This window comes from Suncus etruscus, chromosome 3 (genome assembly GCF_024139225.1).
Source record: "Suncus etruscus isolate mSunEtr1 chromosome 3, mSunEtr1.pri.cur, whole genome shotgun sequence".
Lineage (NCBI taxonomy): Eukaryota > Metazoa > Chordata > Mammalia > Eulipotyphla > Soricidae > Suncus > Suncus etruscus.
In genome coordinates, this window is record NC_064850.1 from 36,537,974 (window position 1) to 36,680,920 (window position 142,947).

Consider the following 142,947-nt stretch of genomic DNA (forward strand, 5'->3'; position numbering starts at 1 on the left):
CTGTATTATTGATGTTGAGAGATGTTTTTAGGTATGAAGAGGAGGAGATGGACAGGGGGTAACTAGGGCTGCTTTGTCCTTCCATGCGACCCTTCATGGTCAGGGTGATGCTCCATGAAGATGAACTGGGGCTCCTTGAGGGTGCTCGGCTGGCGATGGCTGTCTGATGGGGCGAGGACGCTTCTTGCCTCTTCCTTCCAATTCATATGCTGTCCTGTTCTTGGCACCTTTCCCCGAATGCTCGTGGTCCCTATTTTCAGCAGGATGCAGGTGAGGCCAAGGGCACTGTGGCTACTCACTGGCACCATGGACATGGGTTCTGATCCCAGTTGGCTGGTTCCTGCGCCATGTTCAAACCAGAAGGTCACCCACCCTCAGCCCTGCTTCAGGCCTGCAAACACAGCAATGGGGACGACAAGGGGAGCACTCACTTGGGAGCACTTGGGTCCCAGTTGGGAGTGGACAGGTTTACTCTAGAGGGCTGGTGTTTGTTAGATTACACCTTGTTTTATCCAAAACATCCTGGCTTCATCATCCTGATTACTCTGAATCTGTTAACAACTTGATTTTACCCTTGGGCTGGAGCGATAGCACAGTGGGTAGGGCGTTTGCCTTGCATGTGGCTGACCTGGGACTGACCCAGGTTTGATCCCCAGCATCTCATATGGTCCCCCGAGCCTGTCAGGAGCGATTTCTGAGCACAGAGCCAGGAGTAATCACTGAGTGCCGCCACTGGGTGTGGCCCCAAAAGTAAACAAAAAACAAACAAAAACTTGGTTTTACCCCAAAACAAAGTATCTTGCCTGTCTCAAGCAAACCTGGGTGGGACAGGCTCAGAATAGCCTGAGCTATCTGTCCTTACTCAGTGCTTACTCCCCCACCCAGAGTGGTCTATGTACTCGATAAAAACCAACAGTCTGCCTAGCATCTCACTCTCCATACAAGGTAGAGATTGCCAGACTACTGTGTTTCACCCTCACATGGTTTGGACTATTTCATGCATGACCCTGCTTCAGGCCCCTCACCCAGGGTTGGAAATATGGTGCATGGGGTGATTTTACAAGTGTTGGGGAAAGAGGGTAAGCAGGTCAGTGGGACGGAAAAATTCAGTTATGCAGGCTGAGCTCCAGGTCTAGCCAGGCTAAGGAAAGGACTAGAAGCCAGATGAGGTAATAGAAAGAGGGAGAAGGGACGCAGTCCCAGTTCCCAGGGGGGCTGCATGTGTCCAGTGCCCTCAAGAACATGAGTGGCCAAGACCAGGGACCAGGCCAAGTGAAGGAACAGTATGGCAGGGATCCTCAAACTTTTTAAAGAGGGGGCCAGTTCATTGTCCTTCAGACTGTTGGAGGGCCAGATTATAGTAAAAACAAAAATTATGAACAAATTTCTATGCACACTGCATATATCTTATTTAGAAGTGAAGAAACAAAATGGAAATAAATACAATATGTGGCCCCCGGGCCGTAGTTTGAAGACCCCTGGTTTAGAGCATCGAAGAAAGGAGTCTATTAGAGCAGCAGCCCCTAACAGAACCTGGGTACCCCCTCCCCAACAGCTTTCTAAATGTCCCGGGGCTCCAGCTGGCCTGGCAGGTGACTGGGGAAGCCAGGCCTGCTGTATGTGACACAAGGCCTGCATCCCACACAGGTGTGGAAACTTTGAGGCCTTTGACCCGCCTGAGCCCTTGATGTGGGCTGTGACGTCAAACGGAGACAAGCTGACCTGGCTCAGCACTTCCGGGGGCCGGAAGACCTGCTCCATCTACCCCAGAGTCTGTGGGGAGGGCCCCCCATCCCTAACTCAAGCTCCTTGGAGCTCATCTCAATGGGTGAGGTGAGGAGGGCTTAAGCTTTAAGTCTTCTGTGCCCTTCCAAAGAGTGCTCACAGTACACTTGGCCTTAAACCATCTTGCTAAAAATAGGGACTATTTTCTGAACTCCTCAGAAAGGCATTTAAGGAGAAACCTGGGAAACTTCTTCAGGGGAAGGAAGGGATAGGGGTTCCCCAGTTCTAAGGCCACCTGTCAGCCTGTGGGGGAGAGCTGAGACCCACAGCTCTTTGAGGTGCACAATTCACATGGGTGCGTGGCAGACACACATTCCTATCCTGGCAACTTCTGTTTCATGGCCACATGACCTCTAGTGCTCTCTTGGAAATGGGTTTGGAAGTCTTGTGTGTCCGCAAAAGCTGTTCAGGGTGGGTAGGATCATCTTTGGCTGAGCTTCTTCCTTCCAGGAAAAAGCATCTGGTAGACACACCAAGAAGCTGTCCTGGCAGCTGCCTTCTCCCAGGCTGTCTGCTGGGGCTGAGCCAGCCTGAGTTGGAAGAGACAAAGCCAGATAGAGGCCCCTAGCCATGGGTTAGCTGAATCACAGAATCAAGGATCCTTAATGGTGGCAGGAATCTGAGCTCCCTTCTATTTGCTCACAGCTCACAGCTGGCACCTGGGCAGACATCTAGAGATGTCAACCCAGCATTCTTGCCTTGGCAGACATCACTAGTCAACCCCAGCACCGGCTCTCTGCTCAGCCTTCTTTCTGCAACTCAGTCAGGGCAGCTCCAGCACCTCATCTGTGGCTTGTCCTGGGGTTCAGGCAGGTGTCATCCCAGCTCTGGTTCTACCTCTTTCTTTTATTAGAGGTAACTGAACAGGAGACGGGAAGTGAGTGGTGCGACATCACACTGTAAAAGCAAACCATCGTGTCCGGCTCTAATGAAGACAACATTTATCATCTCATAAACCTTAATATCTACTGTTGTGTATGTAAATATTTTAGGGGATTATTATGTTACTGACCCTACCCTAAACAAATGGGGGAATTGTTGTGTATGTAAATATTTTAGGGGATTATTATGTTACTGACCCTACCCTGATCGGTGATTCTGCCCCCACCCTAGGGTAGTACCTGATTCTGCTTCCACCATTGGGTGGTATCTGATCCCACCATTGGGTGGTACCTGATTCTGGGGGATAAAAACAAGGGTCTGTGGAAGGCGAGAGGCTTTTGGCTGGAACTTATGCTGAGTCTTTGGACTTCAGTCTTGTCCACCGAATAAAGCTAATATTTGACCTCATCCTCCATCCCTCCATCAGTCAACCTCTTCAGGGGCTGACTTGCAATAATCTACCTTAATTTTCTCAATGTGATCTGACCTGGTGAGGGGATTCCCACAGTCTCCCAAGAATCTCAACATGAGGTCTGCAACCCACACAGGATTATATAGAAAAATTGATGAGGTCTTGGATCATAATAACAGGGGCATAGTACCTCTGCTGAGGGAGGAGATGGTCTTGCTTCTTTTTGTGATACTTGGAACATCCAAGGAATTACCTGTAATTCTACATTATATAGATACAAAGGCAGGACACTCAGAATACTCAGAAGAAAAAAAATAAAGAATACTCAGAAGAATAAAAATAGTGTGATGAAGAGGCCTCAAAAAAAAAAAAAAAAAGCTTACGATTAATTGATTTTCAACAAGAGTTCTCAGGCAAGTCCATGAGGAAGAAATCATCTTTACAATGATGGTAGGAGAACAATTGGGTATCCAGATATCAAAGCAGGCTGGGCCCCTGCCTCAAACCTACAGAAATCAATCCAGAATGGACCAAAGAGCTAAGTACAAGACATAAAATTATAAAACTCTTAGACAAAGGCAAAGTGATCTTCTTTGTTTGTTTGGGTTTTGTTGGGTTTGGAGGTCACACCTGGTGGTGTTCAGGAGCTACTCCTGGTTCTGTGCTCACAAATACTCCTAGGGTGTTCAGGGAGCCATATAGGGTGCCAAAAATTGAATCTGGGTCAGCCACGTGCAAGGCAATAGTCTCTCCACTGTGCTCTCTCTCTCCAGCCCCCAAATACAGGGGTCCTCAAACTTTTTAAACAGGGGGCCAGTTCACTGTCCCTCAGACCATTGGAGGGTCTGACTATAGTAAAAACAAAACTTATGAAAGAATGGTGAGAGCTGTCAGTTTCTGTGAGTCATGGTTCTGTAGATCATTGAACTATGCTCTACAGAAGGCTATTATGACACAATCCACCCCAACTGCAAATTCATGTTGCCATGAGGTGTAGAACATGCTCAGCTCAGTGCCAGGAAAGGGAAGCAGTTGATAAGGGTGGCCTTTGGATAGCAGAGAGACAGTGAGGCTGTCCTGCAGATAAAGAGGCCTGCAAGGCTATTTCTGAGAGGCTTTGGCCTCTTCATTGCCCTGTGAAGGATAGAAGGAGCAACAAACAGAGAAACTAATGTCTCTGGATGAAAAACTGAGGTTTAATTTCCCAGGACAGGCTCTCTCTCATGCAACTGAGGCTTTCAAAACAGCACAGCCCATACTGGGGTGGGTTGATAGAATATGTAGGGCAAACTAAGGGTAGCTTTTATTTTTCAATGTTGTGCCACAGCTGGTGGAGTCCCAGGGGCCTGTGCTTACATCTTCAGGTCTTATGCAAGGAGCTTATTAGCACATCTAGCAGCTCTAACTGGGGAGCATTTACACCATGCTCATGGGCAGTCACTACGAGTTGGGATTTTTACTCCCTTGTCTTGGATAGGTGCTTATCAGGCACACCCCTGACCCAAGCCAAATGCTCCAATTGATTTTCCAGTGCACTGACCTTCTGCCCAGCACCCTAGGTCATGATCCCAAAGTCTCCCAGGGAAATTGCCCTGCCTGACCCCAGCATCTGCTCCAGAGGAGCTCATAGTCTTGTCTAGATCAGCATCAGTGTGAGTGTTTCTCCTCAGCTGTCTTGTTGGTGGGAGGGGTCACAGTCTCCCCATTTGTCATCAGTGAAACACCTTAGTCCCCACAACAGAGCAAGAGCTCTCTGGGTCTTTCAGCCTGACCTGCTCCCTCTTACCTCTCTCCCACCTCCCTCTTGCCATCATCACCCTCTGCAGTTGTGGACCCCAGGCTTTTCTTCCCTGGTTTCAGCTGCTGCTTCTCCCCCAAATGTCAGAAATGGCCTTAGTGACCACATTTGGTCTCTGTTGGCCTCATCCCTGCTGACAGCTGCCAGAGAATTTTCCTAAAATCCTCCTGGGGCCTGATTCTTCCCAGGCTCTTATCTTGATTGCTTTCCAATATGATTTCCCAGTTTCTGAGCCCAGCCATGGCCAAAAAATAAAATAAAATAAACAAACAAAAGGAGGGGGAGGGATGTAATTGTAGTGATTGGGGTTGGGTTGATGAATACACTCATCCTCTGGGAGACCCACTCTGCCTCCTCTGCAGAGATGTATCCAAGGAAGGTGTGAGTGCATGTGACAGTCTGTTTTTTTATTAGTTAGCCATTTAATTTATTTAGTGGTTGGGGGTCACCCCAAACAGTGCTCAGGGGTTGTTTTAGTGATGCTCAGGGGCCCAGGTGGTACCAGGATTCGAACCAAAGCATCCAGAATGCAAAGCTGTGCTCAGTTCTTTGAGTTTTCTCTCTGATGTTTGTTTAAATGAACTATTTCAAGTCCTTAGGAAGCGAGAGATGATGGCTCAAAGGAATGGAGCCCAGACTTTGCATTGCAGGAGTCCTGGGTTCCATCCTTGGAACCACATAGCATCAGGAATAGCCTTGCACCACCGTGAGTGGTCCCACATAGCAAAGAGAAATATGCAGAGCACCGAGACATCTAAAGAAACAAACGGTCATGTGCAAGCACTCGTGACTCAGCTTGGCATAAAAAGATCCTATTTCAGGGCCAGAGGATAGCCCAGCAGGTAGGGCATTTGTCTTGCCTACAGCCAACAGAGTTTGACCCCCTCATAAGATCCTTCATATGCTTCCTGAGCCTGAAAGAAGTAATTTCTGAGCACAGAGCCAGGAGTAACCACATGAGCACTTCTGGATGTGGTCCCAAAACCAAAACAAAAAAAGAAGAAATCAATTCCTTGGCCATATTTGCTTGGAAATTCGACAAAGCTTTAGAAGGCTGGCTGGAGCCACTGCCACCTCACCCTCGGAACCCCCTTTTTACCTCTGTTGATATAAGAAATGCCTCCTCCAGGGGAAAGTGATTGGGCATTACTTCGTCACCGGGCAGTCACACCTAGAGCACAGCAGGGAAGGGTCTAGCTCCACATTTCGCAAAAAAAGGGAACTGGACATCAGGGTAAGATGGGATCCAGGCCCTGAAATGCAGTGCACATCTGGAATATGAGTTGGGTTCTGGAGACCACAGAGTCTCCACTCTCCAGCTGGCACATTTATGATATACTGGTATATTTTCCTACATAGTTAGGATGATTTTCGTCAAATAAGTAATGTGCAATTGCCAGTTTCCAACAAGCCCCTGGCATGTCTTAGAAACAACTAGTTTGAGGATCGTTTTTGTTATTGTGTTGGTTTGGTTTGGTGGTTTGTTTTTGGTCCACACCCAGTGGTACTTAGGCACTCAGGAATCACTCCTGGTGTGCTCAGGAGTCTATATTGAAAGCCAGATATTAACCTGGGTTAGTTATGTGCAAGGCAAGCACCCTCTTTGCTGTGCTATCTAGCCTAGCAGGACTTATTTGCATGTATATTTATGTTTTTATGGGTGTTTCTGTGATTGTTCCCCCAGTGGAGTCAAAAGCACCTCTCTGACAGACACAGTATATAAGAGACACATGCCTGGAAAATTAGAAAGTGTGCAGTGGTTGCCAGGAGACTGGGGACTCTCCTAGCTTTACACCTTGCTGGTTTTATGATTTTGGACATGCTTCTTTACCTCTCTGTGCCTTCACTGATTCTTGTTTTTCTGAGACTGAAGATCACTGGTGTCAAGCTTTCAGCCCAGGTTTCTTTTCTTGAGGTGCTAAGACACTAAAACAGGGTCACTAGAGCTGGTTGCAGGGATCCTGAACAAGTCAGCCCCTGCCTTTGCTTTTATCTGGTGGCATCCACAAGCCTGGCTCACCTTTAGGGGCAGCCCAAGTCCTTTCTATCTTTTTTGGTTTTTGAGCTAGACCTGGCTGCACTCAGGGGTTACTTCTGGCTTTGCTTTCTGGAATCATTCCTGGCAGGTGTAGGGGATCATATGGGCTGCTGGAAATTAAACCTGAGTCAGGCACATGAAAGGCAAATGCCCTCTCTGTTGTGCTGTCATTCTAGACTCCAAGTCCAGTCTCTTGTCCATCATCTCAGGCCCTGCAGGGTCCCCCTGCCTTCCCCTCTTTTGAATTTGAGACTGGCCCCTGAGCTTAGGACAGCTCATTTACCTTTCTGCCTGCAGGCACTTTTTCCAGATAAGGACCCATTCTAGGCACTGGTACCTCAACATATCTTTGGGGGGATCAGACATGCACCTCAGTAGGTGTGAGAATGACTGAAGTAAGGGTATGCTCACCACCACCTAGAAATGACAGGTAGGTGACTGGCCCGGGGTATGACCAATCTCCCCTATTTTTCCGCCCCCCCCCCCATCTGTCTGTCCACATTTCTGGGGATGGAGAAGTCAGGCCATCCTGTTCACTGATCAGTGGGGTCACTACCCGCCCCCCCTCCAGATAAGTGGGCCCTGTGAGGCTGGAACCAAGGCTCTGCCCCCAGGAGGAGATGCCCTAAGCCCTGGAGCAGCCTGCCCTAGGGGGTATCCTGGGAAGAAAACGGCCTTTCCACTATCCCTTCTGCCTCCCACTCAGCCTTGAGGGCTGGCTGGGCCCATACAAGGGACCCTCAGTTCTCCTCACAATGTGCCCTCACTGCAACTTGTGAGCTGCTTCCCCGGGGGCGACCCAGGCAGCCCCAGGCCAGTGCCCTCACGAACAAGCATCTTCTGGAAAGTTCTGTGTCTTTTTGTAGACCCACAGCATCCAGCTAGGTCCCACACACCAAGCTATGATCTCACACCTCTGTCTACAATGGCCTCCCCCTTCTTTCTGTGATAGGGACCCCAGAACCAGCAGGGAGACATGGGCATGCTGTGTTGAAATGCTGCCTTGGTCCAATATGGAAACTTCCAGTCTTCTCAATTTTGCAAATGGATTCCAATTCCTTAGGCACCTGGCCGCAGAGTGACTCCCATCTTTGTCATCTTAACCATGGGCAGGGATGGCACAACTAGCTGTGGTTTTTCATGCCCCTAGCTGAGCCCGCCTGATGCTGGCACTTGTCTACTGGCTCACTCAATGGCCAGGTCATCTTCTTTGACACTTCCTTCACATGCTTGACTCTGTATCTCTAAACCTCTATGCTTGTGCTTTTTTTCATGTTGGGCTTGTGGGCTTTCTATCTTTCTCCTGGCTGGGGTTCTGTCTCCGTGAAAGTGTGTTGCATCCAATGCATCCACTTTTTCTTGCATGTTTTGGCTTTCTGCATGTGTGCAGGAGTCAAAGTTTGTCTGTTCGCTGGAGACAGTATTGGAGGCAGCCTTGGAGATTTTGAAGGAGCCATAGCTGCCCACAGTCTGGGTAGAGATAAAAGATAACTGGGTGGGGCCTATCCAGGGTAAGTAAAACTGCTCACCCTGGCTGAATACCTTCAGTGTTAGGGGGTCCGGTTTGGTCTGTTAGACAGTGGGCTCCACTAAAGGTCTGACAACTGGGAAGGGAGTGGTCAGACACCAGAGCAGACCCTGTCCCAGGTGTGGAATTTGGGGTAGGGTCTTCACGCTTTTTTATTAGAAACCTGTATCTCAGGTCACGGTGGGCAGCGGTGCATCTGACTCATCCCTCTGGATGAGCCTCCCCCAAGGACCCACTAGGTCTTTTTCTTGGGGGAGCTAGGCCACCCAAGTATTGCTCAGAGGATCTTGGCCTAGGGGATACTGTAGGAGATAGGCGGTCACCAGGCAGGGTACTCAGTACACAAGTGCAAGTCAACAGTGCTACTCAGGCCCGCTTATGCAGGGAACCACTGTGACCACACCCAGTGGGCCCCCAAAGTACCAGGAATGGATGGAAGTGGGGTATGTAAGTGGGGAAGTGAGGTGAAGTATGCACCCCACACACTAAACTCTCCAGGCTCATCTGTATGCTGTGTCCTCACAGGCCATTTCCTGCTAAGGAAGCCCCAAAACTCTGGGCAGTTGTTTCCATAAATGGGGCTGGGGTAGCCCCTTTTGAGCACTGTGCCCCTCATATGCCTGGTGGCTGTGGCAAAGGGTGGCACCATCTCTTTCCTTCATAACCTAAAAAAAAAATGTGGTCAGAGAAGCTGGGGTGACAGTACAGCAGGTAGGGTCATTGACATGCAAGATGGACCTGGGCTCCATCCCTAACACCCCATGGTGTCCTTCGAGCCATTTAGGAATGATCCTCAAGTGCAGAGTCAGAAGTAAACCCTGAGCATAACTGGATGTGATGCCCCATTCACCAAAGGATATGTCTGATTAAAAATAAAAAATCCCAGGACCTAGAGCAATACCACAGTGGGGAAGGCTTTGCCTTGCATGTGGCTGACACAGGTTCAATCCTCAACGTCACATATGGTCCCCTGAGCCTGCCAGGAGTGATTTCTGAGCACAGAGACAAGAGTAACCACCTAAGTGCCACCCGGTGTGACCCAAAAATGAAACAAATTTCCTTTAAAACTGGGCTCAAAAGCTCCCACGTCAGAACCAGCTCTGCTGGTCCACGGTGCCTCCTTCCACTGATTCCTCTCTGGGGCTGCAACTCTTCACTTCCAAACTGGGCTCTCCCCCACCTCAGAACCTTAGGGGAAGGTTGGTTTCTTCCCCTTTTCATTTCCCAAAGGACCAATGGCTACAGAGATGCTAAATAAATCAGACTGATCAAATGGAATCATGGGTCACCAAGCCCTTTCCTGGCTAACACTTGATTCTATTCTCAGTCCTCTTCCAGATGTTGGCAAGGAAGAAGGTGAAGAAGAGGAGGAAGAGGAGGAGGAAGGTATGCAGCCACCTCTACTGTTTGCCCCAAGAAACTGCCTTCCTCACCAGGGTCTCAGCATCCTGGACAAGCTGGTGAAGACATGGCCAGTGTGGCAGCAGCTGAGTCTTGGCCAGGCTGAGACCACCAGAATCCTGCGCAAGGAAGGTCCTGGGGTGAGTCTGAGTTGCTTCCAGGGCAGGCACTGCCCACTTGCTTTCCTGCCAGGTGCTGTGGACTTGTCCTCTGGGGCAGATTGTTTGAACAGGGCACTGGCGCCGTGCCTGATACCTAAGGGGCAACATTGGCTTTGAACCAGAGCTCCTGAGAAATCATAAATGCCACAAATTACCCAAACGAAAGGAAGGAATTTTGTGAGGAAAACAAGGGTTTGGGCTCAGCTGAGTTCCATTAGCAAACTCCCTTTCTTCCCTGGGAGGGGGCTTTGATGAACATTGGAGTTGGAAGATTCGACATACTGGGGGTACAGAGATAAGAGGTGAATCAGAAGCCTCCCATACCCCATATTTCTCTTGAAAAAAAAAATGAAAGTGATACATGAGTTTCTTATAAAGAAACAGATCAGGCAGGCCAGAAACATACAAATAAAGAGCAGAGTGTCTTATAAAGATCTGTGTCACCCAACCTGCTGCCCTAAGTTCTTTCTGTTGTTTACTTATTTGGGGGCCTTTCAGGTGGCCGGAGGGGGGGCACTCCTGGTGATTCTTGGCCAACTGGGCATGTAATTCAGGGCTGTCTGGACTCTGCAGTGCTGGAGAACACCAGGGCCACATCTGTAGTGCTCAGAGGGACTCCAGGGAAATATCCGGCAATGCTCAGGGCAGCATAGAGTGCAGAGATTAAACCAGGGTTAGCCATATACAAGGCAAACACTGTAAGCCCTGCACTAAGTCAGGCCTCTAAATGAGCCATTTGAAAATGCCCATTGTGGTGAGGCATCTGTATTGCCGAAGGAGCTAAGCAGTGTTCCTGAGATTCAGACAGTATCTCAGAGCCACCAGCACATAGATGACAGGGTCAACCTGGGGCCCATCAAGAACAGCTTGAAAAATAGCAAACGAAGGCATGGGAGTTGGAGCATTGTATGACTGATACTCAATCCCCAACAGTTTTCTAATTGTGCATCTCACAGTGGTTCAATGAAAACATTGATTAATTTAATTAAAAGGATGCTAAAACAACAACAACAACAAACAGACGCAGGCTGAGCAAACCGCTCTGTAGTAAAGCACATACATGCCTTGCCTGTGTAAAACCTCAAGTTTGATCCTTGCGCCTGCTGAGTCCCTGAACACCCCTGGGTGTGGCTCTGATCTCCCACCCAGGCACTATTACAACCACAACAATATGCAGCTAAGTTAGATACCCAGTGAGCTATGTTCATGATGTAGTGCCTGCCTGCCACCTCTGTCCAGTTGCATATTTGATCACCCTGAAATAAAGTCCCAGACTGATCAGTGGCAATCCTCCAGCCTTTCTATCACACCCTGTCATCATCCACCTACTTCCCTACTTCCCAAGAGCCATGTGTGTGTGTGATGGATGCTCTCCTGTATTCAGTCCTTACCACGTTCTGGAGCGATGTATGTGGAGTCAGTGTAGCTTTGTGTCAAGGGACTCTTGGAGAGTGACCTTTGTGCCCATTTCACAGATGAGGGAGCAAGAGGCTAAGTGGCTTTCTCCAAGAACAGGTACAAGTACCTGACCCAGCGATGGAGACGGCCTAATTGTGGCCAGAGAGGGTGCCCTGGAACCAGTCATTGCCCCAAGGACTCATTGATCCAAAGAGTTCTGCTTCCTCTTATGAGAGATTGATTCTGAACCCCAACATCCTAGTGTGAGCAGCTTCCTGGACTGGCACCACTCTGGGCTGGAATGTGGTTAGGGATGAAGGGATTTCCTGGAACATGACACTTTTGTAAAGCGACTTTAGCTCAAGGGGTGCTGGAGCCCTGAATTGTCAAAAGGACCAGCCAGGCAGGTGGTTCAAGGAATCTGCCCTGCTCTGAGGTCATCTGTTCAGACTTCCTGAAGGAGGCTGGTGATGCACTGGACCTTGTGGAATAGATGAGCAGGGTTGGGGTAAGGGAGCTGAAAAGGTATGTTGGAGAGTGGGATGGGAGGGAGTGTGGCTGGAGAAGTTGGAGCTAACCACGGCGGTCGTGGGGTCACAGGGTCATGCCCTTCACTACCTAGTGATGTTGGCATAGATTGAGTTGGCTGCAGGGACCTGAGCCAAGTTAGGCAGAGACACAGACACATGCAGGCTCACCTTTGGTCTGGGTGCTCCAGGTGAACATGCTCTGGACTCATCCCAGCCTCAGTTGCCACAGGAGCCCAGAGGCTCCTCACCTGGGTAAGGGGTACTAGCACTGCTTCTGTACATCAGGAGCTGGACTAGAGAATAGAAAGTCCCCTGCTGAGCCTGAAATAGTGCTCAAGTTCCACACGTAGGGTCTGCTCCAAATTGACTGTACTGAGGAGGCAGCTCTGCCACCCACCACTGCCTGGGGAGGACAGTGGCTTCAGCACATGGGCACCTCTCCTGGGGTCCTTTCTGCCCTCTCACCCCACTCCTTCCCTAAGTGTCTGTATTTCCAGCAAACACAGGCTTGAATCTGATGAAAAGATTCCCCAGCATTCCCCTAAAGGTGCTCTTTGCTCTTGATCATTTTGATTCCTTTTTAAAAATGAATTCATTATTTTTTCATTAAATCACTGTGAAATAATCAGTCACTAAGTTGTTGGGAGCAGGAGTGATATAGCAACAGATAGAGTATTGCCTTGCATGCGGCTGACCCAAGTTCGATCTCCAGCATCCTATGTAATCCCCTACGCCCATCAGGAGTGATTCCTGAATGCAGAGCCAGGACTAATCCCTGAGTGCCACCAGGTTTGGCCTGAAAACAAATATAAAGTTGTTAGTTGAGTTTCAGTCCTAAATATCCCAACACTGTATCGATTCTTGCAGCTGTTTTCTGCCTTGTTGGTTCCCAAACAAAGAAGGGAACAAAAGCCAAAGAAGTTAACTCACTTATTGAAAGAACAGAACCTACAGGCTTTTGGGGGAGTTTTGGAGTACCAGCACGCCAGCAACAGTCTGCAGAAAACTGGGATGTGGCCTCTTTGCCCCAAATAGCTGTGACCTTGACTGTGTCCTCTGCTTCTTGCAGCCTGCTTCTCCGATAAAGCACCAGCCATTTCTCCTTTGTCTGTCTCCAAAACCAAAACAATCATTCCTCCCCAAACAGGTTTTTTGCTTTATAATTCTAGAATCATTTTCCAGGAATAAGAAAGTTGCGGAGACAGGACAGAGTGTTCCTGGAGAATCTCCCCAGTTTCTCACCAGCGTGTAGCATTAGGAAAGGCCAATCGCCAGAGAAGAGCCAATATTGCTATAATTCATTACTGAAGCCATGGTCCCCTCCCGTTTTCTTTATTTTCATGTTCTTTTTCTGTCTTTGAGATCCTGCCCAGAGATCCCCTCAGCTGTGACCATTTCTTGCTTTGGATTACCTTGGCAGGTGTTCTGTGGGTGGGGGTGATTGGTGTTTTGGGTTTTTTGGTTGCAGGAGCCAAATACAGTATATTCTGCAGTGTATGGTCCTGACTACTGAGCTTTTAACCTGGCCCACTGAGCTTCTTCCTTGGTCTCCAACTACTGAGCTTCTTCCCTGGTCCTGACCACTGAGCTTCTTCCTTGGACCCTGACCACTAATCTTCTTCCCTTGACCATGGCTGTGCTGAGAACTTGTCACATATTTTGTAGACCATCCCTCTATGGATCCCCGTTCTTCTTTAGAACTGGACCTCTGATGGTTATGGGCTTGGGTTATGGGCCTGGGGGAGGAAGAGTACAGAGACCTGCTCTCTTTCCAAGACTGTCAAAGATCCAGATACCCTAGAACCATGATGGCGAACTTGCGGCACACGTGCAAGTGGTGGCACGCGAAGGCTTTGCAGCTGGCACGCAGGAAGGTCCACAATTAAGATATGCAGCGTGTGCCGCATAGTTTTAGATACTAAAATCTTGTTATTAAGGTTTAATTGATGTGCTGGCACTTTTGAGGAAATTCTTTGGTTTTGTGCAGCAGTTTGGGCACGAGGGCTCAAAAATATTAGTCATCACTGCCCTAGAAGATGGGATGGAGAGACAGTACAGAGGTGAGGCGCTTACCCTGCATACGGGTAACTCAGGTTCAATCCCCAACATCACATATAGTCCCACAGCCCTGCCAGGAGTGACCCCTGAGCACAGACCTGGAATTAAGCAATAAACGTTGTTGTGTGTGGCCCCCAAGCTAAAACCACAAAAGCAAGTCATCTGTCCTAAAGACACTGCTCATCTTCCCCTTGGTATTGATCGCCCCCCAGCAGAAGTCACAATTCTCAGGATTCTATGTTTCCCAAGCATATTGAGCAGTGCTCAGAGGCTACTCCCAACTCTGTGCTCAGGGGTCGCTCCTGGCAGTGCTTGGATACCATGCAATGCTGGGCATCAGAGTTGGGTCAGAGTGATAACATAGTGGTAGGGCATTTGTCTTGCATGCAACAACCCAGATTCAATCCTCAGCATCCCATATGGTCCACAAAGCAGACAGCACAGACACCATGTAGGAAATAAGCCTGCTTTTTTCAGTCTGGTGTTAACCTCTCCTTGCCCCACCTTGCCCACAGCCCCCTCCTCCTGTACCTCTTCTCCCTCTTCCAAGGAACAGTATCAGAACCAGAGGCTTCAGATGAGAACCAGAAGTCCTTGCAGCTGCCAGCACAGCCATAACCTGCAGGGAAATTCTCTCTTGGTCACAGGAAGTGCAGTCAGGGGCTGAAGCCCAGGTCCGGGGAGGAGCTCCCAGAGGGGTTGTTTACTCATTTCCAGAGGGGAACACAGAGACTCAGGTCTCCAGCCTGGTTGCTTAGGGAGCCAAAAGTCAAGAGCAAAGCCAAGGGCAGCAGCTGGCACTCCTGGGTTCAGGAAACTGAGTCAGGGCCAGCCTCTTCCTGTGTACCTCTTCTCCCTGTGGAATGGAAACACATAGTTTAGGCCTGTGTCTCTGCAGAATGGAGAAATCTAGAGAAAGTGACGGGCTAGGGAAGAAAGAGATTAGCAGGGACTGTTATAGCAGCTCTCTCTCTCTTTCTCTCTCTCTTATTTTTTTGAGAAAACCATGTACTCCTGTGTGCATTGGCCACAGTTTGGAGACCATGCCTTTTCATGAGACGACTCACTCAGGGTGGAGCTGGGCAGCTCTTGCCTGTGCCCGTGTTTCTGGACAAGTGGTCTGGACACCTGGTCCCAGATGGGCAGAAGAAGCACTTTTTGCAGACAGACCACCCTGGCATGATGCCCACACTCCAGCCCCCGTCACTGGCTGGGGCCAGGAGGTCAGGGTACATGAGGGTTAACAAAGGACACTTGTTACTCAGGAATTATCAGGCTTTGAGACACTTTGTGTCAGGAGTTGGAGACAAAGACCATTGTACATATTTTTCGTGATGCCACACTCATATACACTGATACATGCATGCACACCAATACATGTACACACACACACTCATATGTGCACAGATACACAACCCCCATATACTTGTACACGCACACACACATATACACTCACATGCAGCTGCACAAACACCCATACATGCACACACAAATTCACACACATCCCCCACACACACACACACCCTGCAGTGCTGCTCTCACCCATCTGGCAGCAGAAAGTGGCTCCCTTGGTAGGGCTTTGGCCTCCCTCAGATGACGAGCAAAGCACCTTCTCTGGGGCTCCTTAGGCTCAGATACAGTCACCAATGATGGTGACAATGACACCTGGACAACCGGAGGGGGTGGGGGGTAGAAGCCAGATTGGGGACCTCAGCCAAAAACCAGGAGGTTTGCCAAGCCCTCTACATTCCTGTTGGCTGAGGACACCTTCCCAGCTGCATCCCTCCTAATGGCATTCCTGCCTGGAAGCTGCTCTGACCCTTGGGTTCTCCTGTACACTCCTCCCAGTCCTACCCCAGGAGACAAGGCTCAATTAGTCCCCCTTCAAGCCAGGAACAAGTGGGTTATTGGTGTAATTACTCCCAGTCACCCACAGGTTCAGAGCAAGTATAGCCGGATGTAAGGAACCTGCCCTTTGGGCCTCTTGGCATGCACTGGCATGACTATGGATTAGGCAAAGGACCTGAGCACAGATCCCAGCTCCAGTATTCCCTTGCCTTCCTCATCCACAAAGTGGGGATAACAGGACAGGGACAGGGGTGACAAAGAGAGCTCAACAGGATGAGTCATGCTTTGCATAAAGTCTTGGGATTCTGTCCCTACAGCCAGCATGGTTCCTTGAGAACCCTACAAGCACTGCAAGAAGGAGTCCTTAAAACCTCTAGGTGTATGCAAAACAAAACAAAACAGAACACCAACAAAATGGGAATAATAATAATACCCTTTATGTAGCTTTTCATTTTAGGTTGATTTGGGGGTCATACCTGATGGTACTTAGAATTTATTCCTGGTTCCCTTGATCAGGGATCACTCCAGGGATTGGTTGGGGGACCATAGGAGTGCCAAGGATTGAACCCTGGTCAACAGCATGCAGGCAAGTGTCTTATCCCTATACTACCTCCCAGTCCACATCACCTCTATAGCATAATCAGATAATAGAATGAGAACATGGAGGAGCCAGATGATAGCACAGTGGGGAGGGTGTTTGCCTTGCACGCAGCTGACCCTGGTTTGATCTCCAACACCCCATATGGTCCCCTGAACACCATCAGGAGTAATTCCTAAGCCCAGAGTCAGGAGCACACCAGAGGCAGGAGAACACTCTGAGCACTACTGGGTGTGCCACAAAAACAAAAACAAACAAAAAAATGAGAATGTGTTGTTGAAGTGGCTGTGGGCAGAGCAGGGAGACCGGATGTGTTATAACTGCCTTTGGTTGGTAATAATAACATGACCATGTTGTTTTCCTTCCCATTGTAATATCATGGGAAGAACAGCTGTTAGAACACAGCAGGTTATTGGAACAAACATAACCCTGAACAATGGCCCCGACTGGGAGCCTCCCATCTGGGGTCACTCACTCACTGATGTCCCAGCTGTGCTGCAACCCCCAGCCCTCAGCCACATGGGCACAGAGAAGGGGGTATTTCAAGCCTGGGGCTAGGCTGACAATTTTCAGGAAAGAGGGGTGACTTCCCTTCTCCTTCCCCAAGGAAGCTGTCCCAGGAATCTGGGAAGATTTCAGAAGGTTCCCTGGAAGAAAGGATGAGCTGGGGTGAGGTGGGTAGAAAGGAGTAACATGAAAGGAATATTTTTGGGAGGAGTGGGGATTTGACCCCTTTCAGCGATGCTCAGGGGTTACTCCTGACTTTGCACTCAGAAATCACTCCTGTCAGACCCAGAAAACCATAATGGATGCTGAAGATTGAGCCCGAGTCAGTCCCAGGTTGGCTGCATGCAAGGCAAAGGCCCTACTGTTGTGCTATCACCCTGATCCTATGAAAAGAATTTTTTTTCTTGGTTTTTGGGTTACTCCTGGCTATCTGCTCAGAAATAGCTCCTGGCAGGCACAGGAAACCATATGGAACGCTGGGATTCGAACCAACCACCTTAGGTCCTGGATCAGCAGCTTGCAAGGCAAACACTACTGTGCTATCTCTCTGGCTCCTGAAAAGAATTTTAAATCACTATTTGTGATAGGAAACCCCTGATCCCGATTCCCAGAGCCTTGGCAGGGACTGCCAATGAGGTGACAGCAGAGGGCATGAGTCACAGAGCCCTAAAGCCCACAAATGCCATTGGGCTGAGACCTGGGGAGATGCAGGGGAGAGGGAAGAACAAAATTGTCCCGGGCCCAGAGATGGAATTTTCTTGGCTCCAGGAGGCTTCAAGAGAAGGAAATGCTTTACCTGGCAGTACTTGTTTATGAACAGTTCTTGGAGTACTGTGGATCCAAGCATAGACCCCAGGCTCCAGGGCTGAACCCCTGTTCCTTGCAACCCTGAGGCGTGACCAAGCCAGGCTTACAAAAGGGACTTTACACCTACAAAGGCATTTCCCTGGACCCTGGGTCCAGCCTGAAGGTGGAGTTCAGTTAGCTCTGCCAGTACCTCTGTTTCTTCCATACACAGACCATTTCTTGGTACAGAGAAAGCTCTGTGCAATGTTCTATTTTTATTTCTGTGGGGTGGGAAGGTGTGAATTGATGACTATCTGTGAATGTTTATTCCCCCAGAGTGAGCACATGTAGACTGACTCTGCCCCTCTCCCAAAACAAGATTGGGGGACTAGGGGGTGGGTGGATGATACGTACCCAAGAGTCTGCATTTCAGCCTCCAAACTCCTTGGTCTTGACTGAGTTATTGAATTACCCTCCCCCACAGGGAAATGACAAATGGAAACCCAAGGAGTCAGGGGACATGTGTAGGAGGACACATGTCCCTTGGGATGAAGCCCCAGTTCTCTCTGCCTGTCCCAGCAGTTTCTGGAACCTTCTGATAACGCCCATCTCCCTGTGGTTCTTGACACCCATGTGCAAGTTACAGACTCACAGGGCTCCCAACCCTCTTCTTCCCTTTCCAGGCCTTCCTGGTACGTCAAGAGAGTGGCCAGAAGTTGCTCTGTGTCCACTTCCCTGGCCTCCCTGAGGACACTTCCGATGTGCTTGAATACACCATCAAAGAAGAAAGATCAAGTAAGTACACCCTTCCTGTCCAGGTCTCCTAACCCGGCAGTGGTGTGGCTGCAGTGGTGAGGTTGCACCCGGTAGCCTCAGACACGCGTCAGGCAGAGGCGGGTCAAGCAGAGGCAGATCTTGGCGGGCTTTGCTTCAGGCCCAAGTGTGTCTGTCTCTCACTGAGTTTCTGTTCTGCCTCCTTGTGGCTGCAGCAAAGTTTCCTATAGGTAGCTCAAGCTGGGGGAAAGTGGGGAAAGGTGAGGACAGCTTGTGGGTCCCTGCAGCCTTGCAACAGCTCAGCACATGCTCCTGTCAGAATTGAAATAGGAGTCACTTGGCCTTTTGGAGCCTCGATTTTTACATCTGTCCAGTGGAAATAATGGTTAATCTGTTGGGTTATTGTGCTTTGAAAGATAAAGATTGGTGTGTGCAAATCTGCCTAGAATAGATGTGGGCTTCGGGGTCCCTAATCCAAGACATGTTTGTACTGACACATGATGTTGGTATTCTGGGCCCAAATGAATTCTATTAAAGGAATCTTCAGAACATTTCAGGCCCTGGCTTGGGTTTTGTTATTAATGGATCAAGATAATGGGGTGGAGATAAGACTGTGGAGCTGTTTCTTCTTGATTGACTACAGAGAGATAATAGCTAAAGTAAACACTGATGCATTTACGAGGTGTTTGACAAATACTTGAATCCAATAAGTAGATGTCTATATAATTAAATGAGTGGAGACAATACAACAGTTACAGCGCTTGCTTTACTCACAACCAATACCACTTTGATCCCCAGCACTGCCTATGGTCCTTGGAGCATCATCTGGAATGGTCCTTGAGCACAGAGCCAGGAGTAAGGCCTGAACACAGCCAGGTGTGGCCAAAAGCAACAAAACAATGCTAAGAGAACATTATCAACAGTTGAAAATCTTCATTAAGGGCAGAAGCAATAGCATAGTGGGTAGGGCCTTCTGCCCTGCACACAGTTTACCTGGGATCAACCCCCAGCATCCATATGGTCCTCTGAGTCTGCCAGGATTAATTTCTGAGTACAGAGCCAGGAATAATCCCTGTGTGCCTCTGGATGTTGTCCAAAAGCAAAAACAACAAAAAAGAAAACCTTCATTAAATATTCTGAGAGCTTGTGTCTTATCATGTGATCAATGCTGGGCAAAGCTGAAGGAAAGCATCTGGGTCCCTTCTGATGGAGGGGAGGAAACAAAACATGGGGAGGGGGCATGTTAAGAGACACAGTCAGGGGCCGGCATGGTGGTGCTAGAGGTAAGGTGTCTGCCTTGCCAGCGCTAGCCTAGGACGGACTGCAGTTCGATCCCCCGCCATCCCATATGGTCCCCCAAGCCAGGAACGACTTCTGAGCACATAGCCAGGAGTAATCCCTGAGTGTCACCGGGTGTGGCCCAAAAACCAAAAGAGAGAGAGAGAGAGAGAGAGAGAGAGAGAGAGAGAGAGAGAGAGAGAGAGAGAGAGAGAGAGAGAGAGAGAGAGTCATTGTTTTGTATGACGATTGACACTGGTCCCCCAAGCCAGGAGCGACTTCTGAGCGCATAGCCAGGAGTAATCCCTGAGCGTCACCGGGTGTGGCCCAAAAACCAAAAGAGAGAGGGGTGGGGGAGAGTCATTGTTTTGTATGACGATTGACACCTCTGAGATGCCCTATGTGTAGGGCACAGGGAGGGAAGACTGCTGGAGGCTGAGTCAGCCCTGAAGGGTGAGTGTATGAATTCTTTCAAAGCCGTATGAGGGGTTTGTCAGCCAAGCTGCTTCTCTGCCTCTACCTGTTGGTGCTGGTACCTTTCTGGTACCTTCTTTGCTCAGTGAAGGAGCAAAAACTACTGGGATTGAATCCCAACTCTGCTCTTTCCTTGGTGATAAGGCTCAACCTCTCCAGGCCTCTATAGTGATAATGATCTCTCTCTTGTGGGGTGCTGGGAGTGGGAGAAGTGGTGGAGTTTAATGTATCGTACTTAGAACAGAAGGTGGGGTGTAGTCCGGTGATAAAGTACATATGTTGCATGTGTGAGATCTAGGTTTGATCCCCAAATAATCAACAGGGGTTAAAGAGAGCACAGCCAATAAAGTGTTTGCCTTGCACACAGCCTACTCAGGTTCAATCTCCTGCAACACATACAGTCCGCAGAACACCTTCAGGGGTGATCCTAAGCATAGAGCCAGGAGTAAGCTCTGAATACCACTCCACCCAGAATGGTATGACACATAGAGGTGATGGTCTCTTTTCTATTGTTCCTATTAATCCTTCTAGACTAGAGGATTGGTTAGATTAAAAAAAAAAAAAAGACTTGAAGTAACCCGGATTGTGGGTAAATCCCAGCCAGTATTTTTAGGGGACTCCATGAGCAGAGGGAACCCTGGATATTCTTGATTTCCCCTATGCTTGCTGGGGTTGCAGTGAGGGGGATAGCCCGAGGAAGGAGTAAACAAGGGGAAGACCCAGGATAGGGAACTGCAGTTGCGGTTCCCCACCCAGAGCTAAGATCAAGGAAGAAGACAAGGGGATCCCTCTGAGTGGGCGAGCAGCCTCCTAGGTGGCTCTTTAAGGCTTGCTTTGCAAGACACTGACCTCAGCCACTTCTCTGCCTCCCTGTGCTTACCTCAACCTCTGCTCTTGTGGTGAGAGTTTCTTGATAAATCCTGAGATGGCCAGCTCAGGCCCGTTAGTCTGTGGTTATAGCCCCCACCAGCCACAGAGACATCTATGCACATTCCCTGGCACACAGAACACTAGTGAGTCTCCCTTGGGCACAGAGGTTGTGGGGGGGGGGCACTGCTGGTAATTATCAGAGGTGTGGGCGGCCATCAAGAGGAAGGAAGAGGAAGGAAGATGAGCTGCATGCATGCAAGGCCTGTACTGCTCCCTTTGCGTTGTCTCCTCTACCCTGCAGAAGCACTTTATAAAACTATCTTCCCTTTGCCACCCATGAGCACTATCTGGGGCACAGAGAAGGGAATGGGAATGAACATAGAATTCTATGATGGCTCTGAGAGGTGACAGGGGCAGCGCTGTCCCAGAGGCCAGTGGGATAGAAAATACCAGTCTTGGGATGGAGCCATAGTACAGTGGGGAGGATGTTACCCTGCATGCGTCAGAACCAAGATCAATCCGTGGCATCCCATATGGTTCCCCAAGCACTGCCAGGAGTGATTGCTGAGTGCAGAGCCAGAAGTAAACCATGAGCACAGGGAGGGAGGGAGGGAGGGTGGGAGGGAGGGAGGAAGGAAGGAAGGAAGGAAGGAAGGAAGGAAGGAAGGAAGGAAGGAAGGAAGGAAGGAAGGAAGGAAGGAAGGAAGGAAGGAAGGAGGGAAGGAGGGAAGGAGGGAAGGAGGGAAGGAGGGAGAAAGGAAAAATGAGTATCCTGTGAGAGCTGGGTGCAGGCAGGATCCAGGACTCCCACCCACTGCTTCCTGGCCTCCCACACAAGACAGAAAGACTTTGTAGTGTGTGGGTCCCACTTGACCTCATTGGGACTCTCAGTGGCTGGATTGGGGATGGGCAAGGCACCGACTATAGGCCGGACGCAAAGGGGATGAAGAGGCAGAAGCGTTTGCTCTGCCCCCATCTGAGTAGAAATTAAGCCCCTGGCCAGAGACAGGCACTGTTTGTTTGTCCAAGATCTGGACCACAAAGGCCCTGAGAGCAGTGGGTCGGGCAGTGAGTCCAGCAGTGACCTGGACAGTGATCCTTTCCTGAGGTCTGAAAACACAGGAGCCAGCGGCCTATCTGGAACAAGAAGTATGTGATAGCGAGATCTGGTTCACTCCTGCAGGAAGTGACTACTGGGTTGGTTGGTCAGTTGAGGTTTCAGGGCAGCCCCATCCACTCCCCGCCTTCTGACTAGAAGGCAGCCCTGAGGCTGTTGGGGTTCCTCTCATGCTGCTCCTCATTCTCTCAGCCTGTGGGATGACAGGGAGCTGGCATGGAAAGGCGCTTAGGCTTGAGGTGCTTGGAAAGGGAGCCCTCCACTGGCCAGCTCAGCCAAAACTGTGCTGGAGCTGAGGGTGCTTATTTCCTCCAGGAGGAGAGAACTCTTTTTTTTTTTTTTTTTTTTTTTTTCTTTTTTGGTTTTTGAGCCACATCCGGCTGTACACAGAGATGACTCCCAATTCTGCACTCAGAAATAACTCCTGCCAGGCTCAGAGGATCATATGGATGTCAGGGATTGAATCTGGTTGGCTGAACACAAGACAAGTGCCCCCCACCTGTTTTAATATATCTCTACCCCATTTAGCCGGTATTTGAACAAAAATGTTTGAGAGAGAGACACAGACAGACAGACACACACACACACACACACACACAGAGAGAGAGAGAGAAAGAGAGAGAGAGAGAGAGCAGCAAGTAGAATGCTGAATTTGCATGGGATTGACCCAATTCAACACCACATATGGTCCTCTGAACACCACCAGGTGTGAACCTTGAGCACAAAACCAGGAATAAATCCCAAAGCATTACCAGATAATCCCATCCACCCAAAAAATCATTGCATGCAGCAGCCCAGGGTAAAATCCCAGGCTCTTCTCTATCACCCTAAACACCACAGGAGTGAACCCCAAGGATAGAACTGAGAGTGTCCTCCCAAAAAACCAAGCAAAAAATGCATTCTGGGACCAAACAGATTGCAAAGAAGGCACTTACTGACGCACAGCTGACCAGGTTCCATTTCTGTCACCACAGATGGTCCTCCAAACCCCACCAGGAGTGGTTCCCGAGTGCAGATCCAGGAGTATGAGTCCTGAGCACTGCCTGGTGTGGCCCCCAAATAAAAACATATGCAGAGCAGGCCAGCTGGAAGTTTCCCCAGAAGGGGCTCTGTTTCCGGTCCAGATGACTCTTTGGAAGTTTCCCCAGAGCCTTGGGATTTAGTCCTATGATCTTAAGACATGGGACAAGTGTGCTGTGCTACCACTTCATCTGTTAAACATGAATACTGACACCACAGATCACGGAGGGCCACAGAGCAAGGGTAGAGTCATGGGGCCGTGTCACTAGGTTAAGGACACTCCTGGCAGCATGGTGATCATGGCTGATGATCAGAACATCTTTGTTCCCAGAACAAAGCTCCAAACACTTTGGAATTTCTAAGTGATAAGGGCGATATGGATTTAATTCTTTATATGCGTGGCATGAAAATTCCAGATAAACCCAAAGATTGGCATCCCCGGAGGTGACACCCCGATTCTCTCCCTTCTGACCATTCCTGAATGACTTTCACTCTTTCCTAATCAACGAAGGATTCAGGAAGTGCCAAGTTCCCTCTGAGTCCTTCTTTTTTTTTTTTTTTTTTTTTTTTTGTGGTTTTTGGGTCACACCCGGCAGTGCTCAGGGTTACTCCTGGCTCCATGCTCAGAAATTGCTCCTGGCAGGCACGGGGGACCATATGGGACGCTGGGATTCGAACCGATGACCTCTTGCATGAAAGGCAAACGCCTTACCTCCATGCTATCTCTCCAGCCCCTCCTCTGAGTCCTTCTAGCCAATGAACCAAACCCCACGAAGGGGGTTGCTGGAATTCCTGACTGTTCAGTCACAAGCCTTAGTGACAAGCTTTGCTTGATGAGGGCAACTGGAATTGGGGGTGTCAGAGGATTGAGTGCTCCCCTGAGGGCTCTGACCTTGTCTCCAGGTAGCTTGGCTATGACTGAGCTGATTGATCTCAATGATCTACTGGGTGCCAGGGAAAGAACCCAAACGAATTGAGTCCCAGGGACTCCCTGGTGCCATGCAGGCTCTGAGAATCGCAGGCTGCAATGCTGATGTACTGGGGGAAAGAGCACCCTACATGGAGTATGTAGAGTGCAGCTGGATGCTGTGTAGTTCCCTCCAAAAGGCTGTCCCATTTGGGGGCACACCCCTTAGAAAATGATTCATTCTCTTTTGTTTGTTTTGGGTCACACCCGGTGGCAGTCAGGATTTACGTCTGGCTCTGTGCTCAGAAATTACTCCTAGTAGGCTAGGGGACCGTCTGAAATACCAGGGATCAAACCCAGGTTGGCCCTGTGTAAGGCAAATGCCCTGCCTTCTCTGCTGTCACTCCAGCTCCTAGATGATTCATTCTTTTCTCACCTTGGTTAGTGTACAGGCAGGTTTGAGCTCAAAACACAACTACTGGTTGTTTCTGTTTCTACCCGTTTCATTTCCAGCCTCGAAAACTGAGCTCAGCCCCTGGGAGCAGTGTGGGGGTGGGGGGAGCGTGGAAAGCGCCTCGTTGTGGACCAAACTCACCCCAGAACTGCATCATCAGACATGAGTGAACTTCCTTCTTTTGTTTGGGAATAACCTTTGGGTCACTGTGGTACTGAACTGTTCTCAGCCTTCCCTTTTTCCTTAGGCATTATGTGGAGAGATCCAGGGCTGCGGTTCTGCAACTAAGCCTTCCACAGGGGCCCCACTCCAAGGGGGCACCCTATGGTGCTACTGGGTGTGACCCCTGCAACCACAAGCATTGCCAAGAGCATGGCCATATATGTGTTCTCTGTCTTATTAAATGTATCAAAGACTCAAAAGACTTGAAAGAGACACAAATATCAGAGGGGGAGCATGGAGTTGAGTTTTGGGGACAGTAACACCCTCATACCTCCTTCATCTGGCTGGATAGATGAGTGGACCTTGGGAATCCTCAATTCTGATTCCCCCTTTGCTGGGGGTTGGGTATGATAAACCCAGGCCTCCTTAGGCCCAGAGAAAGGCATTGAGAAGAGGCATTCACCTTGAGAACCCAGCCTGTATCCGGGCTCAGAGACCAGAAAGGGGAGGGGATCAGAAAGAATTTGAAGTTGTGTCAAGGCTGAGGAGTTTGAATGAGACATCAGAGATGGCAGGAAGGTGGGAAGGGCCTTGTGGACTCCTACAAGGAGACTTCATTCATAACTTCATGGCGGGGGGACTGATGAGGAGGAGAATGGAATAGGAGGGCACTGTATGGAGTAGGAGTCAGAGAGCTCTGTACAGATGGAAAAGGACCAGAGGAGGAGAGAGGAGCTTGAGTCTAGAGAGGTTGAGGAGGGCTCTACTGTGCAGTCTCTAAACATAGCTGGAGACCGCTTAGCACAAGGTCCCACCTGGTCCCTGTCGGAGCCAATGGAATGCAAAATGGCAAGGACCCCAGGAAGAGGTGTTCACACTCTCCAAACAACCAGCCTCCAACAGCAAAGCTCTCCCTACCCCAGAGCCCTGTAGGTTTTCGCGGCTGAAATAGTAGAGGTGCAGTTACAAAAGGCTTTGACAAACTAAACTCAGGGCTTCACTCTCCTAACACAGGCACTTGACCCCTGAACCTACTTGACCCCCAGCACTCAAAACTGCAGCGGCTGCTCCACTCCAGATCGTGGTCAGTTCAGATTCTGTGCTGAGAAGGATGCTTTGTGGAACAGGGGTGGTGAGGGCCAGGAGGGGAAACAAGCGAGGTGCATGTTCTCACAGTGTCCCTGTGCACTGTGCAGACTCCAAAGTCAAGGCTCAGAAGGAGACTTTTCAGGAGATGCATTGACACAACTGTCTTGTGCACCTCCCAGAAGGGCCTCTGAGCAGCCCCAGCACTGGAGTGCACAGTGTCTGGTGCTCTACACTACTATAGAGATGGAAGGCAGCTGCTGGCCCATTGGGTCCAGTAACTTGCTCTATGTATGACTCAGTGGCTCTAGGCTTCCTAGAAGGGCCCTCTGAGTTCAGCCAGCAAGGGATGAAGGCAAAAGCTGTGGGAAGGATCCAGGCTGCAAACACCCAGAACAGAGGGGAAGGCCTGTCGCCCAATGTTCAGGCAGCCCCAGTGACCCCGAGAAGCCACATTCTCATGCCTGTACTACCAGCTTCTCCTTTCTGCCCTTTTTATTTTTATTTTTGGTTGGTTGGTTGGTTTAGGGGCCACACCCAGCAGCACTTGGGGGTTACTCCTGGCTCTGCACTCAGAAATCACTCTTGGCAGAATCATTTTTTATTTTTTGTTTGGGAGGCACACTCACTGGTGCTTGGAGTTACTCCTGACTCTAGGCTTGGTAATTATTCCTGATGGTGCTCGGAGGATCTTATGGGATGTCAACATGGGCTGGAACATGGGTTGGCCACATGCAAGAAACCAACTCTGTGCTTGCTCCTGCCCCTCCTTTCTGTCTTAACTATGTAAAGAAGCAGAGATGAAACCTTCTCGAAAGTTCCATAGATGTGACCTGTACTGTGTGTGTGTGTGTGTGTGTGTGTGTGTGCGCACGCGCATGAACGCGCATGTGAGTTTGTGTTAGAGATCAGACACATGTCTATAGAACCACATCTCGCCCCATGGCTCCCTTCACCCACCTGCTCTGGCTGGCCATGGGGATTTCACAAATAGAATTTGTTTGCATTGGCCGCTCTGCTCCAGCTACGTGTTTGGTTGTACTGATTACTTCTTGGTTTTCACAGTGGAAACTTTTAGGGAACTTGCTGGTAGAACTTCCTTGTCTGGAATGTTCCTTTCCCAGGTCATTGTTCCCAGTGCAGGGTAGTGCTGGGAGGGTGCCACTTCCCTAACCCTGTGACTCTGAATGAGCATCTCAGCTGGCCTTTGGCCCCCACACACTGAGTACTATGTGCCAGCTTTGGTGGGTTTTCAGGGGAATTCTCCTGCCTGCCCTTCTCCCCTCTTCCGCAGGGCCTCCACCTGGCAGGGACTTGTGCCCGGGGATTTCTGGGATTGGACCTGGCTGTGTTGAATCCATATTCAAAGTACATTCACCAGGTACTGAAGGGAAAAAGGTGTGGGGTGGCCAGAGTGAAGCAGAAAAATCATCCTGTTATAGAAAGAAGTTTAGAATCACCCTCTGAGCCTGACACCTTGGCAACTGTTATGAACAACTGTTCCAAGTTCACTGCCCAAAGACTGGAGTGCAGGGGATAAAATACCAGCTTATCCAGGGGCCAGAGCGATTAGCAAAGCGGCATGTCATTTGCCTTGCACATGGCTAACCTAGGCTGGACTGTGGTTCGATCCCCCGGCATCCCATATGGTCCCCTGAGCCAGGAGCAATTTCTGAGCACATAGCCAGGAGTAACTCCTGAGCATCGCCGGGTGTGGCCCAAATATAAAATAATTTTTAAAAAGCACCAGCTTATCCCAGTTTGATCCCTGGCACTGCATATGATCCCCAAGCCATGCCAGAAATGACTCCTTAGAGAAGAGCCAGGAATAAAGCCTGTATATCACCTAATGTGGCCCCAAACCAAAAACAATCAAGTGTATTACTAAGAACCAGTGCTGGGGGCTGAAGAGATAGCACAGCAGGTAAAGCAATTGCCTTGCACAGGCCCAACTCAGGGTCGATTCCTGGCAGCCCAAATGGTCCTCAAGTATCACCAGGAGTGATTCCTGAGTGCAGAGCCAGGAGTAGTAACCTGTGAGCACTGCTAGGTGTGGCCCAAACATTAAAAGAAAAAAAACAGCAAAAATCTAATGTGAATAGTGAGGGGATGAGAGGACTGCCTCAATGGCTTTGATTAGGGATAATCAAGATGATCAAGATCTCATAGCAGTGGCATAGGAGAAACAGATGCCAGGCTGAGATCTAGGACTTGCTTTGTTCCTTTCTTGCAGGTTGAATTGGACAGGGACAGAGCTGTCTGAAGCTCCCCTTTAACTTCTGCATTTGGGGAGACCCAGAGAGACGATTCTGTCCCAGGAACCCCCAGAATGTAGCATCCATAGTAGGCACTGAGGACCCTGCCATGGACAGAGTCCCATATGTGGATTCTGGATTCCTGCCTCATGTCTCTTAGTGATCCGACCTACCATGCTCTTCCTACACCAGGTCCTTGAGGACAAAGTTCTGACATGAAATATTTATCAAAGATGTGCGAAACACAGTTGAGTGACTAAGGAAACAGGATGAAAAAAGCCATTCTTTGTTGAGTATCTCCTGTGAATGAGCCGCTGACTAGCATGTCAGCTAGGGCCAAAGTCTCATGTAGGCAAGACTAGTGCTGCCCAGCTCTAGCCCTCCTCATATCCCACCCAGCAAAGCTTTTTCACTGGGTTCTGCAACATACCTCAAGTTTCTTTGCCCTAGACACCCACCCTGTTCCTCACTGGGCCTCACATATGTACTGAAAGCCAATGGATGGGCCCTAAACATAATGGGAATCCAAGTCCTCCACTGGGCAGATGGGTAAATTGAGGCCCAGGGGAAGTAGATGGGCTCAGGGGAAGGTTAGTGCTTCCCAGGGTTGGCTTCTGGAATTAGGATTTAATTCTGATCACCACTCTCTCCCTCTCTCCAATTTCCCCACAGGCGGTTTTTATGGTCTGGGGCCTTTTCGCTGGGCTGGATAAAGAAACTATGGTACAGGACAAGAGAGATTATTCAGTGGGTAGGGTTTATCTTATGTGCAGCTGACCAGGGATCGATACCTAGAACCCTATATAGTCTCCCCAGCCTGCCATGCATGATTCCTGAACACAGAAAAAGAAATAATGAGGGCCAGAGTGATGGCACAGTGGATTGGGCCTTTGCCTTTCACGTGGCTGGCCCAGGTTCATTCCCTTGCATTCCATATGGTTCCCTGAGCCTGAGAGGAGGAACTTCTGAGTGCTGCCAGGTGTGGCCACCTAAAAATAAAATATTCCTGGGGCTAGAGAGATAGTACAGGGGTTATATACATATATATATAGCCTTTTATATATGGTCCATCTCAGTTTGACCCTCAGCACCACATGATCCCCCAAGCATTGCTAGGTGTAGTTTTAGAGGCTCCTCAGCACTGCCAGAGTGACCTGGGAAATATCCAAGACTATGGACCAGTATCCTCGGACCCTGCCCCAATGGGCTGAGAATAGTCATAAGCACTTGGGACTCATAAACACTTGGGACACCCCTGTTCCCCATCTACACCGGACAGAAAGTGGTGAGCGGACATGAGTCCCTTGCATACTGCTTACTGGGCTGTGGCCTCCCGGGGCAGGCTCGAACCTTGGATCCGTCTGGCCTTGGGAGCACTTGCACACATCGCCCCCTTGCGTGCTTGGAAAGCAAATCAGTTCTTTGGCAGCCAGAGACTGTTCCCTGGGCTGCACGGTCACTTATATGGGGCTGGTGCGCCCCCTGCAGGCAAAGAGGACCATCCTCCCATGTTTGCTGGGAGACAGGAACCCAGTTTGCACCTGGATCCGCAGTGCTCCCCAGTCTCCAGAGAACTGGCAATCCTGCCCAATTCCACCCCTGAGAGCAAGAAAAGTGGGCTTTTATTTCTTTGATGTCTTTTATGGGGGATGGAAGTGTCAAACCCCAGCCTGGCGGGAGCAAGGCAGGAGCAGGAGGAGCTTTATTTTGGGAGGTGCCACACCCAAAGGCACTCAGGGGTTTCTCCTGGATCTGCATTCAGAAATCACTCCTGACACACTCGGGGGACCATATGGGATGCTGGGGATTGAACCTGGGTCAGCCGTGTGCAAGGCAAAAGCCTTACCCTACATTGTGCTATGGCTCAGGCCCAAGGCTGGCTCTCTGGCCCAAGAAATGTCGTTTTTATATTGGGGGTGTGGGGGAGGTGGAATGAGACTTTTGGAATGGTCTAAGGGCCTGAGCAACCGGGTTGCTGCAGCCCTCCCCTGCCTCCGAAACTCTCTCCCCAGGTTTCCCAGTAGTCATGCTCTTCTTTATTCCTCACAGATACCTGCCTGGCAATCTGAAGCCACTTTAAAGAAAGAGGGTGCGAACTTCCTGGTCCCATCTAAGTGACCATGTTGGATCAGCTGGGTCAGTTGCTCTTAAGGGATTCCCCCACTGTAGCCCCGTTGGGGAGAGAGAGAGAGGTAGAAGCTAAGTATCCTTTTATTCCAGACTTCTGTAAAGGGAAGCAGAGAGCCTGGGCAGTGGTTCATGCCTAGTGTATAAAGTCCTCTGAGTTTTATCCCTAGGGCTACATGCCTTCCCAACAACACCAGATATAGTCCTGGTGGCTTTTTTTTTTTTGGGGGGGGGGGTGCTTTCTGACAATGCTCAGTGCTTACTCCTGCACTCAGGACTTATACAACTGGCGGTGCTCGGGGAACCATATGGGATGCTGGGGATCTAACCCTTGCGGGCCATGTGCAAGGCAAATGCCCTTCCTATTGTACTACTTCTTCAGGCTCCAGTTAGCTGGTTTTTTTTTGTTTGTTTATTATTTTTGTTTGTTTGGGGGGGTACAGCCAGTAGTGCTCAAGGGTTACTCCTGGCTCTGTGCTCAGGAATCACCCCTGGTGGGCTCATGGGACTCTTTGGGATACTGGGAATTGAACCTGGGTTGGCCGTGTGTAAGGCCTAAAGGGCCTACTTGCTGTGCTATAGCTCCAACCCCACCCTGCTGGCTAGTTTTGTTTTGTTGTTTTTGTTTGTTTGTTTGTTTTGGTTTTTGGGTCACACCTGGCAGTGCTCAAGGGTTACTTCTAGCTCTGTGCTTAGAAATCGCCCCTGGCAGGCACAGGGATCCTGGGATTCCAGGATTCGAACCACCGAACTTCTGCATAAAAAGCAAATGCCTTACCTCCATGCTATCTCTCCGGCCCCTGCTGGCTGTTTTAATGAGAAATAAAGGAGCCCATGTGATGAGGACACATGGCACTATGGATGGTGGCATTGATTACAGTAACCACATGTAATTTTGCTTGGCAAAAAGCCAAGCACTGCACAATGGCATACACACATGTATGTGCTCACGCACATTCACCAGAGTGATCAGTTTTGGAAGCTTTATCCTGTTGCTCAGAGGAGCAGAGAATGGCTTGAGCCTGAACCCTGGGCTTCTGACTCTGCTCCTGACTGGTCACAGGGATGCCTCAAGGACAAAGGGACCCTGTAGAAACCAACATGAACCTTGTGGCTTCACAGTTTCCATGTCATTTGGGTCCTTATGATCAGCTGCCCGGTCATGAGTTCTGGTCCCTGCAGGAAGCAGAGGCAGGTAAGAATAAGCCCAGAGGAAGTACAGAGGCTGAAGATGGCTCAGAGGGCTGCTTTGTGGACCAGAGCAATAGCACAGCAGGAAGGGTGATTACCTTGCACGTGGATGACCCCAGTTTGATCCCTGTCATCCCATGTAGTCCTGTGAGTCTATCAGGAGTAATTTCTGAGTGCAGAACCAGGAGTAAGCCCTGAATACTGCCAGGTGTGCCTTCACCCAAAAAAAGCGGGCTGCTTTGTATGCAGGAAGCCTTGTTTGATCCCCACCACCACATGATTCCCCAAATACCAGAAGGTGCACAGAGCCAGTTGTCCACAGGCTGCAGAATGTAGCCCCCAAACCAAAATAACAATAAGGATAATGATGATGATGATGATGATGATGATGATGATGATGATGATGATGATGAAGGCAGCACAGGACACTGGTCAACTATGTTTTAAAGATTTCCTCCCTGTTCTGCAGAAAACTTTGTCTTCTGAGGAAAACTACTTGTTGATGACTTTTATCTGGGAATCAGGCCAGGTTCTTTGAGTGCATCACACTTCTCCTGTAAAGGATTTATTGTGTCGGGGGGGGGGGGGGACGACATTGGTCCCCATTTGCCGAAGGGGTGATTTATCTATTTTGGGTCTTTGGACCCAACCGCCAGGTCTTTCAGTCCTGCACCAAATGCCAGCACTAGGTGGCGCTATGGAGCTGCCGTGCTGGTCACAAAGGGCACGTGTGATCCCCCGTCGTCGACTTGGTTCTTCGTGTCTGTGTGTTTCTGTGTGTGTGTGTGTGTGTGTGTGTGTGTGTGTGTGTGTGTGTGTGTGTGTGTGTAACTCACCAAACAGCAGTCTATCCTGTTACGTTTTTACGTTCATGCAATGTGACCAGCAGATAGACATCAAGCTGTGCCAGAAGTCTGTGTGCCAAACTTCGAACATATCTATTTTTCCTACTTTTTTTTATTTATAACACTGTGATTTATCAAGTTGTTCATAATACAGTTGTTTCAGGCATTAAATACTCCCAACACCAATCCCGCCATTAGCGTGACCTTCCTTTCACTAGTGTCCCCAGTTTCCCACCCACCAGCCCAGACTGCCTCTATGCAAGCACAAATTTACTTCACATTGTTTGTTACAAAACAAAATCAAATGGAATCAAAACTTAGATCAATACTTATTTAAATTATTTAAACTTGTTGTTATCTCTGAGCCGGAGAGATAGCATAGAAGTGGGGCATTTGCCTTGCATGCAGAAGGACGGTGGTTCGAATCCCAGCATCCCATATGGTTCCCTGAGCCTGCCAGGAGCGATTTCTGAGTACAGAGCCAGGAGTAACCCCTGAGCGCTGCCGGGTATGACCCAAAAACCAATATAATAATAATAGTAATAATAATAATAATAAAATTGTTATCTCATCATGCTGTTACACAAATCAGTGTCTAAGGACTTATTGGCTTGTGGTTGGTGCTAATTGAGTATTCTGTGTTACTGTTTAGGCCTCATTGAACATGGTAGATTTTTTTGTTTTGCCAATTTTAAATAGTTTTAAGACATTGCATTTTCCATTTATGATACACTAAGCTTGGTAGATTTTTATGAAACTTTCCTATCAGATTTCTTGTGATATTACTGGGCTGACACTACCATAATGTATTGAGGTGTTGCATGGCCATGTGTGGCTGCATGGTCCAGGATTTATATATCTAATAAACAAATATGGTGACTTGGAAGTTTGATAAGTTGCAGAACTGGGCCCTTTCTGTTGGAAGGTGTAGGGGTGGCATTGGGCTGCTATAGTTCATGCAGAAAGGGTATTCTTTTTGGGGGGCGTTGGGTCACACCCGCAGCGCTTAGGGGTTATTCCTGGCTCTATGCTCAAAAATCGCTCCAGGCAGGCTCAGGGGACCATATGGGATGCTGGGATTTAAACCACCATCCTTCTGCATGCAAGGCAAATGCCCTACCTCCATGCTATCTCTCCAGCCCCCAGAAAGGAAATTCTGACCCCTAGATGGACAGCGTTCCATATGGTCTCCCAAGCCAGGAGCGATTTCTGAGCACAAAGCCAGGAGTAACCCCAGAGTGTCACCGAGTGTGGCTCAAAAAACAATCAAAAAATTAAGACTAGAACTCTCTTATGATACAGAAATTCCATTTCTTGACATTGACCCTTCCTAAACACAAAGACATTAATTTGAAAAGATGCAGGCACATCCATAGTCCACTGTTTAGCCACAAGAATCAGGTTATAGAAATAATACAAATGTCTCATGACAGATGAATGGATATAGAGTAACTTTATACATACACACACTGGAAGACTGCAGTTCTATGGAAAGATGAAATCTTGCAGTTTGCTGCAGTGGGCTTGGATCTGGAAAGTGAACAAAGTCAGAGGGAGAATAAATACCAGATGATCTCACTCCTTTGTTGCACACAGAAAAACAAAACAAGGAACTAGATGGTATATAAAAGTGGCAAACTCTTGGCCTTGGATTATAAAACAGATTCTCAAGCTGGTTGGGGAAAGAAAAGTGAATAAGGGATGACAATGGCATGGGGTGGAAGCATTGGGCACTTCTTTTGTGCGTGCGTGCGTGCGTGTGTGTGTGTGTGTGTGTGTGTGTGTGTGTGTGTGTGTATAGTATATACACGCATGCTTAATATTTGCATCAATACTTTGTACATCAATACTATAAATGCTAACACTGTTGTAAACCTTGTAACCTATTGTTTAAAAAATTAATTAAAACTGCTGTTTTTTACCTACTGAGCTATAGGACAGCATGTAAGGCATTTGCCTTGCATATAGCTGATCTGGGTTTGATCCTCAGCATCCCATATGGTCCTCCAAGCTTGCCAAGAGTGATTCCTGATTGCAGAGCCAGGAGTAACCCTTGAGCACCACTGGTTATGGCCAAAAAAACCCAAACAAACAAACAAACAAACAAACAAAAAACTAAAGCCTAATTTTAAAAAACTAATTCTAAAAATTTTGGGGCTGAGGAAAGAGCTCAAAGGTTGAGGAAATGGCTCAACGGGCTGAGGAAACAACTCAACAGCTCAAATGGCATGTCTTCTATGGGGATCTCAGTGGTCCCCAGCACTGCTGGGCATTGGCCCTGGTGGCCCCAGTATCATTGGGCTGAGCAGTGTCTCATTTCCTGAGCACAAAGTCTCAAATTCAAAGGCACAGTGCAGAGAGATATGACAGAGCTTGGAGGTGCTTGCCTTACATATGGCTGACCCCAGTTGCATTTCCAGCATAAAACAGTGTCCTGAGCACTGCCAGGAGTCAGCTCTGAGCACCGCTAGGTGTGGCCCAAAAAATCAAATAAAAATTTGTTATTGCAGGCCAGAGTGATAGCACAGACACAGGGCATTTTCCTTGCACACTGCTGACCAGGGCTCAATCCCTGGCATCCCTGAACCTGCCAGGAGCAGTTTCTGAGCACAGGGCAAGAGTAACCCTGAGCACTGCTGTGTATGCCCCACTCAAAAAAAATTTGTTATTGTGGAGTCAATCATTGGGTAAGGCACTTGCCATGCATGTGCTGACCTGGGTTCGATCTCCAGCATCCCATATGGTCCCTGAGCACTGCCAGGAGAAATTCCTGAGTGCAGAACCAAGAGTATTTCCTGAGCACCACCAGATGTAGTCCAAAAACAAAATATCAAACAAAAAAATCATTATTGTTACTGTTTTAGGGTCACATGCAGCAGTGCTCAGGGCTGACTCCTGACTCTACACTAAGGGATTACTCCTAGTGGATCTCCGGAGACCATATGGAGCCATATGGGATGCAAGGGATCAAATCCAGTTCTCCTGAATGCAAGGCATTCTATCTGTACTATCTCTCTGACCTAAACAGATAATTTTTTAAAGAAGAAAGTGAGAGTACAGCAGGAAAGGCAACTTGCCTTACATGCAGCCAACCTAGGTTCAATTCCCCAGCACTCCATATGGTCCCTCGAGTCCCACCAGGAGTGAACCCTAGCAGAGCTAGGTGAGGCCCCCAAATGAACAAACTAAAAAAAAAAGGCAAAAAGAAGAGCTAGGCTGAGTGTGGCAGTGAGGAGACTGGGGGAACCCTGCATAGAACTCTAACCAAAATCCACTGTTTCCTGTTGTGCTCCTGGAGCAATGAAGTAAAGGGGGCTTCCCAGCAAGGTCAGCTGGACCCATTGTGGCCTTCTACTCTCACTTCCGGATTCTTCTATGTTATTCTGCTGTCATGGTGGGTGGACACGGAGGTTCCAGTCCGCTATCCCCACTGCTGCGTGGGCAGGCCGGGCACTGGGGGGTGGAGATCTCCTCCCTACCATGGGCCTCACTCAGCGTTGCCCCATCTCTCCCCAGTTCTGTACCTGGAAGGCTCAGTTCTCGTGTTTGAGGACATCTTCAGGCTGATCGCCTTCTACTGTGTCAGTAGGTGAGTGTCTGACCCTTAGGCTAGAGCCCCCACAAATGAGAGAGCACCGGAAAACCCCCATAGAGAGGGCTGCAGCCCGAGAGATGCAGAGACGGGGCAGCTCCCATTTTGGCCTTGGCAGCCATGCAAGGACTCTCCATCCACTTCCACTACCTGTTCCCACGAAGACCTGTCACCCCAGTTTACTCCCCAAGCACCTCAGGCTTGTGGATTTCAGTGGCAGTACCTGCCTATGTTGGGTCTTAGAGGAACTTCTGCAGGGTGGCAGGAACTGGGGTCACCCCCGGGAGACTGGGTGAGACTCCACGACTAGTTCTGGGTGGGCTCACCCTGAATGGGCTCTTCTGCTTCTCAGCCTTGGCTATGGTTGCCTTTGCTGTCACAGCCACAGCAGTCATTGTCACAGTCAGTCCCGGGGAACTGTGAGGAGGTGAGCGGCCATGCCAGGGCTTGATCTGCAGGACACTGACCCCCCCCCCACGGGGCAGGCAGGGGCTGTGTGCCCCTGGGATTGTCTCGGGAGGGGTGGAACTCTGGGGTGTCTTTGCTCTTTGACTCCCCATTCACTGACTTTCCCCCAGAGCTACCTGGGTTTCCATGGGTCAGGAGATGGGGTGGGACTCCACATCTCTGGCCCCTCCCTGGATATCCTGAGCTGAGACATAGTTTGTGAGAGTGTGGGGGCTCTGAGCAGGACTCCCTGACCTCTGTGTTTTGCAGAGACTTACTGCCCTTTCCCCTGAGGCTGCCTGCAGCCATCCTGGGAGCCAGCAGCTGTGCAGAGCTGGAGACCATCTGCAACCTGGGCCTGGGTAAGTTTATGGAGCCTGCAGGAAATGGGGACCACAACCTGTCCTGGCTCCTAAAAGATGCCCCCTATCTTTGAGGGGCCTGCCTCAGGGTTTGCATCCACCGTTCATGCTGTTCTATCGCATCTGAGGAGCCTGTCAGAGGGCTGACCCACAATCAGAGGGCCAGGCCACAAGGTGTTTCTAGAACAGGGGTTGCCCCCACCTGCTTTACCTGTCCTGACCACCCACCACCGCTTGGCACGACCCTATGCTACCCCCGGACCCTTTGAGGGTGCAGAAAAAGGCAAAGAGGAGGCATTGAGAGGAAGGAGGCGGCTCTCTAGAGGCACCTAGACAGAATCAGAACCGGGACTAGAACAGCCTCACAGTGACATGGGGGCAGCCATTGGAGGAGCCAGACCTGGGCAGGATCTGAGTCTGGAGAGAAGGGCAGAAATTCTGGGTCCTCTGAAAAACCCCAGAGCTCACCAGAGTAGGAGAACACATAGCGCAAGCTGAGAACAGGCCCTGCATCGCACCCCAAAACTCATTCCTCATATGCTGCACCCCTCAGCTCACTCCTTACACACCACCCCACACCACACAACTTCCTACATCACACTGTACCCCAAAGTTCGTCCCACACATACTACAACCACACCCCACAACTCACAACTCACCAAACCCTAGACCCATTATAATGGTCCCCCAAACCTTCCAGGAGTAATCCCTGAGTGAAAAAAAAGAAGACCTGGTTTTATTTTCTCCATCACAGGAATTTTAACCCTTTGAGGGGCAGGATGGGGTGTGCTAGGAATCATTTCAAGCAGGTACCCTTAGATTAGCCACAGCTGCCCTCCGTGCCGTTGGATGTTACCCTTCTCTGCCCAGTGTCGGCTACTACTGCTCTGTATGAATTTTTATCTCTGACATTCCTCACTGGTATGGGGGCCATGGTTCTGGGGGCTGCACACCAGTCGGTCCTGGCATTCACTCACACAAGGGTGGGTGCCTGGGCGCTCAACCAGTGCTGATCCAAGGAAACTAACCTTAGAAGAACTAGGGATCGCATCTGACCTGTGGGTGGAGCCAAAGGCCAAATTCAAGAACTTACACACAGGGACCAGAGAGATAGTACAGTGGGTAGGGCACTTGCCTTGCATGTGGCTGACCCAGGTTCAGTTTCCAACATCCCATATGGTCCCCAAGCACCACCAAGAGTGATTTCTGGAGCCAGAGCGGTGGTGCAGGCAGTAGGACGTATACCTTGCACGCGCTAACCTAGGACAGACTGCAGTTGGATCCCCCAGCGTCCCATATGGTCCCCAAGCTAGGAGCGATTTCTGAGCACATAGCCAAGAGTAACCCCTGAGTGTCACTGAGTGTGGCAAACAAACAAACAAAAAATGTGATTCCTGAGTGCAGAACCAGGAGTAACCCCTGCGCACCAATGGGTGTGGCCCAAAAACAAAAAATAAAGAGCTCAAATACATACAAGTCAGGTGCTGGGCCATGAGCCCCAGCCTAGGGCCCATCTGCAGAGAGTTCCCAGGGCAGTGTTTTCAATTAGGGAAACCAGGGCTGTCTGTGTGGGCTCCTGTTTTATTCACACCAAGTAGAAACTCTAGTCTAAAGCACCAACTTTTGTGAGACCCTTGCATAGATGCAAATCAACATTGGATCCCCTCACTAGTGCCCTGGGGTGTAGCTTCCACAATCCCACCAGAGCTCTGAACACCAGCCCTCCCACCTAACTTCTCTCCACAGCGCTAAAGGGGCATTTGGTTCGCTTTTTCTTAGCCCACAAAGGGCACTTTGCTAGTTCCTAGGAATTCATTACACTCTCCAATCTGAGTGACTAACAGTCACTGAGTTGGGAAACCTGGACCCAAGTGCCTCTCCTCTCTGGGTTCTTTCGAGGTTCCCCAACAGTTGGAATTCCCCCCATATCACGGACTCAGACCTAGGACAGATCCATTTCTGTGTCTTTGTTCCCCACTGAGCCTCTAAGTTGCGGATGAGCAGCCAGAAGCACCCATCTCACTCAGGAGTTGAGGGGGTCGGGATGGGTTAATGGGTCTTACTCCCAGAAGTGCCAGGATGGAAGGCTGTGTGCAAACTTGGGGAAACTCCAGCATGGTAAAGTGGCATTGTAGAGTATTTTGTATTTATTTTAGGTATTGTATTTATTTTGTATTTAGAAATAAAGGAAATTAGAGGGGAGGCCAAAGGAGACAGTTGGACAGAGGCACTTGGACAGAGACAGTTGGAGAGAGGCAGTTGGACAGAGAGGATTTAAGGGGGAGAAGAGACAAATAAAAGGGGGGGGACACATTTTTGGTGGAGAGAAATCAAACCAGGGAGGATTAGGCTCTTTTGGCCAAACCTTTTGTCCCCCAAAACCTCTTTGTTTGGATCATTTATTGCAGACGATTATTGCCAAGGTCTCCCTGAGAAGGGGAGTTAGTCTCTCAATTTGGGAGATATTTGGGGACCCTGGATATATCAACAGTGGACTCCACTTCGTGCCACAGCATGCAGAGACTAGGGGCCCATAATACTGCACCTAAGAGATTGCAAGGCAGTTCCGCTTGTTGGCCAGCCTGCCGTGATGGAGAGAAAGTTTGCCTACTTCCCTTCCTATTTTTTTTAAGAAGTTCACCCCCAGTATGGTTCCTGTGGTTCCCCACAGGCTGCAGACCCCACCCCCGACTTAGTGCCATTGGCTGAGGGGCTCCACTTCTTGGCCTGCTCTGTTTGGAGTCCAAATAGTGGTTCAGGGACTAGAGCCATAGTACACCTTTTACGTGGCCAGCCAGTGTCAATCCCTGGCACCCCATATGGACCCATGAGCATCACTAGGAGTGATTCCTGAGCACAGAGCCAGGAGTAAAGCCCTGAGCATGACCGGCTGTGACCCAAACACTGGGGGGAAACAAAATGGTTCCGAGTTCCCCAGGCTCCTTTCTCTGAATTCAAAATCTGATCTACTCCTGCCAGAATTCACATGGGAGGTAATTGATTTAGGAGTTTGGGACCACACCCTGTGGAGCTCAGGGGTTTCTCTGACTTGACATTTGAAGTCTTTCCTATTGGTGCTCTTGGGACCATCCTTGTCGAGTCCAGAACCCACGGCTCCTGCATACAAAACAAATGGTCCAGCCTGTTGAGCACCTCTGCCCTAGATGTTCTTTGCATCTGTTACCGAATCATCCATTTTTCTCTCCACCATTTCCTCATCCACCCCGGGTTGACTTTCATCGACCCTAAACTACCCAGATGCTGCCAAGCACTGTCTAAAGTTCCAGAGATGCCCGAGGGATGAATGGAACAGGCCTGTTGCTGCTTTCTAGAAGTTCTATCACGGGGTCCGTGGGGAAGCCTATAGAATCAAAGAACTAGAACCCCCAGATCCCACCAAGTATGAGGGCACCAGAGCCAGTGATGAAAAGAGGGGGAGCCAGGGCCAGGGAAGACCCCTCCCACACACAAGTGACCTTTCACCTGAATTTGCCAGGTAACCAATGGGTAGAGCATCCATCAGACCCAAAAAAGCTTATGGCAGGGGTCAGTTGCTGTCCCAGAAAAAAAAGCAGGGCCGGGCAATGGAGCTCCCTGGCCCCAAGGAAGGAGGGGACCCCCTGCTGGTCTCCAGGCTAAGGACAGTTATAGGCACAGCAGCTGGTGGTCATCCTGAGAGCATTTATCATTGTCACAGCCAGACCTGGCTCTGTATCCAAAGCCAGGGCTCAGCCCTTGACTCACCATGCCTCATGAGGTGGTGCCTCTTTCCACGTCAAAGCCTCTTAGCTGCATCTGGGGTGTAGCTCAGGCTGAAGCTATCAAGAGAGGAAATGTGGAAATCTGGGGTTAGAATCGAGGTGGCAGTGGTGAGCACACAGGCCCAGTAGCCACATGCAGGTCTGTGCCCAGTCCAGGCCTTGCGTCCAGGTCCCCTGATCTCTTTGTCTCTATGTTTATTCTGCAGTCAGGGGAACTACTTAGGCCAGGAGCTGCAAGCCAGCCCTTCTGGAAGAAGAAACAACGGCCCTCCAGGCTCAGCTGTGCCAGCCTGTCTTGGTTCTGGGTGGCCCTTTGGGTCATGTTCATGCTGCTAACCCTCCTAAGCGGCAAAAACTTTAAGTGGGGGCTGTTGGCAAGAGAGCTGAGTATGACTAGGCCTGCCAACAAACATTTTGAGGGTCCCGAGCCACTGCCCCCAGGGTCTGCATCAGTCCTCCCAATGCCCTTTCAGCTATGATGACCCAGCACAAACCTGGGCGCTGCCCCCATACCTAACACCCTACTCTCTGAGCTCCAAACAGTAAACAGTCATGTAAACAGTCATGCAGTAAACAGTGATGACCCCTCGGAGGGTCAGGTCTGAACACATTAGCCATGATCCATAACAGCTGTGCTATTCATCCAGCTCAATGCCCCTGGTCTCTCCATTCTAGAAAGAACTAAAAAGGTCAGAGAGGTCAGCTGACCTGTCCCGGAGTACACAGCTGGTCAGTGGCAGGAGCTCTGCCTGGCTGGCAGTCACCCCCACCTGGGCCATTGCTGCCCTTCACTGGCAGGGTTCTCTTTGTCAGAGACAGAGCCAAGAGGCTGAGAGTTGGGGCTGGAGTGATAGCCATTGGACATTGCCTTGCACGCAGCTGACCCAGGGCGGACTTCAGTTCTATCCTTGGCATCGCATATGGTCCCCATGCCAGGAGCAATTTCTGAGCGCATAACCAGGAGTAATCCCTGAGCTTCACTGGATGTGGCCCAAAAAAAAGAAAAAGGCTGAGAGGAGGAGGAGGAAGGCAGGGGTGGGCCATGCCAAAGAAGGAAGTGGTGGTAGCGGTTTGAAACGGTCCAGGTTGGAGCAAATAGCGCAGCCCTTGCTTAGGGCTGTCAGGCAAATGCCTGCCCAGCAGGGCACCACACTCTGGGCTCATCTCTCCTGCTCTTGTCTGCACAGGCTTCTGGGTCTCTTCGCTGAACCTCCGCCGGGGAAGTGGGAAGCTGTTGGAAGCCCCCAGGGACCCAGCCCCGGGTGCACCCCCCGACTGCAGCCTCAGGCCTGCTGCCCGCTCCTCCAACTGTGCGTGTGAGATCGAGCTGTCAGTAGGAAACGACCGGCTGTGGTTTGTGAACCCCATCTTCCTGGAAGACTGCAGCCGCACCCTACCCGCTGGACCCCCGGTCCCTGCACACTGCCCTGGACGCCCGTCGCCTGCGGCCCCTGAAGCTACCTCACCTGCCTCAAAGTGGGCTCCACGCCGCAGGGCACCGCCTCCCCCTCCACCTCTTCTACAGTCCCCTGGCCCAGCAAGGCCACCTCCGCCTCCTGTTCCTGCCTCTACCGGGCCCCAAGACTGTCCTCAGCCCATTTCCCCCCCGGGGGCTGCTGCTCTGTTCACGTTGCCTCCTCCGGCCCCTCCAGATCCTGCCCCTCGCCTTGCACCCCAGGCCCCGGGACTTCCCGACCATCCAAGCCAACCACCCATGACGACCTATGAGTGGCTTCCACGCCCTGTTACAGGCCTGGGCCCCCTCAGGGAGGAAGACACCAAGCCAGAGCCCAGCACCCGGCAGCCTTCCTCTGCCCCTCCAACCCCGGCCAAGAAGAGTCCTCCTGCTGCTCCTCCCCGGCGCCGCTTCTCTGAGAGGGTCCCCCTGGGAGACCAGAGTGCAAGGAAAGAGGAGCAAGGGATGACCACAGAGGGGGACATGCCAGGGACACCCCTGCTCCGTCTGCCTCCTCTAACAGGTGCTGGGGATGAGCCTCTGAGGACCACAGAGCAGGGCCAGGAGGACACAGCCCTGATGAACCCTCTGGACAGCATTCCCCAGCAGCCCCAGAAACCCCGGCAGCCCCCCATCCCGCCCCCCAGGAAGAAACGCATCTCACGGCAGCTGGTCTCTGTTCTCCCGAGTCCCCTGGAGAACGCCGAACTTGGAGCACAGAGCACAGAAAGGAACCCCAAGGAGATGCCCCAAGAAGGGCTGTGCCCGGCCTCCTCGCCTGCTGGAACTCGGCGAAGCGTTCCAGCCCCGGCCAGCACCCGACCCCAGAGCGCACCAGAGTTTAAGGGCTCTCTGGCCTCCCTGGTGGACAGCTTGGGGGCACCTGCCTGTGCCACCACTGACCAGGACTCGTACTCGACCTCCAGCACCGAAGAGGAGCTGGAGCAGCTAAGTGGTGCCTGTGTGCGCAAGAAATCCTCGATGATCCTGGGCAAGGCCCGCCACCGGCTCAGCTTTGCCAGCTTCAGCAGCGTCTTCCGCTCGCTGCTGTCCACCAACCGTAAGCTCTACAAGAAGGTGGTGGAGCTGGCGCAGGACAAGGCATCCTACTTTGGTAGTTTGGTGCAGGACTACAAGGTATACAGCCTTGAAATGATGGCGCACCAGACCTCCAGCACCGAGCTGCTGCAGGAGATTCGCACCATGATGACACAGCTCAAGAGCTACCTGCTGCAGAGCACCGAGCTCAAGGTGCTGGTCGACCCCACACTGCATGCCGACGAGGAGCTGGGTGAGTGCCGAGGGTGGACCAGGAGCAGGTGGAGGCAGGACTCGCCAACGCTTGGCACTTCAACCCAGGATTCACAAACTCTGCACCCTGGGGTTGATACTTAGAGTGTGGGAGGAACTAGGCCAGCTTTATCTGGAGGTGAAGACCCCCAAGGGAGAGGTCACAGAGTAGGGCTAGCAGGTAAAGTTGCTCAGAGCAGCAGAGCTGGTGGCCCTTCAGAGAAGACCACCATCTTCTTGTTCTTTAGAGGAGGAAACTGATACAATAGGTCAGACTGAAGTTGGAATCATGGAGGCAGGAGGGACACCACCTCTAGGTCTGATTGCAAGAGCTCTAGATATGGGGTTTGAAAGGAAGATGGGGTGAGGAGTGCTGGGGAAACAGAGGCAGATGGGCAGGACTCCTCCTTGGGTGCCTCCAAGTAGGACTTGGCACCTCCCCTTTATGGGTCCATAACACCAAGGGCTCCCCCAAGCCTATACCCGATGCCAGCTAGACATCATACACACACATAAAACATGACATCCAGTGGACTCAAGTCGGCGAGTCCTCTCCCTCCTCTCTCTTCCACTCCTCTCTCTTCTCTCACCTCCTCTCTCTTCTCTCTCCTCTCTCCTCCCTTTCCTTCCCTTCCTCTCCTGTCCCCTTTCTCCTGTCCTCTCCCCTCTTCTCCTCTCCCTCCTCTCTCCTCCTCTCCTCCCTTCTCCTCCCCACTCCTCTTCTCTGCCCAGCTGCATGGTGTCACACTACCCAGCTCCAGGCCAATGGTGTCCACAAGGGTCATGGAGAGTGGGCAATGCCATGAGAGTTGCTAGACCTTACAGGGCATGAGCACTTCCTCTAGGGCAGGGGTCTCAAACTCAATTTACCTGCGGGCCACAGGAGGCAAAGACAGGGTGATCCTTGATTGCAAAGTCAGTAGTAAGCCTTGAACATTGGGGGGTGTGACCCAAACAACTAAAACAAAACAAAACAAAAAAAGACTCCTCTAGGGCAGGGCCACAAAATGTTGTACGGAGGGCTGTTTGTGGCCCGCGGGCTACGAGTTTGAGACCCCTGCTAGGGTCAGGATGGCATGGGCTGGCATGAGCACAGGCCTTGTGACAAATGTAAACTGCCTGTCTGGCCCTGCAGAGGCTATCGTGGAGTCAGCCTTGTACAAGTGCGTGCTGAAACCACTGCAGGAGGCCATCAACGCCTGCCTTCGTGAGATCCACACCAAGGACCGCTCACTGCAGCAGCTCAAGGAGAACCAGCTGGTCATTCTGGCCACCACCACCACTGATCTGGGCGTCACCACCAGTGTACCCGAGGTGGCCGTCATGGAGAAGATTCTGCAGAAGTTTGCCAGCATGCACAAGGCCTACTCGCCAGAGAAGAAGATCTCCACCTTGCTCAAGACCTGCAAGCTCATCTATGACTCCATGGCATTGGGAAACCCAGGTAGGTGCTTGGCAGGCCCTCGAGGCAGCCATCTTGGAAGGGGCCCTAAGGATCCTGAGAAAGCACTGGAGGAACCTTTCTGAATTCTGAGGTCTTTCTGGGCAGAATGGAGTAAGTTGGGGCTGGCATGGTAGACACGGGCAGCATGAAATACCATAGCAGGGCCACTCAGTAGGGACCCATCGGAGACAGGCAGACTATGCTTTGTGGGTGAGTGAGTGAAAGGTGTGTGTTTGTTCCTCCAGTGGTTCTGCACATCAGTGGTGAAAACTGGTGGGAAAGTGTCTTACTGGAAACAAGGGGGTCGAGATCACTGGCCCCAGGAGGGGGAGTTCCAGGCCTCACCAAGCCAGGCACACCCTGGTGTTGTAGCTCCTTTTAGTGGCAGGTTCTGCCTGCGCATCTGTGGCCACATTTCCCCTTTCTACAGAATCCGCCATGTCCCCACAGAGTGACCTCATCTTGAATAAACACCAAGCATCCACCAGGGCTCTATTTCTGAGCAGAGTTACATTCCAAGGGGCTGAGGGCTCAGCCTTCAGCTTGTGGATTGGGGAGAGGTAGGAACAGGGGAGCCACTGAAACCTGCTGATGCCTTAAACCACGTTGATTTGAATAGGTGTCCTGTAGACTTTAGCAGTGATTTGTGTAGACACAAGTATCAATGAGAAGAAAGGCCAGCATAGTGAAAGTAGACTGAGCCCTGGTGAGACCTGGCATTGACCTGTTAGATAGAAGCATAGGCTCACTGAGACTTTAACATTGGTCTCTGTAGAGGGACAGTATGGAGGGTTCGAGTGATAGTATAGCTGGTATAGATAGTATAGCTGGTAGGACATTTGGTCAAGCCAGATTTGATTCCTAGCATATTCTTATGGCTTCCCCAAACAATGGCAGAAATTATTCCTGAGTGCATAGCCAGAAGTGATCCCTAAGCATCACCAGGTGTGGCCCAAAATAACAACAATAAAGGGTGAATAGTGGAGAGGAGCACTGATTAGAGGAGCAGCTTGTGTTGGCCGATGGAGAGAATTGGTTCAGCAGTCATGACTGATCCAAAGCCAGTGTCTGCTTTCGTAGAGCTGAGTTGGCTAGGCCTTGCTCTAGGCTGGGGTCAGCTGCTGAAGGATCTACAAAGGGTTGCTGGGTCACATGTCCCCTCAGCTTTACCCAGGCTGTGCTCAAGGCAGCAGAAATACAAGAGAACAAGCCAAGCCCACAAAGGTTGCTGGGGCTCGACTTGTAGGAGCTGGAGCCATTGTAACCCAAGTCATAGGACCTGCTGGAGCTTCGGTAGCGAGGGTTAGATGATCTCCTGATGGAAAGTACTTCAGAGTCCTACTCCCTCAAAGGAGTAATGCTGTAAGAAAGGGCCTTCTGGAGTACAGTCTGGATCAGTTCACCCCTGTGTAGTCAGATACAGGCACCATTTACCTCAATGTCCACATCCCTGAAGGAACAGTAGGATGTCATTTCTCCCACTGGATACCTTGTGCAGTAAGCAACCAAGGGAAGTGTCTAGGGAAGCCTTGGGAATAATAGTGGAAGGAGAGTTGTAATGGACCTAGAATCAAATTTATTATGTGAGGAGGCAGGGAGGGAGAGAGAGTGAGAGGAGAGAGAGTGAGTGAGAGAGAGAGAGACACATATAGAGAGATAAACAGAGATAGAGAGATAACACTCAATGGGCTAAGTGCGTACTTTACATGCACAAGGCCCAACTTTAATTCCCAGCATGGTATGATCTCCCAAGCACCACCAGGAATGACCCACAAACACAGAGCCAAACACCCAAGCATTACTAAATGTGGCCCTAAACAAAACCAGGGGACAGGGGCTGGAGGGATAGCATATCGGGTAGAGCGTTTGCCTTGCACGTGACTGACCTGGGTTTTATCCCTGGCATCCCATATGGTCTCCAGAGCCTGCCAGGAGTAATTTATGAGCACAGAGTCAGGAGTAACCCCTAGCACCACTAAGTGTGGCCCCAAAACCAGAAAAACAAACAAACAAAATCAGGACAATGAGACATCACCCAAGGGTTAAGAAATTTTCCTTGCTTGAAGCCAACACTAGTTCCATCCCTGGCACCACATATAGTCCACAAAGCATTATCCAGCGTAAACCTTGAGCACTGCCAGGTGTGGCCCCCAAACCAAACAAACAAAATTCATTATCAGTCACATGAAAACTCTGATTTGACATGGTTTACTTCACTCTCCTCTGTTCCACAGAGAGGAAACACCAGAGTTCTTTTATTTATTTATTTATTTTTGTTTGTTTGTTTTTTGGGTCACACCCAGCAGCACTCAGCGGTTACTCCTGGCTCTATGCTCAGAGCTCCTGGCAGGCTCGGGGGACCATATGGGATGTCGGGATTCAAACCACTGTCCTTCTGCATGCAAGGCAAACACCCTACCTCCATGCTATCTCTCTGGCCCCAACGCCAGAGTTCTTAAAGGCTCAAAACGAGCCCCTCATACTGGGGGCTCAGTGGCAAGGAATGAGTTCAAACCTTCCCTGATGGAGCCTACCCTGCAATCTGGGATTCCGTAGAAGAGCCCAGGAAAAGAGTCGGTGATTTCCAGTACTTACATGTGTGAGGCCAGAGCATTAGTGCAGCAGTAGGGCATTTGCCTTGCACAAGGCCAACCCAGGACCAACCCGGGTTTAACTCCCAGAATCCCATGTGGTCCCCCAAGCCTGCCAGAGGCAATTTCTGAGCGCAGAACCAGGAGTAACCCCTGAGTGCGGCCGAGTGTGGCCCAAAATACACACACACACACACACACACACACACACACACACACACAAATGTCTTGTAGTAAAGAGAGGGGTGCCTAGGTCAACCTTGACCTCAGAGTCTAGGCAGGAGAAAGACAGAAAAGGAAAGAAATCAAAGTGGAGAGGAAGAGGAGAACAGGAGTCTGGGCTCCAGTTATGTCAGGGAGTTGGAAGATTGGTAGATGCATCTAAAGTGCAGACTCGCAGCACTGAACATGTGAAATCTATGCTGCAACCACCAAATTTGAATGTGTTTGTCAAGGGGACAGGCAGGGGGGTGGAGACAGTGGAGTGTGGGAGCATTGGGCATGGGAGTTGGCACTGAGGGTGAGATTTGTGTTGAAATATTCTATGTCTAAAACTTAGTTATTGATAACTTTTGTAAACCACAGTTCTTTAATTAAAAAAATTTATTGGGTAGAGGCTGGAGCGATAACATAGCAGTAGGGTGTCTGCCTTGTACGCAGACGATCCAGGAAGGATGGTGGTTCGAATCCCAGCATCCCATATGTTTCCCTGAGCCTGCTGGGAGTGATTTCTGAGTGCGGAGCCAGAAGTTATCCCTGAGCAACACCGGGTGTGGCCAAAGAACAACAACAACAGCAACAAATTCAGGGATATGAAACAGAAAAAGATGGGCCAGAGAGACTCCTCAAAGGATAGGAGCACATGCTTTGCCTGCAGGAGACCTAGGTTTGATTCCAGATACTGTGTGCCCCTCAAAACACCTCTGAGTATCTGGGGAGGAGGGGACTCCACTGTAGAGCATCAGAGGATCTCCAGGGGCATCCAGGGGCCACGCAGGGACCTTCTCAGGGCTTCTCAGATTCCTGACAAGAGGGACAGGGGAGGAAAGCAAGTCCTGGGATGCTCAGTTGGAGGGCAGAAGGGGCAGTAAAGTGCGAGGAACCCTGGTGGGGAGCAGAGTTCCAGGGGACTGGCCAGCCTGGAAGGGACAGCACAAGGGTTCTGTCCCAGCTGTTTGAGGGTGTTCAGAGGACCCAGCTGCTGTGATCCTCAGTTTCCCCTGCTGTTCAATGGGCCCTCCTAGAAGATCTAGGTGAGGTTAGGTAATTCTGTGTGCTGCGGGGCCCTGCAAGGTGGTCAGGGCCTAACTGGGACCAGCTTGGGCACATGCCAGAAGCTCAGATTTGGGTGTCTACTGGATTCTCAGCTGTGTCCACTCTCAGCCATCACTGCAGGTCCCCCAGACTGGGCCTTTGCGTTTAGCTGAAGGTGATGACTAACTGTGACTCACCAGCTCACGGGAGCCAAGGGGGCTTAGCTGAAGGATGACGGGAAGGGGCCTGCCACTGGAAGGGAGCGCCAGGTGCCGTGTGTGAAAGAATGAGGCACATGGGGCCCAAGGTACTCCTTACTCAGGGCGAGGGGGCTGCGGCCAGCTGATTCAGATGTCTGTAGAAGCAATAGGGTGCAGGGCGCGCCATCAGGGAAGGATGGTCTCACATTGGTAGACAGGCCACGCCTCCACCTCCTGGAATGAGTCCTAGACAGTGTGCCTTGAGAGGCGCCCTTTCTCATCTCTGCAGGTTGGGGCTCCTGCTCAGCACGCTCATCTCCCCCGCTCCTCACCTAAAAGGAACACATTCTAGGGTTGCTTTTCCATCTTGGTTTAAAACCCCAGTCATGGCGAAATCTTGGTATGAGGGTCTCATGGGCATGGACATTGGGAAGTCTGACTCCCAGAACCACACTTTTCTACCTCCCCGATGGGGCATTAGTCCTGGCTCTGCACTCAGGAATCACTCCTGGAGGGCATGGGGGAATCCTTTGGGATGCAGAGGATCGAACTCGGGTCGGCTGGTGCAAGATCGATGCCCTCCCTTCTGTGCTATCACTCTGGCCCCAACGGGGGATGGAACTTTTGACTGAGGCCCTTGTGAGGATAAGATATGCCTGAGTATTCATGAATTTTAGCAGTTCTGCCAGCCCCATCAGAGCTCCCCTAAACAGAGGATGAGTCACTCTAGGATCTCAGGGCTTGTCCCCTGAGGGACTCCAGGCTACTGGGCCTCTCACTGACTTCACCCAGAAATTGCTTTAGGTTCCTATTTTCCACGGGGGCTGGGAGACAAGCATAAGCAAGGGGGTCCTTGTCCATCAGGGATTTCATGTGATGCTGACTTGGGGGTTTGTCCTAACCCTTTCACCTGGAAATCATTCCAGACTTGAAAAACCTCAAAGCTAGGCACAGTGGAATCTGGTTGATAGTTCCAGGTAAAGCTGGCACCTAGAACATGCAAGGCCCGACCTCTGGAGCATCATGTAGGGAGCCTCGGGGGACCTCCAGACATGAAGCACGAAGACTAGAAATAGTTGGAGGAAGGGGAAACTTACGTACATGGGCTGTGGATGTCTTGCTCCCTTCACTTTCTCCATCTTTGTGCAAATATGATTCTTGTCCCACTTCACACGGGCATGAAATTTACCCATTCTGGCCCTTGACCCCTATATCCAGCTCTAAAACCAGGGGTGCTCTCCATATCCACAATCAAGCTGTTCTTTCACTCCAGGCTTGTATTGTGGGAGAAATGGGGGATGAAGTGGGGGAGATCAGCAGTGTGGAGAGCAGTGGCAGGGGTAGGCCTAATATTCATCCCAGCCTGCTGAGCTATCTCGGGTCCCTGAAGCCTTTACTGCCCAAGTTGACACGATCTAGTTTCTCTCTCCCCTCAATGTCCCAGGCACTAAAAGAGACCTCCAACTTCCCTACTCCACTCAGGGGGCCCTTCTCCTGAGTCTTTTATCTCCTTTGATATGAAGTACATCAGGGCTTGTGTCTTTACGACCTTGAGATGGGTTGATGGGCCACATACAGGGGTGTGCGATGGCCCCAGCCACTCTCAGCAATGTTCCATGACCCCAGCCACTCCCACTTGGTTTGGGCATGGGCCCGAGAGTTGGTGCTCAGGCCTTGTGGTACTGGGGCCCCTCCAGGGGTACCTCCTAAAGTGGAAGAACGTTGCAAGGTGGAGATGGAACTCAGGACTTGTACTAGCTCCCTCTATTTCCCTGGCTGGATCCTCTCTAGGCCCCCCGTTGATAAGCTTAAGAACTTGGGGGTGCTGTCCCCACCCCCTTCTTTCCTTGCAAATGAAAGTTCCTCATTTTGTGCTGTTGGCAGCTGTTTCCTCATACTGAGGTTGGGCCAAATCCCAACCGACTCTCCCTGTTGCTCAGATACCAATTTCAGCCGCAGAGCCCAGCACGCTCCCCATGGCTGCTCACTGACCGGGCGTCTGGACCCCAATGGGGAAGAACTGTGGTTGGGGTCCTGCCTCCCCCCTCACCCGAACCACGCAGCAGAAATAGTACTTCCCTTTCTCCCCATCCTTGAAATGGAGACCTGGTATGGTGCTGGGGACAGGAATGTGGAGACACTCATGGTCCACTTGGGATAAGACAGATAGTTTTAAAATTGGATTGATTGATGCATTAATTAGTTTTGGGGCCACATCTGGCAGTGCTCAGGACTTATTCCTGACTCTAGACTCAGGGATCATTCCTGGCCTGACTTGGGACCATGTGAGGTACCGGGGATCAAACCAGAGTGCAAAGCAAATGTCCTGGGGGCTGGAGAGATAGCATGGAGGTAGGGCGTTTGCCTTTCATGCAAGAGGTCATCGGTTCGAATCCCAGCGTCCCATATGGTCCCCCGTGCTTGCCAGGAGCAATTTCTGAGCATGGAGCCAGGAGTAACCCCTGAGCACTGCCGGGTGTGACCCAAAAACCACAAAAAAAAAAAAAAAAAGCAAATGTCCTACCCACTGTTCCCCCCCCCCTTTATTTTCCCTTTTAGACACTGTGATTTGCATTCTTGTTACTGAAGGGTATTATGTATATCACTTTCCCTTCTTTCAGCACCCAGTTTTTTTTTTTTCAGAGTTATCATTTCCAACTTTCATTGTCCTAGCGGTCCCTTCTCTGCACTGCACTCTGCTCTTTGTGACAAGCTTTCTACCATGGACTGGTCCTCCTGGCCCTCTTCTCTATTATTAAGAGACCAGCCAGTGATTTTAAATGGGATCAGACTGGTTCAGCTGTCAGCTTGCCTGACAGGTGAGAGGTCTTGAGTTCAATTCCCACCACCACATATGGACACACACGTGCGCACACACACACACACATATATACACACACTCACAAATAAATAAAAATGTGACCAACTGCTCTCCACTTCTTACCTACAGATGGGAAACAGCTTTGTTGTTAAAAAAATAATAAAAAGGAAAATCTTGGGCTGGGGAGCTATCATGGAGGTAAGGCATTTGCCTTGCATGCAGAGGGACAGTGGTTCAAATCCCGGCATCCCATATGGTCCCCTGAGCCTGCCAGGAGTGATTTCTGAGCGTTGAGCCAGGAATAACTCCTGAGCGCTGCCAGGTATGACCCAAAAGCCAAAAAAGAAATAAAAAGAAGGAAAATATTGCATCTCTAGGAAATGCAGGCTGAAGTTCATTAGGGCTATCAGAGACATTGTATAGTTTAGTATAGTGGAGACAGTATTTGCCTTGTACACAGACAACCTGAGTTCAATCCACGAACCCTGCCAGGAGTAAGCCCTGAGCACAGCCAGGTGTGGTCCCCAAACCTGTCCTTGTGTCTGAGACCACACCCCTGTATGCAGGCCTGAGCCTTGAGTCTCAGGTTCCAGGCTTTTTGGGACAAAGATCCAGCTAACCTCCAGGCTGACAACAGCCTACTCACAGTTCTGTTTTGTTTGTTTTGGGGCCACACCTGACAGTGCTCAGGGGTTTATTCCTGGTTCTGCACTCAGAAATCACTCCGAGCAGGTTTGGGAGAACATATGGGATGCTGGGGATCGAATTCGGGCTGGCCATGTATAGGAAAATGCCCTCCCCACTGTGTTATTTCCTCCAGCCCCTCTGGGAGCTTTATTACGCAGCAACAGCTTTTCCAGCCAGGGGCCCTGCGCCTTCCTCTCCTGCCAGGAGAGACACCAGCCTCTAGCTAGCTCTTAGCCAACTCCTCCCAACCCTGAGCCTCAGTTTCCTCAATAGGCTAAATCTGCTCACTAAGGTCGCTGCCTCACTAGGCCTATGTGCTGCATTCCTGACCACTGTCCCAGACCTCACCTCTCGACCCCAAGTTTATAATGAGAACGGGACCCTGGGGTGTCTCCAGGGGCTGAGCTGAAATGGGTGTTGGGGGATTTTGCTGCAAGCCCAACATTCATTCATTCACTCATTCATTCGTTCCCTTCTTTGTGGCATTGTGCTCCTCCACAGGGAGGAGGCATCGAGGGACGGATAGGGGGTGGAGGGGATAGATACGAGGTTGCAGGAATCTTATGCAGTGGGGTGATAGAGCACAGGCTGGAGAAAACCAGGAGAGGGGCTCCAAAGCTTTACTTCTTTGAGTGGGGAGGCAAAGCAGTGCTCAGGGGGCTCCAGGGCTCTGCCCAGTGTCTCCTACTGACTGCAGTGCCAGGGCCTAGCAGACTCCCCCTGGCAGTGTTCAGGGGCCATTACAACCACATCTGATGTTGCTCAGTTGACCCAGAGCTGTACCTGGCAGTGCTGGGAGTCAGACCAGGGGAGCAGAAGGGCTGGTCCAAAGTCTGGGGAAGAAATGGGACCATGGAAGGGACTGGCAGATTTTGCATGATCTCCAGGCACAAAGGGACAAAGGCATCAGGCTAGGATGTCCATTGTCTTCACTCTTATTCAACATCATATTAGAAGTCCTAGCAATACCAATCAGGCAAGTGAAGATGAAATAAAAGGTTCAGGGGCCTCCTTCCCTCCCCCCGCCCCAACATCTCCTAGTCCTCAAACCAGGGCCCCGGTTTGCCCTGCAGTCTGAAAGCCACCCTCCCTTTCTTCTTCTTTTTTTTTTTTTTTTTTTGGTTTTTGGGCCACACCCAGCGATGCTCAGGGGTTACTCCTGGCTGTCTGCTCAGAAATAGCTCCTGGCAGGCACAGGGGACCATATGGGACACCTGGATTTGAACCAACCACCTTTGGTCCTGGATCGGCTGCTTGCAAGGCAAACGCTGCTGTGCTATCTCTCCGGCCCCGCCACTCTCCCTTTCACACATCCTTTACCCAGGCTAATTCAGGAGGGTGGAGGGCACTGAGCCACATCCCCGGAGTCAGGAGTGCCACACCCTCATGGTGACAACCCAAGAGTGATTCCAGACATTTCCAAATGGTCCCAAAAGGCAGAATCTTGCAGAGAAGTTGAGCTGTGCCAAGCCTGCTGACTACTCTGTGAGTCATTGTGACAGGCTGGGAAGAAAAGAGTATTCTCAGAGACCAGCAGGAATTCTGTCCCCTCTGTGTCCTTGGGGGCTCCCCACCCCTGCTGCCTTGTCCCCAAATGTCCTTCAAATTAGGAGATATTCTCCTGGATGCCACGGCTCTAGTGATGAGATCATTGGTGCCCAGCACAAATCCCCTTTATCCAGGAGAAAACTAAGTCAGACAGGTGCAAGGCAAGTGCCTTACCTGCTCTATGGCCACACAACATTTAAGTTAAGAGATGGGCTGGAGCAATAGCATCCTATATGGTCCCAAGCATACCAAGAGTGATTCCTGAATGCAGAGCCAGGAGTAACCTGGCAAGTATGCCACCCATCACCCCCAAAAAGATTCCGTTTTAATTTTCTTTGTTTGGTTTTGTTTGGGGGCCACACAGGCAATATTCTGGGGTTACTCCTGGCTCTGCACTCAGAAATCACTCCTGGTCATGCTCAAGGGGGCCCTATGGGATGCTGGGAATGGAACCCAGGTTGGCTACAGACAAGGCAGACGCCCTCCCCTCTAGTCCCCAGACAGAGTTCTAATCCTTCTGGATGTTCCCCCTCCCAGCTGGATCGGGAGCCACTATCTACACCCTGCTCTTCCTTAGGGAAGAGGAGATAAAAGACAGTTGAGGACTGGCACACAGAGACAAGTGAGTGCAGACAGTCCTCGAGTATCCAGGACTGTCCCCTTCCAGACCAGCCTTTGTTCTATGTTGCCCATTGATCATTTTTCTGAGCCCAGCTTACCCATGGGGCCATATACACAATGCTTGCCTGACCATGTGAGGGCCTGGCTGGGGTGGTGCTGGGGCCTCCAGGGTTGGGGCTAACCTGTGTGCCCCTTCCTGAGCGAGCTTCTAGCTCCCTCTGGAGGTCTCCAGCTGCAGCCTCCCCTTGCCCTGTGTCCAATCACTGTGTAGCAAGCTGGAGGGTTGGTGGAGCACTTAAGGCCCCCTCTGGAAAGAGTGGCCTCAGGGCTGTGGCTCTTCAGGTTAATGGGATAAGGAGAAAAAGGGACTTCCTATTTGCAGGTTAGGGGGGGTGAAGTGTGCTAAAGGGCCCAGAACCTTCCATAAAGTTCACAGCTGCCTTTGGGTGTGGCTGTGAATAGGGGATGGGAACTTGACCTTTAGCCTGCGGGATGGGGTGCAGAGAAGATGAGGTGGGCAAGGGTTGGGTCTCAAACACACACACACACACACACACACACACACACACACACACACACTCTCCTATGCATACAGAGGTAGAAGAGGGCTTGATCATACATAGACACATAGCTGAGAGATCATATACACACAGACACAGATATAGAGACAAAAATAGACACAACAGATTAGAGAGGATTGGATCATGTACACAAATACGCATACAGACACAGACAAAGACACATAGACACAGATGAGAGAGAATTGGATCGCACGCACGCACACACACACACACACACACACACACACACACACACACACACAATACACCCTTACTGGGATCCTTCCTCACATCCCTCTTTATTTTTGGTTTTTCATTTTTGGGCCACCCCAAGTGGTCTCAGGAATTAATCCTGACTCTGCACTCAGAAATTGCTTCCAGGGGCCAGAGTGGTGGCTCAAGTGGTCTTGTCTGCACTAGCCTAGGATGGACCACGTTTTGATCCCCCAGTATTTCATATAGTCCCCCAAGTGATTTCTGAGTGCATAGCCAGGAGTAACCCCTGAGTGTCACCGGGTGTGGCCCAAAAATTAACTCCCCCCCCCCCCAAAAAAAAGAAAAGAAATTGCTCCTGGCAGGCTCAGGGGACCATATGGAATGCTGGAGATCAAACCAGGGTCCGTCCTGGGTCGGCAGTATGCAAGACAAATGCCCTACCATTATGCTATCTATCACTCCGGCCCCCCTTCACTTCTTCATGAGCCTGACCAGGCCTCTGTCCCTGGAGAAAATTGATCCTGAGTTCTGCCTAGCTTTGAGAGCCATGAGAATATGAACAGATCCTCTTCCAGGGAGAGATACCTCATCCCATGAGCACCGTCCCCACTGCCTGGCTGGCAACCTGGCAGTCACCCCTTTACCCAGTGAACACTGTCCTTTCTCAGAGTCACCCCTTGCTCCTCCCCCAGGAAAGCCCTATGGAGCCGATGACTTCCTTCCAGTACTCATGTATGTGCTCGCTCGCAGCAACCTGGCCGAGATGCTCCTGGATGTGGAGTACATGATGGAGCTCATGGACCCAGCTCTGCAGCTGGGGGAGGGTGAGTCACCAGCCCCGCCATGGCCACCCCCTCAATGCCAGTCACCGGGCTGGCCCCGGGCTCCCACCTCAGGTGCATATGGGTCAGCAGGGCACAAGTGGCAGGGAGAGCCTGTCACTACAGCTTGGCATGGCTGGGAAGTCTGGGCAGCCAAAGGGTCTGAGAATACATTGTGCCGTCAGGTAAGGCTTCCCCGAGAAAGTGACAGCTGGGCTGAGCATTGATGGGTGAATAGAAGCCTGTTTGCTGAAAAGCATTTTGACAGAGGGGGAAGGGAAACATGGACAATGGGTGGTTTGGGGTGGGTGGTACCCTACGATTCAGGCCTTACTCATGCATTGGCCAGTCCCAAAGGAGGTTACTGATGTGGACGAGGGCTCTTGCTCTCCCCAAAACCATTGTGTTCCACCCACCCTCAGTTTCTCTTCCCCTTTCCACCTTCCTACCACTTCCCTCCACCCACACAGCCTCAGCCACACCTCAGCTGAGAACCCGAATAAGTGCAGGTCCAGAGAGCAGATCTGGGAAACCAAGCAGAGACACTCTGCCTAGGGAAACACTCTAGACTCCTCATTTCGCCTGGGGCCATGTGGTTTCTGAGATAAATCAGACCTGCTTGTGTAGACATCCTTAGGTTGGGGTGTCAGTTTGACGTGCCTGTGAGTTCTGGAAACTCACGGACCATGTATAGTGTTTGGCACAGATAGCTTTGGCTTGTCCTGCAAGACCACTGGAGCTAGGTTTTTGGGTTTTTTGTTTTGTTTTGTTTTTGGTTAAAATTTCCCTAAAGTTGGAGCATCCTAGATTCCAGAGAATATAAAAAGTCAGTCAAAGTCAGATTGTCAGGGCCGGAGAGATAGCACTGTGGTAGGGTGTTTGCCTTGTATGCAGCTGATTCAGGACAGATGTTGGTTTGAATCCCGGCATCCCATATGGTTCCCCGAGCCAGCCAGGAGCGATTTCTGAGTACAGAGCCAGGAGTAACTCCTGAGCACCTCGGGGTGTGACCCAAGGATAAAAAAACAACAAAGCTGATTGTCTTCAGCAATGGTTCTCTGCTATCCAATATATCCATCGAACTACCCAACTACCCTCTGTTTATCCACCTACCTACCCATCCTCCCATTCATTTGCCCTTTCCTCCTTTTGCCAGCTCATCAACCCAACAATCCCTCCACCTATCCATTGATTCATCCATTGATCCACCAATCTATCCATCCAGCATCCATAGATGTATCTACCCACCAGTCAATCATCCATCTATGTCATCCAGTCAATGCATACATCTATGCATTCCTCTTTTCATCCATTGATTCACCCATCCACTATTCATCCATCCAACCATCTACCTGTCTAAACATCCATTCATCCATGCATCTCTCCCTCCTTCCTTCCAGCATCCACTATCCATCAACCCACCCCTCCATCCATTTACTCATCCCTCCATCCACCCACCCTTCTAATCATTCGTCTACTCATCCAGCCACCCATAATTCATCCATCTACCTCTCCATCATTCTTCTACCTTATCCCCAATCAACTTATCCTCTATCCACTGATGTCTTTATTCATCTTTTTATATTTTTTGGTTCTTTATTCATCTTAATTTCCATCCATTTCCCATACACCCACTCATCTACCCATCATCCATCCACTTCCTGCACCCACTCAGCCATCCACACATCTGTCCATTTACTCAATTATTCACCCATCTATCCATCCATTCATCTACCTATCTGCCCACTCAGACATTATCCACCCATCCATAATCCATCACTCATCCATCCATGATTCATACAGACATACACTCACCTATTCACCCATTCTTCTCTCTGCTCAGCAACTGGGTTCCAGATACTGGGACTGCAGTGCAGGGAAGACTAATAATAGTCCTATGAGCAATAATAAGTAAATGCTCATTCTGTGCCACACACTTTCAGCGCTTCCACCTGTGTTTTCCACTTTAGTCCCCCAACCCGCACCATGCAATAGAAGCACCACAAGACTGGGTCGGTGGTGGACATATCCAGGTCACATTGGCCCATCTCTGAAGAGGAAAATGGAAGAGATGGAGGTAATGAGACTCCTTCAGAGGACAGTAGCAGAACAGTTCTCTTACCTGGGCCCTGAGCACCCCACTTCCAAAGACTAGCTTCAAGAAACATCACCAGGGATTCCTTTGCCCGCATCTCTTGCACCTGACAAACAGCACCCAGGCTGGGCTAGTATCTCTGAGCTAGTATCTCTGGGCTAGTATCTGAGTTGGTCCCATCAAAGGGAACCACTTTCCCTGGAAGAGTAAACCATCTGCTTAACTCCAGGCAGGCCTCCCACCTAGTGGTCGTAGCAGGAACTTCAGGACATGTGGAGAACTAGGAGAAAAATCGGTCTGTGAGACCTGGCACAGTTTGGTGTACCCTTTGCACCCCACCTCCAGAGTACCTCCCCCGGGTCACCTGACCATTGTCATGGTTGCTAAGCCATGCTCTCGAAAAGGTTCCTGTTGGGCCCGGAGAGATAGCACAGCGGCGTTTGCCTTGCAAGCAACCGATCCAGGACCAAAAGTGGGGTTCAGCCAAACCTGGCAGCACTCAGGGCTATTCCTGGCTCTGTGCTTATGGTTCCTGTTAGGGAACCACCATACATATCATCTTTTTTTTTTCTTTTTTGATTTTTGGGTTTTTGGGTCACACCCGGCAGTGCTCAGGGGTTATTCCTGGCTCCAGGCTCAGAAATTGCTCCTGGCAGGCACGGGGAACCATATGGGAAGCCAGGATTCGAACCGATGACCTCCTGCATGTGGTATTAGAAACCAAAGTGTGTCAGCCACCCACAAACTAGAGTGCAGGGCAAATGTGCTTCCCAGAAACCTCATTGTCCTCCTAACTCTGCCCTAACTGCACTCCCCTGTGCCTGCCAGGAGCAATTTCTGAGCCTAGAGCCAGGAATACCCCTGAGCACTGCCGGGTGTGACCCAAAAACCAAAACCAAAACAAAACAAAAAAAATATGTATGGTGGTTCCCTAACAGGAACCATAAGCACAGAGCCAGGAATAGGCCTGAGTGCTGCCAGGTTTGGCTGAACCCCCAGCACCAAATGTCTGTGGAGCATTAGCCTTCAAGTGGGTGGGGACATAGCTGATGTCTAACAGCTTTAAGGGGTCCTTTCCTTCTTCCAGTCTCTTTCAGCCAGATACCACCCCCTGCCTTTTTTTGGCAAGTTTCCTGCCAATGGTCAGTCCTCCTGGCCCTCCCTCATTTATTTCTATTGAGGGTGAAACACATATAGTCTGGCAATCTTCTGCCTTGTGTCTCCCTCAAGCTGCCTGCTAGAACTGCTTTTATTAAGTACAGAGACCACTCCAGGTGAAACAGTAAGGACATAATAAGGTCAGATAGCTCAAAAACAGTCAGCATCATGACCAGGTGAGCTGGGCCAGCTGGGCCCTCCCAGGTATCACTTCTACTTACTTCCAGAACCAGCTTTTTCTTCTTTTTTTTTTTTTTGGGGGGGGGGCACACCCGGCAGTGCTCAGGGGTTACTCCTGGCTGTCTGCTCAGAAATAGCTCCTGGCAGGCACGGGGGACCATATGGGACACCGGGATTCGAACCAATCACCTTTGGTCTTGGATCGGCTGCTTGCAAGGCAAACGCCGTTGTGCTACCTCTCCGGCCCAAGAACCAGCTTTTTCTTTTTCTTTTTCTTTTTTTTTTAAATGCAACATACAAACTTTATTTAACAAAAGTAACAGGTAAAGTCAAACAGGCACTTAATATTAAGAGAAAAACGCGAACAAATTTTGTCTTAAACATCTTATCGTAACCTACTGCAGTTGCATTTAACTGAGCTCTGTTGCTGTGAAGAATACAGCTCATGCACAGGTATGATAAACAATTTGTACATTTTTCAAGTATTATACACATATACATTAAATTTATACACATATACATTAAATTTGAAAGAAGATTTAATTGACGTCTCCAGATAAACTTCATTTTTGTTGATCTTTTGGAAGAGGTCGTCTAAAGAGAAGAATGTGTGGCTCTGGTTCATGAATCATGTAATGAACCCAGCCAAGACTCTGCTGCACACCAAGTCTATACAATTATTTGTTTAGCCTATTTTCCATTTAGATCTATCTTTTGTGCAAGCAATAAGGATCATAATTTAAACTTTACAAAAACATATCTATAACTACATGCTTGAGAGCAGTTACAAAAACAGGTTCCATGCAAAGGTTAAGGAATCTGGTTAAGCCAGATTCTTTGTGCTGAGCTAAATTTATTTGCAGAGTTTTCTGTTGGTTCGGGGCTATGCAAACTTTTGTGGCTTGAATCAGGCAGGCGGTGGAAAATTCATTCAGAGTTCCTTTGATATGTGGGGTGCTCGGTCTCCCACATCTCCCCCTGTTTAGTATACGATATGGAAGGGACAGATGTGCCTCGGTGGACTGGCCACACTGGGTGAAGAGGTGTGGGGCTTCCAGTCACCGCATCTGCTACCCTTGAGTCAGTCGTTTCCAAAGCTTGGCAAGGCGCGAGCGCACAGATTGAGGTCTATGCGCCAGCTCCTCGATAACTTCAAACTTAAGTGGCGGAGAGTTGGCAGGAGGGGAGATGTCAGGTGTCAGCTGGTCTTCTGAGGTGCATAGTTGTTGGTACAGAACCTTTGAGTCCTTTCTGGTTGCTTCATCCACTTGATTCAGAACCAGCTTTTTCAATCGAATAAAATCCTATCAGTGTCTCCCCTGAGGAGCCTGGGACCCTTTATGAATGGAGATGCAGAAGGAGCAGACACCTCTTCCTGTAACCAGATATGTGACTCATCCTCTGTCCCCTTCCAGGAACAGCACTGCCAGCAGCTGTTTCTCAGCTTTGTTATCACCCGTGCATATCTGTACCTACAAGGGCTCTGCCTCGGGAGTCTCAAGTGCTCTGTGGAGTAATCCAGACAGGGAGTTGCTCACTCTTCCTCTAATCTTTCAAACTCTTTCGGCAGAACACTCATGCATTTATCCACCTGCTCTTCTCCAGAAACATCCACCCAAAGATTTATTCTGTCTTTGAGAATTATTACCGTGCTACTTTTTCTATAGCCCACAAATGAGTGCAATCATTTTATATCTGTCTGTCTCTCTCTGATTCATTCTCATTCAGCACAATCCTCTCCATGTCTATCCACATAGAAGCAATTTTCATGAGAAGTCCAGATTAATTTTTAAAAAGTGTAAAGAAATGGAGATTATAAATAACTCAAATCTTTTTAAAAATGTGTGTCTGGCTCATAGAGCTCTGAGATAGAGTGTTTGCCTTGCATTTATGCACCCTGCTTGATTAGAGGCCCTGGGTGTGATTGCAAAATTAACAATGAATTGAATAGAAATTTCAGGTAAAAAAAATAAATTGCAGGTAATAGGTAATAGAGAAATCGTGCAATGAGCTAAGTATGTGCATTACAATCAGGGGTCTGATTTTATTCCTGGCACCACAAGGTTCCCCGTTCCTTCCAGGAGTGGCTCCAACCCCTATTGCTCTGAGCTGGGAATAGCCCGAGCACTGCCAGGTGTGACCTAAAAAATAAAACAAAAGAGTAGTTTACAATTAAATGTCTTTGTCTGTTTCAGGGCTATATTAGGGCTCATTCCTGGCAGAATCTGAGGGATCATCTATAAGGCCAGGAGTGAAACCTGGCCATGCAAGTTGATTGCCTTACCTACTGTACTCTCCAGTTCTTTTCCTCTACGTTAAAAAAAATTTTTTTTTCTGGAGCTGGAGTAATCTAGCACAGTGGATAGAGTGTTTGCCTTGCACAAAGCTAACCGAGGATCAATCTCCAGCATCCCATATGGTGCTTTGAGCCTGCCAGAAGTGATTCCTGAGTTCAGGAGTAACCCCTGAGCACTGCTGGGTGTGTTCCAAAAACAAAAAACAAAAATAAAAAAAAAAAGATTTTCTAGAAGGGACGAGAGTGATTTACAGCTGACAGGGCACTTGCCTTGCATGTGGTTTGATCCCTGTCACCTCATATAGTCTCATGAACCCATCAAAAGTGCTCTCTAAAACCTGAGCCAGGAGTAAGCCCCCAGCATCTCAGGTTGTCCCCAAACACCCCCACAAAAGGCATAAAAACAGCTCCTGAATTATATTAAGAAGTAAAATGTTATATAAAATATATATGTAATAAAACATTATATTATTTGTTACATGTGCTTATATTTTGTGGTTGTAAACATATACACAGGGGAGCCCCCTACCCATCAATGCCTTCCATTACTCACTCTTCCATCTTCCAGACTGCCAAGATAGTTCATTTCGTGTAGAACCTCTAAAAGTTGTAGAGCTTTTAAAAGCATCCAAAATCCAAAAAGTCATTTAAAAACTAAGCCAGGGGGCTGGAGAGATAATACAGTGGTAGGGCGTTTGACTTGCATGCCACCGACCCAGAACTGAAGTTGGTTTGAATACTGGCATTCCATGTGGTCCCTGGAGCCTGCCAGGAAAAATTTCTGAGCCCAGAGCCAGGAGTAACCCCTGAGCTTCACAGAATGTGACCCAAAACCAAACAAAACAAAACTAAGCCAGAGCTCTGCCCCAGAAGAAAATCAGGGACAAACTTGGGAGAGTGCCTGGGATGTGTTAGGGAGGGCTGAATTTTAGGAAGCTTGGATGAGAATCCACAGGTGACTCTGGGGCGTTGGGCGTGGCTTGTGTGGGGACATGGCTATTGGTACTACTCCCTCTCCAGCCTGCAAGGCTGAGACCACCTCGGTGCACCTGTACTCCTATTACCAGGTTCCTACTACCTGACCACCACCTACGGGGCCCTGGAGCACATCAAGAACTACGACAAGATGACGGTGACGCGGCAGCTGAGCATGGAGGTACAGGACTCCATCCACCGCTGGGAGCGCCGGCGCACGCTCAACAAGGCCAGGGCCTCCCGATCTTCGGTGCAGGTGAGGCAGGGATGCACCATCGCCCCATTTCTTATCTTGCTCCCCACCAGCCCATGAACCTGATTCCCGCACCACTGTACAGTACCTAGGGAAGTAGAGGTACTTTTGTGTGTGTGCCCAACCCTGTGCCCAATTTGCACAAGAGATATGCCTTTCTAGTTGGGCAGGCCATGGGCGGAGGGCAGGAGAATAAGCCTTTTATCGACTTTGGTTTACATCAGCTGTGTCCTACCATCCTGCCAGAGACAGCAGGCTCTATCCTCGCACCCAGAGCACAATAGACCTGAATTCCATAACTGGCCTTTAACAACAGACAGAGCATAGGAAGCTCAGGGTCCAGGCCTAGCTCTTTTCCCAATCAGTAGGTGATCCAAAACAGTCTGTGTTTTAGAGATTCAGCCACTGTGGGAAAACTGAGCTCAAACCACCCTGACCCACATTCCAGGCCACCGGCCAATGTTAGCTGATGGGCTCTCTTGTAATTCATAGCATAGACCCTGCTGGGGTGGGGAGCTTTGATTCTAACTTCTGTCACTCTCCATTCTTTCACTGTGGTCATTTTCTTCTTATTTGACTGTGCAGGGGGTTGAGCGATAGCACAGAGGGAAGAGTTTGCTTTGCACTACAGTCCTGGGTTTGATCCCTGGCATTGCATATTGTCCCCTGAACACCACTAGGAACAATTCCTGAGTGTAGAACCAGGAGCAAGCCCTGAACTAAACGCCGCTGAGTGTGGCCACAATTGGGAGGGACATACTGGGAAGAAATTTGCGTCCAGGGAGAAAAGGAACATCATCGCTCCCATTCCTCTTGCGCACCACCCTCCTAGCACTCAGGGTGCTTGGGGAGAGGTGCCTTTGCAGGCTGGAGCAACTTTCTTTTCTGTTTTGTTTTGGGGCCACACTCTGGGGTTCTACATCTGGGACCTGCACCTTCAATTTGCTTTATAACGCCCTGGGTGTCACCTGGCTCAGCGTCTGGGTGCAGAGGCCAAGGAAGGGGCCTTTAGATAGCCCATAGCAGTGGTCAGCAACCTGTGGCTCGCGAGTCACATGTGGCTCTTTACACTTTTAATTTGGCTCTTCCGTGTGCCGGACGGCCGCTCCAGGAGTCAGGACTCTGCTCCTAGCCTCTGTCAGTGCCCGCCCTGTGTGGCTCTCAAAGTAAATTTCAACCGTGGTTTTGGTGAGATTTGGCTCAGTTAAAAAAAAAAAGGTTGCCCACCACTGGCCCATAGGAAGGAAAACTGGACAGAAAATTGACAGTGATCTCGTAGGCGGCCACCAGGAGGAGCGCGCGCTCCTTGCGGCCGAAACTTCTCACCAGGCCGGGAAGGCCCAGGAGAAAAATCTATTGGTGGGGGGGTCAGAGAAAAATCCATTTGGGGGGGGGGGGAATCATAGCGATAACGTCCCAGTAGGGAGTTTACTTTGTACGTGGCTGACCCAGGACGGACCTGGGTTCGATCCCCGGCATCCTATATGGTTCTCTGAGCCAGGAGCGATTTCTGAGCGCATAACCAGAAGTAGCCCCTGAGTGTCACTGAGTGTGGTCTAAGAAAACAAACAAAATCCATATTTTTAGGTTGCACTCCAGTTTCTTGCTTCACAGCTGCTCCTGCAGTCCCCACCCTAGATAGGAGTCAGGGGGCTGGAGAGAGGCATGTCAGCACTTCCAAGCAGGGAGAAAAGCCAGGATGCCCGCTTGCTTTCCTCCTACCCCGGTGACTTGTTTTTGTTTTTGTTTTTGTTTGGGGGTCACAACCAGCGGCATTCAGGGATTACTCCTGCCTCTGTGCTCAGACATTGCTCCTGGCAGGCACAGAGGACCATATGGGATGCCGGGATTCCAACCATCCTTAGTCCTGAATCAGTTGCGTGCAAAGCAAACGCCCTACCGCTATGCTATCTCTCCGGCCCACCCGGGTGCCTTTTGACAGCCCTTTCCCTGTCCCCCCTGCAGGACTTCATCTGCGTGTCATACCTGGAACCCGAGCACCAGGCGCGGACGCTGGCGTCGCGAGCAGACACGCTGGCCGAGGCTCTGTGTGCCCAGTGTGCAGAGAAGTTCGAGGTGCCACAGCCGCAGGACCACAGGCTCTTCGTGCTGGTGGACGGGCGCTGCTTCCAGCTGGCGGACGAGGCCCTGCCGCACCGCATCAAGGGCTACCTGCTTCGGAGCGAGCCCAAGCGCGACTTCCACTTCATCTACCGGCCCCTGGATGGCGGTGGGGGTGATGGGGGCCCACCCTGCCTCGTGGTTCGGGAACCCAATTTCTTATAACAAGGCCCCGGGGGTCCAAAGGAGATGAGGAATTGGGGAAAGAGACCCCCCAACCAGCCCCATACTCTAACCACACGGCGTCCCAGTGCTCCCCCTTCTCCCCAGGCGGGTCTTGGAGTGACTAGTGCAGGAAGTGCAGGTCAAACTCACCACCGTTAGGCAGAAAGGGAAACTGAGGCCCGGAGAGAAGAGTGGCTCCAGCTAGCTCCAGCCAGCACAGCTCAAATCCAGCCCCATTCACAGGTGGGCTTCAGGTCAGTCCCTCCGCACCCCTTTGCTCCAGTTTTCAGAGTCTGCCTGTTGTCCTTGGACTGTCAACTAAAGGGACCTGGCCATACGTGTTCCAAGCCCTCAAGACCCCCAGCATTGTGCGTGTCTGTCGGAGCCCTGAACAGAAGCATCCAGAATTGGCCAGTGGGGCCAGCTGGGCTTTGCAGGAGAAAGGCAAAGCCAAAGGCTATCCTACAGGCCTTCTCAGTAGACACATAGAACCCACCTTGTGATGCTGACAAGGACCTCGGCGTGTGTGACAAGAGTGCGAGTGGGAAGAGCAATAAAAGCCCCTAGAAGTGCCTTCTTCCTCTCAGCCGGGTGCCCCCCAAAAGCAGAAGAGCGCCTTGGACCCACCACGGCCCTTCCTCAACACCAGGCTCAACCGTGGGGCCTGTCCACTCATCTGCCTCCCCGAGTCATTTCAGCTTCTTATTCTTCATCCCCTTCTGGCCAGCCCTGCTCCCTGTTGCAGGAAGTCCACCCCATGGTCATTGTTTGGTCAAGTTCCTATTCACCCTCAGCACCAGAAAGCCTTCCTTGACTTGCTAGGTTGTCAGGCAGCCCTTGTCTCTGTTCCCAACACCCCTGCCCAGGTTTGTCTCTCTAAGAGATGCCACTGAATTGATTTTGTGTGTTGACTTTTGCTTTCGCCACCAGAATTGGGCCCTTCTAGTTTGTGCCCCCAGCTTTGAGTGGAGCTGTTTGTTGAGTGACTGCTAAAAACCAGCACTCACAGGGTTGGAGCAATAGCACAGCAGTAGGGCGTTTTGCCTTGCACGCGACTGCCCAGGAAGGACCTGGGTTCAATCCCTAGCATCTCTTATGGTCCCCCCGAGCCAGGAGCGATTTCTGAGTGCAGAGCCAGAAGGAATCCCTGAGCATCACCCGGTGTGGCCTCAAAACAAACAAAAAAAATCAGCATTTGTCAGGGTGCTGGGAAAGAGCCACTCCTAGAAGCAAAGCTGGGAGGATTATGAACAGCAATCAGAATGGTATGCCAAGAGATTTGGGCAGGACCTGGCATGTTGGGCTGCTGGACATTGGCCAGCTGTGTCCAGTCTCCAACTGGGGCCAGCCTCCAGCTGTGGCTAGTTCCCAGCAGTGGCAGTTGCCAGCTGTGGTCACATCTAGCTGTGGCCTCTGTCCTGAAGCCAAGGTAGCACTGTCCTTCCTCTCCTCCCTGCCTCTAACCCACACACACGCCTTCCTGATTCTCCAGGACGGGAACAACAGAGCACTTGTGGGTTTGGTCCCACACACACGCCTTCCTGATTCTCCAGGACGGGAACAACAGAGCACTTGTGGGTTTGGTAGGGCCTACTAGGACATGGGTAAGCCTCAGAAGACATGCTGTGTCCCTGTTCAGCTCCTGGGAAGAGACAGTACTGACAGTGGCCAGCAGGGGTGCTATAAGAACACTCGGTGCAGCAGGACCCCACACATACACACACACACACACACACACACACACACACACTTGTGAGTGGACCCCACACATACACACACACACACACACACACACACACTTGTGAGTGGTGGGGCACCACTCAGGGCATCACATAATGCTTGTTCCTGTACCCCTGTGCTTCCTTCCCCTTTTCCAGGGGGCCCAGGTGTCCCCTCAGCTCAGTCTGAAGTTAAGTCAGGGCCTCAGCACGAGCACTTGAATGGAGTAACAGCAAAAATCACACAGCCCTGGAACATTGTTTCCCCCTTTCCAGGTTCTTTTGGGACAGGTGGAGTGGTGGGAACATCAGCCAATCTCAAAAGAGGAGAATCAGTCATGGGGTAAGGGTGTAGGCATCCAGGAGGAAGGGAGAGCCCCACTGATGCCTCAGGTCAGCTTAGGGATCCCCCCACAGCTCTGGCCCTGACAGGCCAAAGTCTTGCCGGGCAACGAAGTAACAGGGCTAGGGAAGGTGCCCCATGGGGTGGGGATCAGAGACTCCCACTCACCTCACTCCATAGATTTTTTTTGAAGGGGGGTACGTCTGGCAGTGGTTTCTATGCTCAGAAATCACTCCTGGCAGTCTCAGACCATATGGGATGCCAGGGATCAAACTTGGGTCGACCATGTACAAGTCAAATGCCCTCCCCTCTGTGCTAACACTCCGGCCCCACTTCCTGTCCTGAGCATGTCCAGGAACATCTAAGATCAGGTCTGAGAACCTTGGGTGCTTTAAGCACCTTCATCAGACCAAAGTGAGATTTAGTCCAGGCCACCTGTCCCCAAACCTCAGGCCTTCTCCCACCCTGGGCACATTAGCAAGAGATGGATTGCCTGGGGCACTCCACTCCCTGCAGTGTGTGTGCTTGAATCTGGGACACCACCGAGGGTCTGACCCAGAAGTGGAGTTAGACAACCCTGAGCCTGGCATCTCCACTGCTGGGCAGGGAGGCTGTGCGTGTACAAGGGGACGGGGCTAGGACATCTAATGATGTCTCCATTGTCACCTCTCCCCAGGCCTCTCCGTCCCTGTGTTATAGCTCAGGCTGGGGCTGAAAATCTGGGATCCCTGCAGACTGGGGCTGCCAAATTGCAACCCCCTGGTCCATGGTAATCTCCCAACAGGCCTGCAGGGGAGGTGGGCAGAAAGGCCCGTGCACCTCCCAGCCTAACACTGCCCCATGGGTCCCTGACAGTGAGTGGCTTCAGGAACAGGCCTTCCTGCCAGGTATCCCCAAAGGGGCCTGGGGAGACAAACCCTGTGTTTGGAAGGTCACCTGAAGTAGGGACAGCGCAAGAAGGGCCAGCTGAGCAGGGCTTTCCAGAAAGGGAGCCAGGAAATGCCATGCTCTGGCAGCCGTGGGAGGGAAGGCTGGAGTTCCCAACGGTGTCAAGGTGCCAGGGATTGGTTTTTATTGACTAATGGGCCACACCTAGTGGCACTCAGGGCTGACTCCTGGCTCTGCACTGGATCACTCCTGGTGGGCTCAAGGGACCATGTGAGATGAGGATCGAACCCAAGTTGACCTCATACAAGGTGAGTGCTTACCTACTCTTCTGTTGCTTTGGTCCTTAAATGCCTGGCAGTGATAGTGACAGGGTGGTGCTGTTTGCTCTTCCAAGCTAGAGTCCTAGACCCTGTGTGCATGGCAGTCTGTGTATGTGTGTAGGGGGGTATCCCAGGCTCAGCTAGGGTGCAGTAAAGGATGCCCGAGATCTTTTCTTAGGGGTAGGCCATACCCAAAATAGCTCAATTACTCTTGGCTCTGTGCTTAGGGAACACTCTTGGCTTTGTGTTCAGGGACCCACTACAAGGTCAAGGACTGAATTGGGATTGGCCGTGTGTAAAGAGCCTTTCCCTGTGCTCTCCAGCCCAGAGACCTTTCTGAAAAGAATCTAGTATCAGGGCTGGACCTATGGGTGGGAGTGGAAGTACTACCAGGTGGCCTGACTGAGGGGAAGTGGGACTGAACCCAGGCTGGGAGCCTTGTCAAGGCAGGCCAGCCCTGTACTATGTCATCTATGAATGTAGGTGTGGCTGAGTCTGAGAGTTCAGATGACCCCAGTTTAGCCCAGCCCTGGGCACATTTACTGTGGCAGTTGGAAGTCCCAAGCATAGGACTATAGGGGCTGGGATAGGGGCATAGACCCACCTGCAGGAAGCAAGAGGGATTCAGGGAGCCAGGGCTGATCAGGGTGTGAAGGCGCCTAGTGCTCAGGGTCTGAAGGGACCTGAACACAGTGCAGACAATTCCCAGGCTCCTGTGTGTTTGCCTTTTTGTGGAGACAACCCTACCCACAAATGCTTCCAGACCAGCTCTGAAGCTCTAAACTTATTTGACCCTTTGCAAAAAAAAAAAAAAAAAAAAAAGTACTTGACCCTGTTCAAATCCAGCAAGGCATGAGGACCCCCAAAAATCCCCAGGAGTGAGCCCTGAGCAAAGCCAGGAGCTCCACCCTCCGAAACAAAACAAAGATAAACCTTTAAAGAGAATCAGACTTGGGGCCGGAGTGATAGTGCAGTGGTAGGGTGTATTACCTTGCACGTGGTCAACACAGGATGAACCTTGGTTCGAATCCCGGCATCCCATATGGTCCCCAAGCCTACCAGGAGCGATTTCTGAGCACAGAGCCAGGAGTAACCCCTGAGTGTCACCGGGTATGACCCAAAAACCAAAGAGAAAGAGAGAATCAAGACTCATGTGGTGGAAACTGCATCCCCCTGGGAGGGAGAAGCTGAAGCTGGGGGTGGGTGGGAGTTTGGGTGCCCCACACTCATAGGGGAAAGGGCAAGGCTGTAATTCCCAAGTGAGGGGCAAGAAGTGGACGGCCAGTTTCCGGTCTACACATTTATTGAGTTTTGTCCATCCGTGTGGTATAAGATAAAAAAGCAATCAGAGCTGACCATTAAAAAAAATAAACTAAAACCATTTCTCACTGGAGCTCAATCCCTCTTCATGGGGCTCACTGAAGATTCAGGAGGAGAAAATATAGAATTTCTCAAATCGCTAGACAGCCCCAGCCCCTAGTACTTCTTATTCCTGAAATGAATTGGTGGTAGTGGAGTTTTTTCCCCCCAAGAGCAAACATCCTGTAGTAACTCAGAGAAGGTCTCTGAGCCTGTAGCTGTCTCAGAGATGGCAGGGCCTGGAGAAAGTGGGGAGCCCGTGACACCTCTAAGCCGGAGGCTCAGCCACCCTCAGGCTGCTCCACCTTCGTCTCTGTCTGGAAAAGGCACCTTCCAGGGGAACGTGTTTGCAGCAGAAGGTTCCAGAAAACAGGCAGGTCAGTAGTAGTAACCGAAGCACACCTTCTCCATGAACAGCTGTATTCTGTGAAGTCAGTGAAATGAGTCAACTCTTGGTGGGCACTACCAGGCCCCTGCAGAAGCTAAGGGTGCCAAAGGGAGCTCTGTGGCCTGCCCACACCACGCCCACTCACCTGTCAATGGGGTAAGGCTCTTCACACAGGTTGACCAGCACATACAGGTGTTTGAGTGCAGCTTCGTACTGAGGAGAGACATACAAACGTTGCCAGTGTCACCCCCTGTCCTGCCACCTCCCCACTAGGCCTCTTTTGGATCCTGAAAACCCTCTCCCCATCTTCTGATGATCTGGTGAGATGGATGAACTATCCCCCACGAGCAAATAGCCGGTAGGGGGTATAAGGGCCTCAGGGTGACCTCTGAGACCAAACCAGGTACTACTGGGCAGCCCTGCCTTTGACTCTGAAACCTCATTCTGGGAGGGCCAAATGGATGAGGGGTAACCATAGTGAGTGCCCCACTGGAGGGAACTAGAGAAGACTTGAATTACAAGGGCTCCTGATCCTAAAAAAGCCTTGAAGGTTCCCCCCAAGACCCAGCAGGAAAAGGGAAGAGAAATTTGCATATGAGCCAAGCAGCCAGGCATCAGGATAAAGTACTTTTTGACTTTTCTATAAAAGTGGGAGGCTTCTGTTTTGTTTTGTTTTGTTTTGTTTTGGGGTTACATCCGGTGGTGCTCATGTCTTATTCCTGGCTCAAACCCCAGTCAGACACATGTAAGGCAAGTGCCATTCCTGCCATACTACCATTCTGGCTCCTGGGGGTGTTTTTTCCTGAAGGGATACACATGGAGGTGCTGGCAGGGAGCGGGGAGGGGGTGAGACTCAGGGTCTCATGCACATGAGGCATGAGGTCATTCATTTGAGTAACAGTTTGATGATTAAATCACTTAAATCATTGCTAGTGCAATAGTATAGCAGACAGGGGGCTTGCCTTGCACACAACTGACCTGGATTCGACCACTGATACCCTATTTGGTCCTGGGAGCCTGTCCCAGGAGTAAACCCTGAATGCAGATCCAGAAGTAACCCCTGAGCACTACTGAGTAAAAGGAAAGGAAGAAAAATCAGGGTGTTGGGCAGGGATAGCCAGAAGGAAGAGATCATCTCTCTCCCTGTCCATCCTGGCTGGTCTTGTCTGGAGGCGGAGAGGGGCCTGAAGAGGAAGGGCAAAGGCTTTGCATGTGGAAGCCCCAGGTTCCATCCCTGGCAGCTCTACTTGGTCCCCCAAACACCATCGGTGTGACCCTCCTCTCCATGAAAAAGGAGGCAAGGGCAGAGAGAGGGTCCAGTGAGTAGGGTGCTTGCCTTGTGGGTTCAATCCCAGGTACCACAAATGGGCCCCAGAATCCCCCCAGGAATGATCCCTGAGCACACCTGATGTGGGCCCCTCCCCCCCAATTTTTTAAAAAGTGCATCTGGGGTCTGGAGCATTAATATAGCAGGGAGAGGGTTTTCCTTGCATGCAGGAAATCCAATTTTGAATCGCTGGCACCCCAAATGGTCCCCTGAGCCTGCCAGGAGTGATTTTGGAGTGCAGAGCCAGGAGTCAGTCTTGAGGGCTTTGGGGTGTGGCCCCAAGATCAAACCAAATCAAACAAGAAGAGTGTCTGGGGCCAGGCTGGATGGTAGGTGGGTGGGTGGGTAGGTATTCCCTTCCTCAAAGCTCTCACATCCAGGCCTCTGAGTTCTGCCTATGGTGGCCTGGCTGAGGAGGCACCTAATGCCAAGCTGCACCCAGCATTCCCAGGCACCACATTGGCTTCATTCGTTTGCTCGGGGCCCAGCTCACCTTGGGGACGTGCCAGTTGAAGCAGTGCTTGCGGAAGTGCCCTACGGCTGCCTGGTAGCACTTGTGTTGGGTGAGTGGTGCCCTGGAGGACAGGAGTCTCTGAGCCGTGGCCTCTGACCCTGCCAGGGAGCCCACAATCTCCTGGACTGTCTTCTCAATGATGTGCTGTGCCTGTCAAGAAAAGTGTCTTTGTATACCATGTCAGACTGCCCACAGCCTCCCCTGAGCCCCAAGAGAGCCCATAATTCCAGGACAGATTCTGCCTACCCCTTGCCCCAGCCAGAAGGTTCAAATAGAGTGGGATCAGAGAGATACATAGGTTAAGGCATCTGCCCTGCATGTGGCTGACACAGCCAGATCCCTGTGTGGTTTCCTGAACACAGCTGGGAGTGACTCCGAAACACAGAGTCCAGAGTCAAGCCAGAGCCTAAGGAACACCAGGTGTGTCCCAAACTTGTCCTTCCAGAAGATCATTATTCAAAAAAAAAAAAAAACATGTGAAACACAATCAGGTCCTCACAGACATCCACAAATCAATGTTTGTTAAAACCCTAGTGCCCCCCCCCTTTTTTAAATTTATTTTTGAACTACACCCAGCCATGTTCAGTGGTTCCTCCTGGCTCTGCACTCAGGAATTACTCCTGTCGGGCGTAAAAGGACCATGAGGGATGCTGGGGATCGAACCCAGATTGGCCACATGCAAGCAAACATTCCACTGTGCTATCTCAGATTGAGTAAGAATCTCTAAATGTGGGCCAGAGTGATAGCACAGCAGTGAAGTGTTTGCCTTGCACACAACAAAAACATGATGGACCCCCGATCGAATCCTGGCATTCCATATGGTTCAGCAGGGCAGGCGTTGGCCCAAGCCTGCCAGGAGTGACTTTTGAGTGCAGAGCCAGGAGTAACCACTGAGCACCACTGGGTGTGACCCAACTCCCCCCCCAAAAAGAAGAATCCCTAAATATATTCCACCACACTCCACCCCCCTTCCCCACACACACACTTCCTGATAACAGGCCCAGCTCCACTTACTAAAGCTTCCAAGAAAAATGAAGACTGCCTTCTAGGGGAGATGATCTGGTCTGATACCTCTGGGGCCTTTTCTCTCTTTCTTCTTGAAGATACAGTCAAACCTGACAGCCTCCTACAGAAATGACCCGTCTCCATAATGTGACAAGTCAAGCCACCAAGCATGTGGCTGAGCTTGGAACCTCGAAATTTCCTATTCATATCAGCCCCATACGATCACCACCAATCTGATAGGAGGTTGCAGAAACTACCCAGCTCAGTGAGCCTAAACAGTAGCACTGAAGCTCAGTGAACACCAACCACAGCCTAGGAAATCCTCAGACCCCAGCTTGAAGAACACCATGGAAAGATAGAACCATCATTTCCAATTGACCTCAGTTTGGAACATTCCATTTGCTTTTGTGTTGTACCCAACAAGAGGCAGTAAATTTGTGCCAGAAAGGGGACAGGCTAGGGTGTTGGGAAGGAGATTGGGGACAGAAGGTCATACTGATGGTGGTGTTGCTGATGAAACAATTGAAGTTGTATTAGAAACAACTTGGTAAATCAGTGTTATAATAAAAGTTAGGGGAAAAAAATACCTGAGTATGGCCCCCGGGTCCTCTTGAGTACCTCCTGGTAATGCCCTATATTCTGTTTCCCCCAAAAAACAGGGACAAAAGCAACACATACCCCACACTATCCCAGATGGCAGGAAGGTTACCGCATTCTTTCCTGATTTGGAGATTGTAGGGCATTGGTGGAAGGTTGAGACAAGGCATGGGCATGCCCAAGATGTAAAGATCAGGCACATGTGCCATCTCACCGCAGAGACCAAGCATGCATACATGCACACTACAGAGATGGGCACACACTTATGCTGCCCCTTTAAGTCCCAGAGCAGAACAGTCCTCCCCCTTGTTGCTGTTTTGGAGCCACATCCAGCAATGCTCAGGGCTGAATCCTGCCTCTGCGCTCAGGAATTACCCCTGGGAGTGTTCAGGGAACCATATGGGCTGCTGGGAATCGAACCCAGGTCAGCCACATGCAAGGTCAATGCCTGCCCTGCTATGCCATGGCTCTTCCCTCCCCGTGGCTCACCTCCAGATGCTCTTGGAGTTCCTTAGCCAGACGCCGGGATTCCTGCAGGTCGTTAACTTGCATCAGCTTCCGCTTCAGGATGGCTATGGGTACATCTCGGCTGGGAGTGAGGTCCAGGTGTGTGACGGGGGGCAGAGAGATGGGGGGGCTGGCTCTGTGCTTCATCCCTTGGAACTGCAATACCTTCATGGTGGAGATGGACTGTGGAGGAGAGCGAGAAAGAAAAGGTAGTACTGCGTCCGGGGAGATAGCATGGAGATAAGGAGTTTGCCTTGCATGCAGAAGGACAGTGTGGTTCGAATCCTGGCATCCCATATGGTCCCCTGAGCCTGCCAGGAGTGATTTCTGAGCATAGAGCCAGGAGTAACCCCTGAGCGTTGCTGGGTGAGACCCAAAAATTAAAAAAAAAAAAGAAAGAAAGAAAGAAAAGAAAAGAAAAGAAAGGGTAGTACTGTCCCAGCTGGTCCATATCCCGAGGCTCCATTGTTCCAGGCTCACGGCCACAGAATACCCACTGGGGCCATGGCTGCAAACAGGAAGCATGATCTGACCAACAACTAAAATCCCCCAGTGAGGCAGTTATTATTGGATACTTCTCATATCCACAAGAGTCAGGTACAGCCCCAGGCCCATTGATGAGATTAAAGGTACCAGGGCTGGGATCTCACCCCAACAGGAGGAACACAGTATCACTGCAAACTGACCCGAGGAGGACAGAAAGAAATGACATTGATGGCAATGCCCTGCAGCTCTAGGACGAGAAATAGAAAGTTCACGAGTATAGACAAAAGCATGTTTGTAAAAAAAGGGACCTTAGTGATAGCACAGCAGGGTGTTTACCCTGAACTGACCCAGGTTCAATTGCCAACATCCCATATGGTTCCTCCAAGCTTGCCAGCATAATTCCTGAGTGCAGAGCCAAGAGTAAGCCCTTAGCAATGCTGGAGGTGGCCCAAGAGCTGTGATAATTAGGGCAAGGAAAGTGATGAAAGCAGGAAAAGTCCAGGGGCCAAAGCTGCTCCATCCTTCTCTCCCTCTAATCTGTCCCCCAAGGCCAAGGCTGTGTCCTACCATTGGTCTGTTTGTCCCCTTTCCACTGTTCCTTGCACCACAAGCATGACCAATGGTGGGAAGAAGACACAAAGGGCTGTAGCATATGCTTTTTACATTCAGAGCCACTGGTGTCACCCAAGGAAACAAAACAAAAGCCAATTCAGGTCCAGGCTCCTGAGCCATAGCCCATGACTATGCCACCCACAGGTCTCCTCCCAGACCAGTGCTCAAAGCCTCATCTGATGGCCTTGCAAAAAGGAGGCAGCCTGGAGGGAGTGAGGTTCAGTCCAGCAGAGAGCGGGGCGTTAGCCCTACATGGACTTCAGGTTCTGCAAGGCTGGGTCGAGCTATAGATGCCTCCCTACAATGCACAAAGTCCTACAATGCACAAACACAGGTGAAGAGGAAATTCGTCTCCCAGACAGCATGACGGGGGCTCAAATCATGGATATTCGGGAGGCACTGCAGGCAGGCAGTGCACTTGGCCATTGCTTTCTTTTAGTATGTCAGGTGTGTGCCAAAGAGGTTTCATGTATGACAACTTTCAAGCTGCTAGTTCCTCAGCCACCAGGGCTTTGGCCAAGGAGGAACAGGTTGAGAGAAGATTGGAGCTCATCCAGTTTTGCAACTGACTGGTATTTTTGTGTTTGTACTTGGTGAGGTTAGACTCCCAGGCCTAGGAGAGGTGCTGGGCTACAGCAACATCCCTGCCTGGGCCCTTCTTCCCACGGCCCAGGCCGGCTCACCTTGTTTCCATACTGCATGACGTGGCTGGTGTTGGTGTGGGTTTTCACCAGCTGGTACTGCTTGTGGATCGTCTCCCTCGACAGGTCCTCCTGCAAAGGACCATCCCATCAGCCAAGAGTTGTCAAGGCCCAAGGGCATAGCTCAGTAGCCCCTTGGGCAGCCTCACTCACCACGTCCGAGTCTTCCATCCAGTTGACACTGTACCAGTCTCCCAGGTACGTGGAGCGTTTGTCGTCATAGTAGCAGGCATAGGAAGACTCCTCGGCATTGGCGGCCGTGGTGGCATAAACTGCCAAGGGAAAGGACCCACTCGGGCTCTGTCCTGAAACTCTTCCTGCCTGCTATCACTCACACACACACACATATACACACCCTCATGCGCATTCACACACATGCATATTACACACACACTTTTTTTTTTGGTCTGTTTTGGTTTGGGGGCCACACCCAGTGACGCTCAGGGGTTACTCCTGGCTATGCACTCAGAAATTGCTCCTGGTATATGGGAACCATATGGGATGCCAGGGAATTGAACCCTAGTCCATCCTAGGCTAGCAGATGCCTTACTGCTTGCGCCACTGCTCCAGCAACATTTACACACATTCTTATACCACACCTTCACAAACAGACACAAATAGACACAATATACTCATTCACACTCATACTAGACTCACACTGCACTCTTTCTCACATATATACCTTTACACACTTTCATGCAACATACTTTTATTCACCTGCATCATGCTCACATATACTCATATATAAACATATTCTGACATACCTTCACACACATAAATATACACACACAAAGAGCCTGGTCCTTCCTATTACCAGAACCATGATCCCCAAATCCCTGGCCACTACACTCATGGAGTAGAAATATAAACTGGGCTACCCTAACACCTCCCAACACACATACACATACACACAAACTATAAGTGACCTCTGGCACCCCAGGCCCCAAGTTCCAGGCCACCTCGACACCAGTGCACCTCACCCCTATCCCCCGACCTACCATTGATGTTATGGGGCAGATTCTTCATCATGGAGCCCGACTCGCAGGCCTCGATGTAGAAGACCATCTGCAGACAGATGCAAACTCACACCTCGCCCGCAGGTCCCTCCCCATGGCCCAACTTTCACTTCGGCCTCCAGAAGCCCAAGGACTCTCCACCACCATGCAAAATGGGAGAATCAAAACTCATTGAATCACTAAGAAAACTGACCACAGGTCTCAGTAACAGGAAGGTGGGGGGGATCTTCCAGGTATGTCCATAGAAACCCAGGAAGGTCAGTTCTCGAGCCTCAAGCCAGACCTGCAGGCCAGATTCTGGGGCCAGGGCCACATTCTGAGCTTCAACAAGATCTTGTCTGGCTCTCACTGAACAACTGAGTCACCTCATCACAAAAAATTTAATTTAACCCTGGACAACCAGAGTAGCCCCAAAGGGACCCTGTCTAGAAAAGACAGCATTTGGTGTTCTAATGGGAGGGCAGGACAGAGAACTGGGGTTCACTCTTCTGCCTGCCTCAAGCTTCTTCCCACAGGCCTCCCCTCATGCTGAGCTTACCTTCTGGTACTTGTTGTGATCGTACATATATTGGATGGTCTTGCTCAGGTCGTCGACATGAAGCTGAATGGGAAGGAACAGGGACACTGAGACTGGTACATCCAGGGCAGACAGTTGGGCTCATGGGGATCAAGTTGGGCTTTGCCTGCAGAAGGCCTGGGTGCAATCCTCAGGAACACATGGGCCCCCGGATATAAAATAAATACCTCACATTGTGAGATCATCCCAAACACCATATTTCCAACCCCAGGCAGAAGGGTCTGAGGAGGTAGAGTAGCCACAAAGGATTAATAAACCAAGCGTGTCAGGAAAGAGTAATGGAGTGGCTCTTAGCTCATAGTATCTCTGAAGGCACCAAGCCAAAAAGTGCATTTTCTTTATTCAACTAATACCCATTCAACCAGGTGGAGCAGGGTGGAATAAGATCCAGGTGGACTTTTACATGTCAATGGGAGATTTAAGGGAATGAGGAAGATGGGGAACGCCTCTGATTTGTGTTAATAGCTGGGTGTCATCTTATAACCGGGCACCATCAGTAGTGACCTCCAAGGACAGATCTGGAAAAAGCCTGAGCACCAGCAAAGGTGGAGCTTTTGCACTCTCCCCAAAACACCACCTCCCCAGAAACCAAGTGCTAAAGAACAACCCGTTATGCTGTACATATTCTTACTTGCCATCGGTAGACATGCCACTGAAAAGACAACTACCTGAACCCCAACTCACACAATTTAGTCTCACCTGAAGTGGGGAAAGTAAAAAGTACTTCTCCAGCTCTCACTTCATCTAGGGCAGAGAATGTTCTAGAACTGTTCTCTGGTGCAGTTTACCCTAATCTTCAAGACAGCTTCTAAGGCTGTGTGTGACTTGAAACAAACTTGTAGTAACGGGGCTGGCGTGGTGGCGCTAGAGGTAAGGTGTCTGCCTTGCCAGCGCTAGCCTAGGACCGTGGTTCAATCACCCAGCGTCCCATATGGTCCCCAAACCAGGAATGACTTCTGAGCGCATAGCCAGGAGTAAACCCTGAGCGTCACCAGCTGTGGCCCAAAAACCAAAAAAAACAACAAACTTGTAGTAACTTGGACAGATGTTCCTTTGGTTAGATTCTTGGGTCCTTACCCAGAAGTGCTCAGAGATCGCTCCTGGCAGGATTTGGAAGACCACATGCAGTTCTGGAGATGGAAGCAGGGTTGGTCCCCATGCTGGCCAAAAGTCCTAACCCTTGTGCTTTCTCTTCAGCAAGACTTCAGAAAAGCTAAGTGCTACCCTCAGTTAGCGGCCACTCAGAAATTATCAGGTAACTCTGCCAGGATCTGTATCTGTGTAACTGTCTGTCAAACATGGAAAAGAACTCAATTTGGGGTGAAAGCCCCCCAGGGGTCCTCAAACTTTTTAAAAAGGGGGACCAGTTCACTGTCCCTCAGACCATTGGAGGGTCTGACTATAGTAAAAACAAAACTTATGAACGAATTCTTATGCACACTGCATATATCTTATTTTGCAATGAAGAAACAAAACAGATACAAATACAATGTGGCTCGCGGGCCATAGTTTGAGGACCACTGGGTGAGTAGGGTGCTTGCCTTACATGCTGCTGACTCAGGTTCAATTCCTGCCATCCCATATGGTTCCCTGAGTTCTATTAGGAGTGATTCCTGAGTGTAGAGCCAGGAGTTATTTATTGCTAAGCATTGCTGGGTGTAACCCAAATCCCAAACACCCACATGAACTCACTTCATCATTGGGAAAGACCAGCAGTCCTGTGGCTCCATGATCAGTAAAGTAGACAAACACATGGTCCCGGGGCCCACTGCAGGGAGAGCAGAACAGATTATAATAGCAAGGCTATTTCTTGCTTCCGGTCCTATGCCCATTTCCCGGAGAACCTGCCTTCGTCAAAAACCAAGAAGGGGGACCAGAGGAATGGCACAGCGGTAGGGCGTTTGCCTTGCATGTGGCTCACCCAGGACGAACCTGGGTTCTATCCTCAGCATCCCACATGGTCCCCCGAGCCAGGAGCGAATTCTGAGCACATAGCCAGGAGTAACCCCTGAGCATCACCGAGTGTGGCCCCCAAAAACCAAACAAACAAAAAAAGAAACCAAGGGACCCAAGGAAACAGCACCAATGTCTGTGCATATTCCCAACATGAAAAAAACCCTGAGTTCAATATCCAGCATGGCTTGTCAACTCGAGCCCTGTGGAGTACAGACCCTGGTGCCCCATGCCCCAGCTCCACTGGGCCCAAGCACCGAACCACACAGCCAAGTCAAGCATCACCAGGAGTGGCTCCCTAGGGCCCATAGGGCTGTTTGGGAGGCTGCCACTCCAAAATAAAATTAGAGATCTTTCTTTTATTTATATTTTTAATTTTTTTATATTAATTAACATTTTTTAAGATTTAGTCACTGTGAAATGACAAAGTTTATGAGTGGGTTTCAGGCATACAATGTTTCCATACCAGTCCCTTCATCAGTGTCCACTTTCCCCCACAGATGTCCCCAAATCCCCAATGGCCTCCCACCCATCAGACTGCTTCTATGAGAGGTACTTTTGAAATTTTTATGGTTTGGGGGCCATACCTGGCAGTGTTCAAGTGTTACTCCTGGCTCTGCACTCAGGAATCACAAATGGCGGTGCTCAGGGAACCATATGGGATGTCAGGGATAAAGCCCAGATTAGCTGCATGTCAAGTAATTTTTTTGTTTGTTTGTTTTGTTTTGTTTTGGGCCACACCCAGAGGCGCCCAGGAGTTACTCCTGGCTCTGTACTCAGAAATCACTCCTGGCAGGCACAGGGGACCATATGGGATGCTGGGGGTCGAACCCAGGTCCGTCCAGGTCTGCCACTGTGCTATTCTCCGGCACCCCAAGTAAGTGTTTTTTTGTTTGTTTGTTTTTTATTGTTTTGGGGCCACACCCAGTGACTCTCAGGGGTTACTCCTGGCTATGCACTCAGAAATCACTCCTGGCTTGGGGGACAATATGGGACACCGGGGCATTGAACCGCAGTCCAGTCTAGGCTAGTACGCGCAAGGCAGATAGATGCCTTACAGTTTGTGCCACCCCCAAGTAAGTGTTTTAACCACTGAACTATCTTTCTGGACCTGAAGCAAAGATTTTGTTGTTTGTGGCTCATACCTTGTGAAATTTAGGATTTCTTGCTCTACCACTTGGACCCCCCACCCAAGAGGTACTTTTTTTTTTTTTTTTTTTTTTTGGTTTTTGGGCCACACCCTGTGACGCTCAGGGGTTACTCCTGGCTATGCGCTCAGAAGTCGCTCCTGGCTGGGGGACCCATATGGGACGCAGGGGGATCGAACCGAGGTCCATCCTAGGCTAGCGCAAGGCAGGCACCTTATCTCTAGCGCCACCGCCCGGCCCCTACTTTTTTTAATATATGTTTTTGTACTGTGAAAACTGGAGATCTTCAAATTCTTTTAAAAAAAAACTCTTAGCAGGGGACCAGAGCGATAGCATAGTGGGTAGGGCTTGTGTCTTGCATGCAGCTAACCTGGGTTTATTCCCCGGTATCCCATATGGTCCTGAGTCTGCCAGGAGTCACTTCTGAGTGACAAGTGTAAACTCCTGAACACCACCAGGTGTAGCCTAAAGACCAAATAAATAAATAAACAGATCCATCAAATCTTGGCCCCACCTGTGTTCTGGGATGCCACAGCCTTCCGGAAACCACGGCTTCAGAGACAATATTTACCTCCTTAAGACCTTTCCGGAGCCTTTGCCTTTCACTGCGTCCGCATCACCTCTCAGCACAGCAAGGAAATTCTCCGGGGTGACATCCTACAGAGAAATGAGGGTCTTAATGTGTCTGTCAAAGTGGCAGGCAAGGGTGGGCATGGGGGATGACAAAGTCTGGGAGCACGGATGGCAGGAGTTGACACTGGAGGTGAGATTGGTGTTGAAACAGTATATGCCTAAAACTCAACAAATGATCACTTTGTAACTTGTAGCTCTGTAATTAAATTTAAAAAATTTAAATAAGAAAAAGGTGCTACAAGTAAAAAGGACTGTTAATTTTATGACTGAGGCCCAACTGCAAGCATGTTTGTAATTTTCAAAAATAAAGTATTATTTAAAAAAATGGAAAACACAGATATGTATCTTTTCTCATAAACTTTCAGCTATGAAAATAATTTTCCTATTTTGTTCTTTTTTAAGCAGGTTCTGTTCTCTCCTGAGAATGTTTATACTTGCATTTCCTTTGTCTGGAAGTCTGTTTCAAGTTCCTTTGCCCACCACTACCACTGCTTGAGATCTTTGGGAGACTAGATCCTTTTTATTATTCAGGTCTCATGTCTCAGCTAAAATGTCATATTACCTTCTTTCCAAAATGAGATCTTGAATGATTAAAAAATTGATGAATACTGAGAAGAAGAAAAAAGAAAGAAGTAAAGAAAGAAAGAAAGAAAAAAAGAAAAAGGTACTAGGACAATAGCTCAGCAGGGAAGGTGTTTGCCTTGAATGCAGGTGACCCAGATTTGATCCACGCCATCCCATACGGTCCCCAAAGCCTGCCAGGAGTGATTCCTGGGTGCAGACCTAGGAGATATCACTGAGCACTACCACCAGGTATGACCACCAAACACCCCCAAAAAATAAAAAGTTAGGACTGAGGAGAGGACTTTTCTAAGGCATCTTCTCACATGGGAGGCTCCAACTTTGATCCCCAGCCCCACAGTCCCCTGAACACTATGTCCAAACTAGTTCCTCAGATTCCCAGCATGTCCCTCAAATAAAAATAAATTAAATTAAAAAATATATTTTTAAAAAGATGAAAGAGGGGCTGGAGCACTAGCACAGCAGGTAGGGCATTTGCCTTGCACCTGGCTGACTCGATTTATCACCAGCATCCCATATGGTCCCCTGAGCCCACCGGAAGTGACTCCTGAGCACAGAGCCAGAAGTAACCCCTGAGCACAGCTGAGTGTGGCCAAGAAAGAAAAAGATGAAAGAAAAGGTTGAACCTCAGATAAGTATTGACCACAATAACACAACAATATAAGTGTCTGCGTTAGAAAAAAATTCCATGAGCTAAGCACAGATTACGCATAGTGGAGTTCTGGGATTGGTGCCGGGCACTTTCCCCACAATGTTTCCTAAGGACATCAGGTTTTTTTGGTTTTTGGTTTTTTTTTTTTTTTTTTTTTTTTTTTTTTGGTTTTTGGGCCACACCCGGCGGTGCTCAGGGGTTACTCCTGGCTGTCTGCTCAGAAATAGCTCCTGGCAGGCACAGGGGACCATATGGGACACCGGGATTCGAACCAACCACCTTTGGTCCTGGATCAGCTGCTTGCAAGGCAAACGCAGCTGTGCTATCTCTCCGGGCTCAGGACATCAGGTTTTAGGAAACTTTTTGGGAGGACGAGAAACTGTAGCTATGGAGACAATGCTTTATTTGGCCATTTCCCCTTCGTCATACCCACAGAATTCTTAGAAATTGCCCAAGCATAAATCTTCATGCCAACTCATGTGATTGTGATTCTGGAAAAATATGAGACAGGGGACTCACCCCCCCATCTCACAAAGCACAGCAGACCTCCTCAGCCCCTCACCTCGCCTGTGTAGTCCTTCAGGACCCCCGCATACACGTCCGAGCCATTGGGCCTATTGATGATGATGCCAGGAGTGGGATTGCTGAAAAGCAAACAAAGGACCCAGGTCAGGCTGTGCCAGTGGCTCTGACTTTGGCTCCTAGAGACTATATCCTGATGCATCAACAGCTCAGAAATAAGGATCAGGAGAGGGCATGGGGTACAAGGACTGTTGGTTTCATCTCCGTCACTGCATGCCCCCCTATGTACTATTGGAGGTGACCCCAACACTATCAGCCAAAGAAGAGCCACAAGGTAGTGAATCAGCAGCCTCCTTGACCAACATCTCCCCAGGACAGAAGCCAATCAGTACCCAAAAGTCCCCAATACGAAAAAGGGTATAGCTCTTGTGGGGGGTCACCTGCCCCTCAACTCTCAAACACTCGGGTTTTTGATGGAGCAAAAATATGGACTCTGAAATTTGAGGAAGGGTTTGAAACCACAGATGCTAATCAGCTGGAGAGATAATACAGTAGGGCAGGCGCTTGCCACACACCCACACCCACACCCACCCACCCACACGCACATGCACACAAACACACACACATACACCCTCCAGAGGGTCCAAAGCCTCAGAAAGCACAGAATCTGGGGAGGGAGCGCAGCACAGCAGGAGCTGAGGGAGGACTAGAACTGGTCCAGTCAACACCATGCTCACAGCATCCAGCTCAGCACCAGGGCCAGAGAACCTTCTGAAAATGGAAAACCAGTCTGGGGAATGGACAGGACGGAAGGAGGTATCATTTGAGCTGCCCCAGCTGGCATTGTGGGAGCTGGTTCTCCAAACTGGGGAGGAACTTGAGCCTTACAATCTGAGAATTGGGTTAAAGTGAAAGCACAGCAGGGAGAGTTTTGCCTCACTCGTGGCCAACCTAGGTTCCATCCCCAGATCACAGAGGGTCCCCTAAGCCTGCCAGAAGTTATTTCTGAGGGTAGAACCAGGAAGAACCACTGAGCTCCACTGGGATTGGCCCCCAAACCAAACAAAACTAACAAATAAAAAAAAAAACCCTGAGAAGTACCAACCCCTATAGTCCATAGCACCCACTTCATGGGTCCTATCATGGCCAAAAGGGATGAGGGCTAGAGAGCAGTGGGGCAGCAGGGTGGAGGAGACATTGCATGGGAAGCTGGGTCCCTGTGTGACTGGGTCTGTGGATTTTGCCTCTCATCCACACACCCCACAGGGCTTCCCCACGAGTTCCCCACTTACTTCTCTGAGTTGGCGATGTCATCATACATCATCACCACAATCTGCTCATCAGGAATCCCATTCCGGTGCACAATCTGGTAGGCATGGCAGGCGTCGGCCTGGGGGTGAGAAAGGAGAAGGCGAATTTCAACACTGCTAGAACTTTGGGTTCCCATGACCACATGAGCCCCCCACAAAGATGTGCTTTGTACCAAAGAGAAGTCCCTGAACATGCGTGCAGTTCTGGGCCTGGTCCCCAACACGCATGCCCAAGAAAAGCCCATTGGTTGCATAAAATATAACACAGAACAGAGAAACAGGACAGAAGTGAAAATGAGATGTGCTGTGAAATAGCCCCTCTGCATCAGAGGTTTCAATTATTCTAAAACACAGGCATTTGTGTTGCCCCATTTATTATCTAAATATAAATAATAAAACCCCCAAATAACATTATCCAAGTCCCTGTTTATCTACTCTTTGTTTTTGTTTTTTTTTTGGTTTTTTGGTTTTTGGGCCACACCCGGCGGTGCTCAGGGGTTACTCCTGGCTGTCTGCTCAGAAATAGCTCCTGGCAGGCTCGGGGGACCATATGAGACACCGGGATTCGAACCAACCACCTTTGGTCCTGGATCAGCTGCTTGCAAGGCAAATGCTGCTGAGCTATCTCTCCGGGCCCTCATTTGCCATACCACACCTAATTACACCTCTCTCTCCCTCTCTCTCTCTTTCTTTCTCTCTCTCTCTCTCTCTCTCTCTCTCTCTCTCTCTCTCTCTCTCTCTCTCTCTCTCTCTCTCTTTGGCATTTGCCATACCACACCTAATTACACCTCTCTCCCTCTCCCTCTCTCTCTCTCTCTCTCTCCCTCTCTTCTCTCTCTCCCCCACATTCCTTAAAGTCCTCAATATAAGAGGCCAGATCAATTGTACAGTGGGTAGCCATTTTGCCTTGCACACAACCAACCCAACCCAAGTTCAAGTCATGGCATTTCATATGTTCCCCAAGCACCACCAGGAATGATTGCTAAGTGCAGAGCCAGGACTAACCTGAGCATTGCTGGGTGTAGCCCCAAAACCTAAATAAATAACAATAGTCCCAGCATGCAGGGCTGTCAAAAAACAAAACCTATCCAAGGGTGAAAATAGTGTCCCAGAAATCATTTCAGGGCAGAAGTGAAAACATTCCCAACTTAATACTTTCTGTGAATTTTATCTGTATGGAACAGAGAGCCAGGTGCAGGAAACAGGGTGCCAGCTACCTGGTCTCAAAGGAAATGAATTTTGGGATTGGGAACCATCTCTGGGCAGCAACAAAAACAGCATTCACACATTGAACTCGGTTTCCACTGGCATGTCCAGCACAGATGGGTTTTTACAGCAATAATGGAATTTGCAGAGATAATGGGGATCCTGATCCATGGTTGCTGATGCTGAGCCAGTGGCCAAATTCAGGATCTGACTTGGAGCCACTGAAGAATAGATCATTGGGGGGGCTGGAACAATACCACAGTGGGGAGGGCACTTGCCTTGCATGCAGCCAACCCAGGCTTGATCCCCGGCATCCTATATGGTTCCCTGAGCACTGGCAGGAGTAACTTCTGAGTGCAGTGTCAGTAGTAACCACTGAGTATTTCCCAATGTGTCCCCAAAACCAAAAAAGAATCATATGACTTCTTATTAAAATAGAAAAGGCTTGTTTGCAGAAACAGTGAAGATGATCCTAAAATGTCATAGAATTGCAAAAGACAAAAGAACCAGTAGAGGTACTTTTGAAAAAGAAGAAGGTCAGAAGACTTTTACTTCCTCATTTCAGAACTATATACTTGAGGTTAAAGTCATTTCAACAAAACTGGAGTTATTTGGATACCAATAAGCAAAAGGTGAATTCTGGTCACCACCTACAGACAGAAACCAAAGCCAAAAGTGAAATGTGAGCAAGGTGGGAAACAATCAAGTAAAAAACATGGGGCCAGAGTGATAGCACAGTGGTAGGGAGTTTGCCTTGTATGCGGCTGATCCAGGATGGACCTGGGCTTGATCCCCGGTATCCCATATGGTCCCCCGAGCCAGGAGCAATCTCTGAGCGCATAGCCAGGAGTAACCCCTGAGTGTCACCAGGTATGGCTCAAAACAAAACAAATAAACAAACAAAAGTAGAAAACATTTTGTTTGGGGCCACACTAGACTGTGCTCGGGGCTTACTCCTGGCTGGCTCCTCAAGAATTGGGGCTAGGGGCCGGGCGGTGGCGCTAGAGGTAAGGTGCCTGCTTTGCCTGCGCTAGCCTTGGACGGACCGCGGTTCGATCCCCCGGCGTCCCATATGGTCCCCCGAGCCAGGAGCAACTTCTGAGAGCATAGCCAGAAGTAACCCCTGAGCGTTACCGGGTGTGGCCCAAAAAAAAAAAAAAAAAAAAAAAAAAAGAATTGGGGCCAAAGAAATAGCACAGTGGGTAAGATATTTGCCTTACAAATGACCAACCCTGGGCCCGGAGAGATAGCACAGCGGATTTGCCTTGCAAGCAGCCGATCCAGGACCAAAGGTGGTTGGTTCGAATCCCGGTGTCCCATATGGTCCCCCGTGCCTGCCAGGAGCTATTTCTGAGCAGATAGCCAGGAGTAACCCCTGAGCACCACTGGGTGTGGCCCAAAAACCAAAAACAAAACAAAAAAAAAAAATGACCAACCCTACAGACCTGAGTTAGATCCTTGAAATCTCATATGGTCCCAAGCATGATGCAAATTGAATCTGGGTCTACCTACCTGCTCAGGCCCCCAAATAGAAAATCTTTAGGACCTTGAGTTAACACTACAAATATGCAGCATAAAAAGCTTTAGGGTTTCAAGAAACATCGTTAAAAAATAATGGAAGATAGTGAAGTCAGAGCAATAGCACAGACGGAAGAGCATTTGACTTGCATGAAGCCGATTAGGTTCGATTCCCAACATCCTATATGTCCCCTGAGCATGACAGGAGTGATTTCAGAGCACAAAGTCCGGAGTGGCCCCTGAGCCCAGCCGGTATAGCCCCAAAATAAAACAAACAAACAAAAAGGAAGCTGGAGTTTCGTGGTAATGTTCTTTCTAAATTAGTCCCTGGATGGCATCCCAAGAACTAAACAGGAGAGAAAAGAAGAGTGAGATTTGAAAGAGAGGGAGGATGGGTGAGTTTGGGAGAGAGAAACGAGAGAGAGAGAGACAGAGACAGAGACAGAGAGAGACAGAGACAGAGAGACAGAGACAGGGAGACAGAGAGAGAATACGAAGCAACAAAGAAAGATATTTGCAGAGGGGCTGGAGCAGTGGTTGGCAACCTGAAGCTCTCGAGTCACATGTGGCTCTTTACACTTGTAATTTGGCTCTTCTGTGTGCCAGGCAGCTGCTCCTGGAGTGAGGACTCTGCTCCTAGCCTCTGTCAGTGCACACCCTGTGTGGCTCTCAAAATAAATTTCAATCGTGGTTTTGGTGAGATTTGGCTCAGTTGAAAAAAAAGGTTGCCGACCACTGGGCTGGAGTGACAGCACAGTGTATAGGGTGTTTGCCTTGCAAGTGACTAACCCAGGTTTGATCCCTGGCATCCCATCTGATCCCTGGAGCCTGAGCCTGCCAAGAGCAATTCTGAAGCATAGAACCAGAAGTAACCTCTGAGTGTCACTGGGTATGAACTAAACACACTCAAAAACGTTTTGGGTTTTTTTTTTTGTTTTTGTTTTTTGGGTCACACTCAGCACCACTCAGGGGTTCCTCCTGGATCTATGCTCAGAAATAGCCCCTGGCAGGCACAGGGGAGCATATGGGATGCCAGGATTTGAACCACCATCCTCCTGCATGAAAGGCAAATGCCTTACCTCCATGCTATCTCTCCAACCCCACAAAAACATTTTTCTTTTTTTTTTTTGCAGAGCCTGTATCTGATAGGGAGTGAATCTACTATGTTCAGAATATGAAAATAATGCTTCATAATGTAGTTAGCTCATCATAAACAGATAAGGGAGCTTCAGAGACAGCTAGATATGCTGGAGCACATACTTTGTTTTTTTTTGTTTGTTTGTTTGTTTGTTTGTTTTTTTGTGGGTCACACCCAGCAGGGGTTATTCCTGGCTCCAAGCTCAGAAATTGCTCCTGGAAGGCACGGGGGACCATATGGGACGCTGGGTTTCGAACCGATGACCTCCTGCATGACAGGCAAATGCCTTACCTCCATGCTATCTCTCCAGCCCCGGAGCACATACTTTGTATTCAAGAGGCATGAGTCCTTCAGGAGTGACCCCCCCCCCCCCCAGCATATGGCCAGGAGCAGCCCCTAAACCCTGCTGGATATGGTTGCAAAACAAAAGTCTAAAAAAAGGGTTGAGAGTTCTATTCCTGGGATTGTATGATCCCCCAAGTCTCTGGTGTAGCCCTGGTGCCCCCCCCCAATACTGGATCCCAGTTTCACTGTAGACCACCTGAGTATTAAAAGCCTTCAGGCTACACTGAATGGAGAGATAGACAGATGGATGGGTGGATGAAAGGGTTAATAAAAAGAGTTTTGGCTTGGTGTACTGGCAGACACTACAATGGAGAAGCCACAAGAAGCCATTGACTCCATGACTCTCCTGACTGGTTTGGTTTATTAATTCTTTACTGCTAGCCTGCTTCTTTAGACCTGTGCACCTAGGGGTAGAGATACAGTGCCTAGGGTAGTCTCACAATTTGTGAGTTTTATTTTACAACTGGAACCAGAAATGGAACTGGATGGATGATGGATGGATGGATGGATGGATGGATGGATGGATGGATGGATGGATGGATGGATGGATGATGGGTATGTAGATGGGTTGTTAAATGGAGGAGGGAGGAAAAGACTGAGGATAGCTGGGTATATGAATGAAAGAATGAACAGACATGTAGATGGATGAATAGCTAGATGGATGGGCAGATAGATGGATAGATGAAGGAAGGATGGTGGGGTGGGTGAATGGATGGGTAGATGGATAAATGAGTTGATATGTGGGTGGATGGACAAATGGATAACTGATAGATGGATGGATAAAATATAAAAGATTTAAAAAACATTCTCCTTTTTTTTTTTTTGGTTTTTGAGCCACACCCGGCGGTGCTCAGGGGTTACTCCTGGCTGTCTGCTCAGAAATCGCTCCTGGCAGGCACGGGGGACCATATGGGACACCGGGATTCGAACCAACCACCTTTGGTCCTAGATCAGCTGCTTGCAAGGCAAACACCACTGTGCTATCTCTCCGGGCCCAACATTCTCCTTTTAACAATATATAATTGATTGATCATATAAAATGATGTTGCAATTCACCCCCATTCTGGGGTCATCCAAATTGCACTTGTGTAGTGGGACACTACATAGAAAAATCTGTAGTAGAAAAGTCCCAAACCTTTAGTTAGAAGTCAGAGAGTTCAAGGAAGGTACAGATGATGAAGTTGATTTGGCTTCTAACACATATTATTGGAATGTCGATGCCCTTCAGAGAAAGCTCTGGGGTAGATGTCTAATCACAATCTCATATCTGTCACCCTTCACTGGAGGAAGACAACCCTCAGACATTATACCTGAAACCTCCTCATTCCTCACATTCCCTTTCAAGACAGTAAACCATAGGCTCTGTCTATGAGGCCGCTAGCCCCCTGACCCCGTTCTGTCTCTCTAATGTCTGTCTTGTTTCCTTAATCCTCATGGCAACCCTGCTTCAGACCCATTCGCCCAGAGCTAAACTCTAACAAATTTGGGAGTATGTAGTTCCTTTGTTTCTCTGGCCTTTATTTTAGGGACCAGATCGATAGCTCAGTGGGTAGGGTGTTTCCCTTGCATGTGACTGACAGGGTTTGATACCCTGCATCCCAAATGACCCCTGGAGCCTGACAGGAGCAATTTCTGAGCACAGAGCCAGAAGTAGTCCCTGAGCACTGCCTAGTGTGGTCCAAAAGAAACCCTATATATTTTTTTATTTTATAAAATTAAACTAAATTAAAAATATGCCCACTCTGGTCAGTTATTAGAAATTCTCATAACACTGGCATCAGCTTTCTATAGCTGACATGGCTCTGGCTCCCAGAGTTACTGTTCTCAGAATTAAGCACAAAAACTCCCTCAAGTCAGACACTACTGGACAGATAAAGCAATGAAGTACTTATAAGTCTGAATACTGATGAGCACTGATGAGCGAGTCCTGATGAGTATTGGTAAGTCTTGAAAACGTGCTGAGAGAAGCTGAGCACAGCAGCCTCCATGCCTTGCAGTTCCAGTCACATGACCTATTCAGAAAAGGCAAAGCTCGGGGCCAGAGAGATAGCATGAAGGCAGAGCATTTGCCTTGCATGCAGAAGGATGGTGGTTCAAATCCCGGCATCCCAAATGGTCCTCCGAGCCTGCCAGGAGCGATTTCTGAGTGTAGAGCCAGGAGTAACCCTGAGCGCTGCCGGATGTGACCCAAATATAAAAACAATTAAAAAAAGAAAAGAAAAGAAGGGCCCGGAGAGATAGCACAGCGGCATTTGCCTTGCAAGCAGCTGATCCAGGACCAAAGGTGGTTGGTTCAAATCCTGGTGTCCTATATGGTCCCCTGTGCCTGCCAGGAGCTATTTCTGAGCAGACAGCCAGGAGTAACCCTTGAGCAATGCTGGGTGTGGCCCAAAAACAAACAAAAAAAGAAAGAAAGAAAAGAAAGAAAGAAAAAAGAAAAAGAAAAGGCAAAACTCTAGCCAGGGGTCCTCAAAATTTTTAAACAGGGGGCCAGTTCACTGTCCCTCAGACCATTGGAGGGTCTGACTATAGTAAAAACAAAACTTATAAACGAATTCTTATGCACACTGCATATATCTTATTTTGCAATGAAGAAACAAAACAGATACAAATACAATATGTGGCCCGCGGGCCATAGTTTGAGGACCACTGCTCTAGACAAAGATGAGGTTAAGTGAGGCCTGGATTTAGAAACTGAGTTTCCTCAGATCCTAAAAATGCTGTGGGGGCAGAAATGCTCCCAGGCTCGTAGGTGGTGAAGCTTGCACAACTGCATGCATTTCAGAGATGACAGAGTACTTCCTTTCTGGCTTCTTACTTAGGGACTCAGATTTCAGTCTGGGGTAACTTTCTTTTGCCCTTGCTTCTGCCTTTTTTTTTTTTTCTAGTCTGTCTGTTTTGGGCCACACCCAATGGCACTCAGAAATCATCTGGTAGGCTTGGAGGATGATACGGGATGATGCCAGAGATTGAACTTGGGTCAATTGCCTGCAAGGCAAACACTTATCTGCTGTTCTATTGCTCTGGCTCTGCTTCTGCCTTTTCAATTCTTTTTTGTTCTTTTCTGAGGCAGAGGTGAGGGCCCACATAACATGCCCACAAATGCCATGTCTACCCCATATAAGGAACTCTGACCTTGAAACCAAAGGAGGGCACCAGGCTCAAGAGGCTCTGTCTATACCTATAAGGGAGGGTATCAGGCTCAAGAAGCCTTACTTACCTATACCCACAAGGGAGGGCCTGTATCCACAAAAGAGGGCATTAAACTGACATGGGAGGTGATATAAATAATATTTGATATATAACTTCACTAGAATCCTAGACTTTTCTTTAAACTTCTCTTAAATGCCACTCAGATTTCTGTAAACCCACCCTATCATGAGCAATAGTGTATGTTTAAGCAATTCTTTTTTTTTTTTGGTAGCTTTTGGGTCACGCCCGGCAGTGCTCAGGGGTTATTCCTGGCTCCAGGCTCAGAAATTGCTCCTGGCAGGCACGGGGGACCATATGGGATGCCGGGATTCGAACCGATGACCTCCTGCATGAAAGGCAAATGCCTTACCTCCATGCTATCTCTCCAGCCCCATGTTTAAGCAATTCTTTATTAGTCTTACAGAATTAACTGCCCTCAAATCTAGCTTTAACCTAGGTGTTAAGCCTAAATTTAAGCCTACTGTTAGCCTAAGTGCAGTCATATTACAAGTTAATATTTCAGGCCTCAGCTCAGAATACAGGGACTGAAGCAAAGCCAAAACAATAGCCAGTCTCTGAGAACTAACCTTGCTGGATGGAGGAACACGGAAGCTGAAAGATATGCCAACGTGGGTTGGTAATAATAAACACACAACTTGCTCTGCACATTTTTGTCTGGTACAGTGTAAGGACTAACAAATTATGCTACAATTATTATGATGCCTTGCCAAGAAATTTGGTTTAAGTGTAAGTGTCCTACTCAAACCGAGCTTAGAAAGACAAGAATAAAGACAAAAGATGCAACCTCACTTCTGTGTGTTCTAATCTGATCCCACTGCTGACTTCATGCACCCACCTTCCAGAACAGTGACTCTGGAGGCCAGAGAGAGAGCACAAGCAGTAGGGCATTTGCTTTGCATGTGACTGACCCAGGACAGACCTGGATTCGATTCGGCATCCCATATGGTCCCCTGAGCATGCCAGGAGCAATTTCTGAGCATAGAGCCAGGGGTAACCCTGAGTGACACCAGGTGCACCCAAAAACCAAAAAAAAAAAAAAAAAAAAAAAAAAAAAAGCATTAGAACAACCATCACAAAATTAAGGCTTGGGAAATCTAAGGAGTGGGGTGTTCTGGCTGGAGTCAGAAGTAAATTTCAGGGGGCCGGGCGGTGGCGCTGGAGGTAAGGTGCCTGCCTTGCCTGCGCTAGCCTAGGACGGACCGCGGTTCGATCCCCCGGCGTCCCATATGGTCCCCCAAGAAGCCAGGAGCAACTTCTGAGCGCATAGCCAGGAGTAACCCCTGAGCGTCACAGGGTGTGGCCCAAAAACCAAAAAAAAAAAAAAAAAAAGAAGTAAATTTCATACCTTACAATTAACTAAGTAGCCTTGAATTTAATCCGCAAAACCAAAACAAACAAAATAAACTTTAATTCAATAAAGGTGTTTAGTAGCAATGACAAGGTTATTGGAAGAAACTATTCAAAACACTTAACCAATATATTTATTAAGTTGGTTGGAGGGAAAAAAAAAAAAGTGATGCTGAATCAGCCTGTTCACTAAGCAGGCTCAGAATTCAACACCCTGGTGTGCAAATTCGAGCTTGGAGAGGGGACAGCACTGAGCTGTATCTCAGGTTGCACTCTTATAAATGAGTTAAGACTGTGACCTGAGGAAGTCCTCAGAGGAAAAGAGACAATTCTGCTATAGCAAAAACTTAGTTTCATCAGGTCCAATTTTCTACATAGCAAACACACACAAAAACAGTCACGAAATCAGTGCTCCCATGATGACCACATTTTAGACCTGGCAAGAAGTTCATCAAAACCAAGTGCTACAAACAGACATGGTGGCATGGGACACCCAGAGAGGCAGTGGGCCAGGTTGGCAGCAGTCCATGCATGAGGCTCTGTTGTTCAATACGACAGCCACTAGGTCTAATATGGCAGCCACCATGTCCAATATGGCAGCCACCATGTCCAATATGGTAGCCACCAGCCACAACTGGTCATGGGCACTTCCTGTGAACCCTGGAAGTCAATGAATCTATACATAGAGAGTAAAGGATGATAACTAAATTATGATGTACATACACATCATTAACTTTATAAACTGGCTGTAAGGGAAAGGGTTATAGTCTGGCTATGCTGGATGATCCACAGAACTTGATTTCACTTTGGTTCTTTTTGCTACTTAAATATGTATTTGAGGGCTGGAGTGATGGTACAGAGGATGGGGCACCTGCCTTGTACACTGTTGACCCTTGTACACTATCCCTCCAGCCCCAGAGGAGGACTCTTCTCTACCTAACGCCACATGGTCTGGGTGGAAATGCCAGAAAAGGTGGGGAGGGGGTGAGGGCGAGGGAGTGGAACAGAGCACAGGCCACGAGGATAAAGGGACCTCGTGATGTTTTGACCAAAACTTGGACTTTAGTCCCATCTGGTCAGCAGCTGAGTCACCTATCACTTCCTTTTCTGGAAAATAAGGATTTTGTGGGACCCAGTGGGGCTCCAATGCGGCCCCCTGTGGCTGGGTCTGGAGACTACTGTGGTAATCACAGTGAGGTGAACCACATTGGAAGCTTTTCTGGGGCCGGAGAGATAGCATGGAGGTAAGGAGTTTGCCTTGCATGCAGAATGTTGGTGGTTCGAATCCCAGCATCCCATATGGTCTCCTGAGCCTGCTAGGAGCGATTTCTGAGCATAGAGCCAGGAGTAGGCACTGAGCACTGCTGGGTGTGACCCAAAAACAAAACAAAACAAAAAAGTCTTTCCTGGTCAGGACCAGGGATGCTGACACCGGCCTACAACCCGCAGGACAGTCCCCGCAAGCTGAGATGACCCAGCTCCAAGTCAGGCTAGAGTTGAGAAATTGGCACTGACTGAGGCTGAGGAAGCTTCTTGGGGTGACTGAAGAAACATCAAATACCCTGTTAGGAAATTTCCAAACTTACAAGCCTGTCCCCATTTCTCACTGCCCCACAGCATAGCATCTTTACCAGCCCAGCACACATGCTGATGGCTTTCTTTTCTCCTTATTAAAGGGGTCTACCCAGTGGTTTATTTGGGGGGGGGGGTGTGCAATGGTTATGCTGGGTGTAGAGGAGCATGTGATGCTGGGGTCTTTGTGCATTTAAGACCTGCCCTCGGACGTTTGCCTTGCAAGCAACCGATCCAGGATCAAAGGTGGTTGGTTCGAATCCCGGTGTCCTATATGGTCCCCCGTGCCTGCCAGGAGCTATTTCTGAGCAGACAGCCAGGAGTAACCCCTGAGCACCGCCGGGTGTGGCCCAAAAACAAAACAAAACAAAAAAAGACCTGCCCTCTCCCTTTGAACTATCTCCTAGGAAGCTTTTTAAAAAAATCTACATTGTGGGGCCAAAGCGGTGGCGCAAGCCGTAGGTGTTTGCCTTGTATGTGCTATCCTAGGACTGACCGGAGTTCAATCCCCCAGCATCCCATATGGTCCCCCCAAGCCAGAACAATTTCTGAGCTGATAGCCAGGAATAATCCCTGAGCATCACCAGGTGTGGCCCAAAAACTAAAAAAAAAAAAAAAAAAACTACATTGAGGGGCCGAGAGATAGCACAGCAGTAGGGTGTTTGCCTTGCATGCAGCTGACCCAGGAAGGTCGGTGGTTCAAATCCCGATTTCACATATGGCCTCCCCATGTCTGCCAGCAGCAACTCCTGAGCACAGAGCCAGGAGGAAGCCCTGAGTGCCACAGGTGTGACCCAAATACAAAAAAAAATCTACATTGAAAAAATCTTCACAGGGTTGTTTACAAAATATCAGGGTTATAAAGACATAATTCAGGTTTGCTGGATAAATTAAAAGGGTTAGATCCAGGGACCAGAGAGATAGTACAGTGTAAAGATAATTCACTTGCCTTGCAAATGGCCAATCCGGATTCGACCACCAGAAATAATTCCTGAGTGCAGAGCCAGGACTAACCCCTGAGCATCACTAAATGTGCCTTCCCTGGCCCCCAAAAGAGGAATAAATCAAGAATAGATCCAGGAATTGATCCCCAGCACTATATTTTGTTTTGTTTTGTTTTTTCGGGCCACACCCGTTTGATGCTCAGGGGTTACTCCTAACTAAGCGCTCAGAAGTTGCCCCTGACTTAGGGGGACCATGTGGGACGCCGGGGGATCAAACTGCGGTCCTTCCTTGGCTAGCGCTCGCAAGGCAGACACCTTACCTCTAGTGCCATCTCGCCGGCCCCATGATCCCCAGCACTATAAAGTATGTGTGTCTCCCTCCCCGAAAACAGAACTGAGGTATTTCCTTACCTGGTGCCTGTAGTTATACCAGCCATTGGAGCCTGCAACAATCACCACCCAGTGCTTGCCTCCATCTTCAGGGTCGTCCAGGGGCACAGCAGTGGCTCCCACAGCCAGGCTGAGCAGCAGGGCCACAGTGGGGATCATCCTGCTGTCAAAAGCTGGAAGGAAAAGAACAGTGTGAGCCTACACCAGAGGGCTGTGCTGAGATACCCGGCTGGGCCCTGCATCACAGAGTCCATGCGGAGGAGACCTGAGAGCAGAGAGGACCAAGGATTAAGCACTTGCCCTGGAACTGCATGTGGTCCTCCAAGTACTGCCAGGAATGGTCGAGTCCTGAGCACACAGAGTCAAGTATAAGTATAAGCCCTGAGCACTACCAGGAATGATCCCTAGACAGAGTAAGGTATAAGCCCTGAGCCAAGAATGACCCTTGAACAGTCAGGTGTTAGCCCTGAGCACTGCCAAGAGTGACCTTTGAACACAAAATCAAGAGTAAGTCCTGAGCACTGCCAGGAATGTCCCCAAAACAAATAAAATAATGACAGCTGAGGGGCCATAAATAGTACAACTGAGAGGGCGTTTTTCTTGGATGCAGCCAACCTGGATTCCATCCCAGGCATCCCATAGGATCCCCAAGTCCCACCAAATGGGATTCCTGAGTGCAGAGGCAGGAAGGAGTAAGACCTGAGCATCACCAGGTTTGATTAAAGATTTGTATAAAGAACACAGAGTGCCACAGACTGGTGCTTTTCCAATAGTGCAGCAGACCGGAGGCAGCAGATTCTGGGGGAAGCCTGGGCCAGCAGACACTGTCCTGCCAATGGGGCATAGGAGCACCTCAAAAAGTTTCAGCATTGCGTCAAGTGATAGCAGAACTGGTAGGGTGTTTGCTTTGCATGCAATCGACCTGAGTTCAATCCCCTGCATCCCGTATGGTCCCCTAAGCTTGCCAGGAGTGATTTCTGAGCATAGAGCCTAGAGTAACTCCTGAAGCCCTCCAGGTTTGGCAAGAAAGAAAAGGAAAAATGGGAGGAAGGAAGGAAGGAAGGAAGGAAGGAAGGAAGGAAGGAAGGAAGGAAGGAAGGAAGGAAGGAAGGAGGGAGGGAGGGAGGGAGGGAGGGAGGGAGGGAGGGAGGGAGGGAGGGAGGGAGGGAGGGAGGGAGGGAGGGAGGGAGGGAGGAAGGAAGGAAAGGAGGGAGGGAGGGAGGGAGGGAGGGAGGGAGGGAGGGAGGGAGGGAGGGAGGGAGGGAGGGAGGGAGGGAGGGAGGGAGGAAAACAAAATCTCAACATTGACCCCCCAGTTTCTCCTCCCACAGCCAAAGTTTGAGTTGCTTTTCTGTGGGGCCACACCCGGCTGGGTGGTGAGGCCCAGCCCAGGGGTCACTCCCAGCAATGCTCTGGGGAGTATGAGGTGAGGTTCTGTGGCCTGAACCTCTAACTTTCTACAAGCAGGGCATGTGCTCCATCCCACTCATATCTCCCAGTGAGTTCCACAATTCTGTTGTTCTGATGAGGTGGGAGTATTCCCAGGAGTACAGGGGTGTGGGCAACAGTCTTACACCATTGGTATTGAAGAGTCCAGTGGGGTCACATCTGGGGATGCCTGGACTCGAACCCAGGGCTGGATGTCAAGGCACGTGCTCTACCACGCAGTCACATCCTCTGCCCAAACACACACTTCTGGAGTCCAAAACATAGTACAGCGGACAGGGCACCTGTTTTGCACATGGCTGATCTAGCCTCCATTTTGGCCTTCCATATGATCACTGGAACCCTATCAGGCAAGATCCCTGAGCACAGAGACAGGAGTAAGTCCTGAGCACAGTTGGGTATTGCCCTAAAACAAAAACAAACCAAAAATAGAACATAATGATTTTTTTTTCCAAGTTTTAGGTCAACCTAGCAGTGTTGGGGACTGAGGGTTTTTTACTCCAAGGCTTGGTTCTGTGCTCGGGGAGCTTCACCAGCAATGCTCCAGGACCATGGGAATGCAGTGGGAGGCCCCCGAAATGCACCACTGGCCCTAAGAGGTCTTGATCTAGAAGCCCATTTGACAGCCCTGTCAGCCTCCATCCTGGCACCAAGAAACAGAAAATGTGAACTAGTATGAAATGGGTACACAGGCCCCAGGCTTAAGGCTACCCCGAGGCTGGCACACTTTTTTTTTTTTTTTTTTTTTGGTTTTTGGGGCCACACCGTTTGATGCTCAGGGGTTACTCCTGGCTAAGTGCTCAAAAATTGCCCCTGGCTTGGGGGACCATATGGGACTCTGGGGGATAGAACCACAGTCCTTCCTTGGCTAGCGCTTGTAAGGCAGACACCTTACCTCTAGCGCCACCTCACCGGCCTGGCTGGCACACTTTTTTTTTTTTTTTTTTTTTTTTTTTTTTGGTTTTTGGGCCACACCCGTTTGATGCTCAGGGGTTACTCCTGGCTATGTGCTCAGAAATCGCCCCTGGCTTGGGGGGACCATATGGGACGCCGGGGGATCGAACCAAGGTCCTTCCTTGGCTAGCGCTTGCAAGGCAGACACCTTACCTCCAGCGCCACCTACCCGGCCCCATAAAGGTTAACTTTTGAGTTTATTGTTTTCTTTTTTTTTTTTTTTTTGGTTTTTGGGCCACACCCGTTTGACGCTCAGGGGTTACTCCTGGCTATGTGCTCAGAAATCGCCCCTGGCTTGGGGGGACCATATGGGACGCCGGGGGATCGAACCGCGGTCCTTCCTTGGCTAGCGCTTGCAAGGCAAACACCTTACCTCCAGCGCCACCTACCCGGCCTCGGCTGGCACACTTTTAAGTGTCCTGGGGTTTTCTTGGTTGGCCTGCAGGGTAACAGCAGAGCCTAGAAACAGGAGACTCCATCCCCACATTTGTTGCCCCAGCCATCTGCTAGGTCAAAGGATAAGAGTCACATGCAGGAAGGGAACCACTCTAGCCCATCACATGACCAGAGCTGTAGACAGTCTAGAGACAACAAAGTGCAATTATGCAAATGTAAGAAAGAGAGAAGAGGTGGGGGAGAGGGAGATTAATGAAGAGAGAGAGAGAGAAGAGACAGTGAGGGAGAAAAAGAGGAAAAATACAAAAGAGGAAGAGAAAAATATGGGGGCCAGAGTGATAGCACAGTGGGTAGGGCATTTGCCTTGCACATGGCTGATCCGATTTGATTCCATATGGTTCCCTGCTCCTGCCAGGAGTAATTTCTAAGCGAAGAGCCAGGGGTAAACCCTGAGCTCAGCCAGGTATGTTCAAAAACCAAAGGGAGGGAAGAAGAAGGGGAGAGAGAACAAGGAAGCAACATGGGGCAGATAAGCTCCAAGTCAAGTCTTCCCCAAGGGCTGATCAGCAAAGAAAGGGGTTAAGGAGTAAAGACTTCAGGTGCTATAGTCATGTCATCTGTCACAGTTCCTCATCTTTTGGGGGCAGATACCAGAGAGCCAGGACAAAGCCACCGAACAGCAGAGAAGAGCAGCCACACAGGAATCTGTCTGTAGGGCCTGCACCAGTTACTGGGCATAGATTTGTATTTACTCAGCTGCCCACCAAACAAAGCTGGGCTGGGTCATGTGATGAGATTCAAGTGCACATTGTGGGGATGGGTGAGAATTTCTTTCCTGTAAGGGACCTGAATGATAGCACAGCAGTAGGCCATTTGCCTTGCATGCTACTGACCCAGAACAGACCTGGGTTCAATCCTCAGCATCCCATATGGTCCTCCGAGCCTGCCAGGAGTGATTTCTGAGCTCAGAGCCAAAAGTAACACACACCATCTGGTGTGGTCCAAAAACCTGTGGCCTGAGATATAGTAGGGAGGGCTTTTGCCTTGTATGAGGCTGACCCAGGTTCAATCTCTGGCATCCCATATGGTCCCCAGAGCCAGCCAGGAGTGATTTCTGAGCACAGAGCCAGGAGTAACCGCTGAGCACAGCCGGGTATGACCCAAAAAAAAGAACTTAGTTCTTTCAACTTAGCTTTTCATTCTGCCAGTTTTGTCAATTCAGCAAGCTACCAAGGCCTCATGGATGCACATGTGACATCACCTAGCTACTTGGGGCAGCAGTTCCCATTTGGGAGTTTCCTATAGAGAGTACTTCCTGGAACATCAGGCAAATGAAAAGCCTCCAGCATTTCACTCATCAGAAGATGAAACTAGCAGGCCAGAGATATAGCACAGCTGGAGAGTGTTTGCCCTGCACACAGCAGATGGGGGACCTACGGTGGTCTCATTTCTGGCATCTCAAATGGTCCCGAGCTTGCCAGTAGCGATTTCTGAGTGCAGAGCCAGGAATAACCTCTGAGTGTTGCTGGGTGTGACCCATAAACAAAAACAAAAAATAAAATGATACTAGTAAAAACAGACTAATATAAAAAAAAACAACAACAGATTAATATGATGATGACTGCAGAGCAAACAATTTGGGGTCTACGGGGTGACGGGAAACTCAGTTTCTTTCCAGTCCTCTGAGCCAGGTGCCATCGCAGGCAGCCACGAACACCCAATCTTTATCAGTAAGATTCTTGGCAAAGTTCAAATATCATAACGAAGTCTTAGGGATTGATAGTGCAAGTATGCCCTCATATTGCCCTCCGCCCCCAACCCCCAGTTCAGATTCTGTGCTGTGCTCCAAACTCTTTCCTTAGGCCACTCAGAGATGGAGTTAAAGATTTCAGGACTCGGGGATGGAGACATAGCATGGAGGTAAGGCATTTCAGGACTCAGGGCAGAAGCAGTTAGGCCAGGCAGGGCCTCTGCACCAAGTGCCATCAGGAAAAACAATGTTTATTCTCTTGTCTGTTTATTCAATCCCTCATCCATTCTCCTCAACACCTTCTCAGCCAGGCCCCATACAGAAGGGGGAGTACAAGGCTGGTTCCCAGGGAGTACGGAACCAGGGAATCAGCTGAAGTACAAGCCACTAGGAAGCGGGACCCCATATCTCAGGACTCAGGCACTCACACTGGCTGAGTCCAGAAAATGGATTTCCAGGGTTGGAGCCAGAGTACAGCAGGAAGAACACATGCCTTGCTTGTGACTGACCTGGGGTCAATCCTTGGCATCCCATATGGTCCCCTGATGCAAGTCCATTGAACAGTGCTGGTTAAGAAAGAAAGGGGGCCCGGAGAGATAGCACAGCGGCGTTTGCCTTGCAAGCAGCCGATCCAGGACCAAAGGTGGTTGGTTCGAATCCCGGTGTCCCATATGGTCCCCCATGCCTGCCAGGAGCTATTTCTGAGCAGACAGTCAGGCGTAACCCCTGAGCAGCGTCGGGTGTGGCCCAAACCCCCCCCCCAAAAAAAAAAAAACAAGAAAGAAAGGAGGGAGGGAGGGGAAGGAAGGTCCCCTGTGTTCTGCCTGGAGTGATTTCTGAGTGCAGAACCAGGAATGATCCCTAAGTGCCACCAGGTATGACCCAAAAACCAGAAAACTAATAGGAAAAGTGAGTCTTTATGCAGCCTTAAGGAGCTTTTTGCTTCCTTATCAGTTCATAAAAATGTTCCAAGAATGCAGGGATCCTACAGAAGTGGTCTAGCTGGTAGGACTCCACAGGGTTTGGCCATTTGCCTTAGGCTTCATCTATTATTTTACTCTCCTTGAAAGGAGCAGAATTCTAAGTTCCAGTTAGAATGTTTAAATTGTTAAGCAAGCCCTGGGGATGAAATACGTAGTAAGTCAATGGGACAGAAGGCAAGAAGAACTGTATCTTCTTCTTTCAGCATCCACCGTGCAAGTGGCCTGGCCAATCTTAGTTTGATCCCAGCCCCACATAGAACCTTCATGATATGCTCCAGTTCCAGCCAAGTCAGCAAACGCAGGTTTTCATCTTTTCTAACAGCTAATCCCACTGTATGTTTACTATTGCAGGGGAGGGCAGGAAGTTTTGGGTGAAACCCAGCAGTGCTCAGGGATCACTCCTGAGAAGCTTGGGAGACCATATGAAATGCCAAGGACTGAGTCCTATCAGGAGTAATCCCTGAGCAGAGAAAGCCAGGAGTAGGCCCTGGGCACTGCCAAGTTTTGCCCAAAAACCAAATAAATAAATACATAAACACTAGCATCATAATCATGTTACTCCACTACAATTTTAAAAAATCGGGCTAGAGCGATAGCACAACAGATAGGGCATTTGCCTTGCATGCAGCTGACCGAGTTTGATCCCTGGCATCCCATATGGTTCCCCCAGTACCACCAGGAATGAAACCTTAGCACAGAGCCAGCAGTAACCCCTGAGCACTGCCAGATGTGACCCCAAAACAAAACAAAATAAAAAATTCCAAAATAGGGGCTGGAATGATAGCACAGAAGGTAGGTAGGGGTGATTCCTCAGTGTGTTAAAGTCTGGAATGTATTATATTAATATACTATTTTACTTTTGTAACCATTATTATAAGATTTGCTTGATTTGCCTAGGATTAATTGTAGTCAAGACAAATTAGGCCCTGCCAGACCCTGAGCCTAGCAAGGAGCACAGATAAGCAGATGTGACCAGGAAAAGGCTGGTCCTGTTTTTCTGGTTAAAAGTACGTTTGTACAGCTGTGCTCACACCCTTATCTATGCTACACATTAAAATTGGCTCTGATGTAAGATCATTGTCTCACATGTCAAGTAAGACTGTTATATTGTCCACATAGGGTGCAGATGGAATGGGAAAGGACAGAGGTGGTTAAAATTAGAAGGAACTAAAATGTTGCATTAAGGTCAGACAGGTGGCACAGACATTAGGTCATTTGCCTTGCGCATGCTAACCTAGAACAGATCAAGGTTCGATCCCTGGAGTCCCATATGGTCCCCCAAGCCAGGGGTGATTTCTGAGCACATAGCCAAGAGTAACACCTGGGCGTCACCAGGTGTTACCCAAAAACAAACAAAAGCAAAACAATAAATAAATAAAATATTGCATTTGAATGATCAAACGGTTACTGTATGGAATATCTCTGAAATTCTATAAAGGCTATAAGCTGTAAAGGCTCGAGGTCCACAGACATGCGTTTCATCAGGAAAATCTCGATGTAACTTACATCACCGATTGGCAGTCTCTGTCTCTCTGGGTTTTGGGGTGATGGGCAACTCTAATTCTAACTCTTAACAAGTACATAACCCCTGAGCATTTTCAAATGTGGCCCCCAAAAAAATAAATAAATGTTAGAGGTTGTTTCTGTGATATCTGGGGGCTGCATATCTAATACAAAGGTGGTATCTATGTATCCCACCCAAATATCCTCCACCAGGGCTTCATGCCCATGGTACAGGAGAGAGATAACTATTCTTGGGGTTGTGTGGGGAAAGCTGGGCCACACCAGACCATGCTCTCATTATACCTGAAGCAACACTGGGGGACCCCACAGTGCCAGAGATCAAACATGGGACTCTAGCCTCCACCCTATTGTTTTAAGGCTCTAATGAACAATCTGTATAAAGGGTTTTTCTCAGTCAGAGAAATAGAGCAGGAATTAAAGCACTGACTTGCATGTTGCCAACCTAGGTTCAATCCCAGTTTTGTTTGTTTGTGTTAGTTTTTTATTTTTGGGCCATACCTAGCACTCAGAGGTTATTCCTGGTTCTGTGCTCAGAAATTACTCCTGGCAAGCTCAGGGAACGATATGGGATGTTGGGTATCGAACCCAGATTAGCTGTATACAAGACAAAGGCCCTACCCTGCTATGCTATCCCTCTGGACCTCAATCCCAGGTTTTTTTGGGCCAAAACTGGCCAATACTCAGAGCTTACACCTGGCTCTAACCTTATAGATCATTCCAGGCAGGAGGGCTCAGGGACCGTCCATAAGTAGTGCTGGACTAAACCCAGGTCCATTGCATGCAATGCAAGCATTTTACTTGATAAACTATTCCACCAGCCCACGAAAAACCAATACAGAGCCAGAGAGATAGCATGGAGGTAAAGCGTTTGCCTTGCATGTAGAAAAACGGTGGTTCAAATCCCGGCATCCCATACGGTCCCCTGAGCCTGCTAGGAGCGAATTCTGAGTGTAGAGCCAGGAGTAACCCCTGAGCGCTGCTGGGTATGACCCAAAAAGCAAAAAAAAAAAAAAAAAAAAAAAAAAGAAAGAAAACATAAACCACTTTATAAATCATGGCCAGTTAGGCAATTTTTTTCCACTAGAAACACAAGTGCAACAAACACCCTCAAACTAATACATAAATGTCTGGGTGTGGACTAAAAAACAAAAAAGAAGTGAATATCTTCATGTGCTGAGACCACTTGAAGTGCCCCTGATTACAAAGCTGAGTGCCAGGGGTGGCTCCTAACATAAAATAATTAAAATCCATGAAAAGATGGATCGCTTATTTATTCTCCAGGCTTGTCAAATCCTAAACCACAGGAAATTCCTGTTTCTTTTTTTGGGGGGAGGGTGGCTGGGGGCCACACCCGGCTTTTCTCCAGGGTTTATCCCTGGCTCTTCTTTGCTCAGGAAATCATTCCTAGAGGTGCTGGAGTAGCAAGTTTTCCTTTAGAGAAAATACCTTTGCATATGAAAAACAAGAAAATAGTCTCACTCATTATGTTTCACTCATCTATTTGGGTTTTAAGAAAAATAAAAGACATTATTTTAATAATACACAGAGACAATAAAGATGAGGGCTGGGGAGGGTGGAGAGAGGACACACTGGGGGTGGGAGTGCCCCTCGTTCGTTGTCACTGTGTACCATAAATAATTCTGTGAGAAAAAAAAAATAACTGTAGTAGAACGCCTATCTCAAATACAGGTGGGAAGGGGGGAGGGGGAATGTTACACTGGTGAAGGGGGGGTGTTCTGTTTGTGACTTAACCCAACTACGATCATGTTACTTAAATAAAAAAAATATATTAAAAAAAATAAAAGATGAGGGCTGAAAGGATCAGACACAATCGGAAGCGTACCACAAAGTGGGGTGAGTACAGTTGGAGAAATAACTACACCAACAACTATCATGATAATGGTAGTGAGTGAAAGAAATAGAATGCCTGGGGCATTGGTGGTGGAAAGGTTGCACTGTTGAAGGGGTATTTTTTTTTTATGACTAGAAACCCAACTACAATCATGTTTGCAATCATGGTGCTTAAATAAAAAATATTTAAAAAAAAAAAAAGAGGAAAGAAAATAATCTCTTTAAGGGTCTCCTTTCTCCTAGCCAAAGTGCTAAATCTAGGCTGAGCTATTTAAAGATGGCATTACTGGGTGTTGAGGTAAATCGCTTTCTGGGTCCATTCTAGGTATTAATCCCATGGGATTAATGAGTTCTGTTGTAATTTTTCCTCTTCTCCAGCTGATGCTTGTTTGCTTACTAGTCCAGACTTATAAGGACCCAGAGGGAGAGATGATCCATCTGCACTCTGACCACTACCTCTGCCCTTTAGGAAACAAAGCCCCATTCCAAGAGCTTCCTAATGGGCCTGAAGCAATAGTACAGTACAAAGGGAAAGGCATTGCCTTAGCACCCCGGGCATCCTATAGGGTCCCTCCAAGCCCACCAGGAGTGACTTGAGCCTCACTGGGTGTGGCTCAAAACAAAAATAAAAACAGCATCCTAAAGGCCTTAGAGAGAAAGGGCTGAGCTCATATACCTTGCACGCAGAGGGTCAGGCACAGCAAAACACACAGCAGTCAGGACTTGCCACTGAACACCACCGGGTGTGGCCCCCAAACAAGAAACCAATCAATATTATCTAAGTAATACAGCCCTGCAGGCCAGGACACAGGGGAGGCATATGACCCGTGCATCACAGAGATAAGGCCATTCTGGGCCGGTGATCTCAGGCAGGTGGAAGTCAGAAAGAACCTTTGGGACAAAGCTCACTAACTTGCTAACTTTCCCTTCCATGCAGATCAAACTCTCCGAGAATTTTCACCACCACCACCACCCCCCCCATTCCCGGATTCCCCCACTCCTGCGAGTATCAGAACCTCCCCTGACATGGGATGTCTGAGAACTCTGAGCGCCTCCTTTCTTTCACGGAGAGGCCCCAGACTCGCTGCAAATCCAAATCATTCTCTGCATTTAAAGCCACAGTGGGGGGCCCAGAAAGATAGCATAGCGGTAGGGCATTTGCCTTGCACGAAGCCAACCCAGGAAAGTCAGTGGTTCGAATCCCAGCATCCCAGAGGGTCCCTCTGTGCCAGCCAGGAGCTTTTTTCTGAGCAGGGAGAGCCATGAATGACCCTTGTGCGCCGTCGGGTGTGGCCCCCAAAAACCAATAAATAAATAAAGCCACATTGGTCGCCCCCCAAGTGTCAGGAAGACAGCAACATCCCGGCTCTGCATTCTCCGGGCCTCGGATCCTTTAAAAGCTGCCCCTCCTCAGCGGGGAGGAGGAGGAGGAGGAGCATGGGCTGTCACCCAAAGCTCCCGCGCACGGTAGAAGCAACCCAATGCCACCCCAAAGCCACCCCCAGGGCGGGCAGGCTGAGAGGCTGAGGGTCCCCCCCCTCTAGACTCTGCTTCCCAAAACTGGGGCTGGCAGGCGAAGAGAGATGCATGGCTTAGAAAGAGTCAGAAGACACGCCAACCCCGACCTCCAGGCCTGAGCCGGGCAGGCGCGGTGCCCGAGCGCCCGGTGGGGACTCCGATTACCTGCCGGAGGGCAGCGGATGTCCCGGGGCCGTGGGGAACTTGCAAGTGCAGCGAAGCCTCGGAGAAGTCGGTCCCTGCAGTGATTGCGGCGAGGGCGCCCGGGCCTGAGCCTGGCTGGGGGACGTCTGCTGCGCCACGCTGATTGGCGGAACTCGGAGCTGCGCCGCGCTAATTGGTGGAGCGAGCTCGGGGGCGGGGCTTCTGCGAAAGTCAATAGTAGGCGGGGCCTAGCCTGCCTGCCCGAAAGACAACAAATCCCAAGAGCATCGCAGCCGCCAGAGGCCTTTGGGATTAGGCCTTGTTAGGGTTTGGGGAAATGGGCGGGCTCAGGGCTTGGCCCAGGAGGGTAGATAGGACCCCTGGGGGTCATGCGTGGGAATTGGAGGAAGCTTTGAATCAAGATCAATGCCAGAGTGCAAATCTTTTAGGTTTCCAAACTTTTTTCCCCTGCATCCAGGTCCAGCAAAGAGACCTTGAAAATAGATCTGTATTTAGGCCAAGGTTATTCCTTTCCATGCCTCTCATATTTTGGTGGGCCTATGCAAACCAACAATTGCCACTCTAACACCGTTTTTTACCTGTGCACCTTTGACTCTAATCCTTAAAAAAGACCCACTTAAAATTTGAGGTTAACTTAAGCTAATATGCATGTACATGGAAATGTAAAAAATACTATGCCTCTAATGTTTAAGGAGTTACGTAAGTTTTATGGCTTTATATTGTCTTGTGTGCTGTTAAATATTATAAAGTGCTACAATCTGGGAACTTGAGGGACAAAGTAATTGTACATGGATTCTGTTTTATTTATCTTAAAGTTCAAAGTTAAGATATCAGCAAGGGGACTTCTTCTGAGAATTATGTTATGGCTGATTGTCCTTCCACTGTAACTTTACCTTGTCCTCTTTCTTTGCATCTTTTGTTCTCATAATTCAAAATAAAAAAATTAATAAAAAAAAAATACAGATCTGGATAACACGCCTGGTCTTGATCCAGAGATAGTTGTGATTTTTTTTTTTTTTTTTGTAGTTTACACATGGGTTTTGAAAGATTCCTCGAGCCCTGGGTGGAGGGGCTAAGGAGTTCAGAGTGTACAGTGGGTAGGGTTTTTATTTGCCTTGCAATCTAGTTTTATCCCCCGCTTCCCATAAGGTCCTTCAAGTGCTACTAAGAGTGATCTCTGAGTGCAGAGCCAGGAGGAAGCCCCGAATATAGCTGGGTATAGCCTCCAAACAAATAAACAAATGAAAATTCCCTAAGCGATGGGTGGGATGGACTCTTGCATTGCTGGCTACTGACCCAGTTCAATTCCCAGCACCGCTTATATCCCAAGTTCTGCAAAGATAGATGAGCACAGGGCCAGGAGGAAGCCCTGAGTGTCATGTGCTTGTGAGGAAGAAAGGGGAGAAAGGGAGAGAAGGGAGGGAGGAGAGGGAGGGAGGGAGGGAGGGAGTGAGGGAGGAGGGAGGGAAGGGAGGGAGGGGAGGGAAGGGAGGAAGGAGGAAGGAAGGAAGGAAGGAAGGAAGGATGGAAGGAGGAAGGATGGAAGGAAGAGAAGGAAGGAAGGAAGGAAGGAAGGAAGGAAGGAAGGATCTTTGAGATGAGAATAAGAGCCCCCATGTTCAAAACCTGCCTGAGGTAGCCAGGTAGCCAGGTACCGGCCTAAGGTAACCTTTTTTATATGTAAAAAGCCTTTATTAATATTTCTCTATAAAAATCCTTATATCTGCCTGTTTTCCCACCTTACGACCTTCCAGGTGGGGGCGCTGTTGAGATCCTAATAGTTTATTGAGCGAGGTACTGAGAGGTCTTTTGGGGGCTGATCTTCTTGCCTTTTTATCCTCCTGTCTGTGTGGATTATTTGAAATGGATAATTATACCAAGATCTCTTTTTCTTCCTAGTGGGGATAGGGAAATGGGAATCAATTTCTCATTCTGGGAGCTCTTTGAGGATCCATCGAACCAGTCAAGGAGTAAATCTGAGACAGCAACCCAGTGTCTCTCAGAAGATGGGTCCTCAAGAGAGCATCCGTGGCTGCTACCACATGGTAGAATAAGATATTATCCTGGGCTATTGACTATACAGGAGACATTTCTCCACTTATTCTCCAGCATTAAATATTTACCCACCTGGGTCAAATAATTTGGCTAGAGTCACAGCTTAGAAATGACCTTTGGGCTGCCTGCCTAGGTCTTTCAAATCCAAAAGCAGTTATCTTAACAACTGTGCTTTCACAGCATTCCTCAGTTGGGAACATCGGAAGGTCCACAAAACTGTTTATCCAAACATCCTGGGGCCGGGATGTGTGTCCAGCAGCTGGGCATTTTCCTTGCAGGTGTGAGGTCCTGGCTTCCATTCCCCACATGCAGAAAGAAACCAGGGTACTTGGAGGCCCTATTCAACCAGGTACGCTGAGCATGGGGAGAAAAGGTGGGCCTGATCTTTCTTTTGGGGAATTGGCTAGTAGGAGTGGCAGAAATCTGGTCTTGGCCGAGGTCTACTCTCACCTAGAGTAAAAGGAGGAAAGGTGCCAAGATGCCTTTTAATGTCCTGCAGGTTTTTTGCTTGTTTTGTTATTGTTCGTTTGTTGCCACAACCCAGGGGTGCTCAGGGTTACTCTGTGTACCAAACACCCACCATCACAGTGCTATCACCACTCTGGCCCCCCTGTCATGAAGATTTTAGACAAAAATCAGGACTCAGATGGTCCTTAAGTTGCCCTCATAAAGCTTAAGCTCTGGGCCCAAAGTGGATAGCACAGTGATAGGGCATTTGCCTTGCACTTGACAGACCTTGGACAGACCCTGGGTTCTATCCCCGGCATCCCATATGGTCCCCTGAGCCCTGCCAGGAGCAATTTCTGAACGCAGAGTTAGGAGTAACCCCTGAGCACAGCCTGGTGTGGCCCCAAAAGCTAAACAAAAACAAACGAACAAACAAACAAAAAGCTATGGCAAGTGTTCCAGTGTGGGGCAGGAAAACATCCAATGAGGTGAGGGGACACAGCTACGGATTGGGCTGGGTTGATTAGCCATGGGTGTTGATGGTCACGTGAGCCTCAGATCAACTGTAGGGAGGCTCTGTGGAGAGTTCTAAGTGGAAACTCAGGACTTGTGGTGGTCTCTGCCCCAAGCCACCCAGTTCAAATCCTTGCTACCCATTTCCAAGCTGTGTGAGCTTCTCCACCACCAGATGGAAAATCGCAGAACTTACTGCTTCAGGTCTCCTCCAAAAAAAGAATGTTGTGGGCCAGACTGATGGTACAGCAGAAAAAGCTTTTGTCTGGCATATGGCCAACCCCAGTTTTAATCTTCTAGCACTCAGCACTGCATCAAGTCACCCGAAAGCCTGCCAGGAATGAATCCTGAGCACAGGAATCAGGTGTAAACCAAAATAGGCCCAGAAAATTTGGGGTAAACGTTTTTTCCAGGACACACTGCCCCCGTTCCCAGGAAAATCGCTCTTCATTAATAGCTGTCTCCCTGGCTTTGCAAGGAAGACACCTTTGGCTCATGGGCTGAACTTCCCAGCGAGGAAAAGATGCAAAGTACAGTGGGCTGAGAGCACTGTTTGTGGTGAGTACTGTGCCAACATTAAGTCCCTCCTGGCAGAGAATCCCTGGGCAGCAGGGCAGCAAGCTCTCTGGGGGACACATGGGCATGGGAACAGTCATGGAGCAGGCATCTACACCAAAAAGGCCAAAGGCTGGGAATCCAGCCAGGATTCTTGTTTTATTTGGCTGTGGGGCGAGAAGGGTTACACTCAGGTCATGTGCTGCCTGGCTTTCGATCCAGGGTTCTCTGTCCCTTGAGGCGCATCACCAGCCCCAGTCTAGCTGTCTTATTTCATACTCAGCAAATTGCGATTTGAGAAGTTCCAGGGCCGGATATGAGTAAGAGACATCACAGATGGAGCCAGAGCGGTGGTGCAAGCTGTAAGGTGTCGCCTTGCCAGTGCTAGCCTAGGATGGACCTAGGTTCTACAACACCCCCCCCCCACATTCCATATGGTCCCCCAAGCTAGGAGCAATTCTGAGCGCATAGCCAGGGGTAACCCCTGAGTGTTACCGGGTGTGGCCCCCCAAAAGAAAAGAAATATCACAGAACATGGTGACATCTCATCGGGATAAAAGCTCTAAGGATTTCAGACTCTATGTTTCCTTAATCCAATAGTGGGAAATTGAGTGAGAGATTGCAATAGAGTTGGGGTGAATGTAAAAGAAATAAGGGGTTCGGATATATAGTACAACAGGCAGGACGCTTGATTGCACATTGGATCCCCAGCACCCCATATGGCCTGCCAGGAGTGAGTCCAGAGCACAGAACCAGAAGTAAGTCCTGAGCAGTACAGGGTGTGTTCCCAAAACAAAACAGAAAAGTAAATTAGGGCTGGAGCTGTTGGAATAAGTTGCCTTCACTCTGTTCAGGATAATTCTTTTTTTGGGGGGGAGGGCACCACACCCAGTGGCTCCCAGGGGTTACTCCTGGCTCTGTGCTCAGAAATCACTCCTGGCTCGAGGAACCATATGGGATGCTGGGCATCAAATCCATGTCTGTCCTGGGTCAGCAGCGTACAAGGCAAATGCCTTCCACTGTGCTACCACTTAGGCTCCAGGATAATTCTTTTTGTTGGTGCTTGTCACTCATTAGATGGAAACACCTTTGGATTGAGGCACCTTTGGGATTGGTTTCTTGCCCAGGGTCTGGTCTTTCACTTCCAAATAAAAACTCTGGGTCTCCCGCCAGAGAGATAACACAGCGGTGTTTGCCTTGCAAGCAGCCGATCCAGGACCTAAGGTGGTTAGTTCGAATTCCGGTTTCCCATATAGTCCCCCGTGCCTGCCAGGAGCTATTTCTGAGCAGATAGCAAGGAGGAACCCCTGAGCGCTGCTGGTTGTGGCCTCTCCTCCCCCCCCCCAAAAAAACAAAACAAAACCTCTGGTCTCAGGGAGAAGCTGCTTGCGGTTTCAGTTTTTCACAACTGAGCTATCTCTGTTTTATCTTCTTAATCATGTGTGGAATTTGCTTGTCTCAGCGGTGTTTGCTTCCGGGTTTGTGTCCTTCCAGTCTTCTGGGATTGGGACATAAGGCTTCGCTATAGGAACAAGTATGTCTGTTTGCCTTGCACATGACCTAAGCTGATTTGATTCCTGGCAGTCCATATGATCCCCCAAACCTACCAGAAGTAATTTCTGAGCTCAGAGCCAGGAGTAACCCCTAAATACCACCAGATGTGCCCCCCCCCCAAAACCCCAAACCAACAACAACAACAAAAAAAAAAGTTAGGTTTGTTGTTGTTTGTTTTTAGTTGTTTTGGGCCCTATACTTGAAATTTTCAGGATTATATCTAGCTCTGCACTCAAGGATTACTCCTGGTGGTGCTCAGGGAACCATAAGGATGCTATGAATTAAAACTATGTCAACTACATGAAAGCCATTCAATGGATTACCCATTCTCAAAAATAAGTTAGATTTAGGTCCCACAAAATTAAATTAGGGGTCGATGAGATAGTTCATGGTACTGACCTGAGCTCAATCTCCAATATCTCATATGGTCCCCTGAGCCCCACCAGGAGTTATCCCTGAGCACAGAGTCAGGAGTAAGCCTGGCGGCATTGCTGGTTCTGGCCCAAAATACATATTTTTTTTGTTTTGTTTTATTTATTTTTTTTTCAGACCACATCTAGCGGCGCTCAGGGATAACTTCTGGCTCTGTGCTCAGAAATCACTCCTGGCTCGGAGGACTGTATGGGATGCTGGGGGTCAGACCTACATTCATCCTGGCTCAGCTGCATTCAAAGCAAATGCCCTACCTCTGTGCTACCACTCCGGCCCCCCAAAATACATATTTTTAAAAAGTAAAATTAGAGGGATCTGAGTAATAGCACAATGGGCAGGGCATTGGTCTTAGACCTGGCCCACTTGGCTTTGATTCCCTGTATCTCATATCCCAAGCCTGCCAGAAGTAATTTCTGAGTGCATATCCAGGAGTTACCCCTGATACCTGCTGGGTGTGCTACCCCCAAAAGTAAAATTAAATTAAAAAGATGACATACATTTAGGAACTTCTCTAAAAGTGACCTTTGAACAGCATCTCCCAGCAGGTACAGCAAATCCCTGAAGACAAGACTGGCCCCAGGGGCTGGAGAGGTGGCGCAAGTGGTAGGGCATTTGCCTTGCACACAGCTAACCTAGGACAGACTGCGGTTCGATCCCCCAGGGTCCCATATCGCCCCCCAAGCCAGGAGCAATTTCTGAGCACATAGCTAGGAGTAACCACTGAGCGTCACCAGGTGTGTGCCCCCCCCCCAAATAAAAAGACCTGGCCCCAGGAGTAGTCCCTGGTGCTCCTCAAGTGAGCAAGTGAGATCTTCTCCTCACCATGGCACCCCAGGGTCCTACCCATACTGTTCAGACTATACAGCCCAAGGTCCACCATTGATTGACTCTAGAATTTTAAGACTTGCCAACCCTCCTTGCATATATGTAAAAAATGTGGTCTTCTTCTCTTGCTAATCTAATGAACGTAACTCATATCCTCATCCAGTCAGAGAATAATTCAGAGGCTTAGGGGAACTACCCTGGGGAACTGACCTGTCCACTGAAGGAGGCTTAGAAGCATCTACCTGCAGCCAGTCTGCATTTCCCCCAATTTGTGAAAACCAAAAAGACTCTAAACATCGCCAAACGTCTAGGGGATGGGAAGGGTTGTGACCAGGAGATGCTGAGCAAGATTGGTACATATGCACCCATATTACATGGACCACTGATTTAGGTTCTAGGGTTAAACATATCATTCATTCATCCATTTGATGAGATAGTATATTAAAGGTCTAGGCTGTGTGTGTGTGTGTGTGTGTATTTGGCTTTATGGTTTGTGTACCGTTACACCTTGCTGTGTGCAAAGGCTATTCCTGGCTCTGCCTCAGGAGTAACCCTCAGCTGTGCTCAGGAGGACCATAGGGATGGTCCACAGGGACAGTACAGCAAGGTATGACCTAACTGTGAGATATCCAACCAGGACTAGACCATGTGCAAGGCAAGTACCTTAGCTACTATTGCTAACTCTCCAATCCCAAAGGTGTAGATGCAAATTCCAGACTACCTGGTTTTCAATTCCATTTCTGCCACTTCCTGACAGTAAGGACCCCCAGGGTTCCTTATTATAAAGACTAAAACAAGACATGAAAACACAACAGGGGCCAGAGAAAAATCAGGCTTTAGTAACTTGCCTTGTACACAGCTGATGGTTTGATCTGTGGTACTCCCTAGCACTGCCAGGACTGGTCCTTGAGCTTGAAATAGGTATGATTCATGAGAATAAAAATCCCCGCCTCCCAAAATAACCTACAAGAGCCAAAGCAATTGCACAGTATATAGGATATTTGATTTGCATGCAGTCAACCTGATCCCCATGACTTCCATGAGTGATTTCTGAGTGCAGAGCCAGGAGTAATTCCTAAACACCACCAGGTATGGCACAAAAACTAACACACACACACACACACACACACACACACACACACACACACACACACTACCCTGCAACAGGGCACAGTTAAATGCCTACTATTTTTGGAGTATGCAGTACATGCCTGAAACTGTGGGGCTGGAGATAGTTCAAAGGTTTGAGCACATGCTTTGCATGTGGGAGGTCTTGGTTCAGTTTCCAGCACTGCATGGTCTTCTGAGCACCCCCAGGTGCAACTCCTAGGCACCAATTTGAGTATCATAAACACTGCCAGGTGCCCCTCCAAAACCAAAATAATAATAAAATTATTTAAAAAAGTGCCAGGATGAGAAGAAAAGAAGGAATGTAGGGAGAGAGAGGGGGGGGGAGGGAGGGAAGGAGGGAGGGATAGAAAGGAGAGAGAGAGAGAGAGAGAGAGAGAGAGAGAGAGAGAGAGAGAGAGAGAGAGTGCCAGCCATTCCTGTGGGCCTCCTCCAAAGACACACTGAACAAAAACCCAATTAGAAACATACAGTTAAGAAAACTTTCACAAAACCAAAGTGTCCAGAGGGGGAAAAAAATGAACCAGCCTGGCCAGAAGTACCACAAGTCTCTGTCCCCTGAGGTGCTGGAAACCAGGATCAAAGTCAAGAGTGCCTGAGGGCACTTAGTGCTGTTTCTGGCCTTTACTTTCTATTTTAATTTAATGCTTTTTATTTTCACTTTCTCTAAGTAATTTCTTTAATTAAGCTCTACTCTCTGCCCCCTAGATTCTCTTTGTTATGTTTTTGTTTTGTTTTATGGTGATTGGGGGGGGGTTGTAACCCAATTTTATTTTATTTTTTGATATCATTTAAGTATTTTTATTTTTTTTAATAATTTCTTTATTTAAGCATCATGGTTACAGACATTTTTGTTGTTGGGTTTCAGTCATAAAATGTACAACCCCTTCACCAGTGCAACTTTCCCGCCACCAATGTCCCCATTTCCCTCTTCCTCTTCCCCTTGCCTGTCTCCCGGACAGGCATTCTATTTCGCTTTCTCACTATCATTGCCATGGTAGTTGTTAGTGTAGTTATTTCTCTAACTGTGCTCACCAGTCTTTGTGGTAAACTTCATCATGAGGGGCCGGTGAGGTGGCGCTACAGGTAAGGTGTCTGCCTTGTAAGTGCTAACCAAGGAAAGACCGACCGCGGTTCGATCCCCCGGCATCCCATAAGGTCTCCCCAAGCCAGGGGCGATTTCTGAGCACTTAGCCAGGAGTAACCCCTGAGCATCAAACGAGTGTGGCTCAAAAAAAAAAAAAAAAAAAGAAACAAAACTTCATCATGAAAAAAAATGTTTCATATCACTAATCATTAGAGAGATTTGGGGGTGTTTTTCATTTGGCCACACCCAGCAGTGCTCAGGGGTTACTCCAGCTCTGAATTCAGAAATTACTCCTGGCAGTACTGGGGGACCATATGGGATACCAGGGATCAAACCCAGGTACAAGGCAAGTGCCCTGTTCACTATACTATCTCTTCAGCTCCCTGCCTTTAATTCTGATCCATTACTACTTATTTCCTTTGATGTTCTTTTGTTTATTTTTAGTTTTCCTGGCTCTATGCTCAGGAATCACTTCTGGCAGGCTCAGGAGAACATAAGGATTGAACCCAGGTCGGCTGTGTGCAAGGCAAAAACCCTCCCACCGTACTCTGCCCCTTGAGTTCCTTTTTATTGTTGTAAACAATCTAGCATCCAAAGTGCCATTTGTATATGTACAATTCAGGGGCAGCAGCTACTAGACTAACATCATTGGGCCACTGTTATACTATTTCTAGTATAATGTTTCTAGTTCCAACTCTGTTCCTAGAATAAAATCCTCCTAACTGTGGGCCTGGAGAAATAGCACAGCGGCATTTGCCTTGCAAGCAGCCAATCCAGGACCAAAGGTGGTTGGTTCGAATCCCGGTGTCCCATATGGTCCCCCGTGCCTGCCAGGAGCTATTTCTGAGCAGACAACCAGGAGTAATCCCTGAGCACCGCTGGGTGTGACCCAAAAACCAAAAAAAAAAAAAAATCCTCCTAGCTGTAGCTGTGACTAGCTGTGACTGTGACCTCATTTCCAGCCCAGCCCTCCCTTCTTTCGAGACCCTGCTGGCCTCTCACCTGGGCTCCTGCAACTGGAAATGCCCCTCCCATTCCAGTCACTCAGCTGGCACTGCCCTAATGGCACAGTTTCCAGATGAGATCAGCTTCTACCTCATCACTGTCTTGTTCACTTTTTGCAGTTTCTTTTCCTCCTTGTTTTATATGGCACTTAACCCGCTGGCAGCTCAGATTTTACTTTGGGCTCTTTGCTCAGGGAACCATATGTAATGTCGGAGATTGAATCCAGATTGGCTGTATGCAAGGCTGCTGGACCAACTCTCCATTGAGCTTTACTATTTTGGCTTCATATATTTATTCCTTTCCTGGCTTGTCACTAAAATATAAATGAGCAAGAATCCTGCCTGTCTTCATTACAGTTGAACCCAGGATAAGTATAGCAAGCCTAGCAAGTTCTCAAACCCTGAGCTACATACATGTCTAGAACTTGATTTGTCTCTTACTTTATTTCTGTAATCCCTGACCTAAGACCATAGGTACCATATTGTGGGTGCTCAGTCACAGCAGTTGGTTTGGGCATTTCACTGAAGTGCCTCTTGCTGGTCTCCCTAACACTGAGGGTACATACATCTTCTCTTCCTGGTTGTTTTGTGTCTGCGGTATGTGTGTGTGTGTCTGTGTGTGTGTGTGTGTGTGTGTGTGTGTGTGTGTGTGTTAGGTGTTTGGGCCACATCCAGCAGTACTTGGGTAACTTCTGACTCTGAGCTCAGAAATCACTCCTGGCAGAATCGGGGGACCATATAAGATGCCAGGGTCAGTCAAGTATAAGGCAAATGCCCTTTCTGCTGTGATATGGCTCTAGTTCCATATGGCTGAAGGTTGGTTGGTTTGTTTTTGGATATTTTTTGTTTTATGCTTTTTTTTTTTTTTTTAGGCCACACCTGGCGGCACTCAGGGTTTACTCCTGGCGCTGAACTCAGAAATCACTCCTGGAGGGGCTGGAGAGATAGCACAGTAGTAGAGTTCAATTCCCAGCATTCCAGGAGTGATTTCTGAGCTCAGAGTTAGGAGTAACCCGTGAGCACCACCAATGTGGTCCAAAAACCAAAAACCAAAAAAAAAAAAAAAAAAAAATTACTCCTGGAAGGCTTAGGAGACCATATGGGATGCCAGAAATTGAACCCAGGTCCATCCCAGGTCGTCCATGTCAAGGCAAACACCTACCATTGTGTTACCTCTCTGGACCCATGGCTGCCGTTTTAATTGGTTACTTTCTTTTCCTTGGTCAATGTAGTTCACCACCACTTGACATTTGGTTCAATGCCATGGGGCACACATGCAGAGCTGAGAATGCACTTGGGGATTTGGGGTGCTCTCATGCATGCCAGGCTAGTGCTGTACCCCAGAGACACATGTCTAAGAGCCATATTTAGCCTGGTGGAGGAGAGGAAGGATGTCTCCCCAGCAGTGCTCAGGGGCCCACAGGCCACTCCTGGTGATGGTTGGCCAGTTGAACTCGACAATACAGCCCAACTCTAAGGCACTGCTTGGCCTAGTAGTGATGCTGGAGGGACCACCAGGGCCAACCTAGAAGTATCTTCAGGGCTGCACTTGGCAGTGCTCATGGAGCCATGTGGTTCAGGAGATTGAACTGAGGGCTCTCCACATGAAAACTATAATTGAGCTACCTACTTTTGCCCCTGGTTGTTTTGTTTTGTTTTGCTTTTAAGGAAATATTTACTTACAATGTGCAAGGAATGACTCCTTCCACCACAAAGGGCCAGGGAGATGGCCGGAAGGGCTGGAGTGCAGGTTTTGCTAATGATAGGTCTCATGCTCTTTTGAGGAAGAGATGGCAGGCAGAATTATTTTGTGTTTGTTTTGGTGCCACAGACAGCACTCGGGTTACTTCTGGTTCTATGCTCAGAAATCCTTCCTGGCAAGCTCAGGGGATCATATGGGATGTCGGGAATTGAACCTGGATCTGTCCTGGGCTGGCCTCGTGCAAGGCAAATGCCCTACCACTGTACTATTGCTCCAGCCCCAAGATTGTTGGCTTCTTCTGACTGAGGAAGATCTTTGATGCTTTCCCTGCCTTGGCCTACAAAGAATCATAAACAAGGGATGGAGTAATAGCACAGTGGGGAGGGTATTTGCCTTGCAAGCGTAAGAGCCCTGAGTACCACTGGAATTGACACAAACAAAAATCTTAAACAGTAGGCTGGAGCAATAGCGCAATGATAGGGCGTTTGCTGCTTGTGGCTGATCCAGGACAAACCTCAGTTAGATCCCCAGCGTCCCATGTGGTCCCCCAAGCCAGGAGTGATTTCTGAGTGCATAGTCAGGAGTAATCCCTGAGTGTCACCAGGTGTGGCCCAAAAACCAAAAGAAAAAATCTTAAACAGTATTTCTGACTCATGATTGAGAAATCATTTGCAGAATGCACTAAATTTGAAGGGAGCAGGGATGTCTCCTGAGATTTGACAAAGGAAGATGAGATATTCTCTGCAAGATGTTGTGCTTTGGGCCTGGAGAGATAGCACAGCGATGTTTGCCTTGCAAGCAGCCGATCCAGGACCAAAGGTGGTTGGTTCGAATCCCGGTGTCCCATATGGTCCCCCGTGCCTGCCGGGAGCTATTTCTGAACAGACAGCCAGAAGTAACCCCTGAGCACCACCGGGTGTGGCCCAACCCCCCCCCCCAAAAAAAAAAAAGAAAAGAAAAGAAATACTTTGGGGCCGGAGAGATAGCATGGAGGTAAGGCATTTGCCTTTCATGCAGGAGGTCATCGGTTCGAATCCCGGCGCCCCATATGGTCTCCCGTGCCTGCCAGGAGCAATTTCTGAGCCTGGAGCCAGGAATAACTCCTGAGCACTGCCGGGTGTGACCCAAAAACCACAAAAAAAAAAAAAAAAAAAAAGATGTTGTGCTTTGCCCAACTCTGCCAAGCACCTTTGTGAATGTGGAAGCGCATTTCCCTGCAGAGAACCCAGACCAAAGTCTGACTGGGGCTAGAGAGAACTTGGAACCTGACACTGCTTAACATATGTGGGGCCCCTGCGTTCAATTTCTAACATCACTCACAAAAAAATGTTTTTGATGGGGCTGGAGTGATAGCACAATGGGTACAGTATTTGTCTTGCATATGGCTGGCCTTGGTTCAATCTCTGGCATCCCTTATGGTCTTCAGAGCCTACCAGGAATAATACCTAAGCACAGAGCCAGGAGTAAGCTCTGAGTATTGCTGGGTATGGCCTACAAAACAAAACCAAAACCAACCAAACAAAAAAACTTGTTTTTGAAAGAGTTCAGATTTGCTGGCACTAAAATAATCCCTCAACCTCACTTTGTGAGACCCTAAAGCAAAGATCCAAACTGATCATGAGAAGAAGAAAAAAAGGAAGGAAGGAAGGAAGGAAGGAAGGAAGGAAGGAAGGAAGGAAGGAAGGAAGGAAGGAAGGAAGGAAGGAAGGAAGGAAGGAAGGAAGGAAGGAAGGAAGGAAGGAAGGAAGGAAGGAAGGGAGGAGAGGGCTGGAGAGATAACACAAAGTAGGGCATTTGCCTTGCATGCAGCTGATCTTCCTGGGTTTGATTCCCAACATCCATATGGTTACCAGGAGCAATTTCTGAGTGCAGAGCCAGGAGTAACCCCTAAGTGCCACCAGGTGTGGCCCCAAAACTAAACAAAACAAAGCAAAACAAAAAAAGAAAAGAGAGGTAGAATGGAGAGGAAGGAAAAGGGAAGAAAATTTTATCCCTGAGGGGAGGAGCATCACAGAAAATAAAAGAAAGTTTTATCCCTGGTTGATTAGTTACATGAATGAACTCAGCAGCTTGTAGAAACCTCATGTTAGTTTCCGTTTGTTTTATTTTGATTGCTGTGTGTGTGTGTGTGTGTGTGTGTGTGTGTGTGTGTGTGTGTGTGTGTACTTCTATACTTGGCTGTGAGTGACCCAACAGTACTCAAGGGATGATATATAGATAGTCTCAGAGATTTTTTTTTGGGGGGGAGGTCACATCCGACAGTGCTCAGGAGTTACTATTTGGCTCTACACTCAGAAATCGCTCCTGGCAGGCTTGGGGGACCATATGGGATGCCGGGATTTAAACCACCATCTTGCATGCAAGGCAAACACCCGACCTCCATGCTATCTCTCCGGCCCCCAGTATCAGATATTTGAGCCAGACTTGCAGTTGCAATAACTGTCTGCAAGATGAAGTACCTCCCCACCTGTACTATTTCTGGCCAAATTCACGTTGCTTTCTTTTGGAGGAAGGAGTTCTTTCTTTTGTTTTGTTTTGGGGGCCACATCCAGTGGCAGTCAAGTGTTACTCCTGGCTCTGAGCTCAAATATTACTCCTGGCTGACTTGGGGGACCATATAGAATGCCAGGAATTGAAACCAGGCCAGCCGCATGCAAGGCAAATGCCCTACCCTCTGTGTTATCGCTCCAGCCCCATCGAAAACATTTTTTGTGAGGGGATATTAGGGATTAAACCCAAGGCCTCACATATGCCAAGTGTCAACCTCTAAGTCCTCTTCAGTCCCAGTCAGTTACTAGTCTGGAGTATCTGCCGGGAAATGCCCCTCCACACTCACGAAGGTGCTTGGCAGAAATCAGGTACTTGTGTTTGGGCAGAGGCAAATGTGATTGAGCAGAGGCAAATTTTGTGAGGCGAATGTCCTACCCTCTGCACTATAGCTCCAGGCCCTGGTTTTGTTTGTTTGTTTGTTTGCTTGTTCTGGTTTGGTTTGTTTTGGTTTGGGACCAAACCAAAACCTGACAGTGTACAGAGATTATTCCTGACTCTATATTCAGGAAGCACTACTGGTAGTGCACAGGAGACCATCAGGGATGTGGGAATCAAACCTACATCGGCTACATGCAAAGCCAACACCCTCTCCACTGTACTATCACTCTGGCTCCTGGATTGGTTTCTCAATTCACACAGAAACAACAGTCATGCCTAGAAAGTTAGAAGCTTCTGGAATTGCACATACCCTCAGAGATTCCAGCAATGTTAATATGTAGAATTCACAAATATTGAGGTCTGATTGGCTGCATTAAATAATTTACAAATCGTGGGCTGGAGCAATAATACAGCAGGTAAGGCATTTGCCTCTCACATAGCTGATCCAGGTTCAATCCCCAGCACCCCATCTGGTCCCCCAAGCACTGCCAGGAGAGATCCCTGAGCTCAGAGTCAGGAGTAAACCCTGAGGACAGTCAGGTGAGACAAATTAATAATAATAATAATAATAGCAAAATATTCGATGAAATCATGAAATCCAAACTTTAACAGTCAAAACTTGGGGCTGGAGAGATAGCACAGTGGTAAGGCATTTGCCTTAGACGCAGAAGGACGGTGGTTCCCAGCATCCCATAAACTTAATTTTTTTATTTTGGATTTTGGGTCACACCCGGCAGCGCTCAGGGGTTACTCCTGGCTCTATGCTCAGAAATCCCTCCTGGCAGGCTCGGGGGACCATATGGGATGCTGGGATTCGAACCAATGACCTTCTGCATGAAAGGCAAACGCGGGCCCGAGGGGTGGCGCTAGAGGTAAGGTGTCTGCCTTGCCAGCGCTAGCCTAGGATGGACGGCGGTTCGATCCCCTGGCGTCCCATATGGTCCCCCAAGTTAGGAGCGACTTCTGAGCGCATAGTCAGGAGTAACCCCTGAGCGTCACCGGGTCTGGCCCAAAAAAACAAACAAACAAACAAAAAGATTTAAAAAAAGAAAGGCAAACGCCTTACCTCCATGCTATTTCTGTGGCCCAACAATCAAAACTTTAAATGCGCTTGTTACTCTGGCAGACTTGGGGGTCAGGGGTGGTGGCATGAGATGGACTCTGGTAATATTGGTGAAGAGAAGTGGTGGGACTAGTTCTGAAATATTACTTTATGTCTGAAACCCAACTATAAAGAACTTCATAAATTACAATGATTTCAAGAAAAAATTAAATAATAATAGCAGTAATAATAATGATTTATGAATCAGGCAGATCATCTTTTGTTGTTGTTTTGTTTTGTTTTGGGGGTCACACCCTGTGATGCTCAGGAGTTATTCCTGGCACTGCACTCAGAAATTGCTCCTGGCAGGCTCGGGGGACCATATGGAATGCCGGGATTTGAACCACTGTTCGGCTGCATGCAAGGCAAAAGCTCTACTACTAATGTTATCTTTCCGGCCTTGGAAGATCCTCTTTTTTTTTTTTTTTTTTTTTTGGTTTTTGGGCCACACCCGGTAACGCTCAGGGGTTACTCCTGGCTATGCGCACAGAAGTCGCTCCTGGCTTGGGGGACCATATGGGACACCGGGGGATCGAACTTCCGTCGGTCCGTCCAAGGCTAGCGCAGGCAAGGCAGGCACCTTATCTCTTGCGCCACCTCCCGGCCCCGGAAGATCCTCTTAAAAGAGAAAGAGGTGTCTTTGGGAGGGGGGAATCCCAAGTTAGCCAACAGCCTCTCTGTGGTGAGGGATTTTCTATACAAGCCTCTCAACAAAGTTCCCCAGGACCAGAAAAAGCTCAGCTGGCTGGAGCATATGTTTTGCATGCAGGAGACTGGAGATGAATCAGTGCCTCTACATGGGCCCAGCATGGCCAGGAGCAAGCCCCCACCCCCCATCCCATTCCCGACACTGAGCCAGAACTAGCCTCTGAGCACCATTTGTATAACCCTCCAACATAGGATCACCCTCAGGGGAAATCCGGGTTTGCCTTTAAGTGAGGTGCAGAGGCCTGGTGCTGTGGATCTCAGCACCTTGCCTTGGGGACACCAAAGACTCTTTACTTGCCTTAGAGAAACTGCCCATAACTCCCATTGGCAAGAGTCCCCAGCACACGACAGACAGCCACTGCTGTGGGCAGCTTGATTGGTGACTGGCACTCACTTAGAGGTCAAAGTTTGAGTCAGAAAATTGGAACAAGGGGCCAGAGAGATAGTACAGCCATAGGACTCTGCTGGAACTCATAGGAACCTGGGTTCGATCCCTGGTGTCCCATACGGTCTCCCGAGCCAGGAGCAAAGTGCATAGGTGTTGCAATTGATGGGGCTGACTGGTGAAGGGATGGAGGATGAGGTCTTTCTCCTCGAATTCGGAGCACGCATCTGTCACCCCGTTCAGCCAGCGGTTCTGAGGCAAATGCCGCGGGTAGAAAGCTAACAGGCAGTCAGGCTTCAGAAGATAACAGCTTTATTCAGTGGATATGGCTGAAGCAAAAAGCCCCAGAATCAGCCCCAGATAAAAGCTCCAGCCTTCCACAGACCCTTGCTTTTATACATGAAAATCAGGTACCACCCTAGGGTGGGAGCAGAATGCCAAATCACACCCTAAGGTAGGGCACAATCACTGATCAGGGTAGGATCAGTAACATAATAATCCCATGGAAATTTTACATACACAAAACATAGGCAGGAGTAATCCCTCAGCATCACTAAGTGTGGCCCATAAACAAAAAATAAAAATAGGGGGGCTGGAGAGATAGCATGGAGATAAGGCATTTGCCTTTCATGCAGAAGGTCATCAGTTCGAATCCAGCATCCCATATGGTCCCCTGTGCCTGCCAGGAGCAATTTCTGAGCATGGAGCCAGGAGTTTTCCCTGAGCATTGCCAGGTGTGACCCAAAAACCACCCAAATAAATAAATAAATAAATAAATAAATAAATAAATAAATAAATAAATAAATAAAAATAGGGCCAGAGAGATAGCACAATGGTAGGACATTTGCCTTGCATGCAGCTGATTCAAACAGATGATGGTTTGAATCCCGGCATCCCATATGGTCCTCCTTGCCTGCCAGGAGTGACTTCTGAGCACAGAGCCTGGGCGCCAATGGGTGTGACCCAAAAAAACAACAAAAAAATTGTATATAGAATTACAACTCCTTTTACAACTAACCAAAACAGGGGCCAGAACAATAGCACAGTGGATAGGGCATTTTCTTTGCATGCGGTTGACCTGGGTTCAATCCCTGGCATCCCATATGGTCACCCAAGTCTGCCAGAAGGGCAGAGTAATCCCTAAGCCCTGCTGTGTGGGACCAAAGAACTGAAAATAAATAAATAAATAAATAAATAAATAAATAAATAAATAAATAAAAATAACTAAAGCTGGGGCCAGAGTGATGGAGTAGGTGGTAGGGCATTTGCCTTACACATGCTAACCTAGGATTGATTGCGGTTCGATCCCCTGGCATCCCATATAATCCCCTAAGCTAGGAGTGATTTCTGAGCGCATAGCCAGGAGTAACCCCTGAGCGTCACCCAGTGTGACCCCAAAACTAATAACAATAACAACAACAACAACAACAACAACCAAAGCAGCTTTGAGAAAAATAAAAGATGCTAGATTCACAGTCCCTCACTTTAAATTACACTATAAAGCTATAATAATTAAAACAGTATGTGTTAAAGCTCAAAGCAGACATTTCAATAAAAATGAAAATGAAAGCCCGGGGCTGAAGAGATAGCACAGCGGTGTTTGCCTTGTAAGCAGCCTATCCAGGACCTAAGGTAGTTGGTTCGAATCCCTGCGTTTTATATGGTCCCCTGCCAGGAGCAATTTCTGAGCAGATAGCCAGGAGTAACCCTGAGCACTGCTGGGTGTGACCCAAAAAAGATAAAAAATGAAAGCTCTTGGGGCTAGAGAAATAGTACAGCGGGTAAGATGTTTTTCCTACATGCAAGTGACCTAGATAAAAATCCCAGCACTGGGGCCAGAGAGATAGCATGGAGGTAGGGTGTTTGCCTTACATGAAGAAGCATGGTGGTTCGAATCCCAGCATCCCATATGGTCCCCTGAACCTGCCAGTAGCAATTTCTGAGTGTGGAGCCAAGAGTAACCCCTAAGCACTGCCGGGTGTGACCCAAAAACCAAAACAACAAAAAAACCTAACGGACATGGGCAGGAGCCATATATAGCACAGTGGGTAAGGTTTTTGCATTACCATGACCAACCCAATTTTAATCCCTGGCATCCCATATGGTCCCCCGAGTCTGCCAGGAGTTACTTCTGAACACAGAGCCAGGAGCAACCCTTAAGTACAACTGGGTGTGACCCAAAACCAACCGAAGACTAGAGAACTTAATTGAAAAAAATATTTGTACAGTATTAATGTTAAATATATTTGGTTTTACTTTTATATGGGAGGGTGAGTTCTGGGCCACACCTGCCATTGTTCATGCTACTCCAGGTCTGGGCTCAGGGATCACTCCTAGTCAGTGTTTGGGAAATCATAGCAGTACTGGGATTGAACTGTGGTTGCTCACATGCAAGGCTAACACCTGTACTATTTGTCTGGCACTAAGAAAATGTGTTTTAATATTATGTTAAAGATTATGTCACTGGGCCAGTGAGATAGTATGGAGGTAGGGTGTTTGCCTTTCATGCAGAAGGATGGTGGTTCAAATCCCGGCATCTCACATGGTCCTCCAAGCCTGCCAGGAGCAATTTCTGAGTGTAGAGCCAGGAGTAACCCCTGAGCGCTGCCGGATGTGACCCAAAAACAAAAACAAAACAAAACAAAACAAAAATCCCAGCACTCCAGATGGTCATCAAGCCCTGATAGAAGTAATTCCTGAGCCCAGAGCCAGGAATAAGTGCTGAGCATCACTGGGTGAGGCCTTCACTCCTCCTTTAAAAAAATTAGCCCCTCCAAACTTCTTTTTCCAACCGTGTTGAAAATTACAATCTGCATCAAATAACTATCTATATAGAAATCTACATAAAAGTAGAAATCAGGGGCTGGGGAGATAGCACAGCGGTGTTTGCCTTGCAAGCAGCCAATCCAGGACCTAAGGGATTGGTTCGAATCCAGGCATCCAACATGGTCCCCCGTGCCTGCCAGGAGCTATTTCTGAGCAGATAGCCAGAAGTAACCCCTGAGCATAGCTGAGTGTGGCCCAAAAACCAAAAAAAAAAAAAAAAGTAGAAATCACAAAATCTGGTTTGTTTGTTTGGTTTGGTTTGGTTTGGTTTTACTTTTAGAACACACCCAGCAGTACCCAGGGTTTACTTATACTTGGCTTTGTGCTCAGGGCATCCTATACTGTGCCAGGGAGCAAACTCAGGTCTTCTGTGTTTAAGGCATGCACCATATCTACTGTACTCTCCAGCCCCAGGATTCTGGTTTTTCAAGAGACAGAGGCCAGGGCTAGAGCAATAGCACAGTAGGTAGGGAATTTGCCTTACACTTGACCAATCCAGGTTTAATTCCTGGCATCTCATATGATCCTCTGAGTCTGCCTGGAGTGATATCTGAGCACAGAGCAAGAAGTAACCACCAAGTATGGTCCCAAAATGAGAGAGAGAGAGAGAGAGAGAGAGAGAGAGAGAGAGAGAGAGAGAGACAGAGAGAGAGAGAGAGGAGAGAGAGAGAGAGAGAGAGAGAGAGAGAGAGATGCAGGCTATGAAGGAAGGAGAGCAGGTAAAATCACATCACTAGTCAGCATAAGAGCCTGGCTCTCCATGGCCTATCCAGAAACTTCTCCAGCAGTTGCTACAAGTAAAGGAATTTAAGACTTGGGATAACTCTCTGGTCATGCCCTGAAAATCACCTTTTATTTTTGCTTTGGCAGGGGAGCAGTGGGTTTCTTGGCAATTATCTGCCAACTGTGCTGGCATGAGAATGTGGTGCTATTCAGCCACTGCAGTGTAGGAGGCATCCTGAGAATGCCTTGTTCATGCTCTGGGACCTTCAGGGCAGTCGATACTTGAGGCTTCCTAGGCTGCACTCAGTGATGCTTGGGAGACAATGTGGTGCTGGAGATAGAAAAAGGTCGCCAACATCAGACATGTGCCTCAATACCTGTATTATCCTCTAAAAATAAAATCACTAGTTGAGACCAAGAACTCATATAGCAGGTTGAGTGTTTGTTTGTCCAGCATCCCAGATGGTTCCCTGAGCACTACCAGGAGTGATTCCAGAGTGCAGAGCCAGGTGTGCGCCCTGAGCATTGCTGGGTGTGGCTCAAACACAAAAAAAGTAAACAAAAAAGATATTATCAGAGTCACTTCTGCCTTTGCCTGGTTTTCAGGAACACAAGACTTCCCCAGTGGGCTTCAATTGTATAGATAGTGAGTGACGTAGGTTTGTGACAGTCAGCAAAACACAAACAATAATGAACATGGGTTCAAAAACAAGCCAGCAGGACAGCAGAGTTCCTGTTTTCCTTCTTTCTCTGACAAAGCACTTGGCTAAAAGTGAGGTTGCTATGTGAGAAATTAAGCCAATCTAGGCCGGAAACAGGGGAGAACAAAGTCTATGTTGGATGTTACACTTCCCAAAAATTTATTGCTTTATTGGGAGGGGGGGGTTGTTTGAACCACACCTGGCAGTGCTCAGCTCTAACTCCTGGCTCAGTGCTCAGGGATCACTCCTGGTAGGGACCACATGGGATGCCAGGAATCTAACCTGAGTCAGCTGCAATCGAGGCAAATGCTGTACTATTGTTCTGGCCCCAGGAAGAAGCTTTTCTTTGCTGGTCTCTGGGCTGCTTAGATGGGAAGATTCTGTTTTCTATAAATGAGTTCATTCTGGGAGGTTGTAGAACAAGAGACCTGTAGCCAGTTCTGGGAAAGGAGTCATTGTACCAAAAGCCTTGGGAGTCAATGTGAAAAGAGGGGCTTGTTTGTATAATAATTTGAGCCTAGCCCTGGCAGGGTCAATTCTAGGAATTTGCTGGTAGATGTGTGAAATTTCTTGCTGAGACAACCAGCTGTTCCTGAGCTGAGTGACAGACTGCAGCGATTGGAGAGGTCTTCTAAAATCTCCTGAACAGAGCTGATTGGGACCATCTCAGCCTGTCTGGTGGTTTATGAATTAAGGGAATCCATTTTGGGACTTTTTTCTTTCTTTTTTGGGAGATGGGGAAGAGGAGATGATTGAGTTACACCCAGCAGTGCTCAGGGGTTACTCCTGGATCTGTACTCAAGAATTACTCCTGGTGGTGTTCAGTGACCATATGGGATGCCAGGGATTGAATCCGGGTCAGCTGATATGAAGCAAACACCCTATCTGCTGTACAATCTCTCCAGCCCCTAAACTAGAGATCTTTTGGGGCTTGTGCTAAGCCACTTCTCATAAGAAGAGATTCAACACTCAGCTTTTGGGAGAATTCAACGGTATTAACCTCAGAGGACAGCATCCACTTCTGCCTGATATCCCTTCCTCTGAGCTAATGTTGGTTTTTTTTTTTTTTTTGTCTTTGTTCTTTTTTTTTTTTGGCCACACCCAGCTGTGCTTAGGGGTTACTCCTGACTCAGTGCTTAGAAATTACTCCTTGGCAGGCTCAGGGACCAAATGGATGCGAACCATAGTTGGCTGTGTGCAAGGCAAAAAGGCAAATGCCCACCCCACTGTGCTATCACTCAGGCCCCTGAACCAACGTTTTGAGTCACCATCATCATCATCATCATCATCATCATCATCATCATCACAATATCTCCTGATAGATCACACACTGTGGCAATATATATGTCACCTGCCAAAATTTTTAACTTTTTTTTTTTTTGCTTTATTACATCTGCTGGAATGTTTGGTACTGTGCTAAACAGCTGTCAGCACTGCATGCAGGTTTTAAACATTTTTGTGGGTGGAGGATTGTCTCCCAATTCCTGGAAGGGGGGCCCACTGGCTATAGAACAAGGGTGGAACCCAGGTCAGCAGCATGCAAAGAGCTACTTTAAACTCTTGTGCCATCTCTCAGGCCCCTCGGCATTATTTTTTAAGTGCTACTTTTTTATTTAAAAATATTTCAAATTGAAGACTGGACTTTTGAGTCAAAGAGATAGTACAGGGGTCGGGCGGTGGCGCTAGAGGTAAGGTGCCTGCCTTGCCTGCGCTAGCCTAGGACCGACCGCGGTTAGATCCCCCGGCTTCCCATATGGTTCCCCAAGCCAGGAGCGACTTCTGAGCGCATAGCCAGGAGTAATCCCTGAGCGTCACCGGGTGTGGTCCAAAAACAAACAAACAAAGAGATAGTACAGCTCCTGAGCATGGAGGTAAGTGAAGCCTGGGTGTACCTTTCCTGAGCATGGAGGTAAGTGAAGCCTGGGTGTACCTTTCCCACCCACCAACTTTTTGTTTGCTTGTTTGTTTGTTTTGGGGCTACAACCAACGATACTCTGGAATCACTTTTGGTGGTGCTTGGTAGATCATATGGAATGCTGAGGCTGAAACCAGATCAGCTACATGCAACGAAAGTGACCTACCTATTGTACTATCTCTTGGGCATTCCCCAACTTTTTGATTGTTTTGGGGCCACACCCAGTGGTGCTTAGAGGGTTACTCCGGTTCTGTGCTCAGAAATCACTCCTAGCAGACTCAGGGAACCATATGGGATGGAAACCGGGTGGGGCGAATGCAAGGCAAATGCCCTTTTCGCTGTGCTGGGGGGGGGGGGGCCCATTCATTACTTTTATTTGTTTAGGGCCATACCTTGTGATGCTCAGGGGCTATTTCTGGCTCAGTTAACCCCAGAGCAATGTCAAGTGTGGCAAACAAACAAACAATGAATCTGCATGCAAAGCACTGACACTTTGAGTCATCTCTCAGCCCAGAGAAGAGATGTCATGGGAAAGAGCAGTGCTCTGCTGTCATCACAGTAAGATAGAGAGTAGAAAGCCCAAATCGGGGCTGGAACTATAGTACTACAGGGAGGATGTTTGCCTTGCAGCTGAATGTGAATGTGAGAGGAGAGATGGGGGGGGGGGGGAGAGAGAGAGAGAGAGAGAGAGAGAGAACAACACAGACAGGGCCCTGAGAGATAGCACAGCGGCGGAAAAAAAAAAAAAAACACAGACAAAACTGGAAAACAAAGTGCCAGGACTTGCCAGATTTGAATCTTTCTAAACTTTCTAAATAGCAAAAAAAAAAAAAAAAAAAAAAAAGCTAAAAAAGAAATGGAATTTTTTTGCTGTTGTTTTTGGGTCTCAAACGGCAGCGTTCAGGGGTTGTTCCTGGCTCTATGCTCAGTAATTACTCCTGGCAGGCTCGTGGGGACTATATGGGATGCTGGGATTCGAACCACCGTTTTCTGCATGCAAGGCAAATGCCTTACCTCCATGCTATGTCTCCGGTCCCTCCAGCTATATATTTTATTTATAAAAAATATTCTATTTTGGGGTCATATATATAGTTATATAATAGCTATAAATATATAACTATATAAAATATTCTATTTTGGGGCTATATATATATAGGTTTGATCCTAGCATATCAAATGGTCATCTGAGCCTGCCAGGAGTGATTTTTTTTTTTGGGTTTTTGGGCCACACCCGGCAGTGCTCAGGGGTTACTCCTGGCTGTCTGCTCAGAAATATCTCCTGACAGGCATGGGGGACCATATGGGACACCAGGATTCGAACCAACCACCTTAGGTCCTGGATCGGCTGCTTGCAAGGCAAATGCCACTGTGCTATCTCTCCGGGCCCAGGAGTGATTTTTGAGCACAGATCTAGGAGTAACCCCTGAAAGCTGCCAGGTTTGGCTCAGAAACTAAAAATAAAATAAAGGTCTTGGAGTTGGAGTGATAGCACAGTGGGGAGGGTCTTTGCCTTGCACGTGGCAGACCTGGGAGTGACCTGCTTCGATCCCCAGCATACCACATGGTCCCCTAAGCCTGCCAGGAGAGATTTCTGAGCACAGAGCCAGAAGCACAGAAACCCCACTGCCAGATGTGGTCCCTAAATTAAAATAATAATAATAATAATAATAATAATAATAATAATAATAATAATAATAATAATAGGTCTTCTGGGCAATTGACACTTTTAAAGGTTATTTATTTATTTATTCATTGGTTTTTGGGCCACACCCAGCGATGCTCAAAGTCACTCCTGGCTCTGGCAAGCTTGGGACCATATGATATGCCAGGAATTGAACTGGGTCTGTACCGGGTCAGCCACATGCAAGGCAAATGCCCTACCACTGTGCCATCTCTCCAGCCCCAATTGACACTTTTTTTTTACTTTTATTTTATTTTATTTTTGGTTTTTCAGCCACATCTGGTGATGCTCAGGGGTTACTCCAGGCTATACACTCAGAAATTGCTCCTGGCTTGGGGGGTCATATGGGATGCCTGGGGATCAAACCGCGGTCCATCCTAGGCAGATGCCTTACTGCTTGTGCCACCGCTTTGCCCCCTATTTTATTTTATTTTATTTTATTTTTTTGGTTTTGGGGCCACACCTGGTAATGCTCAGGGGTTATGCATACAGAAATCGCTTCTGGTTTGGGGAACCATATGGGATGCCGGGGGATTGAATTGTGGTCCGTTCTAGGCAAACACCCTACGGCTTGCAGCCACCACTCTGGCCTCCAATTGACACTTTTAGATGAGCAAGAGGTAAGACATTTCTTCATCTATTTTTTGAATCTCTATATATTTTGGTTTGGGAACACTCACAGCGAAACTCAGTGCTTATTCCTGGCCAAGGATTATTCTTGGTGGGTTCAGGGTGCAAGGAAGTCTCTTACTCTCTGTACTATCTCTCCAGGTCAGTTTTTTTTTTAATTATTATTTTAAAGATCCTGGGGCCATTCAGATAGTAAGAGGATTAAAGTGGTTCCCTTGTATCCCAACACAACATGTGGTTCCTTCAACATGACCAGGAGTTGTTCCTGAACACAGAGCCAGAAAAAGCACTTGAACACCATCAGGAATGGCCTCCCCAAATATACAAACAAATAAAAAAGAAAGCTAAACCATAGATCTGAAACAATAATACAGTTAGTTGGAGGGCACTTGCCTTGTGCATAGCCAACCTGATTTAATTCCTGGCATCCCATATGCCCCCCCCCCCAAGCCTTGCGAGGAGTGATTCCTGAGTGAAGAGCCAGGAGTAATCCCTGAGCAACTACATGGTGTGGTCCAAACTATCCCCCCCCCAAAAAAAAAACCCTTGACTAAAATAATAAAATGTATATATATTTTGGGTTTTGGGCCACACCCAGTGACGCTCAGGGGTTACTCCTGGCTATGTACTCAGAAAACACTCCTGGCTCAAGGGACCTTATGGGACACTGGGGGAATTGAACCGAGGTCAATCCTAGGTCAGTTGTGTGCAAGGCAAATGCCCTTCCTCTACGCCATCGCTCTGGCCCCTAAAAAATATAATTTAAGGATTGGAGAGATAGTACACGTTGCCTTGCATGCAGCTGACCTGGATTCAATCCCTGGCATTTCATAAGGTTCTCTGAGCCCTACCATTAATGATTCCTGAGAGCAGGCCAGGAATAATCTCTGAGCACAGCTGATTATAGTCCAAACCCCCCAAAGTAAATCAATTATTTTAGTATGATTTAATTTAATTTAAAAGGTTTTCTGGGCAAAAATAAGAGCCAAGTCAGAAAAACACACTTCGAAGATGACAAACCAAGAATGGCCTCCTAGGAGCAGTGAAGGCAGAGTCAATGGGGCATGTGAAAATGGTGAGTCTTGGGGTCCAAGCCTGAATATAGTAGGCAGGTAAAGGGACCCCCCAAATACATACACCACCATGAGTTTTTCCTTTAGTAATGAAACAAAATTGTGATTAAAACAATTGGGGCTGGAGAGATAGCATAGTGGTAGGGCGTTTGTTTGCAAGTAGTCGACCCAGGACCAACGATGATTCGAATCCAAGCATCCCATATGGTCCCCCAAGCCTGCCAGGAGCGATTTCTGAGCACAGAGCTAGGAGTAACCCCTGAGCACCTCCGAGTGTGGCCCAAAAACAAAACAATTAACCTGGATATTAATAGCACACTAGGAAAACCAGTCAATGGCAGGAAACTTGCCACAAAGAAGAGCATGCAACTGCAGTTAGGGCAAAGAAGGAAGCATTAAGACAAGGAAAGTCGAAAATGATCTCTCTGGAGAGAGACAGAGAGAGAGACAGAGACAGAGAACAAAATTTTCTGCCTCAGGAGCCAGAGAAATAGTACAGCAGTAGGGCATTTACTTTGTATGCGGCCTCCTTCCTGGTTCCATTTCTGGCATACCATATGATCCAAGCCTGCCAGGGGCGATTTCTGAGTGCAGAGCCAGGAGTAACCCCTGAGCACTGTTGGGTGTGGCCCCAAAAGCAATCAATCAATAAATAAAGTTTAAAAAAATTTTGCCACAGAGGCAGGCAAGGTAGAGGGAACAGGGGAGGGGAGAAGGGAAACATTGGTGGCTGGAACTGTGTACTAATAAAAGATGTAGGCATTGTAGGACTGTAACTCAATCATGAACAACTTTGTAAATGTGTATCTCTTGGTGATTCCATTAAAGAATTTATTACCAAAAACAAACAAAAACAAGTTACCTAGCACCCAGCCCTGAAAGAGCCTGCAGGAATGAAGGCCACATTCCATTGAGATAAAAATACTGAGGGTCGGGGGAGAAGAAAAAAAAATATTGAGGGTCCCCCACCAAAGAAAATACTGAGCCCCAAGAAGAGGGGAAAACAGAGGTACCATCCAGAGGAGGTGGATTCGGGCCCGGAGAGATAGCACAGCAGCTTTTGCCTTGCAAGCAGCCGATCCAGGACCAAAGGTGGTTGGTTCGAATCCCAGTGTCCCATATGGTCCCCCGTGCCTGCCAGGAGCTATTTCTGAGCAGACATCCAGGAGTAACCCCTGAGCACCGCCGGGTGTGGCCCGAAAACCAGAGGAGGTGGATTCTCTCAAATGAGATGGTTTCTAGAGGAACTAAAGGCTGTGATCATAGTATCCAGGACCCATGATTCTTCGTTGTGTCTACACTCCAGCAATATACTCTTACATCCACCTCTACTCTGCCCCTGGCCTAATAATGTAAACTCAATGAAAAGTGCTCACTGTCACCTCTTTTTTTTTTCGTTTTTTTTTTTTTTTTTTGTTTTGGAGGCGGCTACACCCGGTAACACTCAGGGGTTACTCCTGGCTATGCGCTCAGAAGTCCCTCCTGGCTATGGGACGCTGGGGGATCAAACCATGGTCCTTCCTAGGCTAGCGCTGGCAAGGCAGGCACCTTACCTCTAGCGCCACCGCGCCGGCCCCTCACTGTCACCTCTTGATTAAAAGGATGTAAAAGAAGAAAGGCTGCCATTTCTGGAACCCTGCTTCAGGGAACCCCTGCTGTCATTGAGTTTTCCTGCCTGCTTCCACCACTCCCTTTCTTTTTGCTTTGGACCACACCCGGTGACATTCAGGAGTTAGTCCTGGCTCTGAGCTGAGAATTACTCCTGGTGTGCACAGGTCACCATATAGGAGGCTGAGGATCAAACATGGGTCCACCATTCTGCTATCGCTCCAGCCCCCACCCGCTTTCTTTCCCTTCTCTTAAATCAAATCTGGACCAGAGCAATAGCACAATGGGCAATTTGTATGACAGATTTGCTCCCTGAAATCAAGAGCACTGTGGGATATGGCGCCAAAACAAAACAGATTAATTTAATAATCAAATCTAACCTTTCATGAATTAGACCATTTTATCTCTGAGCCCTTGCTTTCAATTTTTACAGCTTTAAGGGTCAGAGATAGTGGAACTGGCTCATCCAGGATAGAAGAGATCATCTCAGAGACCATGTGTGGGGTTGGTTTCTCTAGTGGTGTAAACCCACTAAAATTTCTAAGACTCAGGTATCTTGCTTGCTTTGCTCCTTATCACTTTGATTTCTTGCTCTTTCCAGTGCATGGTCTCTCTGGAACACGTATTCCTCATTCTTCCTCCTGCTCACACATCTAAGTAATTTTAATTCAATAAAACAGTTTTGAGGGGCTGGAGAGATAGCATGGAGGTAAAGCGTTTGCCTTTCATGCAAGAGGTCATCGGTTCGAATCCCAGTGTCCCATATGGTCCCCCGTGCCTGCCAGGAGCAATTTCTGAGCATGGAGCCAGGTGTAACCCCTGAGCACTGCCGGGTGTGACCCAAAAAAAAAAAACACAAAAAAAAATAAAATAAAACAGTTTTGAGGGGCTGGAGAGATAGCACAGCAGTAGGGCATTTGCCTTGCATGCAGCCAATCCAGGACAGACAGTGGTTCGAATCCCAGCATCCCATATGGTCCCCCGAGCCAACCGGGAGCGATTTCTGAACACAGAGCCAGGAGTAATTCCTGAGCACCACTAGGTGTGACCTTAAAACAAAATAAAACAAATTGAAAAATAAGCTTGCTCTTGAAGTCCTTGTTTTCCAGTGAATACACATCTCTTTTGCTTGACTCTGTCTCTGCTTGCTTTTTTCCCCACTGTATCCTCCCTCCCTCCCTCTCTCTCCCTACCTCTCTCTCCCTCCCTCTCTCCCTCCCTCTCTCCCTCTCTCTCTCCCTCCCTCTCTCCCTCCTCTCTCTCTCTCTCTCTCTCTTTTGTTTTTTGATTTTGAGTCACACCTGGTTTGCTTAGGGGTTACTCCTGGCACTGCACTTAGAAATCACTCCTGGCTCGGGGACCATATGGGATGCCAGGATTCTAACCCGGGTCCGTCCTGGGTCAGCCACATGCAAGGCAAATGCCCTACTGCTATGCTACTACTCCAGCCCCATGTGTCCTCTTTTGAACAGGTACTCTTTCTCTCTCCTCTCACATCTTTCTAAGTAAATTTCAATGAAAATGATCTTGCTTCAAAAAATTATTTTAATTAAAAAATATGATAAAGGACTCACAAAACCTTAAGAAGTCAGAGCAATAATATAGTGGGTCAGGCACTTGCCTTGCATACAGCTGGGATGATCCCTGGCACCACACATGGTCCCTTGAACCCTGCCAGGAGTAACAGAACCAGGAGTAAGTCCTGAACCTGCCGAATCTGTCCCAGTGCTTCCTCTAAAAGTAAAAACGATTGGGGTCAGGGCAACAGCATAGTGGGTAGAGCATTTATTTGCCTTGCATGTGGCCGACCTGTGCTAGATCTCCAGCTTCCCAGAGAATCTCCTGAGCCTACCAGGAGTGAGTTCTTAGTGCAGGAGCCAGGAGTAAGTCCTGAGTGCCACATGATTGTGACCACCTCCCCCCAGAAAAACTCAATTAATACAATTTTAAAAACAAACTATTTGAGCAAGAGCACTACCTGTTAAAACTCATAATACAAATAAACATCTATTTGACTCTCCATCATAGGGAGAATTCAGTCTAAGAAAACTACCCAAGGCCAGGGGAGAATTTGGACTCAAGTGCCTACCTAGTACGCACTGTCCCCAGACTCAGTCCCTGGCACCCCAGGTCCTCCCAAGCATCACTTTTATGCTTCCTAAATGCTTCATAGTAAAGAAAGATGGGACCAGAGGGCAGAGCTCAGAGGTTTGGGGAACCTCCTGGGCCACACCCAGCAGCACTCAGGGGTTATTCCTGGCTCTGCACTCAGAAATGACTCCTGGCAGTCTCAGGGACCATATGGGATGCCCGGTATCAAATCTGGATCTATCCTCCTAGATCAGCTGAGTGCAAGGCAAATGCCCTACTGCTGTGCTATCTCTCTGGTCCAGTGTTATGGCTCCTTTAGAATTTGTTTAGCAGGCTTTCTGGTTGCTACCAGAAGCCCCGCCCCCCAAAATATGTATGAGTATCAGTGACCAGAGAATATACTGAGAAGGAGGAATAGACCCAGAGATGAGAGAGGGGTCTGGTGATTACCAAGAGCAGCCTACACTTATGCCCCGTGGGAGTGTTGGTCCCTGGATGTCAGAACTTGTACTTTGGACTTCGCCTGGGCTGGATCAGAAATAGTAATTCCAGTTCCCACCCCCAAAGAGATCCAATTGTCTTTTTAGCGGAAAGAATTCAGCCAGCAGGACTAAGTTATAATCCGGGGCAGCTGAGGCAGTAGAAGAATGTTACTGGGGCGGGGAGAGGGGTGCTCACAGGGGTGGAAGCTGCAGTTTTCCTCCACATCAGGGCTTAGTTTAAGAAAGAATTCAAGGGGCCGGGAAGGTGGCGCTAGAGGTAAGGTGTCTGCCTTACAAGCGCTAGCCAAGGAACGGACCGCGGTTCGATCCCCTGGCGTCCCATATGGTCCCCCCAAGCCAGGGGCGATTTCTGAGCACATAGCCAGGAGTAACCCCTGAGCGCCAAACGGGTGTGGCCCAAAAACAAAAAAAAAAAACAACAAAAAAAAAAGAATTCAAGGCTAGAGGGCCAAAGTGATAGCACCTCGGGTAGAGCTTTTGTTTGCCTTGCACTCGGCCCCAACCCGAGAAGACAGGTTCCATCCCTGGCTCCAATATAGTCCTCTGACAGAAGAGATTGTTGAGCAAAGACCAGGAGTCACCCCAAAACCAACCAACCAAACAAAATCAAGACAAAACCTTGTAGATACTAGTAAAAACATTTGTGTAGAAGATACTGGTGGCAGATTGAGGGTAGTCTCTTGGGAGAGGCATGCTCTGAGGTTGGGGGGGGGGTAAGGTTTTAAGGAGCGAGCTAACTCCAGGAGGGTGGGAGATATTCATAAAGGTTTGAGTAAGTAGCATGATTGGGCAGATGCTTATGCACCCATGAGTACATGCATCTGAAGTCAACATGCTTACTCATACATGACATTCTCTGGATTGTGTTCTTTTTTTAGGGGGCCACACCCAGTGATGCTCAGGGGTTACTCCTGGCTATATGCTCAGAAATTGCTCCTGGCTTGTGGTGGACCATATGGAATGCTGGGGGATCGAACCGAGGTCCGTCCTAGGCTAGCACATGCAAGGCAAACGCCTTATGGCTTGCGCCACTGCTCTAGCCCCCATATTCTCTGGATTGATAGCATGTAATCATGCAGCTAAGGGATCTTTTGGGAGGCATTTGGGGCTTAATGAGAAAAGTGAAATTGAATTGGAATCGAGACAAGTTGAGCTGAAAAGTTGAGCTCATAGAAGGATGGGAATAGATTTCTCAGGCCCTCTTTATTCAGAAGTTGGTAATCACAAGGTCATCTGGCTGGGCCTCTCAGTTTCTGGGTCTTTTTTTCTTTCTTTCTTTTTTTTTTTTTCTTGGGTGGTGCTCAGGGCTTACTCCTGGGAGGCTCAGAGGAACATATGAGATGCCAGGGATCAAACCCAGTCTGCTGCATGCAAGGCAAATGCCCTACCTGCTGGGCTATTGCTCTGCCACTCCCCACCCCCTGTCTTTCTTTAGACACTTGACATCAGCCTTCTGATGGCTGACACTGTGTCTGTCCACCCTCCTGTGTATGCGAGGTTTACTTCATCCTCTTGCACCCCTGTAAGACAGCAACAGGGTGAAGTGGTTGGTGATTGGCTTCCCAGGTTTCCAAATCAAGACTAAATCTGCGGGAAGTTTGGATTTGACAACAGGGGTGAGATTCCGGCCTTGGTGTAAATATAGGATTAGAAGGGGATTGTTGCAAACCTTGGGAGGTGACAAGTGTGTTTTTCACATGAGAAGGATTGAATCCTTGAGGATCAGAGGGCAGGTTGTGGCAATCAGGTTCCTGATCCACAGATACTTCGGGAGATACTAAATGTTTACAGAGGGCTCACTCACTGCAATTCTAGAGATTGGTATGCACATAGAGAAAACAATACATCTTCAGAATGTATTGCAAAACCAAGCTCTAAAAGGCAAGAGTTGTTTCTAATTTAGAACTTTGAATTTTGTATTTTTCTTTTCTTCTTCTTCTTTTTTGTTTGTTTGTTTGTTTGGGAAATCACACTCGGTGGTGCTCAGGTGTTATTCTTGGCTTTGTATTCAGGAATCACTCCTGGCAGGCTGGAAAGGCCATTTGAAATGCTGGGGGTTGAAGCCAGGTTGGCTGTGTACAAGGCAAATGTCCTACCTGCTGTGTTTTCACTTCAGCCCTATATTTTTTGTTTTGTCTTTTGGGCCACCCCCGCTTGATGCTCAGGAGTTACTCCTGGCTAAGCGCTCAGAAATTGCCCCTGGTTTGGGGGGACTATATGGGATGCCGGGGGATCGAACCACGGTCCTTCCTTGGCTAGCACTTACCTCTAGCCATCTCTCCTGCCCCTCAGCCCTATTTTTAAAACTTGAACTTTAATGTTAGTAATAAGCTCACAGGGAGTTGTTAAAAAGAAGATATATTTGGTGTATTTGTTATTTACTCAACTTCTCCCAAACTTAACATATAATATAATTATAGTAAATGCCAAAACCAAAATTATAGTAAATACCAAACCTGACATAGGACAATTCTAATTAGTCACACTGCATACTAGCTTTCACTCTACAATCGTGTGTAAACACACACATACTCACATACATACATGTTTGATTCTATGCAATTTCACCACATGTATAGAGTCATGTAAGTACCACCACAATTTCATCAATATGAAAGACATTAAAAATGTTGTTGCTGGGGCTGGAGATATAGCATGGAGGTAAGGCGTTTGCCTTTCATGCAGGAGGTCATCGGTTCGAATCCCAGCGTCCCATATGGTCCCCCGTGCCTGCCAGGAGCAATTTCTGAGCATGAAGCCAGGAGTAACCCCTGAGCACTGCCGGGTGTGACCCAAAAACTACCAAAAAAAAAATGTTGTTGCTTGGGCTGGATTGATAGCAGGCATTTGACTACACACAGCCAACCTGAAACAGACCCGGGTTCAATTCTTGACATCTCATATGTCCCCTGACTCTGCCAGGAGTGATATATAAGCGCAGAGCCAGGAGTAACCCCTGAGCACTGCCAGGTATAGCCTAAAACCAAACAAACAAAAAGTTGTTGTTGTTGTTGTTATTTGTTTGGCCACACCCAGCAGTGTTCAGGGCTTACTCCTGAGTCTGTGCTCAGGGGTCCATACAGGATGCCGGGGATTGAACCCGGGTCGGCTGATTGCAAGACAAACGACATACCCACTGTGCTATTGCTCAGCACATAAGGTATATGCTGTTGAGTGGAATGATGGCAGATAGCTCAAAATATTGTAATCATCAGTGAAAGGAACTGTGCATGTCCTTCTGAAGGTGACATGAAAGGAACATAGGTGACAAGGACATTCAGAGGAGGTAAAAGTAGGCAAGTGAGTTAGTGGCTTCCGCCTTCCAGTACCTGAGAGTAAAGGAGCAAATCCCATGCAGTGGACGTAGGCATCAGTTACTTTCCCTCCATCTCCACAACCAGCCACTGCTCTGACTCTCTCTCTTCCCGTTTTTTTGTCTTTTATCTTGTTATGTTTTTATCAAAGTCAGATTATCTGCCCACTAGAGTTCCTGTTTGTGTGTGTGTGTGTTGTGTGTGGGTGTGTGTGTTTTGCACAATGTATCCTGATAGTTTTTCTTTTCTTTTGCACTTTCTTCCCTTTTTTTTTTTGTTTCTTTGTTTTTTGGTTTTTTGGGCCACACTCAGTGGTGCTCAGGGGTTACTTCTGGCTTTGCACTCAGACAGACTTGGGGGACCATATGGGATGCTGGGAATAGAACCCAGGTTTACATTACCTGCTGTACTATCTGGCTCTGGTTCTGAGCCAGCAGGTTTTGATGTTCTCTTTGCTTTCTATTTTGGTTTCTATTTGGTCACCCAGTAACGCTCAGGGCTATGCATGCACTTAGAAATCGCTTCCGGCTTGGGGGACCATACGGGATGCTGGGGGATTGAACTGTGGTTCGTCCTAGGCAAGGCAAGGCAGATGCCTTACAGCTTGCACCATGGCTCCCGCCCCTCTCTTTGTTTTCTACTTTATTTATTTATTTATTTATTTATTTTGGTTTGGGGCCAAACCCGGTAGTGCTCAGGGGTTACTTCCTGGCTTTGCTCTCAGAAATTGCTCCTGTCAGGCTTGGGGGACCATCTGGGATGTCAGGAAACAAACCCAGGTCAGTACCAGGTCAGCTGCATGCAAGGTAAATGCCTTGCTGCTGTGCTATCGCTCCAATCCCTCTTTTATTATTTTTGTATCTTAATATTTAATATACTCTCTCTCTCATTTTTGAGCTCACCCAGTAGTGCTTAGGACTATACATTCTGACTATACATTCAGAAATCACTCCTGGCAGGCTTGGGAGACCCTATGGGATGCCAAGGATCGAATCCGGGTAGGCGGTGTGCAAGGCAAATGTCCTACCCACTGTGCTATTGCTCTGTCCTCTCTTATCTATTTAGGTAGCTACATCTTTGCTTTGTTCAGGACTTAACTCCTGGTGAAGCTCGGGGGACCCTATGGGATACTGGGGATCAAACTCAGGCCAGCCTAGCAAGCATGGCAAGTATCCTATCTGCTGTGCTGTTGCTTTGGACCCAATATATTTCTTTTTAAAGACTGGATAAGATTCAGATTGTAAGTTTCAGTAATAATGCTCCCTAGAAGAGAGTGGGTATTTTTTCAATATTTAACTTTGGGGGAATGGAGGGATTGGGTCACGCTCAGTGGTGTTCAGGACTTACTCCTGGCTCTGCAATCAAAGATCACTCCTTGTAGGGTTCAGGGGACCCTCTGGGGAGCAGGGGATTGAACATGGGTCAGCCACATGCAAGTCAAACGCCCTATGCACTGTGCTATGGCTCTGGCCTGCCCTAGAATATGTATTTCTGTCTGTTGGGATTCAGACCCCAGGATTCAAACATGAAAGGCAGGTGCTCTGTCCACTGAGCAACACCTAGGCCCTTCAGGTTACTTTGTTTGAAGTTCCAATGAGGGCAGAACTCTGAGGCAACTGTGGAGAAGAGCAGAGACTTGTAGGGCTACTGAAATGGGGTGAGGCCAAGCCATGTTTGAGATCAAAGACCATCAGCTGAAGGAAGCTGGGCTGGGAGATAGATGTGTGGAGAATGGGATTTCCTTATCTGCAGGGTCCTGCTGTGATGGACATTGGACAGAGCCAGAGAGACCACACAGAGATTAAAGCACTTACCTTGAGTGCGACTCATCAAATCAGGTTCCATCCCCTGACCATCACGGGAAATGATTTCCAAGCTCCGAGCCAGAAATCAGCCCTGAGCACCATGGGTGTGCCCCCAAAATAAAACACAAGAAAGTAGGTGGTGAGTGAAGCTGTGTCATCTTTGTGTCTGCTAATGGGAAGAATCAGGTTTCAGTTTCTACTTCCTATGCAAATGCTTGGCCCAGAAAGCCAGGGGGAATCGACTCTCCAGGAATAAACCAGGAAGTTCTACTTGTTTCTCCTTGTAATTTTACAAGTTCACTATGCTCACTCACCTTCTACTGTAGCTCAGATGATACGGAAATAGGACATTTTACAAGTCATAATAAGGAATTCTCTATCTCTCAGTCTTGGATGATTGGTATTCAAAAATTGTTAAAAAAAAAAAAAAAAAGGAACTATGCACTTCAGAAGACCAGCTGACACCTGACATCTCCCCTCCTGCCAACTCTCCGCCACTTAAGTTTGAAGTTATCGAGGAGCTGGCGCATAGACCTCAATCTGTGCGCTCGCGCCTTGCCAAGCTTTGGAAACGACTGAATCAAGGGTAGCAGATGCGGTGACTGGAAGCCCCACACCTCTTCACCCAGTGTGGCCAGTCCACCGAGGCACGTCTGTCCCTTCCATATTGTATACTAAACAGGGGGAGATGTGGGAGATCGAGCACCCCACATATCAAAGGAACTCTGAATGAATTTTCCACCGCCTGCCTGATTCAAGCCACAAAAGTTTGCATAGCCCCGAACCAACAGAAAACTCTGCAAATAAATTTAGCTCAGCACAAAGAATCTGGCTTAACCAGATGCCTTAACCTTTCCATGGAACCTGTTTTTGTAACTGCTCTCAAGCATGTAGTTATAGATATGTTTTTGTAAAGTTTAAATTATGATCCTTATTGCTTGCACAAAAGATAGATCTAAATGGAAAATAGGCTAAACAAATAATTGTATTTGCGTAAATATCAATTAGCTATTTGTTTAAGAATTTGCTT

At 48.8% G+C, this 142,947-nt stretch overlaps 2 protein-coding genes and 1 non-coding gene across 3 annotated transcripts; 2 read left to right on the forward strand and 1 right to left on the reverse strand.

Annotated features, from left to right (window-relative positions):
• The first annotated feature begins 237 nt into the window (after nucleotides 1-237).
• Nucleotides 238-65,734, forward strand: RIN3 (Ras and Rab interactor 3). The gene is made up of 12 exons (XM_049770728.1): nucleotides 238-270; nucleotides 330-466; nucleotides 1,648-1,833; nucleotides 9,771-9,984; nucleotides 18,414-18,525; nucleotides 35,807-35,879; nucleotides 36,600-36,691; nucleotides 41,640-43,199; nucleotides 44,334-44,642; nucleotides 55,833-55,964; nucleotides 62,758-62,921; nucleotides 64,884-65,734. Exons 1-12 carry the CDS (start codon nucleotides 238-240, stop codon nucleotides 65,202-65,204), a joined length of 3,333 nt encoding a protein of 1,110 aa, XP_049626685.1. The 3' UTR covers nucleotides 65,205-65,734.
• Nucleotides 65,735-69,942: 4,208 nt separating this feature from the next.
• Nucleotides 69,943-106,730, reverse strand: LGMN (legumain). The gene is made up of 14 exons (XM_049769847.1): nucleotides 106,623-106,730; nucleotides 96,057-96,208; nucleotides 84,345-84,442; nucleotides 83,093-83,174; nucleotides 81,235-81,320; nucleotides 79,255-79,330; nucleotides 77,524-77,586; nucleotides 76,968-77,034; nucleotides 76,123-76,241; nucleotides 75,952-76,041; nucleotides 74,153-74,353; nucleotides 72,041-72,211; nucleotides 70,366-70,433; nucleotides 69,943-70,256 (listed from the first exon to the last, which is right to left on the reverse strand). Exons 2-14 carry the CDS (start codon nucleotides 96,192-96,194, stop codon nucleotides 70,211-70,213), a joined length of 1,305 nt encoding a protein of 434 aa, XP_049625804.1. The 5' UTR covers nucleotides 96,195-96,208; nucleotides 106,623-106,730; the 3' UTR covers nucleotides 69,943-70,210.
• Nucleotides 106,731-136,594: 29,864 nt separating this feature from the next.
• LOC126004954 (U7 small nuclear RNA) lies at nucleotides 136,595-136,655 on the forward strand. Its single transcript, XR_007494157.1, has one exon. It is a non-coding gene; the product is annotated as a U7 small nuclear RNA (small nuclear RNA).
• The last annotated feature ends 6,292 nt before the right edge of the window (nucleotides 136,656-142,947 follow it).

Excerpts from the sequence above, each read along its gene's own strand:
- RIN3 (XM_049770728.1), top strand. The coding sequence starts at position 238 with ATGCTCGTGGTCCCTATTTTCAGCAGGATGCAG. Across the intron at positions 271-329 it reads CTATTTTCAGCAGGATGCAG|TTGGCTGGTTCCTGCGCCAT; the intron begins GTGAGGCCAAGG and ends TTCTGATCCCAG. Across the intron at positions 1,834-9,770 it reads AGCTCATCTCAATGGGTGAG|TCCTCTTCCAGATGTTGGCA; the intron begins GTGAGGAGGGCT and ends TTCTATTCTCAG.
- LGMN (XM_049769847.1), bottom strand. The coding sequence starts at position 96,194 with ATGATCCCCACTGTGGCCCTGCTGCTCAGCCTGGCTGTGGGAGCCACT. Across the intron at positions 81,321-83,092 it reads TGAAGGACTACACAGGCGAG|GATGTCACCCCGGAGAATTT; the intron begins GTGAGGGGCTGA and ends ATTTCTCTGTAG. Across the intron at positions 76,242-76,967 it reads TCTGCCCCATAACATCAATG|TTTATGCCACCACGGCCGCC; the intron begins GTAGGTCGGGGG and ends TTCCCTTGGCAG.